The 144,179-nt window shown below is 40.5% G+C and overlaps 1 protein-coding gene across 4 annotated transcripts; it reads right to left on the minus strand.

Moving 5' to 3' along the window:
• Window positions 1–2,084: 2,084 nt before the first annotated feature.
• Window positions 2,085–88,002, minus strand: PRDM1 (PR/SET domain 1). 4 transcript variants are annotated; one of them, XM_028723067.2, is made up of 10 exons: window positions 87,288–88,002; window positions 86,472–86,582; window positions 85,822–85,861; window positions 42,285–42,339; window positions 23,564–23,813; window positions 13,698–13,817; window positions 9,796–10,045; window positions 6,235–7,280; window positions 5,475–5,603; window positions 2,085–5,237 (listed from the first exon to the last, which is right to left on the minus strand). In XM_028723067.2, the coding sequence occupies exons 5-10, from the start codon at window positions 23,744–23,746 to the stop codon at window positions 4,662–4,664; spliced, it is 2,304 nt and encodes a 767-aa protein (XP_028578900.2). In that variant the 5' UTR covers window positions 23,747–23,813; window positions 42,285–42,339; window positions 85,822–85,861; window positions 86,472–86,582; window positions 87,288–88,002; the 3' UTR covers window positions 2,085–4,661. The 4 variants fall into 4 exon arrangements, with proteins under 4 accessions (XP_028578900.2, XP_028578898.2, XP_028578902.2 ...); XM_028723065.2 differs by lacking the exon at window positions 42,285–42,339; XM_028723069.2 differs by lacking the exons at window positions 42,285–42,339; window positions 85,822–85,861; window positions 86,472–86,582; window positions 87,288–88,002 and adding an exon at window positions 34,400–34,788.
• Window positions 88,003–144,179: the final 56,177 nt, after the last annotated feature.

Genomic DNA, 144,179 nt, shown 5'->3' on the forward strand with positions numbered 1-144,179 from the left:
GTCCCGTTTATGATGCAGTTGAGACTGGTGCAGAGGGAAGGAAGTAAGAACACTTCGTGACTCTCTGAGACTTAGCTTGTATTCACATCTAATTTCTTAAAAATGTATCAGGACTTGTCTGGCATGCAGAATATGGGACTATTGCTGTCCAGGTAGAAACCAAACTGCAATACAGAGAGACACAGAGGCTTTATGTATCTAATGTAACAACTTCCAAATGTTCCCCTCTCAAAGGAAAATATACAATTTTGGAGAAGCTTGGCATGCTGAAAGCCCATTGGAGTCTATAGTACTTAAGCACAATGCATAACCAAGAGCAAAGTTATCAGAAGACCGGTTTGTCAACATGCAAAATGCTTTAGAAAAGCAAAGCCCATAAAGGGTGAGGGTGGGTGGCAGGGAACCCAAATACAGCCTAACAAGAGCAGAGCATGTTCAATGGCCACACACACACACACACACACACACACACACACACACTCCCCAAGTGTCTTTCGTGTGGCAGGGGAGAATGGAAAAGCAGTGAGAGGACATGGAATTGTCTATCCTCACAAAGGAAATAGCTTGCTGGCTGAAAGTCTGAGTGGAAGCGCATTCCACACTGCAAGGTTTTGTTGTGGCTCTCCCTTTTATATACTAATAGCAAACTTGAGTGCTGTTTATGATGGCAATGAAGCCAAAATGGGGCTACTGGGGGAGGGGAAGGTGGCATCAGTATGCACAGGGGAACCCCAAGCTTTGCAGAAATTGAAAAACGAAAAGACCATTTAAGTAAAAAACCTAAAGAAGCAACTTGATGCCCCAAAACAGCCTGATGAGGACTGACCATGCTCAAGCAGTCAGACTGAGTGCCTGTTTTGGGGCAGAGGGGTGGAAGCCTCAAGGTGGGAGGAATGGAATGGAGTGTCCTGGAAAAGGGCCCTGCTATGTGCCCTCCTTTGTGTGTGATTGAAATGTGTCTTTGAACAGCCCCCTCCTCCAATCTGGGGAATTGTGGTTGTCCTACCAGCCAGCCCTCAGGTCTGCGGCTGCTGTTGCTGAATGCCAGGTTGGCTCGGAGTAACACCTCCATGATCTGATTATGGATGAGGCGGCCGATCTGGCCTGTACCACCGAGACCTGGGTGAGTGAGCAGGGTGGAATTGGTCTCACCTGGCTGTGCCCACCTGGGTACTCAGAACTTTGTCAGACTTGAAGGTTGTGGAGGGAGAGTTGCTGTGGTCTATAGAAATTTTCTTTTCTCTCTTCAGGCTTTCTGTCCAGTTGTGTGGGGGCTGATGGATCCAGTGGGCTTCGAGATGGCTCTGGGGGATTTTCCAGTTGATATGACTGGCACTTCTGTCAAAGCCCTGGTAGATCTCTAGAACACCCAAATGGCTCATGTCATTGACATGAGTGTCACTGAACACCCTTGCCCACTTCATGGAGCCTATTCAGGATTGCAATACCTCAAGGACCACCTCACTCCCTATAAACCAACATGGTTATCATCCGAGGCCTTTCTTTGGGTGCTTCTGACCAGAGGCCCAGAAGGGGGCAACATCAGAACAGGCCTTTCCTGCAGTGGCTCCATTTGTTGAATGCTTTCCTCAGGGAAGCTCGCCTAGTGCCTTCATTACATATCTTTAGGCGCCAGGAAAAAACATTTCTCTGTAACCAGGCCTTTAGCTGGTTAATGTTCTATGGCCTGTGTTTGTGGGAGCAGGGTTATTGGTTTCTTTTTGTTTTGTGATGCATTTTGTGTTCTCATTTTGTATTTTTATGTCGTGAACCACCCAGTGATCTTTAGATGAAGGGAGGTATACAAATTCAATAAATAATAAAATAATAACTATAACAATGCCTTCTGTTTGCCTGGATAGAGCTATGTGGGGAAACCTCTAAGTTTTGCTACAGGGCTTTGCACACTTTTGTCTGTGGTCTCATCTACTCAGTGGCATGTGGCTTCAGGAAGTCTCCCCTCCCCCCAAGGTAATGTGACCATCTAGCTGAAAAACGTTCTTCACCTGTCATATACCTTTTGTTACTGAGAAGTGGAAATGAAATACTACAAGTTATCTAAGAAATGGAGCTGACTCATTGGGTAAAGCAATGAACATTTTATATTTAATTTACATTTTGACATTTTTGCACATAAATAACAATGTAAACCAGTACGTAAACATAAGATAGTTTGTTCTAGCAAAGTAAAAAGCCTGTTAACTTTGGTCAGAGCCTGTTCTTTAAAAAAAACAACACTGATTGTTGCTACATTCACATGTAAAGGTCCTAAACTGAGAGAAGAAGATTGGACATAAAGGAAGCAAATTTTAAAGCTGATGCATATAAATCTTTGTAAAATTTTGTATCAAATACAGGAAAGCACTACAGGCAATTAATAAAAGCAACAGTGTGTCCAGTCATAGTAGTGGTACTTTGGTTTATCCTACAGTTAAATCCTACATTTATGAAACATTGCTACATTTAAATATGTTTGCCTCACAATTTACGGGAGCAGAAATGTAATGAACAGTAGCCCTTCCTTCAAAAAAGCTATATTTAAAGTTTTCCTTGAGCTACTTTTAGACCAGAGATATGTTTGGTATCTTAAATAAGAAGGCATTAGATTGATATCATTTCTGAAACAGTCTAACTCTTTAAGACTATGTTGAGATAGGAATGTATATACACACAGAAGAACAGGGTGTAACAACGCTGTTATTTTCCCCCTCCGTTACGTACATGTGATCACGCGATCACCTTTTAAGAAGCAGAGGAAACAATGGCAGACTTCACTCGACATTTTAAACAGCTCTTCCTACCCTTTACCAATCTGTATTATCTCAATCAATTTATTGATCCAGTCAACAGACTGCACAATAAAAACAAATTACCATTCTGTATTATATTTATACCATACATAGGTGAGTGAGATTTTGTTTCCCCCCCCAGCAACGATTTCTTAATGTGTGTTTTTTCCCCACAGACAAGTGTCTTCTGCAAGAATATGAGAGGGATAGAAGACTCAGCCACATAATCTTCACAGAATTCTGTGGGAATTTTATAATATGTGGACAAATTGTTTGTGAGTAATGGTTTGGAGGATTAAGACTCGGAATTAAATTACTGATGATTTCCTTAGCACAGTAGCATGGGCTGGAGGCTGTTAAGTCATACCTTTGGAAGGTGAAGCAAGCTATGCAAGTAAGATTTCATTATAAGGTTTGTCTCACAAACTTAAGTGGTATAAAATATACGCATGCACACACATACATGGTATATTGGCATAAATATCTATAAATATACATGTATTCTTTGCTACACCTTGTATGCCGACATGGTATCTTTGGGCTTAGCAAAACAAAAAAGATTTACAAAAAAGAAAAGAATGTGCCTTCTATCTTCTCTGCACATTTTGGTTTGTTCTCTAAAGTAGCAAAGCATTAGATAAAACAACATCTTCTGCACCACTGGACACACTCAATGAGGTAACTGTTGTTCAGCAACTTTGCAATGCCCTTTTTATCTTTAATTAAATTAACCACAAAACGTACTAATACAAATACTGAGCGAAATCTTGAGTCATATAGGGAAAGGGTGGGGAACCAATAAAGTATGCCAAGAAAGGACTTTGTTAGCAACTTCTACCCAAGGAAAGTAGACAGAGGGAATGGGGTTGGGGGAGATCTGGCACATCTTTCCCGGGGAGCCTAGGAATCAGATTCCCCCTAGTACTTCACTGGCAAAAATCTCAGCAATACTCTCCTTTCAGACAGCATCTTTGGGATAGTATTCCTTGCATATGTATACAAACAGTTTGTGAGAAGAAAAATAATAATTTTGTAATACTATTGCTCTCAATGTCAAGGTATGCAACATGTTTGTTTAGAAAACCTATTTGATGCATTATTTCTGGCAGATGATTTTACTTTCCTATTCATCTTTGACAATGAGGTACTCTAGACAGAAAATCATCGCATCACTCTTTTCTATCCCTATACCAGTATGACGTTTTCCTCTTGGCTGCTGCATACATTTTGGGGCAATTTCACACTTCTACCCACTTTGTTCAGTTATACAGCACTGTTCTAACTGGAGGAAACTCTAGTATTTACCTTTGGCAAAACAAAAACCTAATTTCTAAATCAGGAATGTAACATTCCCCCCTTTGCTTCCCCATCAATCTTAGGTTGCTGGTTTTTATTTGCTAAACAGATGCACAGGAAGAAATTATACAAAGAATGGCCACAAGACAATATATATATATATGAACACTTATATTCAACCTTATAATGAAACTTCCTATCATTGTGAATATTTTCTATCTATTGCTTTGTTAATGGTAAATTGCATAATAAATTATTACTGGAAAATGATTATGGATAAAAGATTGTCTTTTTTGGAAGTAGCAGAGGTAATACGCAGTCCTTGCCTCTTTTCATGCCCTGAGAATACAACTTTGGAGTTCCTTCTTTCAAATGGAGTAAGATAAACTACTGTAAGCCAAGATTGCTTTGCAGCATTGACACTATATACAAGCAATTGCTACAGGCACCCTGACTTGCCAAGTCATAAATTAAAAAACAACACAAACCACTTTGCCATACATACGAATGCACATGTAAGTATGCACATGTGTACACACACTCACTTCTCTCTCGCACACGCACACCCCACAGCATTTAAGGGTCCATTGGTTCAACTGCTTCTTGCTTGACCTTTATAGGTACCCGAGGTAGTGGATGACCTTGAGGCAACTTCACAATTGACATATCTGATGATTCATAAAGGTTACATCCTGAGGAAACCAGCCCATTTCCCAGGTTCCTCTGCAGCGATGCTTTAAGAGTAGCTCCTTCCATCTCTCGTTTAAGCACAGCAAGTATTTCCTTTTCTACTATAGATGCCATGTCAATGTTGTCCTCAACATCGTCCAGCCTGTCTGCACTGTCACTAATGTCAAATTTCTCAATCTCTTCATTGATCCGGTTGAGGTCCTCTGTCGAAAGGGTGGGTTCAGGGACAACAGGGCAGTTGCCTTTCAGGTGGACCTTGAGGCTGCAAAGGTGGATATAGCTCTTGTGGCAATGGATACACTTGTGCGGGCGCTCTCTGGTGTGGAGCCGTTTGTGCAGTTTCAAGTGCACAAACTGGGTAAATTTAGCAGTGCAAAGCTTGCACTGGTAAGGCTTCTCTCCAGAATGTAGCCGCAGGTGGGTCTTCAGGTTGCTCGTGCTGCTGAATCGCTTGTGGCAGACCTGATCAGGGAGGAGAGAATGAGAACCTTAGAAGAAAGGTGGTAGTTTGCTCTTTGCAAATGCATAAGTGATTCTGAAAAAGTGTCATCCAGTCTTTTTACTTTTTCATTTATCTCCATTTAGGAAACCACAACTGACAGCAACAAACAGTTGTGTGTTCCAGTTGTGTGCTCAAGTCTGCCTCAATGTTATTTTGCACCCAAGTCATGATCTCATTATACACTAATTGTGACATACCTGACATTCATGGGGCTTTTCTCCTGTGTGTACCAGATAGTGCTTTTGGAGGTGAGCCAGCTGAGTGAATCCTTTATTGCAAGTAGTACATTTGAATGGTCTTTCTCCGCTGTGTACTCGAAGGTGAACCTTTTAAGAAACAGAACATTTATTATACTTTCGTAATAGCTTCCAAGATAGTGTGTTAAATATCCTAATCTACTTATTGAGTATCTAAAATACCAGGCACTGTTGCTTTTATTACTTTTGCACAAAGTTGCACCATATACAGTTAACTTAGATAGGCTTTAAAAAAGGTTCCCTAAAAAGTACGTTTTTTAAAAATGCAGCAGTGGAATTGTTCTCCAAGTTTCTAGGGCCATTTTGCACTTATTGATGATCCAATGAAGAACACAAATTAAATCTGGCTATTCCATGGATGCTCTCACTTAGCAGTTATCAGAACAAAAGCCCCACAAGGAATGAGAATGAAAAGATTATGTCCACTACATTCTAAAATCAACTTGCTCAATTGCTGCAGGGAGTTATCATTTGAAAATGTCAAAAGGTAATTAAACCCCAAAGGTTTATTAAACCTCAAAAGTTATTACCACAATATCAAGATACTATACTAAAACCAACATAGGTGATTAAAGCCTAGAAGAAACAGGTGCTTAAGAAAGACTTTCCAGAGAGACAGTAACCAGATTGGTTTGGGGTTTTGTTTGTTTGTTTGTTTATCCATGAGGTCTAGAAATGATATTTTCCTTCAAAGGCCTACCTTCAAATTAGAGAGCTGACCAAAGGTTTTCGAGCAGACATTGCATTCATACTTTATTTTCCCATTCTGTTTCTTCAGTGGGTATGGGAGGGTTTTGTAACCAGTCATGTTTCGCTTGCTCTTGATAAGATTCATGGCTTCTTCACTGCTGGTGGCAGCCAACACTGCTGAGGTAGGTTTAGGTTGCATTATGTGTTCTGAAGTGGCTGCTGTGCCCGCTGTGGGCGATCCACTAGTTGGGCTACATGGCTTGTCTTTCATACTGGCAGCTGCCCCTGTGATAGAGAAGGCACTGTTATGTGCAGGGATGAGGAAGTCCCTTGGATGGTCAGGTTGCAGCAGCTGTCGGCTTCCATCAGATGGCAAGGAACTTGGAAGTCCTGGAGAGGAGTTCAGCATATGATTGGGGATACTTCCTCCACTGAGTAGGCTGCTGTAGAAAGGATACATCCTTGGAAAGAGGTTGAAATTGTTGATGCTCATGCCATATGGTGGTAACAAAAATTTATGGTAGGGAAAGGCTTGTGGGAGATGGCTTGAAGGTGCATACCCAGAATATGCCCCTAATCCTTCTGAGTTATAGAGTCCATTCAAGTAAGGATAAGGTTCTCTGTGCTCTTGAGTCATAGAAGCTAGGGGTGAGACTGTAACTGGGCTGCTGTGAGGGCTTGAGCTTTTCAAACTTTGGTCTGGACTACTTCTTGCTGAGGGGCTTGGTGTGGTAGAAGACTGGATAGGTGAGTGGGCAATGTAACTTGGCCTCTCAATCCTATAAGCCTTCAGGTAATCTTCAGGGATGGGCGGTCGGATTGGGTAGACAATACGAGGATAGAAAGGCTTTTCAGGACTACAATTTTTTCTCAAGCCCTCCAAGTCTTTTTCTTGAGTATGTGGATAAATGTGGCTATAAAATAATTCCTTTCCTTTGGGATTACTGGAATCAGTTTTCAGGATTTCCTTCACACTGTGCTCTCTTCTGGGAACAGTTTTTAGATAAAGTTCATCTTTGTCATTAGCTGGCTGCTTTGGATTAACATGGCTTTGTGCTGAAATATAAAAACAAGGCAATGAATTTTTAAGGCCAATAAAGACAATTTACAGACATTGGTCATTAGCCTCTGCCTTAAAACACACATATAAATAGTCATTCCTAGGTATTTGCATTGGTGGAAGGAATAGCACAGCATTATAATCAACAGAAATAAACTCAGTAGCTACTTATTAAATCCTGGGTGATTATCATGATCCAGTCAGTTCATTTCTGCTACATTTGTTCTAGTCTCACCTTTCTTGTATATTATTGGATTAAACTGATTACAGAAAACACAGTAGCACCTGATGCATACTTTGTAGATAACAAGGCAGCTTACTATATACCTTTCTAAGGCAAAAGGATTTGGCTGTTCCAGCTCCTTCGACTGCTTCTAACGAAAACAAACAAGTTTCAACACTCATCACTTTAAAAGGTGACTGAGTGCCTTGCAATCATGCATGAATAACAGAACTATGGATGAGACACACAAGAGGTGCTACTAAAAGCAAAAAAAGACTATTGTAGCTCCTTAAAGACTTTGTTGATTTAGCTAATAATTTTGTAAATTTATTGTGGCATGAACTTCTGTGGACTCATACCCACTTCCTCTGATGCAGGAAATGAAATCTTACTAGGCAGGTATACATAAAAGAGAAAATTGTAAGGTGGGAACTGAATGGTAATAAGATGCAAAAATTACAATTAGTGATAATCAGAGCTTAAACAAATATTAAGTAGGCACACCTTTTACAGTAGCAGATTGGTGATAATTGCTTCAACATTGCTAACTGCATTAAAACTTGTAGTGAGCCAAAATACCATTCTCAAGAAACAGTCATGATTAATTTACCAATGACAAATATACTGTCACTGGTAAACTAATTAACACATGTAGTGTGATATATAACCCCAAAAGTGATAGCATTGAACTTTGTGATTCATTTGTTACTGTGAGTCTTGCTCTTGTCCAAAATCTAACATTTTGAATTAGGCTTCATACCTAGTAATCCACACAACAACCCTGTGGGCCAGTAAGTGACTGGCCCAAGTTCATCCAATGAACTTCAAGACTGCGTGGGGATTTGTTCTCCCCTGATCTCTCATGCCCTAGTCTAATACTCTAACCACTACACAACACTTGGTCTAGAGTTTGCTAGTTCCACATTTTCCTAGAGGCATTGGGGGGGGGGGGAGTTATCTTCCTTTTTTATTATATTTTGCTTTTGATCAGCTATATTTTCATTAAGCCAGCAACTTAGAAAAAAATTCAGAGGAACATATCAGAACAACAGATGAAAAGTGATGTGTGTATGCCCACATGCATAGCAGAAGAATGGAGTGATAGATGCGGAGCTATTAGACAGACAGTCTGCCATGCTCCTATCAGCCTTCTGACAAAGTCTTGTCAGAAAGGCAAGAAGTTAAAATTGTCATTTGTGGTGGTGGTGGTGGTGGTACACCCCCCCCCCCAAGATAAATATCAGAGAGAGAGAAAAACACTCCTAGATAAGTTACAGGAACCAGAGCACGTTTCTGCTGGTTCACATACTGATCCAGTATGTTCACACTACATGCAGTGAAGTACTGAAGTGAGTCTTTTGTGGTCCCTTCACAATATGCTTTATGTTCAGTGTCATTTGTGCAAAAATCCCTATTAAGCCTATATCCTCGCCTACAAAAAGCACCTGCTTCCCCCACTTCACATTCATAAACTAAATTTAAGCCATGGTTTCTACGAGTTTTCACTCTATGCCAAAAAAATGCTGTTCCTTGTCTTAATACATACAGATCAACTGTAAGGTTGCATATCTTCATCACAAGTTACACCCCAATCTGAGGAGCATTTTTACCAGTATAGCCACTTAGTGCTCAGTGAAACAACATAAATGGCAAATGTACAGTGAATCGTTTTCTGCCCAGATCTAGTTTAAAGAACCTTTCTTTTGTGGCCCTCCTAATAGTTGCCTGAGAGATTTAATTCTAATTCTTTCCCCTGAGACCTTGAAAAATAGCTGTGGGCGTGCAGAGTAATTTCTTGAGTAAATGCTGCTGAACATTTTGAGTAGAGGATTTTAATAATGCTGATTCACATTTTTGTTCTAAATAAGGCATCTGTTTTGTGAGATGAATGAGAACCTAGAAGTTCTGAGGTAAAAGAATTTCCAGACAAGCTAAGAATGGAGATGATGTTTATCGTTACATCATTCATGACCCATTTAGAAACAAATTACGTTCACAACAAATTCTGCTGAAGTGTTTGGCCATGATCTAGAACCACCATGAGCGTGCTGGGTGACCTACTCTAGTTACCAGGAGGGTGTCATCCCTGTGGTCATGATCCAGGTAGAGGCCCCAATTTGCAGCCTTCAATTTGCAGCGGGGTGAAAGCTACTATCTTCTCATGTCAAGGCCCTAAATTATAGCAAACCTCATGATAAATTTTGTGTGTAGGTATAATGCATATTTTAGACACACACCCCATTGGCAAAAGACATTATTTGCATGCAAGTCTGCTGTAATCTACTTACTTATATTCATCACCAGGTCTCCAGTGGAAGGATAGTGTAACCTTTCCGCAAAGTCCCGGCAATACCACACAAGCAATTCCTGGCCAGGTGGTATGGGTTTGATAGTATAAAAGTAGACATCCATTCCATTCTGACAAGCAGCCAGGTTCTGCTCCTGAACAGAATGTGCTGGGTTTACATAACGCATCCAATTGCTCTTTTCCTCATTGAATCCATCAATGAAGTGGAGAAGTTCACCACCAGAATATATCTGCAGAGAATGGAAGATAGAAATGTAAGGTATAAATGGAAAAGAACCCTTTTTTAAAAAAAGGCAATGAAATATACTAGTGGATGGTAAGCACCCTTTATAGACTGTAGGAGATGATCCAAATGGAATATGCTTTGTAACTTTTTTTTCTGATGCCATGTGTATTTTGATGCTTAGCATTCAAATGAAAGCATACTACTTAAAAGTTCAGTATTCAATGCCTCTGCTTTAAGACTCTTGGACTGCTGGTCAACAAGTGGGTGGTATTATTGACTTAAGGTCTGACTGTGTGCTTGCAATAATGTGGTGAGTCACTTTTGTAAAGACTGATTAGCATGGTTATGTCACAACCAATTCCTTGCCCTTGTCTTCCCGCCCCCCGCTTATGGCCTCTTTACTTGCTGTTTCCTACCACCACCACCCAAAGCTTTAAGCTACGCGAATATCAACCACCCCAAAGTCCTAAAATGACACTTGAGCATACTTGGAATGTAGCCCTTTTGTTACAGGACTGGTGGGGTGAAGTGAACTGTATTTTGTATAACTAACTGGAGATCTGGAAGGGGGCCAGATTGTGACAGCTGGTCAGCTGGTATGTTTGAGAAAATATAACTCTACAGCATGTGACGGAAGAACAAATAATGTACTGATTCAATATATCCTTGTTTTCCAGTGTGCATCTGAGAATATGAAAGTGAATATAGAAAACTCCTGACAAAGCTGTACCTGTAGACTGTAGTGTAGCCTTGCTTTCAGTTTACCACTGAAACTATGGCACAGTTAACTATAGTTAACTGGTAACTATAAGGTTGTGAGGTTTCTTAAAAAAAAGTTTCACAAGTCATCATGTTCAAATAGGAAATATTTGTTTTTTTCCTCTTTCCTGCCTTGTTCCAAAGGGCTCTGGGCCAGTGACAATATGCATCCCTGTTTCGTTTTACTTAAAAATAAAATCCCCATGAAGTTAGTGCCATAGATTAGTGTAATGGCTGGGATAGAATTTCAGTTTGGCTTTCCCATGTCCGAATGCAATGTTGCACCATTTCCCTGTGCTTTTTGACATGCACGTTCAATTTCTTCTGAATGCTGTTTGATGTAAGAATCGACTGAGAAGTCATTTAAAAAAAAAAAAGCAGCAACAAAAGCTGGCCTTTTAACACAGGCAGTAAACACCAGAATCACTTTCTTACTTCCTGTCATTTGAGGCTGAGGAAATACATGTGGCTTCATCAAAGAAGCTTGAGAGATTTTGCGGTGTTTTTGTTATGAGAAAGATGGAACAAAGCCTGAAGAATTATGCACTCAAGAGGAGTTTGTTAGCTCCGATTTGCAAGCTTCCAGGAACTGAGTTCCATTGATGTACACTTCTATTACAGATAGAAACTACTTTCCGAAGTTAGACCAAGTGACTTCCAGTCATCTTTCCAGAGCTAGTAGAATTTACTGTATTGCTTTCTTCAAAACACACACATCTCACTGCAGTAAGATCGAATGGCCTCATAAAACTTTATTTTGCCACCTCACCAGATTTCCGTGTATCGTGTGGAAGATTAAAAATGTGCTGAGTCATACTGTAGCAATTACAAGAAATGACATCACCCTGGAGTTTGCACAGCATATTCATGCCTTCTCTTTTTAGAGGGTATATTTTGAATGGAACATTTATGCTTACATACAACAGATGTTCCTGTTCCTGCCAGCCAAATCAGGATGTCTTTTATATGACATGTGGGAAATTATCTTCCACAATTTCCTTTGCATGTGCAAGACTGTTTTCAGGCCCTTAGGAAAGAACCTTTTCTACTTGGAAAGTGTGTGAAGCAAAAGAATAAACAAAAGTAAATACCAAGACTTTTCAGAAGGCACATAACACAAGCATGATGTTAGCTTCCTCAATGAAAGTCTGGAATAACATCCTGTTACATAGTCAGAATCCTCTTGTAAGATTTGTTTAATTACTTAAATGTGCTAATGACTAGTCTGAAAGCATGCATGCTTCTAGGGTGAGGCCAAGATATTTCCCTGCCTGAGATGAAGGAAAAAATGGCACCCTACTCCATTCCATGTACTGACACATGGCATACCCTTCAACACCTCACCACTGCTCTCTGCCCCTTAGCAATTGCTGCCTAAGGCAGCTGTCTTACTCTGTCTAATGGTAGGGCCAGCCCTGAACCTTTCTTTAGTTCTCCCGATGTGAGTACTGAAAAGACTTGATGACAGATGCCAACTGGCATCTCCCAGTGCAGGAGATTCCTTAAAGTGTATTTTATTGAAAAAATACTAATGGTTAAGGAGAACAGAGAATCAAGTCACACTTGTTTCTATTGAATCATTAAGATGTAACAAAACATGGAAACAATGTTTAAACGGCCACCTTTCAGAATGACATATGACGTTGGAATGATCTGATACGTGGCAAACACTCAGATGCAGCAGGACAGTTTCCTGCTGCCGCCACACAAAGGTTTAAGCTATGCAACTATCCCCCACCCTGAATCCTAAATTAAAACTTATTTGTACTTGGAATGCAGCCCTTTTGTTGAAGGATTGGGTTGGGTAAAGTGGATTGCAGTTGGTATACTTTAGTAAGCCTCTAGCATGGAAGAAACCTGACAGCTTTGACATTAGACACTCGTGTCTTCGGAAATTTTCTTCCTGCAGCCTTTAAAAAAAAGAATGATGTGTGTTGTTGTTTTTTAAAGCTAAATTCTTTTTATAATATTTATTGCGCTAAGAAGTGACATCTTGCCTAAGGCATTACAGAGGCACATATCTGTTATTTTAGCCCAGGGATGGGGAATGTCTGGCTTTCTGGATGTGTTTCCATTCTAACTCCCATCAGTCCTGGCATGGCCAGTGGTCATGGATGGTGGGAGTTGTAGTCCAACAACTTCTGAATTTTTAACCTTACAACAATCCTGTGAGGTAAGTTAGATGAAGACAGGTGTAGCCTACATTATGTCTCCAGATATTGTTGGACTACAGCTCCCATCATTGGTCATGCTGGCTGCAGCTCTTGGAAGATGGGAGTCCAACAATATCTGAAGGGCACCCTGGATTAAGAGACAGGGCCTTGCTCAAAACTACCTGGTCAGTGAGTGTCCAAGCCCAGTACTCCAGCCAGGAGGTGCTATTTCCCTTTATCACAACTATTAAATAAGGGCATCTTGAGACAACAGGCTTGGCAGCATTTTAGGAAGTGGCCCTACTAACTTGTGCAATGGAAAACAAATAGCTTATTACAATAGTTCAGTACTTCAAAAAGTAATTCATCACAGAGTACAAGATTGAGAAATATTACTAATTAGTCTGAGAAACATCCTAGGGTAAGGTTCATAGTGAAATTAAGGGATAGATGATTAAAAAAAACCTGGCACTGTATAGGATTGTGAATCAGCAGGCTTTAAAAAAATCTGATCTAACAATGATGTATTGTAGGACAAATAAAAAAGATGCTTTCTATCATTCTCAGTTCACTCAGTTGTATTTCACTCAGTGTATGTTCACTCAGTTCACCTGTATTTCTGTTAACATATTGCCACCTCAACCATCACAACTTAAGCAGGTGTCAACACTGAAGTGTGGTTTCTTTTCAGTGGTGCTTATTTAACAAACTATTTACGCATAACCATTAGTTTTTCCTACTTACCCGCCAAAAGTATTTTCTGTTTGCATCCTTAGGAACTGTGCCATTGGTATAGATTTCACCAACCAGGGGTCCAAAGCGTGTTCCTTTAGGGATAATGTCTTTGCTAATAACTCCAATAACCTGAAAGGAAAAGAGCACATGTCAAACCATTTAAATAAGTTTATGCGTTCACACAGGAAAAACAGTTTGATACAAAAGTGCCCTACGTTGTTATTACAGGGAAGCAGTCAATGTAAAGGCAAGGGATCCCCCGCCCTCCTTTGTCTCTAGAGTGGCATTTATTTCAGCACTTAGTGATGTTGCAAAACTATAATCTTTTGGAAATAACACATACCAAAAAGCATTGCAAAGCTGAGCAGAATTTGTTTATCTGTTTCTGTGATCACCTGACAGTATGACATGAGTACTGGCTCACTCTCAAAGATCTTATAGGTGAATGAACTATAAAAGTGGCCTTAGGAGATTAGAGAGAGAGAAAGCTGAGAAACACTAGTGACCAATGGTCTAACTGCCTGATTTTTGCATGGAAGAAATGAACTCAGAACTTGAATGTGACATTGAGATGCAATTATCACATGCTATAATACCCATTAAAAGATGAAAAGCTTGCAGACATGACATTTGAAATCTACCTTGCTAGTTACATATTTATGTTTATAATCCTGGAATTCTGATGACACCCAGCCCTGTTTCTCTGTTAATTTGAGTCAGGTGTCACAGTGCAGGTCCTGAACCAGTTCTTGGATGCGTTGGTGGGCGGGATGAGGGCCAATAAAAGCTGGAGTGGAATCCTAACAAGATGGAGGCTCTGCAGGTGAGTGGTTCATGGATTCAGGATCTGGGCCTGGCTAGAGTTGCACATCCCTGAAGTAGATGTTTTATAGCTTGGGGTGCTGCTTGATCTTTGTCACTGGAGGCTCAGGTGACTCTGCTGGTCCAGAGTGCTGGTTACCACTTTTGGCTCGTGTACCAGTTATGCTCTTTCCTGGACAGAGTCACCCATGCACTAATAGTAGCCTCCGGATTGAATTATTGCAATGTGCTCTATATGAAACTGCCCTTACAGTTGGTATGGAATCAGCAGCTAGTGCAAAATGTGGCAGCTAGGATACTTAGTGGAGCTTCCCCCAAGGCACACATTGCATCTGTGCTAAAAGGCACTGGCTGCCAATTCACTACTGAACCAAATGTAAGGTTTTGTCACTGACTTGAAAGGCCCTGAAATGTTCAGGACCAGGATCTCTGACAGAGTGCCTCCTTCCTTCCGCACATTTCAGTCTGTTCACAGAGATCGTAGGAGGATGCCCTTCCAATTTCACTGTGCCCATTGGAAATGCATCTGGTGGTGACCTGAGAAAGGGTTTCTCTGCAGTGGACCCCATGCTGTGGAATAACCTCTCCTTAGAGACATGGTGGGCATCTGCAATGGTGGTATTCTACCAGTTCCTGAAGATGTATCTATTTGCGAGGTCGTTTCCGAGAAGCGATTTCTTATAACAGCTCTATTAGAATATCAGTGGTATTTCTGTTTTAATGTCTGTTTGTTTTGTTGCTTTATCTTGTAAACTCCTTGTTGCTTTACAGTGAAAGGCAGTATATAAATGTTGAAATAAATAAATGTGCTCTACCCAGTGAGCATAAATAAATCTTACACCAAATGTGTCTTAAATCTAAATAGTATAGTCACTGATCACCTTTGTATGTAGATCTTTAACTTTCTTGATGTGGATATGATCAAGGAAAAACAGAGTCACTATGGGAAGTGTAAAATATACTAGCACTTAAGCTTCCTCCTTACCAGTAATTAAACCATGCACCCCAAAACAGGAATAAGGTCATTATTTATCAGAAAGGCATGCCTGTCAGTATCTCCTTTACAATACAGTGCTTAAGTAAAGGGGCTTTCCTCTCATTCTTTTCACCTCCACTAAGCCTGCTAAATTTTAATTTGCTCTCTATATTGTATATACCAACAGAGTCAGTAAACTAGGAAACATGAATAAGGACTTCAAAATACTGGTGTCTGCAGCTTGAATGGAAAGTGGGGGATGAATATAAGACATTTGTTCCACAGACTTAGTAAACATTCATGTTAAAGCTAATGAGTCATGTTCTTCTCACATTACTAACCAGTTTCATTATGTCTGCCAAAATAATGAAAGGACAAAATTGCATTATGGATCCACTGTACTTAACTTGAAAATAGGCATATTAACTACAACGTAACATCCCAGTATGGCCTCTCCCTTTACTCAAGTCTACTGTAATATAAGTACTGTACTTAAATTACAGTGTGCAATTATTAGTGAATGTAATATATTCAATATTTTGCAAAATTAACTAGCTTTTGAGCCACAGTAACTATCTACTGTTTTTATACTGGAAGACCAGAGGCAACTCTCTTGCTTTATTTTATTTTTATTTATGGAAAGGATTATTGCTTCATGGGCAGGCAGCAAAGGTTTAACTTTCTGCATCCTTCCCATGCCTGTAACTATCCTCCACCTGGTCTTTGAAGAACTTATTCAGAAACGAACACATCTCTTAAGTATTCAGATATGTTATACTAAACGTTATCAGATAAAGGACATCTAGCTGCTTGAGTCTATAATTAGCATTATTCAACTGATCATACTGTTGCCTGCCTGCCTGCTTTGCCAATTCTTTGTGCTGACCCCCCCCCCCCCAAATACTCCACAGTCTACCAGCTAAACTCTTGAGGCCCTGTCTCTACTACAGAAACATAATTTTACTGGTGTGGCTTCTCAAAGAATTATGGGAATTGTAGTTGCACAATGCCTGAGACTTCTCTGATAGAAGTCCCTGCCCTTCCTGCAAAACTACAATTGCTAGCATTCTCTGTTAAAGCAGTTTATGTCGGCAGAGTGGAAATACCCTTAACAGAACAGAACAAGAACAAACACTGAAATGTAGGATTCTGCCTGCCATGACTCTGACTGGAGAGTTTGTAGCTATTGTTTCATGTATGTTTTCAAAGTCTTTTTTTTTATTTTAAGTCAAACCAGTTGTGCATCTGCACTGAAAACAGAATGAACAGGGACTTTCAAAAACAAGTAGAAACATGCCTAATGACTGTGTTTATTTTTGTCATTCCCGTGCATTTTTCATAGAGAGGTGAAAAAGGCAGATGTTCTTCTTGCTTTCCCCATCTTTCTTGATTTACATTCTGTTAAACTTTCAAGAAAAGTTCACAGCCAGCATACGACGTGTACTTGCAGTTTGAACGTAAGATAGGTCTTTGCTCTTAATGCTGTTAATACACACACACACACACACACACACACACACACACTGATATCTTTTAAGTTTAATTCAAAGCATACTGAGGTTTTCAGAACGTCTAGGAATCAGTATTACTTGGAACTTGTCAAATAGAAACAGTTTGGGGATTTTTGTACAGTCATACAAAGCATGCCTGCCCCAACAGTATTTTATACTTTGCACTATGCCCTTTGGAAAGATGACTGTGTGATATCCTATTCCCATAGTGTGTGCATATGGAGGAGGGAATGGGCAGCAAATAGGTGAGTTAAGCCTATTGGTGGCAAGGGAAATGAGGACAGAGTAGAATGTTTGCATCTTGCTCAGAACCCTTGCCAATTTGGACCATACTGCCTGAAGGGTGCAAACTCTAAACAGAAACAAAATACACAACCTTCCCCAGATTTTTTCCTTTTAAAAAATCCCATCCTATAAAAACTTCTCAGGTGGTAGATTATTGCTTGAAGAAGAAAAGGGAGAATGAGAGAGAGAGAGAGAGAGAGAGAGAGAGAGAGAGAGAGAAAGCTGTGTCACTTTTTGCAATTCACTTCAAGGGCAGTAACCAACAGGTGCCCTTTACAGTTGCATGGCATTCCAGAAGGCAAGGCAATACCATCAGATGTTCTTTCTGAGAGGGAAGAGCAATACAAATGTATCCAGGGCTGGGAAAGTGTGCATCAGAAAGATGCATGAAAAACGTCTTGTCTGCAAAGGCCTATTTTACTAGCTTCTGTGATACCTTGTTACTTCAATATTTACTGTAAACAGCACGTACCTCTTTCACAATATGCAGAATATTGTCATAGGTCATTAACCAGTAATTAAGCAGATGTTTTAACAAATACATTTTAGAACAGCTATATCTAAATTGTGGTTTCTAGGGATTTAACAACAGGGAAAAGCTTATAGTACTAAAACAGGAGATTCTGAATGTTACAGTACTTCTGTATACACCCAAGATTCTGCCCAAACTGGGGGAAAGACTTTGGCTGGGGTTCACAAGAAAGTTCATATCTTGATGAATTGGCCTATTTCATGACCATATTATTGTTATTAGTCATCACAGAGGCCTTAGCTTGTACACAAACACCAGAAAAATACTCCCATTACAAACCAAAAGACAGAAATGGAAGTTAATTAGGCCTTATTGGCTACTCCAGGCATAAACTGACATTTCACACTTGTCCACAAGGTGTCATTAGGCACACCTGTTTTATAAATGACACTGTACAAACTTAGAACATCAAATATATGACAGACCCTGTAAAAACTATATAGGTGCTCTTATGAATGTTAAAAACCCCTCTTTAGCATCTGTTTTCTTCCAGATTCTCATGTCAATCATAATGGCATATTTTTTAAAGTTCACTACAGTGTTACAGTTTAACATTACCTACAATGATAACAGTTAAGGTCATTTTCTCCCCCCACCCCCTAAAGCAAGGGTGAAGAATTAGTCGTCCTCCAGATCCTACTGGACAACAAGTCCCATCATCCTTAACTATTGGCTAGGGCTGATGGAAATTGAAGTCCAACAACATTTAGAGGTTTCCTTATCCTTGCTCTAAAAATACAGCCACGACATCAACACCTGGAAACATGCATACCTCTCCTAATGAAATATTTTTACACTTAAATACTACCCAATTATTCCCTCAGTGCTTAGGAATTACATACCTGAAGTATATAAAGCCAGAGTTCTGTAGCACTAAAAGGTGGAGTTAACGTGTCCCCCTGCCTAGTGAGTTTAACATGGTATGTGGCATAATGACACTAACGTCATCCTGTGACAGTCAGCTGAAAGCCAACTACGAAGAGGCAGGCAGCTGTTTCTTTACTATCAGAAAGCAACAGGATCTCAAATATTCCAGTTCATCCTGGTTTGTAAGAAGATTCCCACTCTGCTTTTACTAGTGCTTCAGGTGTACAAGCTACAGAATTACTTCTTTACTCAAGTGGTGTTTAAAAGGCCCTTTAAAAAGATGACACCTTTTCTGAGCTCAGGAAGAAAACAACTGTTGGAACTGACCAGGGTCCTAATGAATTATTGCCGGAGCTACTGTATGCCTTCTATAAACACTTCAGTGTGCAGTTGAAAAGATTCAGTTCTCTCGTTCTTCATCTGTCCTGACAGAAGCCACTTCCAAAGATACTTTATGGGCATCCCTGACCTTTCAGCTATTTCACTACATTTGTCTCTGTCACTAGCCTGTGCCATAGAGCACAACCTGACATGATGGGAGCCTCTGGACAAGAAATGGTACCGCATAGTTTTCTCTCCAATTCTTTTTTTTTATTTTTTATTTTTAAGGAGAAAGAAATGGGAATATGTCTCCTGAAGAGTTCTTTCTTTCTTAAAAATAGCTTTAGAAATAACTGCCACCAAGAGCAGTATGTATGTAGTTAAACACACATGCTATTACTATTTCAGTGGGCCCTAACATAATACCGAATCAAACAATACTTAACCAAACAAGTAGGAACTGGATTGACAGCCAGGTGTCGAGAAAGAATGATTTAATTTTAACTCCCTGTTAATTTAACTTCCACTTCCCCAGTATTACCATGATGACTTGTTCACTTAGCATGTTGTTTTGAACAATGAAAACTTTCGTTCTTTTGTTTTTCAGCTACGGTGACTGAAAGAATGATGCAGCTGAAAAGAGGGCCTACATCCTATAATTTATTCTTTTTAGAAGGGTGGGGCGAGAGGAAATGTTTTCTTATTGTTTCCTTTTCACAAATACACATAGCAACAGCATTAGCAGCTATCCTTTTATACATAAAGAAGGCACGTAAGTGATGGATGTCTAGCTCATGGGTCAGCATACTATGTTATATCAAGGTTTAAATACTGACTTTCTTCAAGCCACCTTGATAAATTTTATGTTTATAAAAATCTAACATTGCTTCTCAGCCTAGCCTAATTCATGGGGTTGTTGTGGGGATTAAATGATGAGTAGGAGAACAATGTGCACCAAGGTAAGATATAAATGCCATGTAATAAATAAAATGTGTTTTATGTGGGCTAACCTTTGAAGACCGCTCATAAAGTGCAGTTAGTACAAAATACGGCAGCTAGGATATACTGGGGCAATGTGTGTGGAACACATCTCACTACTCTTAAAATAGCTGCAGTGGTTTCTGGACCCAATTCAAGGTGCTGGCTTTGACTTTTAAAGCCTTAAATAGTGGGACCTAATATAACTCAAAGGAGTGCTTTCTCCCACATGATTCTATCCAGGTATTAACGTCCTCACTGGAAGCTACTCTGTAGGTTCTTCATGATGACCCCTCAATAGAGCTTTCTCTGTCATAGCAGCCTTGGCTTAGAATGTTCTCCCAAATAAGACCTGCTTAGTCCCATCTCTGTTTTATTTTGCAGGCAAGGCAAACACCTATTTACCCAGGCTTTTTAATGTGTATTAGCTCCCCCCCCACCGCCCCCTAGCCTGCTTTCAGTATTTTATCGTTGATCATAGAAACAGTATAAATAAATAAGATTTAGGAGTAGTTACAACACAGATCATATGTCCAACAATTTATCCAATTTCACTTGAATTAAATTATTTAGCTGTGATCAAACAGCCAAATATACCTTACAATGAATGTTCCTATATAGATAAACAAAGCCTCAAAAAATAAGAACTGAAGTCAGTCACTTTAAAATGATAAAGGTAAAGGTAAAGGTACCCCTGCCCATACGGGCCAGTCTTGACAGACTCTAGGGTTGTGCGCCCATCTCACTTAAGAGGCCGGGGGCCAGCACTGTCCGAAGACACTTCCGGGTCACGTGGCCAGCGTGACAAAGCTGCATCTGGCAAGCCAGTGCAGCACACGGAAATGCCATTTACCTTCCCGCCAGTAAGTGGTCCCTATTTATCTACTTGCACCCAGGGGTGCTTTCGAACTGCTAGGTTGGCAGGCGCTGGGACCGAGCAACGGGAGCGCACCCCGCTGCGGGGATTTGAACCGCCAACCTTTCGATCGGCAAGCCCTAGGCGCTGAGGCTTTTACCCACAGCGCCACCTGCGTCCCTTTTTAAAATGATACCACTACATAATCTCCAAGTATTTGACAAGCCTTCATGGAAAGGTTAGTAAAAAAAAATACAATCCAAGCTCATGCATGTGCACATACACAACACAGGTGTATCTCGGAACATTACTCTAACTACAGATGTTAATGACAGCATTAATATTTCATAAGAATGTTTTTTTCCATTAAATCAGCTCATTACTGACATAATTACATGAGGTGATATTTGAGTAATCTCTCAAAAATATTATGACAGAGAATGTTTATTTGTGCAAATTGAGCCTACCAAAATCTACGAAAAGCTTTGTTTAGCCCATGCCCGTATAAAAGATGCTGTTCTCCAACCATTTCTTTGTAAATGAGGAGTAAGTATTAGATTTATTGAGTTATATTGGCATTATTCTTGAAAGCAGAGCAGGTATCTCTTATTTTGTTTTCCATTAATGAATCAGCTGAAATCCAGACCAGTAAACAGATTATTGGATGTTGATCTGGGGCTAGCCACAAGGTTGGGCAACTCACCATCTCTTGATCTTAACCCCCCACCCCACCCTGCCGATCAAATGACAATTATGAGAATGTGAAAAGGAACACGGTAAAGGCCCCAAACATAGTTAAATCTGTGGCAGCACATAATGAAGAAAGTTACAGATATCTCAATTCTAAAGGGAATGTGAGGGGCATGGAATCAAGGAAGAATAAGTATTTCCTTCTGCTAACTTTTCACTTGACAAAGGAGACTATAATGAAATCAAATGAAGATACTGGCTATCCAGATTCCTTAGAAGAATCCAGATAAGTAGTTAATTATGAGAAACAACCACAAACATTTCAAGAACTTAAAGTGCTGTTCAAAACAGCCTCGGCAGTAGTTCCAGACCTGTGTGTAGTAAGACAGATGTAACCCAGTATTCTCAGAGTTCAGCGTATATAAAAGAGTAAATGGGAGCTGGACTTCCTATTCCCTATAGCAAACCACCAGAGCCCAAAAAGCTCTACTGAGGATTAGGAGCCTCTGCTGAATGGATTACGGGGGAAGGGGGACCCCCCCCCAAATCATGCCATGGTACCTTCCATAAGTGGAACTCCCACAGGTGGAAGGTGCTTCTGCCTCATTTTGGGGGACCCCCCTTCTCCCACAGTCCATCCCACTCAGCAGAGGCTCAGACCTCTTGGTGAAGCATGTTTGGGGGCAGGGGGGTGGGTTGCAACAGCAAGCAGGAATGTCAGCTAGCTCTGTGCTTAACTCTGGATCCAATCCATTATTTACACATATTCATGTTTGCCAATACAAAGCCAGCAATTTTAAAAAAGTTTTTTCAGCCAGCTTGTGATGTGGCAAAGAAGATCAAACCAAGCAAGCGAGGCCACCCTAACACAGAAAAATGATGTTAGCTGCTTCCTACATATTAGCTGATCAATTAAGTGCCATTTGTCAACAGTTTCACAGTATCCCCACCTAAGTCATGTGCATGGTGTATACTAGGTACATTTTAAAACTTCTAATTCTGTTTCTCATAGCTAATCATTTAATTGGGCTATATGGGAGTGTGAAATAATGCAAGTCCATAGAGATAACTAGCCTATTACAAGTTTCCTGGTCATTCCCCAAAACTGTGACATCCGGATCCAGTTTATATCAGTTGAAGTTCTGGTCCCCTTTCTACATGCAAGCCTTTCCATGCTGTTTGTTGTAGGAGGATACATTTAATAACTAGAAAGGAATGAATTTACACCCTCCCTTAGCTCCGTGGTCAGTTTATTTAGCCACAGTAGCAGCACAGGTTATAGCTGTTCCACCACAAGTTGCAGGACAGGGACAAAAATGATGGGCCGTCCCTACCATTATTAACTAGCTGAACTTCACGCCTAGCTATAATAGCTACTCTATATGAAGGAATAAACAGGCAACCAATTGCTCATCCGGGATAATTTTTTCCAGCCCTTCTGAAACAACAACAAAGAATGTACCCACTCCAGAGACATGGACTGAAATATACCTGTGCGTCCAGCTACAAATAAAGGTGCACTGCCCTAGATAAACAAGTCACATAAATACAGGCTACTTATTTAATGACCTGGCCTTAACATCATCCTTTCTTCTTGGAACCCTATAAAGAACTGATACAATAAGCCTATTAAAAAAAACCACCTTTGTCTAATAATTCAAGGAAAAGCAACCCATTTCAATGCAACCATAGTATTTCACTACCTGATCCAGGAGTAGAGAATATTGTTCTCTCCTACAGATAGGTATGCTTAGAACCCGAATCTACAATACAATCTTTATAAATTTCCATTCCTAAATTAAGTAACATTCTTGTCTATTTAGCAACGCAGACATTAGTCATTTTATGCCAGTTTGGAGATGTTTGTGCTTTCCTGTGCAGAAGGTATTTTCTCCAGGTGCATTTCTAGGGGTGAACCTTGGAAAGCCGTGGCACCCAAACGTTAGAGAATGTAGAAATCAAGAAGACAAACCCACTTCCAAGAACAATGTGATCTGGCTACCAGGTTTGAATCATCCTTTGCAAACATGTTCTTACCTCTTTGCCATGTCCTGCATATTTGAAAATCAAGTTCCTTGGCAAGGAAGACTCAGCCTGGGTTACATTGCAGCCTTCTGTGCTGGGCTCCGTGGGGTGATCATTTACAATGTAGGTACACTTGTCTTCAAATTCAGCCTCTGTCCATAGAGTCATGTCAGCATCCTTCATGTCCATTTTCATTATCAACTCTGGTCCTTTTCTTCACTGCGCTGGGATTCACAATATACGAGCTACACAGTGTGGCAGCCTGGAAAAGAAAAGAAAATTTACTTCCCATTCCTTTCTCAGCACCTCTAGCATTGTGACCTAAATGCTGTCTATTGGCAAATAGATGGCATTAGTGGGATAGCTGAGGACTGACACCATATACCCTATACCCTATAAATTGAGCTGCCTTCTTTGAAGGAATGCTTTCAAGAGCTGGGGCTGGTAAAAATAACAAAGTCACAAAAAGTAACAGGAAAAGCATGTCTGAGAACAGCACCTGTGCACACCTCTTTAGAACCTTCCCTCAGTATCTGAACAGTAGGGGTGGGGGGATGAATCTGCAGATTCAAGGCTTTGTGTGCAAAAGAGCCTGTGGAAAAGCTGCCTTGGAAAAGTGTCATAAACAAGGAAAGGAAAAGGAAGGAACTGCTGTCTGCGTCTGAATGGGCTAAAAATGGAAAGTGCACGTTGGACGAGCGGAACACAGGCTTGCCTTTTCCAAATGGGGAAGGCTGAACTTTCCCACCGGCTTCTAACACACAAACAACTTTCAAAAACAACGCTCCCCTCCCCTCTATTGACATCCTCTTATCCTCTGACACACAGACAGCTGAGGGAGACTGTATCCTACCAACATCAGTCTGAAAACAGCCAGTCTGAAATAACCAGAAATATCCACTTGGATCAGAAAGAGACAAAAATACAGTAGTATTGTTTTCTGTGCCTTCCAACAGAATTAAATACAAAGTGCAAAATCTACCATCAATACAGGGATTGAACTGCATTAGATATGCTGTATGGCATTGGCTCACTATTTCAAACCTCAGCCATGTACTCTCTTTCCACAGGCAAGCCTCCCCTCTGCTTCAGTTTCCCATCTACAATATCAGGAAAATGTTTTTTTTAGGGCTCCTATAATTGTTAGCACATACTATTTGTGTTCTACTCTCATTCAGAAAAGAACATATTTTAAAAGAAGTGGAGTAATAGTATTCTGTGGAAAAACTAAATATCTGAAGAACACACTTACAGAATTAAGTTTTACTTACCCATTAAAAAGATAATGTTAACATATCATTTTGTTTCCCCAGGTATAAAGTTACTGGATTAAACTACAGCATTTTCCAAAACAAAGGCTTTAGGCTCCAGCATTGTACTGCTAATCCTACCAGAGATTTTCATTTGTATCTGAGTAAAGCAGGGTCATATTTCCAACTCAAAGAAGTGTTTTTCAGAAGATGAAGTGTTTGGAAGAACAAAGTTATCAACTTAATTCCACACTTCCTCACAGCATTGAGCAGATTTAATAGTTCTTCATACGGTGCTTTTAATGGGCTTGATGAGATCAAACCCTAGTACAATCTGAACAATACCTTTACCACTTTGTAGGCTATGACAAGAGAACTAATACTGAAACTCCGTGAACCGGCAGTTGCCACTAGCAGTGAAAGAATTAATCACCATAAAAACAAAGGTCTCTCGAACTTAAAGAGAAAGTCTCCAAGGAGAACCTTAACAGGTTTGCCGTCTCCATTCAAAAGAGTGCTAAAATCATCTGTCTCCCGGACAGGAGTAGGAAGAAAATTTCTTACCAAGGTACAGTCCACAAATAATTCCAGCTGGCAGCGCGACGTTTCAGGTAAGTCTCACACATATCTACAGAGTAAACATTACTTCTTCCACTGGCCGGGTTCAAGTAATACCAATAGAGCTAGCTTCTTTTGCTTCTGCTTCTGCTTCTGGCTCTGTCTTTACTGTCAGACAGGTGCTGCTGCACTTACTGCTTCAACTTCTTTGAAACACTGGAGGGCTGAATGTTACGATACTTTCAGTCTGTGTTAACCAAACAGACTCTTCCTTTCTCCTCCCTGTTTCAGGTTTCCTATTAGCCACTCATCTGATTTACTCACAGTCACGGCTGCCAAGAGCAGGGGGTGGGGCTATACCTGTAACTCACACAGGTATATCCAATGAAACTCTGATCCAGTCAGAAGGAATTTTTCCTTTCAGCAGATCACACCAATACAGTTTTTCCTGTTAACACGTATGCCTGCTAACATTCTACTGGCATCCAGTTTAACTCACATGCAAAAGGACAAACATTTGGTGGTGTAACACTAGAAACTATGACCTAGTGCTTAAATCTGTTCATTTTAACTGGGCATTTTTCGAACAAACATGCTTACAATTTCCAAAAAAAAAAGTATTTACAACAATATTGTTCTCCAGGTTGCATATTTTCTTACAATTCTGAGTAGTTTTATATTTTACAAGGTAATCTTACACATGTCTACTGAAAAGTAAGCCCCACTGAGTCCAACAGGACTTGCTCCAAGGTAAGTGAATGTAAGATTTCAGCCTTAACTTTGCACTATTTTAAAAGTGCATCATTTCAAAGTGGAAACTAAGCCTGTCCCTGCTTTAAGAGAGTATGGGTCATATGCTAACAGAAAGAAAAGTTCTATCAGTGATGCTTTCATTAGACACAATCACTTAAAGAGCATGTTGCTGATCAAAGAAGTATTGGTGTGAATATAATTAAGAGGAACATGTGCTGTTTCTTTTTCCTCCTCTCCCTGTTAGTGAATTGCCTTGAAGGAAGGACATCCTGTGATGATGGCATACAGTGTCCTGTTTGTTTATTATTAAGCGCACAGACCTTGCATTCCTATTTCTCATTACCAAACAAACCAGATGCCTAACTTCCTTCAGTGGTCCTTGTCCTTCATTGAGGAATCCTTCAGCTCACAACAGTTATGATGATGCATAGTTCCAATTATAGTCACTCACAATATTACAAACATCACCCAGTCAGTTCACCAAAGGACAAGTCTCCTACTTTTCCTTTTTACATCACATCAGCAGACATGTTTTTTTATTATTATTATCATGCCTTTCCTCTTACGTGGGCAGAAACTTGTTTTGACTTGCTATAAAAATGCAAAACACAACTACCTGTCTATATGGAAATCTGCATTGTTCGAAGAAATGTCCATTCTGTCTGATGCATACACCATACCATCACCCTCCTGAAGTTCTTACAGAAGAAGGTGAAAGGGATTATATGTCATTCTAGGTGACGCAGTACTGAGAATAGTACATATCTGTGTAAAGACCTTTGGCATCTTCTAATAGAGAAGTACTCATACCGTTGGACATAAGTAGGACAACAGCGCCAAACAAGTGTCCTGGCTTAACTGTTACTGGTACGTAATTCCACAAGAAAGGTGGTAAGGGCATCACGCTGATGGGTATAAAGGTAATTGGATATGCAGTAGGAAGAAACATTTGTTTAAAGCAAAGAAATCTGGCCACCTTGACTTGGGTAATTAACTGATGCTGAGATAGAATCAGAGGACTATTAACAACAATAGAGGCTACTTAAAAACATACTCAGCATTGACATAGTAAGTCTGTGGCCTATAGATATATGGTAACCCACACACCAACATATTCCTCTAGCTACTCAGAAATACATTGATTTGGGGAGGGATCTTCATAACCTCAGCTTATCACATGGCTGGAAGTTACAGATGGCTAGCTCTCCAAATCAGGAGTATAAATTAAAATGACCACCCCACAGCTAATGGTTGTCTCTTTTCATTCAGGGTGGCCAGAGATCAGTTTCTGTCTATTGCTCCCATAACATCTGTGGGAACAAATCATGTAAATCATGTGACTGACATGGTTTCTTCCCACCATGTCACTGTCCTACAGTGATGGGCAACCTCAGATATCCATGGCAACTGACATGACAGCTTCCTATAAATGTTACTGCTAATAAGCAACAGAACTTGTCCTACAGAAGCAGTGAACATGCAACTCATGTAACATGAAGTGGCCTGAGTCACTTCACATGGAGTGGAAAAACAATGTAGTCATACTGAAGCTGTCTACCCCACCCACTATACCAAGATATAAGTCTCACTTTGACATGGATATGTCTCAGAGCTTTCTAGGTCCCTGGTAATTTAAAAATAAAAAGAAATTACAAAAACAAAATTATTAACAAACAACTTTTCAACGCAGGCTTTTTCTTGCCCCATCACTAAAAAAGAATGGTGATTCTTCTTGCCTATCATGAAATAGCTATTTTGCTTTTCATTTGATTGAAACAATGACAGTGGGCGTTGGAAGGCTAAACTCTGTTTGCCCACCATTGATTGTGTGGGCACTGATGATATTCAGCAGAGTACAAAAGCGAGCTGCCGGCACAGCATTAATTACCATTGTAGAGCACAGTTGCAGTTACTGCTCCTATGCACATACCTGCGTTACACTAGGACTAAGGACACTTAGGATCCAATCTCTGTTCAGCCATTCAATATATGCTAGACTAACCTACCACAGCAGTTAAAATGCGGGTGGGAGAAAACCATGTATGCTAGTTAAAAAAATTTGAGGAAATTTTATATAAAAGGTGGAGCTCATATGTGATGCCGCAATGAAAAATGAGATATACCACTTCCCCCTGCCCCTTTTGCCTTGTGCTTACATTGTCATCAGTGTACAGTGGTACCTCAGGTTAAGAACTTAATTCGTTCCAGAGGTCCGTTCTTAACCTGAAATGGTTCTTAACCTGAGGCGTGCTTTCGCTAATGGGGCCCCTTGCTGCCGCTGCACCACTGTCGCGCGATTTCCGTTCTTATCCTGGGGCAAAGTTCTTAACCTGGAGCAACCACTTCCTGGTTAGCAGAGTCTGTAACCTGAAGTGTCTGTAACCCGAGGTACCACTGTATCATGGAGAGTTGCAAGAACTGCATAACACTAACTGTGACTGTTCAGAAGGGATTGAAGCTTTTTTGTGACATTCCCCCCCCCCCCAAGGCTTCATATGTACATAGGTCTTTCTTAGTAAAAGTACTGGATCAGAATATCAGTATCTCCAGCAAAACAAAGTGAAGATGAACACATAACATAGCAAACATATCAGATTAAAAGTGGCAAATAGGACATAGCTTCTGTCCCTTATATATGCACACAGCCAATGATTTCATGACTTGTGTGCGCACACAAATGTGTGCTTGTACCTATATTTATCAAGGTGTGAGTGACTTGACTGGCAGTTTTTTTGTTTTTGCGTAGGATTCTCTCATAGCAGTAGGTGCTGTCATCTAGAAATTGCAGTCTCAGTGTTGTTCATTTCAGAAAAAGGACTTTTTAATCATTTTCATTTTCCCCTCTTTGCTCACAGAAAACCTCAACTACCTTATTAGTCAGCATTTCTGAGACAGGTCTCTCTCTCTCTTTCTCTCTGTATGTGTGCAATAGCTTGCAGTCCAGCAGCAAATCATGAATGGCTCCAACAGGCGCTGATGTCAGAAACTCTCTCTTCACCCCCACCCCACTTCCTTTGATGGTATCAGCCACTCTAGCTCCACAGTAAACTGATGCTACTCAAGCTTCAGCTGCAGCTGCTGTTTTCTTCAACATCTTTTTTATTCCTATGCATATACATCATTTAAAAAGGGGGGGGGGGTAAGCAGGACCAAGAGTGCAATGCACCTGGAAAATGGCTGGAGAAACTTTCTTTAGGGGCCTTAAAGTGCCCCAAAGATTAACACACAGCTATTTTCACATCCTCCCCCTTCTTACACAAAGAAGGTCAGTGACAGAATGACCACATCAACAGAAGCAACAAATCCCTTCATTTTCCTCCTCCTCCATATTGGCATTGTTATGGCTGTAAACATTTGGGAGGCAACCAGATCATGATCCTAAAAATGAGGATAAAGGCCCCGATGCATGCCTTTTACAATGTGACATGCTTAAAAAACAAATCCTCATGTACTCTCCTCCAATTTATTATGGCATTTATATCCCATTTTTTCTTCCAAGGACTAGAAGGTGGTGTACATGGTTCGTTCCCTTGCATGAGGGAAATTAATCTGGTCACTTCAGGCCCCTCCAAATCCAGAAACAACAAAATGCTCTGCACACTTCAAATGCCAGCTTGAGAGCAATAGTACTCCAAGATGCTTTCTTGAGAAAGCAGCTTTTCAGATGAAGAATAAGAGTGCATTCCAAATTTACCTAAGGTTTATTACTAGTATTATACGGTGTCAACACACACCTCATTTTTGAAAGAAAAAAATGTGCATGGTGCTACGTTATTTATCTTATTCCTTGCCATATGTTGAAGTCAGAGGCTGCCATCTGGATGTGGAAGATGTCACTGAATTGCTTTTTTACACCTTGTGCTAAAGGGTTGCATGAGAAAAATCAAATCATGCCGGATGACCACAGGGGTTGTGGGGCCCTCTGGAGCTGATTTGGGGTGGGGGGGGGAGAGAAAGAGGGCAAGTCCACTTATGCAACAATAGATGTTGCCTGCATCGTGCAAGCATTTGTGGGACAATGGTACTGGCTATTTTCTTTCCACCCATGGAAAGATACTAAATGTCCCAGAGGTAGCAATCCATGGGGAGAGCTAGCTTTATTATAGTATATACGACCCTTCTCCTGCCTCATTGTGAGTCTAAATGAATGCGCAAAGCATTGTAACTTGTTTTGGAATACCCAGTACTAGCTAAATTCCACTTAGTTTGACATTCATTCCCTTCTTAAAGGGATTCTAAAAACAAGATAACTCTAACAGAAAATGCTTAGGTTTACCAGCTAGCTCTGAATAAGTACAGGTAAAGTTTTGAATCTCCCTTCTCAATCTTGCCCACTGGATGAACAAGCAGATGTTGCATTAGGGATCCTAATGTAATGACTATATAATCAGTCATTAATCATACCAATGTACATACATTTCTTAATATTTCTTTATAGCTTCTTCTATCAAATATTCTCCCCTCTTTACAGATAAGAGAATCAAAGTTAATATATGGCAGCTTTTCCAAAGCCACATGCAAAGTACATGCATTAGCAGTAATTTGAACTCAGGACACATTTCTATCCATTGAATTGACTTAATTAATTTAAGATGTTCTGACGATTTATACTGTACATTTTGTTTTAAAACAGGGTTGGCAACAAAAGAAGAGAACAGGCACAAAGACTTCTTAGAACTAAAAGTGTGATCAATGGTTGAAGAGGTGTGGCTGCATTACATTTAGTGGTGAGTAATAAGTGGTGACCTTAAGGAGTTTTGCAATTGCTATTTGTTTTTAAGTAAGTGTCTCTTGAAATAACATTATACAATCTCCTAGCTGAAATGCACTTATGAACATCACTTACTCCTAAAAACCAACCCTTAAGCAGAATGAAACAACAAAACATACTCTTTAGAAACCGATTGCCTTAATTCCTAAAGGCACTCCATTACCATTGATCACATTTTCTTACTCTAAGAAAGTTATCCTTTTCCTCATTCTCTGGAGAGGTGGTTTTCACTTCCTACCTATCTGACAATGGTGGTTGCACCCTTTCAATCCAGTCAAACTGGCATGTATCAAAACAAAAATTTCATCTGTTCTCATTAAATAGCTGACACCTTATCCTTCTTTCCAAATGTTGTAAATGTTTGCTTTGCAAAATCCAGGAAAGCTTTTAAAACAAAGAGAACCGAGAGCCCTCCTTCCCTCCCACTCCCCCTTTATAATGATGCATCTCTGCTTATCTGCTCGATTATCAACAGGCTATTGTTTTCCCACTGGGGCTCATTGAGTAAGGTTGACCTAAGGAAGGTTAATGTTCAAATAGGTGTTTCTCAGTTCCAGCAAAAGAATACAGGTTGCTGACAGAAAGGCATCACAAGGGTCTTCATCCTGACTTCCTTAAGAAGACAACATGTCAAGGAAGTGGTGTGTGTGTGTGTGTGTGTGTGTGTTGGAGACTACCAAAAGGCCAGGCCTGTTTTTGTTTTTTATTTTTACTTCTTTTGCATCTCCCAAAACAACAACTTTTAAAGAAAGACACTGTCCCCTAGAAGAGATAATCCCACAATGGAGAGTCCATTAGAGGTATTAAGGCACTGGCAGCAGCCTGATCTACAAGAGCAGCTCTGTCCTGACAATAGACAATTAAAGCTGATAAATCTGAACTACTTGTTGCTGTTCTAATTCCTTGTAATTGTGTGCTGCTTGTCCCTGCCTCCTGCACACAGGGATGAAGCATGCTTCTTTAATCTCCAGAGTACCTGACCTAGTTCCTATGTGGTCTTTTCAGGACCTGTTTTCTTCCCATCTGGACCTCTCTCCACCCCTGCCCGCCTCCTCCAAAAGCACAGAGGAGTGTTAGCAGAGAGGAAAAGAGAAAACATCAGAACTCAGCACCAGGATAATATTTCTGTAACGCCAAACAATATTCTAATCTGCAAACAGCAGCCAATTTTGCAATTGCTATTTGTTTTTAAGTAAGTGTCTTACTTTGGCAAAATTGTGATTAAACTGTACTTTTTGCTATTAAAAGCTCAACAAGTGGAGCACATGCACAATGGCAAGCCATATTGTCTGACCAATACTGGCTGCCAAACTTGCACGTTACACTCGTGTCTCTCTGTGTGTTTTCATACACCACCCACACACTTTGAGATTTTACTTCTATCCATTCACTGGTATGTGTGTGTTCAGATAGATTATATAGGTTTTTTTTAGTGCATTATTCTTCCGATAAGCTATATACATAAGAATACTGTTATGCTAACAAACACTGCAGTTCTAACCATACCTACTCAGAAGAAAGACGTGCTGAATTTAAATGGGGTTTACTCCCAGTAAGTGGAGCTAGGAGTGCTGCCCTTCAGCAAATTGAATCCTAGGCCTTTCATATAGTTCTCACAAGACAGGTAATTATTTATGTTTGTTTGTGTGCATAATAGCAGAGGAAACTTTGTATATCTGCATCTGCTAGATTCAAAACAGCATAATTAATCCTCTTGCGGAGCTCAATTAATAATTTCAGGGTGCCTGGGTTTGGCAGCACAGGAATAAGAAAATATGGTTGTAGGAATGCCTACTGGTCTTAAAAATTCTATAAATTTATTTACATCTGAACATACTTTGGAGAATAATCTTGGAACTAATGCCTATTTCCGAGTTAGCAGCATTCTACCCTCTTATTTCTTAAGTGCCTCTTCCTCCACCTTCTTATGCTAGCAGAGCTGACAGAAGAGACTTTTATTTTATTTCCCCATGCAGCATGGCTTAATGTTTTGCGACAGCTTGTTGTTGGATTTTTTGGACTGGAGTCCTAATTGTCACAGGCTTCTCAAAACATTTCATTTACAGTTTTACCAGGAATACTTTCATGTGCAGAGAGTGGAGAGTTCCACTGTGCTGCCCCCAGTCAAGCTGCCAGTAATGCCGTTTGCTGGCTTCTTTCAGTTGTGCAAGTCAGACGGGCAGGAAAGCATCACCCCTAATGTTTTTACAGTACTAATCTCCATTTGTTTAAAATAACGTTTTAAAAATAAGTCAGTAGTCTCTATTTCAATAGAACATTACTAATAAAATAAAAATAAGAAACCTACTTATGTTTACCATTTCACTTGTAGCCTAGTCTAGCTCCCCACCACCACACTTCTGTACTAGAAACAACAATACTTTTAAACAAAGAAATTATGGAGACTATAGATAAGGTTACTAGAAATGACAGCTCAGCCTGTATTTCAACATATGAAGCTTTAGTTAACTAAACAAATGAAGAAGTGCTTTTGAATAGTAATAAAAAAGGGGGAGGGGGGAGGAACAGCTTGTAATAGAGAATGTCCTGGATCTTTTGTTTCCATTTAGGATAACAACTGGGCTTTGCAAAGAAAAGACAACAGGCAGTTCATACTAAATTGGACCTGCCAACTGCTAGTTAGAATATTGCAAATAATTTACTTTCCATGATAAAAGCAAAAGCAAGCAGCACCCAGCAGGGGCCCAGCTGATAAAACTGTGTCAAACTCAAACCATTTGTCAACCGGGAAGGAAAAGAACAGAGCTGAAAGATGGACTCAGGAAACAGATTTATCTGGCGCAACACATTAACTAGTATAAATACCATGGGAGGAGGGAGAAAGTAAACACATTTATTCAGTATCTCCAGCTAGCCAGAAGAAGAATCACTCACGTAACTCACTGCCCGTGCCACCCAAACACTCATTTGTCACAGAACAGTAGCATTTTTCTTTTGTGTACAACGGGAGTGTTGTTTAATGCATAGCACTGAAAGGTTTTAGTAGCACACACACACACACACAAAGTGTGGTTAAACAAGGCAAGATGCAAATTCCTACCATTTTAATCTCAAAGCAATGAAACTTCAGGTCATAAACACATGATGTAACACCTACTAAAACTTCCATCTATGTTTTGCACTTCTGTTTACTGAAGTAAACTGATGTTATAGGAGGGATACCAAAAAAGAGGAATGCAATGCAGTGCTATGAATGCTATGAACTGGGACTGTACCCAAACAAAATAGAAAACTTTTTTTTAAAATGCTAGCCCTTTTCTTTGCAAAGACACTCGTTTTGAACAGTTGCATGTAATTTCCGTTATGAAATAGTGTTATGAAAACAGACAAACGCAGGTTGCCAAAGCTAACTGGAGTGCATACACAAGAGGTTTTCTTTTAAACTAAAGTAAAAAAACAACAACAACATAGCAAAAGGTATACTGTAAGACAATTAAAACCACAGTCAGTTAATACATAAATATTAATCTAATGCAGTATATTCTTTAGCAGTACCTTTGAACAGCCATGTAGGACAGGTTTCCAATCTTCGTTCATGCATCCCAGGGTTTTAGTCCGTATATTTGTCTTCTGTCACTCACTCATTCACTCACTCATTCACACACCACGCACACACATGCACACATTAACACGCAGGACACATGCTCTCTACCTCTCACACTGAGACACTCCTCTAACCCTGTCTGGAGCCGAGCCTTGGATTTTAGAATTTCCTCCTGTGAGAAGATTTTCCCCCACCCCTTTCCTTCTACTCCACCCCATTCAGTAATTAGGCTTAACAAGAGCAATTAACAAAATAAACTCTGCTTAGGCTGGTGGTCTGATAATTCTGATTACCAAGACCTTTGGGAAATAATCAAAAATATTTAAACAGATACTTTCACAGGGGCTTTAAAAACCCACCTTTTCTGTCACAGCTTATTGCAATTATTTGCAGTTTGGTTGGAGATTGGATAGCATGATCTCATTCTAGTGGCTTCAATATGTTATATTTTACTGAAAAGTTGCAATAGTTTAATAACATCAGATAATTTAATAATGCAAAATAAATAATGTGTTGAGATGATCAAAATGTTTTGAATTGTATTTATTGCATTTTATTGTTTGCGTTTTGATATACCCCTGTAAACCACCTTAGGAAGTGTTTTATTTTTGAAAGGCAGAATATGCATTTGACAAATAACTTAAGGAAAGTACCAGCACAAACTTTGTCTGATTGAATTTTCCATTATATAATAATAGGACATTAAAACACAGACTTGAGTAGTTTTTTTTTAAAATCTTTCATTTATTTATCAATGCAAAAAGACAGTCAAGTACAAAAATCATGAAACAGTGTCCTTAATAAATATATTGTGTTCCTACACAGACTCGGTGCCTTTCCTACCTAATAAAGACATTTTTCAAGTTACCTGAGATGTACATTGATTGAATAAAATATGGGCTTTGCTTTCATCCCTGACTTTTGGATTGGATTCAGGACTAATGGGAATTGTTTCAAAACCAAAAACCAAGTATCTTTAGCTTACTGATAGAAATGTCAGTAAACTATCAGCTGTTTGTGGCAACTTTCTGTTTCTGCAATACAGTTCACCTAAAATGTAAAGACCCCAATCCAGAGGACTACTGCAACAGCTGAAAGTTGTGTGTGTACTGCCACACTTGCACATATATAACATTCATCTGATCACAGCAACCCCATTTCTCCTAAAATGTTCAGAGATTCGCGTTAACAGGTGCTGGTGTTGTATATCTACAATCTGCAACAGTTCCCCCTTGTCGTTAGGTGATATTTATATTACAAGAAATAAATAATATGTTGCTCATATACAAACCATATGCACTGTTTTCTGATCACTTGTTGGGAGAAAAAAGGGAATGTGCAAGGAAGACTAAATTTCCTTAAGTGGGAAACAGCAGTGGGGGACATGTGGCTCTCCAGATGTTGCTGGACTCCAGTCAGTCCCAGTGAGGATGGCCAATGGTCAGGGATGATGGGAGTTGTAGTCTAGCAACATCTGCAGGCATAGGAGCCAACTCCGAGGGGGAGAGATCCCTTCACCCCCCCAATACAATATTTTAGCTTCCTCCCCAAACCTGATGGGCATTGCCAATAAAATGGTGTGTGTGTGTGCTGCATCTTATGATTGTGCGGGGCAGGGCTTACCCCCCAACATTTTATTTAAGTTGACACCCGTGTCTGCAGGGCCACAGGTTCCCCACCCTGCTTTAAAAAGATACTGGCCTCGTCAGACCGGCCATCTCAGGTAAGGTGAGGTGTTTGAATTGCAGTAATGAGCCTGCAGCTTTCCACTTTACTCAAACAACTTTGGAGTGAGGACAAAGAAGGTAAGGCACTTTCCCCTGAAGAGCTGGAGTGCTGCTATAAGAATGTGAAGGGCAAAGCCGTGTCATGTCCAAAGAATTTAACTATTATTTTTCTATTTCTACCCTGCCTCTCCATCCAGTAGCATGAAGCATGAAGGCTTTAAAGTAAACAATGAGCTGACATATGTCCATATATCAGAGGCGTAGCTAGGGGAGCGGGAGGGGCAGGGAGTACTGGATGCCACACCATGGGGGGCCTGCAGCACACCAGAGCCACGTCTCACCTGGAAGTGACACAGTGGCTTGGGTGCCTAAAGGCTCTGCACTGCCCGAAACGGCAGCGTGGGGCTTGCTTCTGCCCACCACCTCCCTTTCAGCCACCCTACAGGCTCCACACAGTGAGCCATGCCCCGTGGGCAGCTTGCCTCGGCCCCATGGATGGCTCTCTCCAGCACAATGCCAACGAGCCACCCTGGGTGCCTGAATGGCTAGCTACGCCACTGCTTATATCTATACTGTTGACTGCTTCATAAGACAGAATGATTATATACAGAAATAAAATAAATTAATAAAATCTGTAGGGTAAGTCCAACTAACTTAACTCAGAGCAGTTCCTCAGTAATACGTCTATACCATGGGTAGGCAAACTAAGGCCCGGGGGCCGGAGCCGGCCCAATAGCCTTCTAAATCCGGCTCGTGGATGGTCTGGGAATCAGCCTGTTTTTACATGAGTAGAATGTGTCCTTTTATTTAAAATGCATCTCTGGGTTATTTGTGGGCATAGGAATTTGTTCATCCCCCCCAAAAAAAAATAGTCCGGCCCCCCACAAGGTCTGAGGGACAGTGAACTGGCCCCCTGCTGAAAAAGTTTGCTGACCCCTGGTCAATATCAACACCACACAGACAAAAATATCCTCCAACCCTCAAACCTAATTAAAATAAAATAAATTATTAAAATTAATTTTATAATTTTATGGCAAACATTTTATAGTGTGCAATTGTATATTAGTGCATGCTGAATATTCTGAAATAATGTTGTTATGAATACAAATAAATTTTTCAAAATTCCCTATATGAAAAGTACAGTGCACCACAATATTCTTACTTGAACCTTCCCACAAGCCAGGCAATTGGTAGCAAGTAAGTCTGGAGCTAGAATTAGTTGCATAGAACAGCCACTAACCTGAAGACTTCCCTTCCATAGTCCACTTCAGTCATTCAAGTAGGCTACATTATTCAATGGGGTTATAGCCTTTGATGATACAAAAGCTTCTTTAAACCAAAAATTTAAAAAAGACTGGAAATGTGTGGGAAGTCTTTAAAACCGACACTATCATGTAAACCACACAATTGCCTGGGTTTCGTAACAAAGGATTACATTGGCTGATTTTGTGGTGCCTGAAAGGGCATGCCTGCTCCTCAGCTGAGCCAAGCTTACAAAAGTTTCCCAAGTTCTGAAGGTAAAGCCTTGAGGAAGAAAACTCTTTCCTCATATATTTTATTTGCTGTATTAACCATGCACTGGATTGTTTCTGGGCTTCTGCACTTACATCATAGCATACAGAAGCGCACACCAGGTGTTTTGGACGACAGCTCCTCAGAGATCTCTATCATGCACAACATTTTTCCTACATGGATCTAGATAATGGCAGAGGAGGAAAGCAGATACATCACATGTTTGCTCCTCCTCTGCACATATGTATATAAGGACGCCATCACTTATAAAAGGGTTAGGATATTTCAAGGAGAAGTTGCAATGCCTGGCCACTAGCATATAAGCTGAGAAAGATGCCTCACTACTCTGTGTCTTGCCTTGATCTCCCCACCAGGAAAAATGACAAGCTGAATAGTATTATTTATCAGCACAGGAAAAAAAATCAGGGTTTTTTGTTGCCAGATTGGAAAATAAATCTGGCATTAGCACCCCATTCCTAAACTTTCAACAGTGATAGAATATTACATACACAAACCATAGGACAGGAACAGAATGCCCCCCCCCCCACCAATCAAAAACTGTTTTTGAAATTTGCTTATGCAGCAAAAGTTGTGGGAGGGTGGAAAAAGCAGCTGCTTCTGAGAAGGAGCAATTAAAAACTCTGCAGTAGCCATGCAGAAATGCTTGCAGATTTTGGCCGATATCTTGCGCTGTTACACTAGGGGTAAATGAAGCATGTAAGTGTTCAAACTACAAACAATGGAATGTTGAATCAAGGCAAGACATACACTGTGTAGCTGGCAGCAAGTTCAAAAAGACTGGACTGACCATGCTGATGTAATGCATGACAGAGAGGTTAAGGGCCAGCTGAAATACTCTGGCCTACATGTTAAGCTGCCAGGAAATGTAGGGCTGCCATACACCCGGATTTTCCAGGACATGAGATTTCAAAGGCGGAATTGTTGTCTGGGGGGCAGTTTCTGAAATGCAGCGCTAGGAAATGACACAGCAGCAGTGGCTTCATAAGAACTAAGGCTTGTACTACTGAAACAGGAATGTTAAGACTTAGCTTGCCACAGAAAACTTAGTCTTCGTTGGCACGATGCAAGCAAACCACATAACTGATTTATTAATTTCATTAATTAAAAGTCACTAAATGCATGATGCACGTCAATTTAGGAATTATTTGCTGAAACAGAAATACAAAAAACCCACTCTTTTAGGTTTATTGTTAAACAGAACAACAATTATTGTGTGATCTTTTTTTAAAAACTTCTATTATTTGCTAGTTTCAGGAAATGGTCGATGGACATGGGTTATCCAGAAGGATTCGACAGCTTTCAATTACATTATTTTCGTCAATTAGTCTTAAAGAAAATAACACTTCTATTAATCATTTCAATTAACGGCAAGCACCGCATGACACCAGCACCACAGCCCATATGCTGCGCTCCAATCACCCAAATATTAAAGCCTTTTTAATTGATTTATCTAAAGAACATTCAATAGACTCAAGGTGGCAGCCAGCCAGGAAATCCCAAAAGAAGATGACAAAAAGGTGGGGGTGCTAAACCCGTTTCCCAATTTGTTTTTCCTCTTTCTCCAGGGTTCACTGTTAATCCAATCACAGCCCATAAAGCTCGCCTTTTAATAAAATAAATAAATAGATAAATAAATAAATAGATAGATAAAGGGGCACACATGTTGCCTCGTCATCTGCTTGGAGAAGCCCCCCTTCTCCCACAGTTAGCTGTCCAGTTAAGAGAGGGCTGCTGCGTACAACAGCACATTTTTATCCAGCAGAAATATTTAGCTTGGCTACCCGCCAAGGAATGCTGGAAGAATAGAATGAATTAGGGGATTTACCTTCCACGTGCTTCGCACGCGTCACTGAAGAGCTTGCTTCTTTTCTTTCTCTCCACCCCTCCCCGCCCCTCTCTTTCCTTTATCAAATATCTCCTACAGTTAAAAAAAGTACAGCCTGAAATCGGAGCCGACACGTTACCAAGTTTGGTCACAGTGGCGCTATTCTGTGCAAGGTAGACATTTCCCTTTACTGTTGAAATAAAACCTTTGCACCTAGAAAAGCTTAGCTTGTCTTGTACACTACTTCATGTGAGAGGTTTCTTTTTCTTAAGGGACCGTTCACTTTATGCAAAGATTCTTTTCACAGAAGAGCTAGTGATTTGAAAACGTATTCCCACTAGACATTAATATACTAAACTTAGCTTTGTTGATATAAACAAGGCGGGTTGTTGTTCTGTCCTGTGACTGCAGGGTGTTTATATGGGCTTTCCTTTGTTTTTCTTATGACATTTCCTAGCTTCTTGACTGGCCTGGTTTTATTTGTATTGGCAAGTTAAGACGGAAAGAGTTAATATTTAAAAAAAAGGCAGTTCGGGAAGCACCCTGTATTGCCACTGACTGAGCTCTTAATGTGAGAAGCTAGGATGATGTTTTAATAGTTCAACAGATGGTGCTACTATACATATTGTACAGAGATAAAGGAAGGCTTCGCCAGCATTAAATAGGAGAGCTTCTAACCAGCTACAATTCAGTACTGTGCATGCATGCATGTCTTTCCTGAGTTTATACTTTATACCTCCAGGATGCTTTTTAAGTTAAATGAAGAGGTATGCTTCTTTCAGTTAAGTGTATTAAGTGTACATAGCACAGTCAATGAGCAAGCTATTTTAGTGGAATTGGTGGCGTTCTGTAATAATATATATATAATTTCAAGATACCACTCAGCACGTTAAGCTCATCTGCACTGCAGCCATTAAAGTGCTGGGGGTAAATGGGGAAGGATGGCAAAATGCAGGACTCAGGTAGGCATGCATGATTCACTTTTCTCCCCTTCCTTCTCGAAATACTATCCTTTTGATCAGCAGTGAATGGTGGGGAGAGGAAATTCTTGAAAATGTCGACAGTTTCGCAGTCTTCTGATTGCATCTCTGTATCAGGACCAGCATTATCTGCCATCTTACTCAACTATGCAATAGGTCAAATCAAAAAAGCTAAACACGTTTTCTCAATAATTACCATTTCCTAGGAAATACTGCAATTCTGGTGCACAAAGGAGCCATATCGTGGGTGTTTCTCATATAACCTAGGTCAGCCTTCCGCAGCCAGATGCTTTGGACTACAACTCCAATGAACTCCAGCTTTTGCTGGCTAGGGCTGATGGAAATGGCTAGGGCTGATGGAAATGGTCATCTAAAGGATCTAGGAGGGCACCAAGTTGGGGAAGGCTAGCCTGGACCCTTCCAGTGTTAACTGAATGTCACAGGATGGGCACAAACTGTTGCATTTCTCACACTATTCTGATTATGCTAAAATAAAATTTGCTTTGGATTGATTAAAACTGCACTTTATATTTCCAATAAATCTTGCTTATATTCTGCGTGCACAAAAATACTAATGGAGGGGTGCGGAACCCCAGTTACCAGGGCAAAATGCAGCATTCAGGCTACACCCGCTCCCCATCTGTAGCTTCTCCCCAACAATCCGGCTTTTCTTCTGTCTTGAGAATTTATGCTTGACTCAAATGTGTCCTTGAACTCTGATACTGTTTCTTCCTTGCCTATTCGGACATGTGAGTGTGTGTAAAAACAATCCTACTGTGCAAACGTAGAACTAACATTCATGGCCCTCCACACCACTAACATGAGGCTCCTAGAAGGTTGCCTAGAAGGAAATGTGGCCCTCAGACTATAATACGTTCCCTGTCCTTGTGCTAATGGCAGATACTAGACATGCAAGACACTATACCATTTATCACCTGTTGCCTTATCTGCCATTATGCACTATAGGCAGGGACAGTAATCCTGCAGGTTTTAATTTCAGACATGGAATATTTCAGTTCTGCTGGTATAGACAATTACGGTACTCTGAACCCATTTTCTGTCCAATTCTGACTTTCTGTTGGGGTGAAATCATCAATGATTGGATGTGTGAAATCTAGCTACGGGATTGAAGATTGTTGCCCATTTATTGTTGATTCAGCTTGTACTTGTGACTTGCCACAATACAATCAAATTTGTGGTGATATAATTATTTTTATATTTACAGTCTGATAGACAAAACTGATAATTTTCTCCAACCCCAAAGGCAGTTCTTTCAGGTAAAAATAAAATAAAATACAATTCTGCCAACACACACATTTGGAATGATACTTCAGTGAGATTAAATAATTACTGAATCTCTGTATTGTGTTTTATGTTTAATATCTTTGCAATTAATTGATCCCCACCCCCCAATGACTCTGAAAATTCAGGGCTGCACTCAACCTTCTGCAGCACCAGCATCTGTTGCAGATAATCCATCAATGGTTTTGAAATTGCCAAATGAAAATGCAAAAAGCTCAAACTGTTAGCATTCTACTATTCAGACTGGTGTTTTTCTTTTCTTTTTAAATGCAGTTGGAAAACTGAATTAGTGCAATGGTCATTAAATTTTAAGACAAGGCGCCACCACTGAGGATGTGTTCTCTTGGGAACAAATAAGCAAATAGGCTTTAACCAGGCCCTGACCCAATAAATATTTATGTGATATATAGCCTTACAAATACAGCATAGTGGACCTTTGCCCACATAGTATTATGTTCTTGATACTAACCTTGTGCCCAAATCAATCAATGTTTTTAACTGGCAAATTTCCATCTGTTTTGCATCTGAAATGATTAGAAATCAGAGTGTTTAGGGTTGTACTGGCATTCAAATAATTCCCCAGTAGGGTTTATTTAATCTAGAGTTGAGATAAATATGTGGCATAAGGCAAGCTCTACCAAATTTGTTATATTTAAATACAGTGTTTGAAATATGTATACAGACTTATTTCTTTTAGCAGCAAACAAAATTTGCAAGTCTAAAAGAAAACACAAACATGTCTTTTTCTGAAGCAGCAGATTTATCAGTGATTGGATGTTTGAACCCTTGCAGGTGAGTTTTAATAATATGAGTTTTAAAAACATGCAAGTTGTTGAATCACAATGCAGTAAATTGTCCTTCCACAAACCTTCCTTCTTCATTAAAATCTTATTTGCTTGGTAATCTCCTTTGATCGCTAAAGTTATAAGAATCCCCCTCTTTTGCTTTTGATACTATCAGTGTAGCTTTTGACCAGAGAGCGTGATGAATTAAATGTATGACAGATATGACAGGTGAGGAGTGCTTGGAGGGGGCTTAAACAGCAGGGATAAGACAAAGCCCCCATTTAAGAACAAAACCTCCACCCGATGACTAGCCCATTAATGACCAATCACAGAATCACTCTATTTGCCCTGTTGGACGAGGAGCAAGCCGATACTACAGACAAAGCTTTGTTAGCCACAGGGCAGTTGTTCAATCAGGCCACACAGCCAACTAATTGAAAAGTCCGTTCCCTGTTCCTGCTCCCTTGGTATTTGATACGCTGGACTTTTATAGGTAAAACTGCTCTCTTCCTATAATGTTATATCAAGTCATTCACCACAAATTTACAGCTGGACTAAGTGGTATTACAGTTTATAAACCTGAAAATCTATCTGCAGGGAATCCAGCTAAGCCTCAGAGAGAAACAAGTCCCGCATTACAAATCCAAGGAATTTTGGAAGTCAATCCATTAGGATTATTGGGGGGCAGGCCTTTGATTTTGGAAGTCAAAACTACAAAAATAATAAAATCTTACAATCTCTCTTTATTATAACCTCTTTTTGAAGGCTGATTGTTTCATTTTTACACACACACACACACACTAATCATTTGCAATAATATTTGGAAGAGATTATTGAGCAGGAGGCCCAACAAAAATATTTGTTTTCCTGAGGTTTGTAATCACATGCTCTTTAAAGAACCAATTTTAATAACTATTAGTACTCAATATAAAAATCAGATCACAAATATTTAGCAAACGAGCGTATTATTCATCACTCTGGGATCATCTGAAAAATCTCACTGCTCCCCTTTAAGTATTCAATATGTATCAGAGATATACAGCATCATAAATAAACTGAACATTCAATACCCCAAGAGGATTAAACCAGAAAATGTGCTACAGAAATTTGAAAAGGCCTAGAGCACATGGGGAAAGAAGCCTCTGTTGGTATTGCATTTATACTATTTGTCTGTTAATAGGACAAAGTTTTCAATTGTAATTCTTTTCAGAAGTGTTAAATACTACAATTATATTTTCAATAAAGCCAAATGCGAGAAGAAAAAAATAGATATTCAAGTGGGCACTGTTGAAAATATAAAGTTTATCTTAATTTCAGGTTTATAAATGAGGATAAGAACAATACCTGTTCATCATTATTGTCGCTGATACTGAAAGCCAAAGATATATATACAAGGCCCCCCCCCCTATCTTTTAAAGAGGCTTGCTGTGTGCAGTTGTTTCCCCATACATGTTGCTTCAGCAGCAAACATAAAAGTTAACATTTAAAGAACCCATTTTAGGATAATACCCTTTCACATACAGCTAGGCAGTGCTTTTTTCTGGGGGTACGCATACCCCTAAACATTTTGTGAATCTAAGTTTGGCCTCATTGAGGGGCAGTATTTCAATAGGAGTAGGAAAATGAGAGTAACCCTAAACATTTTTTTTAATAGAAAAAAGCACTGCAGCTAGGAATTATGCTCTCAGTATTACAGATTTAAAGGCAATTTCCTAATTCAACCCACTTGTCTCTTGTGATCTCTGCATCTCTAGTTTAGATTTCTAGTCAGAAATGTGAAGTAGTGTCGTATCCAAAATGCAGGCTCAAAGTCCTCGCTGCTCCACCTCCAAAAGCTGTCAATAGGTCTGGACTATGTCTGTCCACAGCTTTGCATTCATAGAGACCATTTGACAGAAGGGCAAGGAAGACATCCAGGAAAACTGCCTTCAGACCTTATCTGAGCAACAATACTTAACTTTCACCACCTGGGCATGGCTTCCGGAGAGAAAACAATCACACGTATTGTCTCCTTCTGGACAATAACCTCTAAACCAGCCTCCAGTTGATGCCAAATGTTTCTTGGTTTTTTTAAAAAAACCCTTATTTTCAGTCAGGACGGTATCTCTAGTCTTTCATCGCCCTGCCCTCAGTAACACAAACCAGTCCGTCATTGGTATTATGCAATATTAGAAATATGGGCCTCATAGTTATTAATTGAAATCCCATGAAAATGGACAGGATAAGGCGCAGCGCCTGCTCTGAAGTACCCCTCAAGCTCGCTACCTCTGCCAGACTCATGGCTATCTGGAAACCGGCCCTGGCGCCACTGCCCTCGTCTGCCACCTCTTCTGCCTGCCCGCCCACCTGACCGGACTTGCCCTTTCGACGCCTGGCATCAGCAGTGGCAGCAACGCCAGCAGCGCAGCCATGCCCCTATTAATTGAAATCAAGTTATTGTGCCTAAATTCAAGGTACTGTGGAAAATTAAGGGACTTTTAAAAAAAAATCCACTTGACAGACCACGCAGAAAATATCATAGCTTATACTCTCTTTCTAGCAAGAACAATTCTATATTTGTTTCTAGCAAAAGGAGGGAGGGCAAGCAATTTTTGCAAATGCCCTCCTTTCTCCTGTAGCTGTCATGGATTGGCTGGATGTGGGGGGGGGGGCACCAGCTAGGCAACCCCCAAGGAAACCCCAAGTTGAATGTGTCTCAAAGCCAGGAGATTTGTGTTGAGGTGATAATGAGTGGTCAGAGGGAGAAGAGGGGACAGACTGGGAGGAGGAGGTGTCAGAAGCAGGAAGAGGCTGGGGCAGAGAGCAGTCTATATTCAAACCATTTGTATTCTGTATATATCTACACTAGTATTTTAATTCAATCTGAGATTAACTGAATGGATGTATATATTATGGAAACGTGTGATCTGCTTCGTAGTAAGTATGTTTATTGTGCTGGCATGAAATATAGATATCTTTCTGTGTTTTGAAATTTTTGGTATATGAGGCAGAGCTTGCTCATTAAACACCAGTTTGTTCTTTCTCTCTCAAAGACAATTATTTTCCTCCAATGATGACATTTTCCCTTTTTTGTAAACCATGTACAGAATAATTTTATCCATTTTATTCTATTACAACTTGCAGAAAACTAGATTTTAACTGAGCTTCCTTCATTGCTAAAGTGTACCAATTATCTCTCCTACCTGGAAGTTGAAGACATGTCCTCCTTTACCTGATAAGGGCATTTTGGCTTTAACCAACCCAACTAATTTTACAAAAATAACATGATATGTAAAATAGGTTTGTTCCCTAGAGCTTTCTGCTTCCCTCCTATCAAAGATATTGAGTTCAATTTACAATGACCTCTGATTGACCTATAGACAAAGTTTTAAAGGTCTTTGCCTCAGCTACCATCAGGAAGTGGCCCTCTGGAAATGCCTTTTGAAAAACACACACCACAAAGAGCAGTAACAGCTGAAGTGACCCAGGAGTCAATTCTTGATCCCTGTACAGGAGAATCCCCTTCACCCTTTTGGCGTTTCATCCATCTTCATTTGCTTTTACTTTTTGTCATTTCCTCTTGACTTGCAAAATGAAAGACAGAGGAATCTATGACTCTTCTTCTACCTCTTAACTTTTACAGCAAATAGCTACTTCCCCCAGTGGTACACAGAGTGCATTTTGCTGTATTCTATTATTCTGACAGTGTCCCTGTTTTGAAGATTCATGGGGCTGGAATAGGTCTCATAGGTCATTTAGTCCAACCACCTATTCAGTGCAGGAAATTCATAGGTACATCATCCTCAACAGACAGCTGTCCATCCATGGGGTGATTTACAGGGTTGTGGGTTCAAGCCCCATGTTCAACAAAAGATTCCTACCATTGCAGAGGGTTGGACTAGATAACGCTTGTGGTCCCTTCCAACTCTACAATTCTGTGATTCTACTTCCAACACAAATAGCAATTGTCAGGCAATTTCAACTGTAATTAATGTATTGCCAAGTTCACATAAAGCAAGCAGGATCTGTATTTTTAAAAATAAACTAGATTTGTATGAAGGTAGCCGTTGCAATGCTGGTGAAATGTGAATGTTGGCAGCCAAGCTTAGGTTGTACTGTGCTGAGGACAAATTTGGGGGCTGGCCTTGATTCCTCAGGAGTGGTCTGGAGTTACTGAAGGGGCTCAATTGTCAAAATAATCATGCAACATTGTAGCTTTTGCAAGTCAAAGCAGTGAAGTGTAGGTGAACAGGTTTATAGTATGTGAGATTATTAATAAGTATACATCAGCCATGTATAACATTTGGAGCACACCATATAAGAACACTGAGTTCTCTTTTTAAAAATTGTTTTAAATACACATATATGCATACACACACATATACACAGAGACTCTGCAAAGTTAGGGAAGGTTGGGTCATTGATGAGTATCCTGAATTTTGTGTGTGTGTGTGTGTGAAATAGAGATCCTAAAAGCAATCTCATTGGATCTGGAATACTTGGGGACCCCTGGACATAATGAAGTCTTTCAGCAACAGCAGTTCAGCGGTGTAACCACTTCAAGGAAATTTAAATGGGGGTGTTGGCTCTGTTTCATTTTCTGAGCCAGGTAGACTAACTCACAATACGAGTGGGAGGACTCCATGGTTTTCCTCCTTCTCTGAGGATCAACAACAGATTGGCCTGCATAGGAAGTCAGGATATTTAGGGGGCCTTTGTTAATACCACTGTTGCAGATGTTTAATTATGTTTTGGCCTAGCTCAGTCCATAACTTGTCTCATGTCTTCCTTCTGGGGTGGGTGCCTATAGCAATTGATGTCTTATTATACATCTTTGACTAAGTAGTGAAAATTATAGAGGGCTTCTCAAAAGCAAACCCTGCATAATTATAAAGTAAATAAACTGCATATTCTTAGTATCAAGATAATCTTTAAGCAATTTCTCACACTCCTAAATGCATTCCTCTTATGTAAAACAGATGTATGTCTTTGGGGTAGGCTTTGTGTTTCATTCATGTACTGTGAAAGTTCCTTGTAATTAAAGGAGGAAATACAAATTTCCTTGTCTAGTTCTAAGGATAATTTCTTGAGATGTGGATGCTTGCGGGAGCAGGGTGAGAGAACACATGGGAAACTGAGGAACGTCTGTCTCTCTCTCTCCCCCCACCCCCTGCCCGAAAAGGAAAAACTGGAAAATGTTAGAATTTTTTTTTACAAAGAAAACCCAAACTCTTAATATTTTTATTCTCTTTCCAAATGATGAGTGAAAACATTTTATTTCAACTATTATGATAACTCCAAGTGTATTTATTTTCTTGGCCTGATTCTCTATGGCTGAACAGATCAGACAAACATGGTCTACAGTATTCAGTTTTGACACATCCAATGCGAATGTAAAAGGCGAAACATTTCAGACTTCTGCATGGTTACTCAAATTCTGTGTCTCCTGAATAGGCAAGAAGAAACCAATTTCCACACCTGTCAAAAATAGATTAATATCCTTGCTAATTGCACTTTAGGAATGGTCAATTAGTTCTAGTTAAACAGCTTTTGAAGAAGGGAGGGAGAAAGTAGGCTGGTATTGCCACCAGCACACATTGTTATATTGAATAGACCTGTGCGAGAAGCGACGTGTGCCTCTGACATTTCATTGGAGCTCCTGCTGTACAACACAGCAATAATGCCATTCTTCTAGTTACGAGTCCATTTTAACGATGATTAGGACAGGAATGGTTACAAATCTTATATAAAGGAAAAACACAGTGGCACAGTGTGAGTTTTAAACTACCCTTCAGATGTCACATCTGTGTCAAGAAAGACAGAAAGAAAAACGACAAGCTTTTCTAAAAGTAAAAGGAAAGTTTTTTTGCAGCAACATATATCTTATAATATTTATGTATTTCCCACTGAGGGGGAAAGCCAGCAATTCTTCTGAATTTGAAAAACAGGATTATATGAAATCCTGACCTTGACTACTGACAACTTAAGTATCCATACTACCTACGGAAAATCTAAAAAATAAAAGTCAGGGCCAAGGGTTATTCTCATGATAAGTTAGTAAACATAGCAGGAAGGTTAGTTAATAAACACCAACTAAACCCTTCAATTACAGCAATAAATTGTTCAAATTGGTTAAATGTCCACAGTTTTTGCCTCAAACCCTATGGTGAGCTGTTTAATCAGCAAACCATTGCATCACTCAACAAACAGATATTGGCAGTCTCTGGGAGACACAAAGCAGCCCCTTAAGAATTAGTCCTTGATTGGCCAGCACACTTAGTTTCCTCAAAACTTGAAACTGAAAAAAGCTTTTAACTAAAAATAAATGTGAATAACAAGTTCCTTCTAACAATATAACATTTTTCTGCAGAAGCCACATGTGTTTTATATTCTGACATAATGTTTTTCACGTGGGCTGCCTCATGTATATTCTGTTATGGAAAATCCTGCCTCTGGATCAGTTCAGTAACAGAGCTATACTGACCTTGGACACCTATATGTAAAAAAACGGGCTATATATTTTGTAATAATAAAGAAGATAAAGAAAGAAGGGCAAATCTTTATTATTCCTTCTATTACTTTCATTTTCAAATTACATGGCTTCAGAGAGGCTTATGCTAACATCAGCATGTTCAGGGTCTTTGAATGCTGCACATTATAATAGTAGCTGATGGCCTAGTCTGCACTTAACACTAAACCATGGTTAATGTTAACCACAGCTAAAGCTGACCATGAACCATAGCGAAAGCTAAGGTGTCTAGCGGATGATCACTTAAACCTTAGTTAATTATGTCACAGAATACAGTAGTTAAGAGCATCAGTGAAAGCAGCCAAGCCCAGAGGGAAGTCGGATTTGATTTTTTTTAAATTTATTTTTTGCCACTTTTCATTTGCAGCTCTGTAGCTTTTGGGTGATGATGTCTCTTTAAACATAGCTATGGAAAAGAAGAAGAGTTTGGATTTGATATCCCGCCTTTCACTCCCTTTAAGGAGTCTCAAAGCGGCTAACATTCTCCTTTCCCTTCCTCCCCCACAACAAAAACTCTGAGGTGAGTGGGGCTGAGAGACTTCAGAGAAGTGTGACTGGCCCAAGGTCACCCAGCAGCTGCATGTGGAGGAGCAGAGACACGAACCCAGTACCCCAGATTAAGAGACTACCGCTCTTAACCACTACACCACACTGGAGGTCCTGGTTCACTAGTAATACTAAGCTATGGTTAGCGTTAACTAAGATTTATAAACCAACTGCAAATGTTGGTTAATGAGTGACCTTTAATCATAGTAACCATAAGTAATCTGCTGGGCTGGGTTCACACATAAATCCAAGTCATAATGTTAAGCTATGGTTTAATGAACCATGGTTTAGCATTATGTGCTAACCAGGCTAATGTGTCTGTTGAAACTTTCTTTCTATTAGAGAAATTCATGTCCTGTCCTGAATCTAACAACTTGGCAGCATGGCCCCTGGCCTTCTATTCTGCAGACTCTTTAAATATGCACTTCATAACCTTTGTACTCCAGACAGTCTTTGGCATTAATACTCTAGCTATGAGAGTTTGAGATTTCATGTGTACTTTCCCCCCAGGCAAAGCATTGTAAATATTTGGAAGTACACTGAAACTGATAAAATTGTCATAAAAGTGTTAGAAAAGTAACTTTTCACCCCAAATGATTTTCATGGATAGTCTAAACTTTGTTCTTTGCAATCAAAAGCAAATGATGGAGACAAAAAGTTTTAAAAAAATCCTACTGGGTATGCTTAAAAGAGATATTTGCATCCTGCCTTAAGTGATTTTGAAATTTTTTATTATTATCTACTCTTAAATTTGTTGATTACTGCAACACACTAATCATTTTAGATAGTAGGATCATTAATTATATTTTTATCTTTTATTTCAATTGCTTGATGCTGCTTACCATGCTTTGTAAGCCCATTTTCAATATGAAAGTATTATAGAAAAGTAGAGTGTAACTTAAATGAAGAAATAAGAATTAACAATCCTATCATTTAAAACAATAGAGTAGTAGCATCAGGTTGAACCCCCTTTACAAGCTGTTGACCACTAAATATTAAAAGCCTGTTTTCAAAGTATATCTACCCAATGAGTACATGAAAACACATCTGAATATGGGAAGATGTCACTCCCCAAGGAGTACATACCTAAATTTTGGGTGCTACCACTTTAAAGGTCTTATCTCTCACTCATTTGTTGAATCTTTGGTGAAGATAGAACAGGGTTAGGGTTAAAAGTTGGGCTGGTATTTGGTGAGAAAGCAGTTCCCAAAGTATCTTGCTCCTAGATGTTAAGGCCTTGGGAGGTTAAAACACCACGCTTCAAATTGGGCTCTGATACAAACAGACAACCAATTCAGTTACTACAAGTTGGGCACTTTATGTTCCAGTTGATAGGCTTCTAGTCAACACTCTGGCAGCTGTTCCACAGCTCCCTGTCATCTACAGTGGTCTGGTTCACATATCACATGAAAGCAGAGTTTTAAACAAACTGGCTTGATGTGAAAATGCAGCATGCTGGTGCATGCTCTTGGAAAGTTCCCATGGTATTCCTTGCCTGCTTCTTCTGCTGCTGTTGTGTTGTGTAGTTTGAACCTGGGCTCATGGTTTGTTTCCACCAAAAGAACCCATGATAGCAACCAAGGTTTATTTTCAGGAAACAAAGTACAAGCCTGCTTTCAGACAACACAACAACACAAGCACTGGCTTTTCTTCATCCCCAGCATGGCAGCAGCAGGAGGAAACCCCTGGGAACATTTGAGCTGCATGCTGCAACACACTGTTCATTCACATCTTATAAAGTCTCAGATTTATACCAGCAGTGAAAAAGTTATAAATGGTTCCAGACTAAACTACTGCTTCATGAAAACAGTGAAGGGAGGCCACGTTCTCTCAAACTGTTCTTTTGCTCTGTCATCTTTCTTTCTAATCATACCACCTCTGTAAGCTCAGTAAGCAAGTAAGGCACCGTGGAAATACAGTCATACCTCGGGTTGCTAATTTTTGGGTTACGGACGCGCCGAACCCAGAAGTACTGGAATGGGTTACGCATGCGCAGAACCACCAAATTGCATCACGCACATGCGTAGACGCGGGTTGCGAACGTGCCTCCCACACGGATCACGTTCGCAACCCGAGGGTCCGCTGTATACCATATTTTATTAAACCCCTCCTGCCTGCTTGGTTCGAATTATTTGAATATGCAATTTGGTTAGTACTGGCTTCATTCAGTCAGCAGATTTTCCACTAAATTACAATGTTTCAAATCATTATATTAACATTCCCCCCTCAAAACGTCTGATTTTCCCACATGTCCACTATACATGTACCTAATCCACTTTGCTTCCCCCACATTTCCAGCAAACATTAGATTATCTTTTGCTAGACAAAGAGGAGTCAAGTACCAGCAGTGCAGCATCTTTAAAAACAACAACCATATACACACACAGCTCATTTTAAACTACGGTTTAATGTGAAGTGCAAACTGGGCCAGTGACTGTCTGTACGAAGTATGTATTTGACTAGCATTCTCTTCGTTTTCCTCCTTGAAGTGTGAAAGCAAAAGTATGTAAGCTATCCTAAGCAGCTTCTCACTGCACCAGCACCTGCTCGGGCAAAAGTCAGTTAAACAAGCAAAACAACAGCTGGGTAAGTCAGGTCAGTTACCCTATGAACCTCAAGACATATACAATGGGCACCTCACCAGGCCACCCTTCCTTCTTCATTTGAAAATAGCAAGTCGTAGTAATATGATGCCTCCTGTATGCGTTTGAAGAGGCAGCAAAAGACTTTCTGATACACTGCTGCTGTTTTCTCTCTTTCTCAAAAGATGACGCAGCCTCTCAGCCTGCATTGAGCACAGGGAAAACACTGCCCATCTAATTCCACAATGGCAATGTTTGCTTTAGAAGCACAGGTTCAAGCAGCTAGCATTAATCGTTAACTAAGCTTCATGGTGGTTAAATTTCTCTTGCCATACATACTCGTTAACATGTTTTCCAACTCCTGCGCAGTTTTACTGCAGCCTGTCATCAGGGTTACCCATTCTCTATTCAGGAGCACAATGAGAATAATAATAATAATAATAATAATAATAATAATAATAATAATAATTTTATTTCTACCTGCCCAGGATATAATGCATCAACTAAGGCACTCTGGCAGGGTTTACAAGTGAAAACTGCACTAAGCATGAATATCAGCCCCCATGTCCAGTGTTCTGCCTAAACTATGCCAGACTAATTTGTGTTGTCATAGAAAAACACCAACAACTTGGCCTAATTTTTGGCCTCAGGTGTTCTAACTTATATTCTAGCTGTTCTAATTTATTTCATGAGTGGGTTAGGGCTCAATGACTGGGTTTGGAATTGGGGGTTACTATGTATGAACATAGGGACATGGGTGGCACTGTTGTCTAAACCACTGAACCTCTTGGGCTTGAATCCCCGTGATTGTTTGAGCTCCCGTTGCTCGGTCCCAGCTCCTGCCAACCTAGCAGTTCGAAAACACACCAAAAAGTGCAAGTAGATAAATAGGTACTGCTGCAGCGGGAAGGTAAACGGCGTTTCCGTGCACTGCTCTAGTTTCGGTGTTCCATTGCACCAGAAGCGGCTTAGTCATGCTGGCCACATGACCTGGAAAAACTGTCTGCAGACAAACGCCGGCTCCCTCGGCCTGTAAAGCAAGATGAGCGCTGCAACCCCAGAGTTGTCTGCATCTGGACTTAACTGTCAGGGGTCCTTTACCTTTATCCTTTACGTCTGAACATATGCTGTAATATTGTACGTTGTTAATTTTTTGTTTATTTTGAAAATAAGGTGAAATATAATTTTTAAAAAGAATGATGATGATGATGATAGCCAATTTACTAACAGTATAGTAAAGTCAAACAGCAGACAATGGCTGTCATCATTATGTAAGCCTTGCAGAATCCATTAGCTCACCAATGGTCGAAAAACAGAACACTAGATGAGATGGCCCTTGGCCTGCTTCAGCAAGGCAATTTTTAACTACTGTTTATTCATCCAAAGCCTGGGTGATGCTTTCCTCAGCTAAAAGTTCTGGAAGAGTTCAGAAATCCAGAGGTACCTAGGTGAGATGTGAGATTCCACTCCTGTGCTCTCAGCTCAGGAAAATGAAGGTCCTGGGGCAGAAGGACATTATACTGAAGTGGGGAGGAACTCTTTAATGGGCACTACAGATCAAGTGATTAAGTGACGTTATATTGAACTGAGAATATAACTAGACTGCCATTGCTTAGAATACTTATGATGTGTTAGCTGAACCTTTGGCATTCGGGGGGGGGGGGGAACCAACAGATTATTTCAGCAGCAGTAGAACACTAGTCTATAGGGGAAGAACAAGACATCATATCACACATTTCTATAACTGCACATTATGGACAGATGAGGAGTAATCTGATGCAGGAGTTATGTTTTTGGAAGCTGCCCCTATGTTTGTCATTGTTATTGGGGCCTGCTGTAAAAGCAGAATGATCACAACTGGTGTAACTACACAGAAATTTTATACCAAAGCCAAGACTTGATTCCCTGAATATTACTCCAGTTCCTAAATGCAATGGGTATGTATTGCTACACTGATTAAATATCCTGTTTCAATATATGTCAAAATAGCGGAATCACAAAATTACATCTTGCTAAGTTCAGAAATATCTCTGTGGTCTATTGCTTGGAAAGTTAAGGTGCGCCAAATTTCAAGGAAATTAACAGGACTTAAATACATGGGAAGTGTTAAAATCCTATTGATTTTAAATGCAACTGTGCATATGGCATTCCTATGGAGTGTTGCCAATAGGTTTTGTATCTTTACAAGGAACAAAATATGTTCTTCAGAAATAATATATGTAAGCAACCCTACATTACATTTATTAATGGGAAATAATTCTAAATTGCCAAAGCATAACTTTACATATGCTTGACTAAGATCATAATTGAGTGTTTTTGGACAAAAGCCTAAGTCATAACTTAGAGGCAAGAGGAGTTTAGAATTCCCCTCCCTCATCAACATACTTTCCAGATGTTAAAATTTTTCTGGCCCAATGATTTCATGCTAGAGGAAGGAGCGCAAGTTTAAAATATCCAAGTTCTGCTGTATGCCATTTGCCCTGTATTGTAAGTTGATATTTGTTTGTTTGTTTGTTTTCTTACACTGATATTCAATATTTCCTCCCTCCATGGAGCCTGAGGTGACATACATGTTATTCCCAGGTGGTCACCCATCCAGACACTGCTTCAAAATTAATTCCCCAAGTTCAATAACAGACCATAACAAATTGGGGTGGGGGATTAGCTGAGTAGTAAGTACATGTTTTGCATTCAAATGTTCAATCCCCAGGATCTTTAGATCCTGTTGGAAGGGACCCTTGTCTCAGAACATGAATAGCCATGGCTGGTCATTGTAGAGGAAACTGAGCAAGATTGACCAACTTTCTGATTCAGAATGAGACAGCTTCCTATGCTCCCGTGATGTGAAAGGAAATGTGCAATAGTGGGAAAATGGAAACACTGTTCTTGTTCATACACCTCTCTATAAACATAGAAAAGTGTTCCAATTCAGAACGGGGGTGGGGGTGGGGATCCCAAAAACTCCAAAAATAGACTAAAAAATCTGGACTAGCCTACTGCCCCAGCATCCCTCCCCAAAGAGTAAATTTGTTAATAGCCTTATTTTCTTATACTTTTGCCTCTCTTACCCTTCTGACCCTTGTGCATTCAATAAAACATGTTTCTCTAGAGATAAAACTTTATACTGACCAAACATGCCTCCTTACAGCTGGGTTCACTGTTCAAACTGAAGACACCTTGTCTGCTTCAAGGATATCCATATCAGCTCAGCTGAAACTACCATAAAATTGGGGAAGTTAAAAAGAAGATAGGAACACTGAATGTGAAGTGTGGAAATATTCTTGTTTTGCCAACAGCCCATACTGGATGAGATCCAGAGAAACATGAGAGGCGCATATACAGGATAGGAGAGAATCATCAGTGCAGCTGGAGATTCATTTGTTGTTTTCACGTACGGTCTCCCCAGCAAATGCATCTACTGTAATTTATTTTGATTCAGGCAAAAAAAGGGGGGAAATTGAATTGAAGTACTTAATACCATCCACATTTTCAAAACGCATGAGTAATGTACAGTTGTATTTTGTTTTGGGCATTAATTAATTCTACCTTTCAGACAAGCTACTTGGGGTTGGTGAAATAGGAGTCACACAGAAGAACAATTTCCCCTGTGAAGAGTAGAAATATACCTTCATGTTTGAAGCAGGGATTACTAGGGCTGCCGCCTAATTGAAGAAATCGTATTTTATTATTTATTTATTTATTTATTTATTTATTTTCTGAAATAGATATACTGTTGGGGTGTTAAAAAGCCCTAAAATCTTCCAGTAGTGCTAGTAGTGAGATTCTGTGGAGGAGCTACTGCTGGCTCATTGCAGTCATTGGGAGGGAACTAAAAATAACAGCATCAGGGCTGGTGTAACGCAACACTTTGGGAAACTGATGTGGCTTAGGGCCTTGCAGATACTCTCCCAGAATACTGACAAGAGATCTACACCTGTGGAGCTTCTAACAGGCATGTGGATGGGCCACTGGCAGTTGAAGCGCTGTCCTGTTAGTGGGAGCAGCAGTTACAACTCATTCAACAAAGGTTTGAGGGTGGTCCTTTTTTGATAAATGAACAATACAGTACCTAGAAACACTAATTCAGACACTAAGGAAGACATTACAACAGCTTCAAGCTCAGAAAATAGACCAGGGAAACATGTGCAGCAATAAAAATTATTCTGATGTGTGTATACTTTTTTTTTTAAAGCTGCATTAGAAAAGCAATCCTATGAAACATAGAAATATCCGCACCTTTCCTAAAAAAAACCTTCGACTTAAAAACCCCCTGTTTGCTTACATACATTAAAGAATGTTGGCTAGCAGACCTTCAATCCAGAATAAAAATCAAAAGGAATTTAAAACAGTACTAAACCACAATACTGGTTCCCTGTCTTTTGGTCCCACAAGTTATGCCCTGCTCTTACCACTTTCCAGTCATACTAAAAAGAGTTTTGCGTTATTACATTTAGCAAACAAAGAATTCCACTTATGCCAGAAAATGCCTGCTTTGAAAAGTCACTTTCCATTTGTTTCACTCCTGTATATTTCTCTTTACACTAGAACTCCATCCATCTACTATGTATAAAAGGGAGTGGGTGAGACAAATATATGACACATGCGTACCGATTTAGTACCCGTCAATATCTTTTTAAAAGTGTACTAGCAGTACCATTCTATGCTTATTTCCAGTGTAACCCACTGTCACATGAGAATCTATTACAGTGTATGTTGGATTAAAGAATCCAACTTGGACACCAGGAAGTTGATATTTTCCCCCTCCCCTTTTATCAAATCAGGAAAAGCAGTGACTTTCATTCCTCCTTCCCATTCCCCTGATTGATAAGCATTAAATACTCACTTTCCCACCTTAAAAAGCTTCCAATGAACTCCAGTTCATTGAGAACTGTGCACTTGAGCAAACGCTTCTCTCTTCGCAGTGCAGTGGCTATTCACTCTAAAATGTGGATCCTAAAGTCTCCTGTGTCAATAGCAATATAAGGGTCACATGACACATGGCCCTTTGTCTTTCTCTCGCTTGACAGTGTGTCAGTGGTCATGGCCAATAATTAAGGCAGTGAAGTCGCAAACTGATGAAAAATGTAGATATCATCCTGATCCTTTACAGCAGAATTGTAGATCTGTGCTACTATCACCTGAACTGATGATTCAGTTGGGGCCGAGGAATATTCCCAAGCAAAAAGAGCTTTATTTTACTTCAGCGACCAAAGCGGTATTTATTCCCCAGTGGTCTTCTCAAAGTCAGTGCAGCTATTGTGGTTTCAGACATGCTAAACGAAACTTAGGAAAGCTTGGGACCATAATGCCATCGGCCTCAAACTACTGTAAGCAGTTTACATCAGAAACAGCAACACAAGCATCACCTTTACTTTCTCTACCTATGATCATCCTAGTAAGGTCAAATTAAATTAAAACTGCTTCTGAAAAACTTGATTAGGGTCCTGCTGAGGAATAATGTGTGAAAGTAGTGTCTATTGGCAGCAACCAGCTACTTCACAATAATATATTTATACTGAGTTCAGAAACTGGCATAATCACTTCAATCATAAGACTGACAGCACTGACAATAAATGCATTAGATCTTTATTTAACCTTACTTTCTCCTTTCAAGAGCAGCAAAAAAACTTTTTTTCTTTTTCAAATTGCCTTGTTGTTAATGGTCCATGATTTAAAAAAACAACAACATAAAGAGATTACCTGCCCATACCTACTAACACAGCGGTAAGCAATTTTTAGTTGTTTCATGCTTGCTTCTCAGCCATAAGTAGCAGGACACTGGACAGTGAATATGATAAACATCCTGCTACCAAAATGCTAATCCTACCATTCGTTCATGTTTAGCAAATCTGTCCATGGGCAACAAACTAGCAAACACTGGGTCTTGCCTAGTACCTTTGAATGAATAAGTATGGAAGAAATGTGGCAGATTGATGTGTACATCACTCACGTTAGATTAGCACTGCTACTTTTTCCAAAGTAAAAGCAACGCTTCAAATTTTTCAACTTTACTTCACTATCTCATCAAAGCATTCTAGTGGAAACCAATTGGGCATGAAGCAACTGTAAATTAAAATCTAAAATCCCCCCCATAGGTGGAAGCACGTCTGCTCACACATGTTTTTGGGGCTGCAGCCAGGGTCAGGAATCCTTAAGAACAGTATGCAATGCAGAAAGGATAGCTGTAGCTGAAGAGGGAAATAAACTGGTGGACAGCCCCCCCCCCCAAATAGCAGATAGATCTTTTGATTCAAGCCCATATAAATCAAAATGTGGTATAGTAAGAAAGAAAGAGGGGGCGGTTGGTACGTTGAAAAAGATTTTGGTGCATTTGACCTTCATGTTCCCTCTCTTCTTTCATTAACTGTCTGCTGAAGTGATCTGGCCAAATACAGGCAATTCAGGTCCTGTCACGGAATTACAAGATAAATTAGGGACTGCTACTACAAATTTATAGCTACCAAGGTCTTTGCTGATTAAATTTTCCAGACTTGAAAGTAATTTCAGTGTCAACACTCTTTTATTTAACTCACAATCAACATCAGGACAAATGAGGAAGGGGTGATGGTGGGGGCAGCTTAGCACTTTTCCCTTCAAATTATCACATGATTTGATCAGTGCTATCTTCCTTTCATTTGAATGGCAAGGAAATAAATGTTAACTTAAGAGAAGCTAAGTTTGCCTGAGAGTTACTCCATACAAACAAAAGGAAATTGTCAGAGCCAGCAGAAGTAGTTTGCACCCTTTAAAAGCTATAAACGTCCCACAGTTTTCAGTCTTTTTCTTTTTTTAATATATGAAGCTGCTGTATTGTTCTCCAGCATGCAAATAATTACTTGTGGCTAATTTTACTCTCTGCACTATTGTCATTAGCAGAAAATACTATGTGAACCAAACAAATGTAGATGACTAAAGTTTGCTGTGATTTCCTTAATCATAGCAGTGCACTTGTAGTATGAAGTGGAGCTAAGCAGGAATTTGAATCGGAATTTATTGTATCCAAACTGAGCACTTTGAGCATTAGCACTATGAAATAACAAAGGGCTGTGGTCTATTTTGCTCGGAAATATGAGCTGGAGCCGAGGTTTGTTCTTGACATTGGACTAAAAACAAGCACAATCCTCAATTTGTCCATAATGCTAAGCTATGGTTTGTTTCTCTCATATGCTAGCAGGGATGAACTCTGATATTTTTAAATTAAAATGTACATTGCAGTAAATACAGCTTTTTCATTTGATTTCAAATGCTGAACCATAGAAGTAATCTAAAAGTTTGCATGGGGGAAATGAATGGAATCAATCAGTGGAGCTAATATAAAACCGTGTTTTAGAATGTAGACAATTGCAGCAATTGACATAACACCCAAATACTTTATTTGCCATATGTTCTATTATAAATCACATAAGCAAGCTATAAACAAAGTTTTGAATACTTTTTGGGATTTTAAAATGTTTATAGAGATTGTAAAATGAATCCTTGTGGATTCCTTTTGGTAGAAGAGCCTGAGATCGATGTTTCAAAGACAGAGAAAATGTGTGCTACAGAAACTCTCTCATTCAAAAGCAAAAAGGATGTTTTTAATTCTACTCCAATATCCACTTGCGTTCGCATGCACACACACACACACACACGCGCACACACACACATTCTGCTACCTGGTCTTTCTGGAGGTAGAACCAGTTTTTTAACTTTTGTTTCAGTTCCAAACCATAGAAACAGTTTTTGTTTCATGTAATGCACTCAAAAGATTTCCAAGCATGCAAGTGAAGCTGTGTTTTATCCAATCAATATGTTCATGCCTATTTAGAAAGGCATTACAAAACACTATACATATCAAGATTTAGGCATTTTGTTTCACATGAGCTAAGACAGTATTCTATTAGGCCACAAGTAAGGGTTAAAGGTAAATTAGGGTGAATAATACTTTCAATAATGCCTATCTTTATAAACATGGAGATGGTGATCTCTCTCAAAGAGCAACAGATTTTAAAAGAGTGAAACATAATAAATTATTCGACTAAAGATTTGGCATATTATGTAGATTTGCACAATATGATGCCAGAGACAAACAGATGATGGGCTATTTAAATAAATATTATTTTACATCAAGTCAGATTTTTAATATTGAACGTTTTACAGTTAACCATTATGCAAATACTATTTTTAAATCTCAGCTATTGGTATAGAAAGAAAACGCTCATTAAAACAGAACAAGGTCTTTCACAAAGTTCTAACATCTATTACTGTATAGTGTACCATGCAATCCAAAAGCACCATTGAGTTAAATGGATCTAAGAGTTCATTGGGCATAGGGTTGCAGTCTAAATATCTACAACAAAATGACAATACATAAACCAAACCTCACCTTCTACACAGGTCAAGGCACAGGCTGCAGGATATAATTGGCCAGCAGCTACCACAGGTGTGAATAAGGGCAGACTGCTTTCACACTGAGCTACTTGGAAGCGGATAAGAGTCTTTATCTAGCGAGAAAGTAGAACAGAAGCAGAGTACATCTTTTAAGCAGGATATCTACGAGCCTCTTCAATCCTTTTACCAGACACACAAATGCAACCCAGCTAACTTTTTTTTTTTTAACTGCTTAAAATACTAACCCGCCTACTGAACTAGTTGGAAAAATCTGAGAAAGGGGTGGAGTAAGTGAAATCAGTCCAACAGGTCACCTTTCAACCACCTATGACATCAGCCTGCTGCCCTGATTACTTCATTAATGCATTTGAGCTGAAGACAATGGGCCTGCCATTAAGCACCACACAGTGCAAGATAAGAAAGCTCTAAGCAGATAATAATCGGTGCATTTAGTTGGATTTTAAACATTCAGCTGCTTAATCATTTCTTCCTCACTCCATGCTGCTGCTTAAACATACAGGGAATGCTTTGGATGCCTTAAGGCTAAGTGAGGGGAAAGGGGAAGGAGGCAGAGAGAGAAAAATTACTTGGGCACCTTTAAGTACCCAGAGAGAAGGAGTGCAAACAGCCAAGGGATTTCATTGACAATCCTCTGCCAGCGAAATGAAAACATTTCTTAATTGCCATTAGGGAAATAGATTAAACAAGGGCTTGGTTAGCATCTGAAGACTGGCAAACAGATTATAAGGAAAGGCAGTGCAACCAAGTGCGGAACTGATATTCTCTTCCAGCTTTTTTCCAAATGAGCTTAGCTCATTTATCGTGTGTCACTAGGCACAAAGGGAATGATCTTGGTTGACAAGTTTTAAAGTAATAATTGTACAGATGACAAAACATAGCAACCCTCAGTGATTCAGCTGGGTTCCCTTGACTTCATATGGAAGAACTTGGGAGACTGCAAGATGTACTGGTTAAGGAGCATGAAGAATGAAGCCAAACATAGATTTACAAAATGTTTAGGGGTATGCGTACCCCTGCATCCTCCCAGAAAAAAGCACTGCATATATACAAATGATTAGAAACATATATATCTACTTTCTATACTAGCCCTACTCTCACAATCATTATTTTGCAGAACTGCTAGCATAAAAACAAACTTGCCTGAACAATTAAAGTGCTAAAACTGGGTTGCTGGTAAAGTTGGAAACGAAATGCGACACACAGTTGTGTCCCTTTTGCAAAGTATTAAGAAACAGAGGAAACTGACTTGCACTTTCCCTTTTTAAATCACAAAGTTTATCATAGTATTCTAAGAAAGCCTCTGTAGGCTTACACATACAAGTATTTCTCTCTCCTTTTTTATCAAATAAAGCTTCCTTTTTCTGACATATAGTTAAAGCATTTCTCCTTGGGATAAGAATCTAGAATATTAGAAAGAAAAAATAACTTTGATGAAAGGAAGCTTCCTGAAGCAAGTAATGACCTACTTTCCCTCAAAATACAGGTATTAAACAGAAAAATAGATACGTAATTCCCCTCTCCTCCACCGAGATTGTTAACAAAATAAAATGTACTGCATCTTCAATTAAAAATTTAGAAGGGCATAGCTGAGGGAAGTGGGGTGCCCATAGGCAGCAAGTAGGAGACCCTGCTACATTATGGTAGCAGCAATGAGACAACACATTAACATAATGCAGGTATTATGTTCCAATCCTTCAAACCAATTCTCTTTTTCATTTCCTGGTTTCATCTGTAGTAGCCATGATTCATTACAACATCCAAATTGGATATACACTCTGGTTAATGCTAAACTCCAAACTGTGTGTTGAAATCAGGTTCGCAAACTATGATCTTCCTAATTTGAAAACAAAGGTAAAGTGTAATTAGAGAAAACATGGAAATGGAGGAATTGGCACAACAACAACTTAGAAAGAATAAGGAACCTGTGGCACATTCCTGATCCTCAAAACCATGGTATACTTTAGCTCAGGGGTAGGCAACCTAAGGCCCAGAGGCCAGATGCGGCCCAATGCCTTCTCAATCCTGCCCATGGACGGTCTGGGAATCAGCGTGGTTTTTACATGAGTAGAATGTGTCCTTTTATTTAAAATGCATCTCTGGGTTATTTGTGGGGCATAGGAATTCGCTCATTATTTTTTTTTCAAAATATAGTCCGGCCCCCCACATGGTCTGAGGTACGGTGGACCGGCCCACGGCTGAAAAAGGTTGCTGACCCCTGCTCTAGCTCCTGAATTAAAAACCTGTATTAAGAAAGCAACCATACCCAATACGTTGCTATTTAGCTGATGTAGGACACGTCAAACCCTATGCACTTCTTAACAGATTCTTGCACTCTTCAATGGATACCGTTAAAAGGTGTTGTTGTGTGGCTCTTTAAAGGAGACAGAACTACAAAGTAGGCCTAGTGGAAGGGTGGTTGTGTGTGCATGTAGTGAATAACCCACAAATTCAATGCAGTAACCATAAATCATTCCAGATTTTTAATGAATTATTTGCCTTTATAATTCTCCTCCCCCTCCCCTTCCTTCACTTAACATACGGTACAACGAAACAAAAGAGAGAACATCTTTGTTATGACAGAATGTTCCACTTGAAGCAAAACTAAACCCAATACCCAGTACTATGGGCTGTGTCTGAAGTTACGTTCAGTGCAGATCGTAAGCATCCGAAGGAACGAAAAGAAATGGGCAACCTAAAGAGGAGATTGCATCTAATGCTGTAAATATTCCATTCTGGAAAATAAGCTACATCTGAATTAACTGCTCATAGCATTGTGCTTGCTGTTGTTTGTCAACAGCATGGTTCATATACATATAGTATTGTGACTTCTTTTTAACTTAGCCAGCAATTCATGATAGGACAGGCCTTGTCCTATTTTTAAATGGGCCATATTTCCCCTCTAGTCAAGTAACTGATGAACCAACATAAACAAGATAAACATTTTAATGTTTTATAAGTCATTGAATTATCAGGCTACCTGAGTGAACAACTTAATTTTAAAGGTGACTAACCCAACTTTTATTCTCAGCTGACTATTCCTTACTGTAATAAAGATGGTCCTACAATAAAGAATTAATAAATATAGAACTTACTACGTGCTTTAAAGAGGAAAAATCTCTGGATCCTCACAAACCTTTCAACCTCCCATTCCCCCTCCCTGCCCAATTTGCATGGAGGAGTTTATTTTACAGCTTTATCCATGTAATGGTCTCACAGGCCTCCCCTTCATGCCAAAATACCTCTTTGAAGTTTGCCCTCCCATTAGTGCTTCAGTGTAGGTATTCAGACTGATCACACAAGCACAGCAAAACTCCAGAACTGTCCGTGTTCTGTCGGATACAGTTGTTTCATGTTGCCTGTGATTTACAATCTTAATTATTGCTCAAAAGAAGAAGAGCACATATTTGTTGGAGCTGGCCCCCCCTTCACCGTCGTCTCTCTCTCTCTCTTTTAACAAAACAGTGCTCTCAGGGTTTGTTGGACATTGTGCAGGATGTCTTTTACCATGCCGAATGGAACACACTTAATACTTCTCCTTTATAACCTTTGTAATAAATCAGCTGTCACTCCATTTGCACAAGTGCAGCCATTAGTGTCCTGTGCCCTCCTCCCCAGCACTTCCCGAATTTTAAACAAAGTAGGAATAAACTGAAGCTGAACAGAGCCAGCGAGTCCAGTAAATCAGTTTAATGAGAACTGAAACAGTTGTAAGAAGTCCACTGCTGAACGTGGGCACGGGAGACTCGTCTTTGGAATAAGATTTGGACTTTGGAAAACTGTGGGAGTCATATTGAGGAATAATTTATTGTTCAGTCGTGACGTCTGCTGCGAACATTGTGTTCTTTGAAATTACTTTTACTGCAGTTCTGAGATGTATCTTGTTTAGATTCTTCGGTTTGGTCCCATTATAGCTTCGTGCTTTCATCTTTTCCCACAGATGTGGTGAATTGTTTGCTTATCCACTCATTTCTGAGCTCTTACTTAATTTCCTTGTTTTGCATTTGTTACAGGTGAATCACAAGGGCACGTATATCTGTTTTAGATACAAATGCTTAAGAACAACAAATTGTCATCTTTTTCAATAGGAAAGAACTTGATGGGACAACAAACTAAAGTACTGTGTGCTACTGGTCTGAGTGCATCTTTGAAGTGTCTCCTGAGATGCTGTTTTTATTATTTGTCCTTAGCAATCCATGTGAAGGTAACCACATGTGAAACAATAGGAAATCTATAAACTAACCGCCATTCCCAAAGCAACCCATGATAGTCTTTGCTTTCCCTTTGCATATTGCAGTTTTCTAGGCCAATTGCATGATTCACAGGCCAAAGGCCCCATAGGCTCTTCACAGAATTCTGTGTAACACTATTTAAAAAAAGCAATTAAGAATAATGTATTCCAACTCTAATCATATTTACTCTGAAATAAGTTACACTGCTTCCAAATCGAGATGGGTCTATCATTACACTGGAATGAAGGCCACCATAGTAGATTGATTGGTTTGTTTGCAAAAGGACCAAATTTCAGTTCTGAGTTTAAAAGACCTTAGGTGGCAAGATATCTGCCTCATATTTTAGACAGCTGCTGCCAGATGAACTGACTGGTTTCGTTTTAATGTTGGAGATATAACCCTTTTGTAGGAAAATAAGAATCCACCTTGCTTTTCACTGTATAAAGGCATATTTATTGTTTTATCTTTTCGTAAACCACTTTGAGGGTCGTTGTTTTTACAATCAAGCGGTGATATGAATGAAATTTAAAAATAAAATAAAAATAAAAATGAATGAAATAAAAAAAAAAATATTGCCTAGGACTGCAGAATGGCACCCACTAGGGAGCTTAGAGATGCTGGGGGACTGTATTCCCTGTCTCTCAGGATGGACATCAGGTCAAGGAGGAATGGCTACCTGGTCCTATCCGTCAAGTCTTTCCTCCTCATTCTTTTTACAGTATGTCCATTAGATTGTGAGCCTATATGCAGAGACTGTCTTGTCTTTTAATTTATGCACAGCATGCAAAAAGGCAGAGCTTTATAAGCATTAAAAAAAAAAAAAGACTGCATTCTATATACTAGGGTGGTGTACAACAATAAAACACCATTAAGAACAATGCTGCAGCAGCAGTGCCTGTGTGCATGGCACTTTGAAAGGTCCCTATCCAAACCACATTTCTATCTAAAAACCAGATACAAGGGAAAGAAAAGAGGAAGGAGAAGGAAATGGAATTGTAGTAAATGGGAAGGGCAGGTTGGGCAGATATTTCAGCTGTACATAGTGGTTGTATCCGGAGCATTGCATGAACATAATGCAAGCTAATGCAGTGGATATTTCACTTTTCCTTCTCCCCTGCAGTCCCCTGTACCCCATGTTTTTATTTTTTATTTTTTAAATGGCATTTTAAAAATAAAGAAAATTAAGAAGTAGAGAAGAGACGATGCCGCGGTGACCAGCATCAATCCTGGTGTGCTCCAGTATCCTCATGCTGATCCAGGAGCAAATGCCAGACCTGCCAGCCCTAACATATGCTGCTCTTTGGATGTCATGGGCCGCTGTGCTGTGAGTTCCTGAAATCTGGTCCTAGCTATAATGAAAATATTTGTAAACCAGGGGATTTCCCCCCCCCCCCCAATTTTTTTTGGTACCAGCATTCAACAGGTTCATTACTAACCCACTACAGAACCTTTAACTTCTGTGAGACAGTAGAGATATAGAGTTGCTGTAGACATGATATATGCAATCCAGAATCGCCTTTTAACACCTGCCAGGCGCTATCAGCATCCTTAGCCTAAGGAGAGTTTATGAAGTTCAACCATTGTTTTCTCTCATTTAAATCCAGTGACCCTCTCCTAATGTCACCCTTGCTACAGTATTATCAGTGTTGATCGGAAGGGTCATTCCTTGCAAGATGTCACTAAATCAACATCCCTTCAGGGTCTCATTCTGAAGAGAGGATGTGTGTCTGCAAGTGACCTTTGGAGTTCAAAAAGCGGCTTGAGCAGAGATGCTGTACCATTCATCACCGTGGCCAGAGAGGGCATTTGCACAGGGTCCTAGTGGTGAAGAAGGCCTGCTATGAACTTCCTTGTACTCTTTGTGCTAAATATAGGCTGCTTCTTAAAATGATTCATTTTGCTGGGAGGAGGGGGAAGGGGATGGCAGAAGGTGAGGTCACTGAAGTCACAGTAGTTACAGTCAATTCCAGAATGAACTCATGAACACACGCACAGAAACACACACAAACTGAGGGCATGCGTGGTTGTTATTAGCATGGGTTACAATAAATCTTATCTTTCACTTCAAATGTTTTGCTTTGGAAGTAGCTAAGTAACAAGCACTTCTTCCACTCATCGAGTGGTGGGGGGTGGGCAGAGAAGCAGAAAGAGGCAAAATGAACTTTTCATTTGAAAACAAACAAGGTTGGGTCTGCTTCAAAAGCTGAGGGAGCTGAAGTACTTCTCACATGTCCTTTAAAGGAGATAAGAGACAAAACACAGTACCAACCATCACTGCTTGTCTTCATGTCAATTCTGATTGAGGGAGCTGAGAGCAATGAAAGACACAGGTTGAATCTTAAGGGAAATTTAACACTGTCGGATGTAGCAACAACCAACTTGCTGTTACTGGGTAAAGTATATATGCCATGTGGAAAACTATTTTACATGTTTAAATAATGGCTCACTCTAAATAATAATAATAAAAACCGAGAGGAAGTTATTAGAAACTGTTGGGAGCTGGTTCACAATTATCAGATACTATATCCAAATCAGATAGATATCTAGTGATAACTACTTTATAAAAGAGAATAAATTAGACAGTGCTCTGATCTTAGGCTCTCTTCAGCATTTTGAAAAACAACTGCTTAGGTGCTCAAGGCAATAATATATTTTTTTTAAAAAAACACAACAGCAGCACCACAGACTCTGCTAGTCTTCCGTCTGCAGTGTTTGCCAATTTTCAAAAGCACTCTTATTTTGTTTGCTATTGTTTAAGCTTTTTCTATAGAAAGCAAAAGAATCACAAGTGTATTGGCTGCCTGAATCTCAAAGAAATGAAGTCATGGCCTTTCCCCACAATTGCTGCTAAAACGAATGGAGGAAGATTGATTAAGGCTGGAATAGTATACACCCTTACTTGACAGTAAATTGCATTGAACTCAATGGAACTTAGTAATGAGCAGGCACTGTAAACATGGGTGTCTGCAATATTTTTTCTAGGGAGTGGGAAGTAAATAAATAAGCAAACATAACTAGAGTAAGCTCTCTGTTTTTTCTTTGCAAGTAGGGCTTAGAAAACAGTTCTGATGGTTGCTAGATCTGGTGACTGAGTGGCAGGAAGGCCTGGCCTCTTAAAAAAAAACTTGTATTCTAAGTATATCACTCTGTTGCTTCTCAGTGGGTAGATCTGGCATCCAGACAATGTTGTTCTACTCACCACTGAAACTCTCAACGAAACCCTAAAACAAACAAACACTAGGCTAACAACAGAGGACTTCATTTAGAGGTTATCATAAACTACACCAACTCCCAACTACCGCTAGCAAAATGAGTACAGTGGTACCTCCAGTTTAGAACTTAATTCATTCTGGAGGTCCGTTCTTAACCTGAAACTGTTCTTAACCTGAGGTACCACTTTAGCTAATGGGGCCTCCCACTGCCACCGTGCGATTTCTGTTCTCATCCTGAGGTAAAGTTCTTAACCCGAAGTACTATTTCTGGGTTAGCGGAGGCTGTAACCTGAAGCATATGTAAACCCAAGGTACCACTGTATAACAATACAGGTTTACTTTGCAGGGCTTGTATAACCCACATTGGCTCAGCCATAGCCCCACTCCTTGTCATATGCATAGAATAATTATGAACCTTATCTGCAGTAGCATTGACAGAGTCATTTTTAAAATGTTAACAAACTTGGGGAAGTGCTGGGGGGGTAACTTTTTTGTATTAAACAAGGCCAGAGTTTTAAAAAGACTGTGATATTTGCTGCTACTATTGATTTTTGTGTTGACACAATACTCTCTACTTACAGCTACACTAACATCCTGAATATCTGAACTGCTTTCCATAGGGCAGCAATCACCAGTTCACCAGGTAAGACCAGCACAAAAGGCTTATGAACAATCCAGTAAGACCCTGCTCTACAGCAAAGGTGGGAAACCTTCTGCCAGTGGTCCTAATTAGGGCTGGCAGATGTCATAATTTAGCCCATGAGGACATTTCCCCCAAACCACACCCAACTACCGCACACCTGCCATCATACCTGATGTCAGGGTGGGGCAGATATGGATACAGCTTCAACTGAACAATCAGGAGCTTAGACTGAGTTCTTCACTGTTCTTTTGCAGGTGGAGATTCCGGTCAGCTGACAGGGGGATCATCCGCACTAGGGAGTCCCCCCCCCCCCGTTCTGTTTTGAAGCAGTCTGCATTGACACTGCTTGCAGAAACAGAGCTTTATTCTCTACAAATTAAAAAAAAGTTCCATTTTAGCAAGTATTATCAAACCAAACAGCTTTGGACTAATAAGAGCATGCCTCTTTCAAGACAAATGCCCTCTGTCAACTGGCAGATTGCACTTTCACAGGGCTTGCTCCATTCGTGCAAAGCAGTTTGCACTGAAACACTTGCTAAAGCAGAGCTCCCCACCATTTTAGCAAGGTGCTTCAGTGCGAACTGTTTTGTGCTAATAGGGCAAACCCTATTGAAATATTTATTTGTTTGCTTGCTTGTTATTAAATTTCTATACTGCCCTTCATCCGAGGATCACAGAGTCATTTACAATATAAAGACACAAAAATGCATACCATAGTAAAAAACCAAAAACAATATCCTCCCCAAGTGTAAAAGGCCATAGGTTGTTTAATTAGCCAAAGGCCTGAGAGAAGAGGAATGTTTTCACCTGTAACAAAGTCACCAGGTAAGCCTCCCAGGGGAGAGCATTCCACAGAGGGAGGCACTGCAGAAAAGGCCTTCTCTTGTGCTGCCATCCTCTGAACCTTATGTCCAGCACATGAAGAAGGGCCTCAGATTATAATCACTGGGTTATTTCGTATGTAGAGAGGTAGACCTTGAGGTGTCGTGGTCCTGAGCCATTTAAGCCTTTATAGGTCAAAACCAGCACTTTGAATTGGGACAAGAAACTAATTGTCAGCCAGTGCAGACAAGCCAGGATTGATGTTATATGCTCAAACCTTTTGCCCTAGTAAGCAACCTGGCCACTGAATTCTGCACCAGCTAAAGTTTCTGAACCAATCAGCTGATTGATACTGGAAGCTCACCTTCAAAGGCGGTTGCTGTAATCATACATCAGCTGACAGGCAGTTACAGCAATAGGCTTTGAACTCTGATAGGTATCTCACCCAATGTCATTATGACATCAGGTGACTGATCGGTAGGCGCTGCTTCTGCTGAGAAGTAACTCTCAGTTGTGTTCAATGAAACTTACTCTTTAGCATGTATATTTAAGAACTGTAGCACAAATCAACCAAACAAACAGTTGGAGCATACATATCCAAATTTCTGTGTATGAGGGGGGGGGGAATTTAATTTATTTTCCACTGAGAGCAACATGTCTACCAACAAATCGTATACCCAAGTATACCCAATATGTTATATTCTGTGTTCCATATTCTATATCCCAGTAATGTATAGAAAATATGCTGAAATCCGAGAGCCATGTAGTTCACTGGGTGATCTTGGGTCAGCTACTGCCTCTCAGCATAACCTACGGTATCTCTCAGGGTTGTGTTGAAGATAAAATTGGGTGGGGGAGAACCACGTATGTCACCAGGAGCTCCTTGGAGGAAAGGTGGGGTATAAATGTAATAATAATTTAAAAATAAAAAATATGATACCAAGTGTTTGCATATACTCTGAACATCTATCAGCAGAAGATAAATGCCATCATCACATATTGAAGGATGTCCATTCTTCAGAGCCACTATTATTTCCTGACAATAGGAGCATTTGATAATCTGATCAGGTGAGTTCTTCATAAACTGCAACAAAATATGCTAAGAGTATCATGCCTTTGTAACCTGTATTATTATTATGTGTGAGGCCTTAGAATTATCAGTTTCATAACTACACTATTCTTTTGGTTTATTAACAGGTTTGGCATTGATGTTAGTTTAATGGCAATGAGAAAGAACATAGTTGATTTTCTTATATAAAGTTGCTGCTAAAAAAAGAAAGAGAAAGAAATCACTTTAAACCAAACACTTTGCTTGATGGCTCCACTAATTACAGGCCACTGCTGTTCCTGCTGAGCTGAAGAAGGCTGATAGGCTTGTTGTCAAGCAGACAGATTTGCCACTGTTACCCATTAAGGGCTCCGCTTGAGTGTAGACAGAGACATAGAAGAAAAAACGTAAGAAAGCAGCATGTGCATAACCAAACAGGCGTCTGTAGTGAAAAGAAACCCCCTTAAGCCACTTTCTGCTTCATTAACACATGAACACAAGGTAATTGAACACTTCATTCACCCAACAAGAGTTGAGATTCATCAATCATGGAAATGGAGTTTTGATAAGGTGGTGTGCTGAAAAGTGGCCAAAAGTCTTCTTCAGTTATTTAAACAAGAGATACAGAGACGTGAATTTCAATATCCTGCACACAATGTCACCCTCACTATGAAGCTTTAAACTTATTATGAATGACTTCTTTGGAAACAATAAACATTTCAGAAAAAGGATTAAATGGAAAGTTTAAATGGAAAGATTTTAATTAAATTGTTTCTAATACTACATATTCATTTTCCTTTTGGGGCTTTCCCATCCATTTAACTTGAGAAATTCTGGTTTTGGTTTTTACATTATCGACTGTAACATTACTTGACATTCCAAACAACACATTTGCCAGCCTTCACCAGCCTAGTGCCCTCAAGTTGTTTTGGACTACAACTCCCATCATCTCCAACCAGGACACCCATAGTGGTGAGGATGATGAGAATTGTAGTCTGAAACATCTGGAGTGCATCAGTTGGCAAAGGCTGACATACCCTTACTCATGGAGAGGAAGTAAAAAAGTCTCATTTTCCCAATTCAGGCCTTCAGATGTTTTCCACGCACTAGATCAAGAGAGTACACAAACCTATGATTCTTAGACATTTAAAACCACTGGAGGGAATCACTTTAAATTAATAGAATTTAAACCAACAATTTTTTTTTTGTACCAAAAGAGGCTTGGATGAGTAGACACAGTTAGCCAGTACTTTAAAGACCAGTTTATATAATATATAATCTCATTTGCAAAGATAAAAAGAGACGATAGCACTCAAGTCTTTAATAACTCATTGTTAAAGAGCCTTTTTGACTCATAGCAAATTACAGACTGTTTCTTACTTTTCCCAAAAGATTACTGCATTTACATTATGGGAGAAAAGTCACACATAAGTATTTAAAGTGTGGGAGAGAGGAAATTTACCAGTAGAGGGCTGAGGAAAAGCTGACAGACTTCAGCTTTGTGCGAACAATATACTAAAGAATGATTGAATGTATGTGGTAGACAATATAGAGGAGAGAATTCCACATGCTTTACCTCAACATATCCTACCTAGACCAAGGGTGGGGAGAAGAGAGATCTGTATCAACTGGTCTCTGGATTATTTGTTTAATGATAGCATCAACAAAATGACTTTTCCCAACTAAACCAGGCTGCTGAAATTTTAAAGTAGGCTAACTCAGATTGGATTTCTGTGAGAAAAGATTATGAGCTCAGATCAGTTCTAGTACTGAAAACAAATTCCTACAGTCAACCTGCATAGTTGAATTATGGAATACATTCCCAATGAGAATGTGGTGGCTACCAACTTGGATAGTTTTAAAGTTCGCAGAGGATAAGGCTATCAATGGCTACGAGTCATAATGCTTTATGTTCTGAATGTCATTTGCTGGAAATTGAAGTTGGGCAGAGTACTGTTCCATTCATATCCTGCTTGTGAGCTCCCCACAGAATCTGATTGTCCCTCTGAGAAATGGATGCTGGATTAGGTGGGCCTGATCCATTGTGCTCCCTTTCCTAAAACTCTTGCATTTCCTCCTCCACAAAACAAAGTACACGTGTCTAGTGGTGAATGGGAAAGCTCATTTTCAGACAATACTAATAAGTGTGAGGAATCAGAGTGAGACACTCCATGTTCTGCAGCGTCTGATGCTGCAAAACTGCTGACTCTCCAGGGATCAAAGTGCACACAGAATTAGGCACAGGTGATGCACCAGGGAAATGGAAGTATAAATACAGGGAGATAAGACAAGCACCAGGGCCTCTTGAGACTTGCAGGTGAAGCACTCAAAGCTTTTTAAAGCTTTTCTCAGTAAAGGTAAAGGACCCCTGGACCATGTGGAATAAAGAGCTCTAATAAAAATGAAAACAGGCAAGGTGATCTGCCCAAATATTATCTGTTGCAAATCTAGTGCTTACTAGAGTTGTTGGGTGAATAAGTATCAGGCTAGGTCACTTTGTTAGTTTAAAATAAAACCAGCTTTAAAGACAACAAATGAAAGAGCATAAAAGCACAGTTGACTACTGAACTATGCTCAATAATGTCCAAACACAATTTTGCAGTTAATTGTCTGCTTCTAAATGTTCATACTAAAAAAAAAGAGCCCCATGGCCACCAACTACACTTGTAGTACGTAGTAGGTGTGAAAAATTGCCCAGTGGAGGCCAGAGCTAGTTGAAGACATTTTGCTGCTGCCTGAAGTCAAAGACAAGGTGGCAGCCTTCTCCAATTCCATGTGCAGAAGCTGACTAGGCTGGCAGTTATATCTTATAAAATGCTGCTGACAGGACAGCATATTCTACCACACTTGTGGGAAGAAGAATAGTGCAGGAGACACAGGGTAGGCCACGTGGCACACACAGTTCTGTCCTCCAACATTGTGCTGCTCCTCCTACCATTAGGTATCAGTGTGCCTAAAGGTAGGACTGGTCCTGATTGAAACAAGTAATGACAAGAGAAAGTCAAGACATCACTCAATGGAAAGTAGGTGAACAAAAGTGAGACCAGATTGCTAATCTTGATTCTGTCAGTTTGAATAATTTCTCAGTAAAAGAAAAGCAACAGTTGCCTTTTCTCACTAACAAGAATTTTTATTTCCTGTCTGCAACGTAAACTATCCATGGGGAAAGAGAAAGTTGTTAAAGGAACATGTCCTAATATTATTATTAGAGTGTTGCTGAATTCTCTTGTACGTGACAAGTAGGAAAGAGATTATTGATAGTCGAATACTGCAGATAGTTTGTCATTATCCAAAATATTGTCTAATTAGAACTATTAGTTGATACCTTGAGTCACTGGAGAATAATTTTCTCTTAATCTTTAATTATAGCTATTTCCCCCAGCTTGGACTGGAATTGATCCCTCCACCCAAAAAAGCAAATGCAAACAAGTGCTTAATGTGGCCCCATGCATTCAGTGTTGATCTAAGTACAATGTCTGTTTATGAAAAATAAAGCATTTGAATGAGGACAAAATTATTGCTGACATCAGGGGACAATTCACTCTCAGTGACTTCTGTGGGGCCACACCCATTTACATCCCATAAAAAAAAATCTTGATTCAAAGTGGCCTTAAAGCCATTGCAAAATGTGTGTTAGAGTTGGGTGGGTGGGTGAACTTATATTGCTATGAAAAAGTAGACGCTGTTTAAAAAGGACAAATACCCTCTATGATTAATTTTTTAAAAATACTACATGATGTTTATGATAGTTCTGAGTTCAGTTTTGCTTGTGTTCCATTGCATTCTCTCTCCCCACTCCATATATTAAACATAGCTATATACATAAGCTGAGCATTGTGATTAATTAAGGCTTTGCATGGAGTGCTAAAAGCCTTACTGATTCACAATATGCTTTATTGCAGGCTGTAAGAAAACTGGAAAGCAATCATCTGTTTCTGTTTGGGTTTTTTGCGGGGTGGTCTTGGTGGTGGTTTTGTTTTAGGTCTACTTTTATTTTTTAAAAAAACAATTCTCTTAACAATATAAGTTAGTTAAACTCATCAAGCTTTTCAATGTCATTAGTTTTGATTGAAAGATTAGCCAGTTAAAGAATTTGATTATGAAATACTCATTTCCAGTTTCTCCTTTCTTTTTTTCTTATCGTGCGTCAGTCTACTCCATCCTGAATTGATTAAACCCACGCTAGATAATAGAACTTTGAAGAGGAGGGGGTGGAAATCCTTGCACAACTGGTTTCTGGTTATGACCATCTTTTAGTGAAAGCTTGCTAACAATGAGAAAAGTTGAAAGGTCAGGGTGGATAAGCTACGTTAGCCCCATTCTCCTTCTCCACCCCCTCCACATCAGCAACACTTTCCAGGCTTTGAGTATAATTACTGAGAATAAAAATACATGAAAAACTACTTCTGCATTATAGATTCACAGGTGTGCATTCCTAAAATAGTTATAACTGCAGCAAAAACATTCCCTTCTCTCTTTCTATGGCAGCAAATAATAATATGGTTGAATTCAGCAAAGCCATAAACAAAGACCTATCAAAATCAATAGACTTGCTAGCATGACTTGGTAGGATTTAACCCAACGTATACCTTATTATATAAAAACATACTGCCTGACTAATAACACAGAGTGTAGAGTATCGTTTCAGCAACTGAGCTATCAATCAGGAAAATCCTAGTTCCAATCAAAGGAAAGGCACTATCTCTCATCCTCAGTAACAATACTGACTTACAGCATTGTTGCAAGAATTACGTGAACTCATTTCTGTTTTACTGCTACCAGTGAACTACAAATGAACAATGAGTAGCTTGGTAACTATGCAAACATATTGAAACTTGTGTGAAACATGCAGACGCTTTCTGCAGTGGGGGAAGATTCTTCCATGCATCTTAACTATAACTCCCCTCTTCTCAGTCCCATGGAATTCAAACAGTGTACTGTAACATGTTTCACTTCATACAGGTTTTCTTTTGAAAGGTCTACCTGAACACACATTATTTTAGAACAACTCTACAATTTTATGATTCTATACCAAAAATGTCCTCACACCTCAATGCAGCAATGCTAGTCCCAATTCCCAGGCCTTGTTTTGATTTTTCTGGTGTTCACTTGAAGCAATATAAAAATGTGCCAAAACTTGTATGACTAGACTCTGTGGCAGGACCAAAAAAGAAAAAGGGAGAAGGATGCTCTACATTACTACCTCAAATTCATAGAAAAGCTGTACATAGCCTGATGTCTTGTACATCAACAGCAAACTCAATATTCACATGTGAAATGCATAGACAAAGTGCATAGCCAAGTGTGGACTAATTTCAAAACATTTTGTAGCCGGTCCCACTGGTACTTCCACACGGGATACGGGTGGCACTGTGGTCAAAACCACTGAGCCTCTTGGGTTTGTCGATCAGAAGTTTGGCGGTTCAAATCCACGTGATGGGGTGAGCTCCTGTTGCTCTATTCCAGCTTCTGCCAACCTAGCAGTTCAAAAGCACGCCACTGCAAGTAGATAAATAGGTACTGCTGCGGCGGGAAGGTAAAGGGCTTTCCATGCGCTCTGAATTCTGTCACAGTGTTCTGTTGCACCAGAAGCGGTTTAGTCATGCAGGCCACATGACCCAGAAATCTGTCTGTGGACAAATGCCGGCTCTCTCAGCCTGAAGTGAGATGAGTGCTGTACCTTGGACAATCACCTTGGACTGAACCTAACCATCCAGGCATCCTTTACCTTTTACCTTTTTACTGCTACACATATATTATCAGTGCTAGGACAGCGCTGATAAATTGAAAGATTTTCATACATAACACAAATTATTTCCGCCTGCTCATGTGAGTGAGCACCACAGCATACAGAAGGGAGGTTAGTGGGACTGGGAGTCCACTTTCTGCATCCATTCCTCTACCCACAATATAGAAAGGGTAGACTGGAGGAAGATATGGGAGGTGCACACATACCTCCTTTTTCTTGTAATGCCCTGGTGCAAAGCTTGCATATATGCCCGTTTAAAACCCATTACAGGAAGGGGTGGGGACCAGGGTTCTATAATCCCATATCTGTCTTAAGGTACCCTGTCGCCCTCAAGAAGTTGTTGAACTTCCTATCAGCCCCAGTCAGCATGGCAATCAGTCAGAGGTGGTGACAGTCCTAGGAACATCTGGAGCACCACAGGCTGCCCACAAATAATACATACGCTTCTTATTTTGAATGTGCAGTAATCTGATTCAACATTTCTTTCGGTGTAGGACATTGTACAATATATGCAAACTACCAAAAATACTTCTATAACTAGGATCTCCCTTTCCTTTAACTGAAAATATTTTTGGAAACTACCTCCCCTGGAAAAAAATTGTTCAGTAAATTTCCATTTCCTTGGACCACCATAAAAAGCAAACTGTTAAAAAAGAAGAAGAAGCACACAACATATTTTCCAAGACTCATGCAATAAGTCTTCTGTTTTAGGCAATGGATATTTTAAATAATAACATGGAAAGAAAAGAATATATGACTTTTCCCTACCACAAAGGTCAGGCTTCCCCCCCTTTTTCTTTTAAAGGCTTACAAATAGGATAGTACTTTATACTCTTATTATAAATACAATAGAGATAAATGGCCTAACCAGAAAATTAAAAAGTAGAAATATCGGTGGAGAAACAGTCATCCCCATTTCTTATCTTAGGTGAGATGTAATTTTTTTTTTTGTAATTTAAAATTTTTTTAATCGAACAGCAGCTTCCTATTATTTTTTGTGATTTCATGTTTTTTATATAAAAAAAGGAATCTGCATAAATCCACAATGCCTTAAGGCATTTGAAGAAACACTTAGGTTAGACCGGCAGCTTCTAATTCCAAACAGCACCTATTGTCTCCTTCAGCTTTGAATGACAAAAAGGGGACAGAAAGCTAGTACCTGGATTTAACATCGGATAATCATTGGGAAATCCTATCCACCAACTTTAAGTCACTTTATAAAACACAGCCTATATAAAAAGATGATTTATAAAGCTAATTTTGACAGGCAGGCCAGGAGACACACAGGGAGCTGTCGTCGTATTTTAGTTAAGACAGATTTTAGATAACACGTTTTCCCTAGAAAAACAGATTGAGATTCATTGCAAGTTCCCAAATCAGTTTCTCACTGTTGTCAAGGGGGTGGGGGAGTTGGCTGGAATCCAGAAAGATACTTTAGGCACACTCAAGCACTTGAGCATGTCCTGTTGTATTATTGTCTTCCACCCCTCCCCTGGGAAAAGCAAAAGCAACCAAGAGATTTGTGGCACCTTAAAGACAACACATTACTATGGATTTTTTTCTTTGGTTCCAGGTTGGCACAAAATAAGCTACCCATACACCTATATCACCAACTGTTTTTTAAAATCCCCTCAGTTCCAAAAGTGTTTTGTGCTGCGTATGTGGGATTTGTGGGGCGGGCAGGGCAAGTTGTGCTGCTCAGAAAACACAAGCCGAAGCTATGTGTGAGCATGCAAAAGTTGTTGGTTCTTTTTGGTTCTTTGGATCCTGGGCAACTTAGGAACATCATGTGCACATTGTCACTTTTAAGCTGGATTTCATTGCAGAAGGCTGACCAAAATTAAAGCGATGCAGCTCAGTCTGACAAATAAGCTGTTTGTTGCATTAACCACTTTAATAAGCACATCTAAGGCACTATCTATATTTTAAAATGAAAAGCACATACTACATGAAAAGAAATATTTGTTCTATTTTATAATTGTGCGAAACACTGTGGTGTTTCTTTCTGTAAATTAAAATTAATAACAACATGCATCCCTTTCTTAACCAGTCCTCCATCCAACTTCCTATGGGACTGGTTGAGTGGAAAATGGAAAAGTTCTGGTGTATCTTTTTGCAACACTTATGCAACATTGCTGTTATTTGCACCTTTTAAAAAAAGAAGTAGTTTAGGTCCATATTCCTCATTCAGCGATTCCTTCAGGCAGTGGTATATTGGTATTGTGTTTGTCTTAATTATTATTTTTAGACCTTTTAATATTTTTATTCCTATAAACAATATAAATGTGTGATACTTTACCATTTTTATAAATGCACAATTATGAAACTTTTTAATAGAAATTTTATTTCCTTTAAATGTATCTTGTTTGCTTGTAGGAGTAAAACAATCAGTAAACTACACTGACACCTTTTTATATAGAAACATTTTATTAAAAGTAAACCATTTATAAATCTTTATGAATAAAAACAGACTTTTAAATTACTCTATTAGTTAGGAGGCCTAGTTCGCAGGTCACATTTAACTATGGTTTAGTGTGAATGAGCAGTGTACATGTTGTGCATCTATGTTTGACTTTTGTTTAACATTTATTTATTTATTTATTTATTCATTCATTTATGTAAGAATCACTTCCCATGAAACATCCCAAACTGATATAACACGATGTGTGAACACAGCTCAAGTCTTTAGTTTTATCAAAGCAAGCAGCATTGCAAATGGTTTATATTATCTGTCAAATTTAGTTTACATGTTCTGTATGTTTTTGTCAAAAGGCATAAGGTAAAGGTAAAGGTACCCCTGCCCGTACGGGCCAGTCTTGACAGACTCTGGGGTTGTGCGCCCATCTCACTCTATAGGCCGGGGGCCAGCGCTGTCCGGAGACACTTCCGGGTCACGTGGCCAGTGTGACAAAGCTGCATCTGGCGAGCCAGAGCCGCACACGGAAACGCCGTTTACCTTCCCGCTAGTAAGCGGTCCCTATTTATCTACTTGCACCGGGGGGTGCTTTCGAACTGCTAGGTTGGCAGGCGCTGGGACCGAACAACGGGAGCGCACCCCGCCGCGGGGATTCGAACCGCCGACTTTTCGATCGGCAAGCCCTAGGTGCTGAGGCTTTTACCCACAGCGCCACCCACGTCCCTGTCAAAAGGCATATTGATAGGTAAAACATATAAATCCATGCCACTTATCTTAAACTCATATGGTCTTGTTTAGTCAGAGATGTTTGAAAAGAGAGAGAAAAAGATATTGAACACTGAATAGGTTTTAGAAATGCAACAAAATTGTGAAACTACAGTACTCATTCATTACTTTACCAGAACATTACTGCATTTTGCTAGGCTAAATAAAAATTCAAGATGAGTATGGTTCAGTTTTTTTTTTTTTTAAAGGTCATGGATTTATGCAGTGAACATAATATTTAGGAAATGGTCACACAATGCTGTGTTTTTGGAAGCTAGTTCTGCGCTCCTGGGCTTTATCTCTCCACCTTCACCAGCCACAACTAGGCAGGTAGCAAGTGAAACTAAACAATGTTTTCAAACACCTTATAATATACAGTAACTGGATCCAGAAATCTGAACTCCCATTGTGAGGATATTAAATCATACGGTTAAGGGAAATCTGTTAAGCTTATATCCTTTTTGTATTATTTTGTTTCTGTGAGATCCAGGCCTTCTGACACTCACTATGCTTAAAATGGGTGGATTCCAGCTTATGCCCTTGGAGTCATGAATGCACTTTTAATCCAGCAGAGGAGGGGAAGCAACTGACTGCCAATTCCTTCTTCCCTAGGCATTCCTTCATGCCACCTTCCATCCTGTCCTGAAAGCTCCCCAACAATTCTCCCAAGCTGATTTCGGGGAAGGCTGGGAAGGAGGAGGCAAAAATCACCCCCGTCCTATTCTACTAGAAGACACTTCGTTGCATTGAAAGACCTTCATTGAATGAAAGGGCAGAAAGTGGATTCCATCCAGTGTAGTATCTTTTTGAAACATCATCAGTGCCAACATTTATGAAATAAGCAAATATTTATTTGCACAGAAAAGTTATATTCTGTTTTCATGTACATACATCAAGAAGCAATAAAGGAATGCAAGGAATATACAAGCAAACAAACAGCACAACACCAATCTGATATGAAATATCTAATTATTCCATTGGACTAGACTTTGAAGTCTGAGTTAGTACTATTAAAATTTATTATTTCAAGACAAGGAACACACAGGTAGGCTATCCTGAAATAGAATATTTTTGGACCACAGACTGATAATAGCTAAAATTAATCTCCGAATCTATATTGTTATTTATCATTAAAACAATCTACCACATCAAGAAAAAAACAGACTCTTGCCATGTATCATTCATTGCAACAGGACATAGTTAGAACTCTATTGTTTTTGGCTAGGAGAAATTCAATTGTTCGTTGAAAAATCAGTGGCAGCAAGAAATTGTTTGGGGTTTCTTCTCCCCCTCCTTATAAACAGAGCAACTCCACAAATATTGGGAAATCCTATTGCACATATTTCCCAAAATTTCAAAATGTTAAACTAAATGGAAGATTGTTACAATAATATATAAGACTGCAGACAGTATTTGGTGTAGCTATAAAGGAGGTAAGAGAACAAAATGATCAGCAAAAACTGATAATTTATTTAAAGAATGCATGGAATTGCCCACTTGGTATTTTTCAGACAAAGGTACTGCAATAGCAGTAATATTATACACTGATTTTTTTTTCCTTTTTACAGTTTTACTGAAAACTTACTGTTAGGAAAGCAGATAAATAGAAAAAAAGGAAGGTTGATAGTGATACCTGCTTTCAGATTATAAATACATATATAATATATCCTTCCCACAAGACACTTACCCTTCAAAACCCTTTCTCTTTTGCATTTCCCCCTAATTAACATTGTTCAAGTAAATTGATCAAAGTACACATTAATTAGATAACACAAGATATTCGTAAACTGCTAAGACTGGTTTTCACAATTCTTTTCACAAATGCTCAAAACCTAACAGAAATAAATAATGCCTCCATTTGTTTCCTATTGACCTATACTTTTCTTAGCACAGAAGGTTTACAAATTGGGAGTCTTGATTTATTTTAACCCATAGTGGTTGCGACAATTCAAAAAGGATGTTTTCCTGAACTAATACAGACAAATTTTTTGCAGAGACAGGCTTATGTACTGGGCAGTCCCTAAACTCCATTACATCAAACAAGCTGATAATAAGAGGGTTGCCAACATGAGTGTTTAGGAACCTTTAATCACAAACACGGTATTATCAGGAAGCCACTTATAACACACCTACATCTGGTAAGCTAGACAGGGCTGGAGCGCTTCTAAATATATAGAAGCTACTATTCAGGTGTGATTAAAAATGTCTGACTTTAAGGAGGGCACAAACTTTGAACGGCTTTTAGGGGGATTATAGAAGATATGATTAATGCAACATATGCCTTAGCAAAAGTCAACCAACGACTGCATAGGTAAGGTGAACGAGGAGGGGAGATGGAAATCCTCCTTTTATGCTTGTATGCTTCTGGAATGCAGATTGAAAGATCATAGCAAAACTTTAATGTATTGGCAAATACATTAAAGGAAAACAGTTTAATCCTAGAACAAATACAAGGCTAACCTACTCTGATATTAGTCTCTCCCTACATACATCGCTTCCAATGAAACTAGGAAAATTGATACTAACCAAGGATTAAGTCCAAGATTTCTACAATGCGCCTTGCCAATCGAAAAACAATTCACTTATGAATCGAAATTTCTACTGCGGTTAATGTAAATATTATCCCAGCAGTTCTTGTCTCATCAAGTAAACACTAGCTACCAAGTATGCTTTTCATTTTCATAGTATCTAATCCTTTCCAACTTTCCATAATAGACGATTATTGAAAAATTTGCTATCAGTTGCTAAATTGTGATTCTTACTAATTATAACCAAGCTATAACCCCAAGGAGAAGATGCACGCTATGGACATAGGACCACCATTCAAAACAAATTTATATTGCAGGTTTTGAAGGTTGCTTGGCATGCAGTGGCTAAGCATCCGCAGGTCTTCCCTCCAGGGATGGGTAGCAGCAGAATGCACCATGCAAGGAGGCTAGAATGGGAGTTCCCAAGCTGTGGTTTATGAGATGCTTTCAGGTGGAATGTGGCACATGTTGGCATTAAATATTCCTATTGATTTAAAATTGTATTACTTATTTTGCTTCTTAGATGGTATTTTATTGTGTTGCTATTTGAATTCAATATCAGGAATGAAAAGCAGTAATAATACTATTAAAAATCATACAGCATTTTGCACAGCACATTACAATTGCTGCCACAGGCAGAAAAATCACTACGTGGTCTGCCAAGAGTCTCAGCAATTTTCAAGTGATAATGGGATAAACTGTTTGGGAACCAATGGGCTAGCACCACAATTAAGAACGTTTTACATCGGCCACATGGAATCATGTACACTTATGGATTTTACCTTTGCATTTCCCATGTCTTGTAAAAATCAGCCCTGTGTGCTCCACTGGGCATTTTAATTTTGTTTGGTACCAACTTGCTTTTGAAATTCAAAAGGGAGCATCAAAAGCAGTTTGTGATGAGACCAAAAAAGTCTGCTATATACTGTAATGTGTAATCTCTACACTGCAACTGAAAAGTCAAGTGTAGCATAATTTAAATTCTTTTATAGGAATGATTTCCTAAGAGCAATGCTAATCTAATAAGTTGTTATGGCAGAGACCATTAACATGCTCATCTGGAAGTATATTGTACTTCTGTTTAAATATTAGGGCTTGTGGCAAAGGATCAGTACTACTGCAGTACCTATCTTGTTTCATGCTTAGGCACATGCCTTGTGGACTGAAAAGACAACCCAAACACAGAATAATTGGAGAAGCAAACATTTGTTTAGCATTCAAACCAAGAAGGAAAAGGCACCAATTTTAAAGAAACTGAGATGATTACTAGCAGAAAAAGGAAAGAAGGTGGGTGGGCAGGCTGCGGGGGAAAAGAGATACAGAGCAGTAAGCACTGCTCAACTTGTAAAACCAATACTCAGTGACAGCGATTTACCACAGGTTGCTTTTCTTTTTTTAAAAAAGTAGCGAAAACGATGGAAAATAATCGACATGCTATTTAAACCTTCCAGTGCCAAGAAAATAAATTATGTTGATTTACAATGCTTACACTCACAGTTATCAGATATTTATATTCATATCAGATGGAATCACTTAGAGAGCAGTCTACCGACCACAAACTCTGTTCATTTCAAAGGGGCTTATGCTGGAGCCTTGTCCAAATTAGATGGATTGCACCTCTTAATCTGTAGCACCAGGGACTGAAATTAATACTTCTGCTATACGATACCAATTACATTTCCCTGTATGGATTTTTGTTGTTGTTTGCCTTGGTAATTACATGGTTGCATTTCAGTGCCAATTACATCAGACACTGTATATGACTTTGTTAAAAAAAACAACAAGAAGAAGAGCAAAAAACAAACAAAACATTTTTACTCCCAGGCCTACTGTAAAAATCTACTGTAAACCTGTTAAGCAGCTATACATCTTCATTTATTTGTATTCTATTACAAGCAGATCTTTGTCAAGTTTTCACTCTTGCGTGTTAGACTAAATATTGTTACGTTTGATTGACCACATCATATTGAGCTGGGTGGTAATAAAATTACTTCCTAGTCACATCAAAGATTAATAATGGGACATTTAGCCCAGTATTGGCTCATTGCAACTTGCTAGTAATCTAGTCAAGTTAATGCACATTTGCACACGTAATACAATCTCTAGAGCAATATTGAAGGATTTACAACTATTAAAATTGATTGTGTTTACTCAGATGAATTTAGAAAAAAGCAACCTTTTTAATGTTCTTCTTGCAGGGAACTGAGCTATGTATTCAATGAAACTGAGCAGGTAATTCATTACTTTTTTTCAGTGAAAGTGTGACTTAGAAACTATTATATAATCGTTTTAGGTAACATTTCTGTAGCATGCATTACTGTATTAAAACAGCTGATGCATCTTCCTAAATAACGCTTAATTTCTGAAATCCTGAAGCAGTGGAATTTTGCTATTCATTCCAGTTAAATAAGATTTATACCATTATATATTCTGCACCATTCACTAAGTTGTCAAATTAATAAATATTCAATTGTTTGCCCTATATTAGTCTACTAAGGATAGTGTTTTAAGGGGGGGGGAATGTTTCCAAAAGCAAATTTGTCTAAAGGTACGAACAATAATTTTAAAAATATGAAAAAGTGTTGAAAATGGTATTTATTTTAATGAAAATTGGCATAGAAATATAATGAATCAAATCGACATCAGTATAAATTACTTTTCAACTATCACATTTAGATTATATTTGTCAAATTTCACAATCTTCTGCTACAGCATCAAGACTAAATTTATTTTTTTCTCTCTCACCTACAGCTGAATTCTCTTGAACAGGCAGTTTAGAACTGAGCTAATATCTCAATTGTACATAGGATTGCAACCTACTAATAAATCGGTAATCCCCATTGAACTCTTAAGACTTACTTATGAGTAAGCACACATAGGATTGTAGGTCACATACAGCCCAATCTTGCACATATATATTCAAAAGGATGTCCCACTATGTTAAATGGAACTAACTTTCAAGGATGTGTGACAGGACTGCAATCTCAGCTTATTAAAGTCAACTACTGTATGATAAACACTTGATAGATAATATTATCCATGTGATTCAGCTCAATAAATGTGTCCACTTGTTGGCAGCTACAGCCATGTAAAGGCAAAATTAAATGAATGAAACTTAACTGCAGCTGAACAAAATGTAACAGATAATCTTTACAGTATATACTGACAATAAACAATGTAATTTGTTATGATTTGCCACACTAGGACACAAAGGAGCTACTAAAGAACCTTTCTAGACACTTTATTTTTGGCTACAGTCCTATGCACTGACAGACAATAGCAGCTTAACTACGCACAAGCCTGCAGCCATTGAATAATCCATTAGAAACAACTATGTTAAGTACTCTCGTATTAAAATATATTAAGTATGATTTATTGGTCCCTGATGAACAGCTCTAGGGCTTTCAGTAGTTCTGATACTGAAGACAGTGAGCATGTAAGTTTCCACCACAACGAAAAGTTTATTTCACTTCAACTCCTAGGTGTCAAGATGGACACTTTAATTAAGATACCAATAATCAATATGTGTTCCTTTTCATTCCATTTGTCAGTTATGTACTTCTTAAAAAAAATGGAAAAGGGTAGCACTCATAGACTGTGTTAAAATGTGTATAAATAAAGGAAATGACATCTTTGCTAAATACATTGTAGCTAATTTGTTCTTATGAAATGCATCTTCTTGTTCAGGAGATCAGCTAAACAAACAGAGAAAGTTAACAGTGATAGTAAGTAACCATATGACATGGCCTTGATTTTTAATCTTTGGCTAAAACATGTCTTACCTTTTCCAAGTCTTCTTTTTAGTGCTTTCAAGCAAATGATCTAAGGGGAAAAGCAAACAGAATCCTAATAGAACAGAATATAATTTTCACTCAGCCACTTTCTTTTGCAATCCGTCCCCCCCTGCCCCCACTTCACATTTCAAACTAGTTAATTCTCTACTGTTTGAACAATACAAACAGGATGTTTCCTGTTGACATATTATTTTTACTGGTCAACAGTAAAGTCTTCCATTTCCTAAATAGCACGGCCACTAATTTTATCTGCCATAATCTTGCAAGGAGAGCAAACAAAAATGGGAAAAGCCAGAGAAGTCTCAAATTCATTTATAAATTCCCAATAAAGGTTAATAGTTAAACTCCTTGTCTCTCCCACATGCTCCACCCTCCTGCACGAATGGATGGTGCCTTGAAGGAATTAAATGTTTTTGTTCTCTTTTTACCAGAAGCCAGACGAAAGTGTCACCATCTCCACTTTTATTTACGGGTTGAGCAACAGCGGTTCCTCAAAAATCACACGTTGATCCTAGAGAGATTGACTGCCCTAAACTAACAGATCTGATATGTGAAATACATTTGAATCAATCTTTCTCTTTTCTTTTTAACAAAAGGAATCCTTCCCTGCTCCCCACCTCCAGTAGAAAACATCCCACCTGCTCCAAAATGCAGTAGGATTTCAAGAAAGGAATTAAAGATCTTCCCGGTGGTTTCTTCTTCAGGTGAATTCTTTGGACGCCTCCCCCCTTCGGTCTGGAGCTTTAAACCTGAAAAACAAACACCTCTATTGAATTCAAAGTAAGCTTTGGTGGGGTCTGAGTTAATTCTCTATCAGACAGCAAGTCTCAGTGTCTGGTTACACAAACACACCTTCACTCAGGTTGGAGAGAGGTTCCTTAGAAACCAAAAAATCAGAAAAGACAAAGATGAGGGAAGGAAAGAGGTACTTCCATAACCCTGGACAGGTTTAGTACTGATTTTACGCAAAGACATACTGGGGGGAGGGTTTTGTGGGTTTTTTTGGAAAATGTTTAAAAACAAAAAACCAAACCCCCCCACACCCAGCCTGATGATCCAAAAACGTGAAAATATAAAGGAAGGCTGTGATCTTAAGCGTGCACCATTGGAAGCAAGTTTCTTATTCACAGGTAAATTAAGTAAAAGGCACACGTGCGCAGAAAGTATTTAAGTTCACAATTCTTGCAGCCCGTCCGTAAAACTCGAAGCTTTGCCCGACGAGGCGGTCTTGTGGAGCGCGGTCTGCTCGGGAGTGAACCTGATGGAATTCCCAGGCACGTGCGAACAGGAAGTCTAATAAACACGCATCTTCCACCCAGAGCCCCATGCCTTTCCTCCCCACTCCGTTCCCGATTAACTTCTTCAGGATCAGTCGCGCTGGACAACCTCCCCCCCCCCCCCCGCAATGCCAGCATCATCATGCATCCACACGAGCAGCCACCGGGGCGACTTACCCGACTCTTCCCACTAGGCTGTGTCCCAAGAGCAGGAAGCCCCGGCCCCATCTCCCTAGCAGGCAAACGCAGCATCGCGCACAAAGCGCGCCAAGACGCCGGCAGCCGCTGCTCTCCCACAGCCCGCCGCGCTCGCAGACGGGGACCGGGGCGCGCGAGGAGAGAGGCGGAGGGTGGGCGCGCGCGCGCGGGCCGGGAAGGGCGAAGCTGCGGAGGAGCAGGAGGTGGGCACCGTGCTGCCCCTACGCTTCCCTCCTGGGCTACTGAGGGTTATAGAGAGGCTCTGTTATAGCTCGGCTGGAAGAAGCCCCAGTCAGACTTGTGTGGAGAACATGAGGCGTCCTCCTCCTAACTCCTCAGAGGAAGGGGCAGCTTCCCTCCGAGCGACGGCTCCCTCTCATGCCTTCTGCTTCCCGAGTTGACGAGGCGGTTTTCTCGCTCGTACACACAAGACCCCCCCTCCGCCGCCCCCGTGTGCTCGCGTGCGTGAGAGGACCCCTGCGAGCGTCAGCCTCGTGGGTGGCTGGGTGGGTGCGTGGCGAAGAGAAGAGCGAGGCGACGCACACAAGCGGGGCACTTCAAAGCCGCCTTTTGGTGCGCGCGGGGGGTGTGGGAAAGAGGGGCAGAGGCGCAGCTGCGAGCCTTGGCGGACGAGCTCGCGCAGCACAAGCCACGCGCCCAGCTAGCTAGCTATTCGCCCCGGCAGCTTAACATTGACAGTGTGTGGGGTGTGTGTGTGTGGTGGTGTTGTTGTTGGGTTTTTTTCTTCGCCTTTTAGTTTAAAAACACTCCCCACATTCCTTCCCCAAACCCCCTCTGATTGGGCAGTTTCCCGTCTGTCACGTGCCACTCTCTTCAACCCCCCCCCCCCCGCTTTCCTGTTTAGGGGAAGCGGGGGGGGAGCTACTTGATTCATTCACTTTCACTTTGGTTCGTCAGGCTTGATCCTGAGGGAATTCAGACAGGGGGAAGGGGGAGGGGAGGGGAGGGGGCGTGGGTTGGTTTCCTTCGCTGGGGAAATGACACTGCAGTTTGTTTTTTTCCTTGGGAAAGAAACGGGCGTGGGGAAGATCTTCGTTTACATAATAAGCCTCAATGCTATCTGTGGTACGTCGAGGTGAGCTCTGGTTGCCAAGGCTGTTGAGGAGCGAACTCTTCATTCAGGCCTGAGACATTTGTGACCAGCTCGCCTTGTATTTGGGGAACTACTTAACCCCCGCGGGGCACGCAGCGGCTTTCCTCACGAGGTGCCCCAACCCCTTGTCCTGGTCGACTGACAAACATGGCTGGGGGTGTGGGTCAGAAATAGTTTAGGCCTTCTCCCATATCTCTGTATCTCCCCTCCTTTTCCTCCTGGGTTTTTACAAGCTAAGGTGTATATAGCCCTAGCCCTGCCTAATCTGGGAAACGTTTCAGACTTTGCAGGGACTTCCACCTTAAAGAAGTGTACCTGTGTGAAGCAGGATAGTACATATATTCCACAATGCCTCTGAATTTTCTACTTAGGCTCCTTGAGTCAGCCAGCGTGATTGCATGTGTACATTTTTACACAGTGTCAATATGTGAGGCTGAATGTTCTGTATTCCAAATGCAGACAGAAAAAGAAAATTAAAAAACCCAGGCTCAGTGCCTGGTAGACAGTAATGGTAAATGCTGGGGGGACGGACATGTTAGTAGTGGGAAGTTTAATTAATGCATTTAATAAGACCATAAAAAAAAAAATTCCTTCCAGTAGCACCTTAGACGCCAACTAAGTTGGTTATTGGTATGAGCTTTTGTGTACATGCACACTTCAGATAGGAATAAGGCTTCCTTTCCCTTTGGAGAGTAATTTATCAAACAATATGCCCTAAAGGTGTGATAAACATAATTTAGAAGCTGAAGTGCCTTGCTGGATTGCATGAGATACGCTTAAAAAATCACACAGAACGCAAGGGTGCTACCTTATATACCTAATGAAATCATTGCTCCATCTAAGTTGTTTTACAAACTGCTAACTTTTTCAAAAGATTACCGTATTTTATTTTATTTTTGAAAAAGACCCAATTTTAAAGGGTTTCAACATCATAGTTCCAAACAACATGACTTGCACTTCAGAAATGAAAGCCAGTATATTATTGTATTTTAATATTTTGTTGGAAGCCGCCCAGAGTGGCTGGGAAAACCAACAATATTATTATATTGAATAGATCCCACAACACTATAGTGACTTCTGGGCACAGCTCAAAGAGCTGATTTTGATCTACACGGCTTCAGCCCAAGTTATCTGGAAGACTGCATTTTCCAGTAAGTGCTTGCCTGTATTTTAAGATCCTTCTGTCTGCTCTGCCAACATCTGAAGTACATTTGGTCTTCTCTGTGGCTAGACTTTGAAGACTAGCACCGTCTCTGAAGACTTTTCAATGGCAGCCATCAAATTTAGACAGGCCTTTGTCCTGAAAGCAAAACTGTACATAAGGCCAGTATCATGGTCCCCATGTTACAGATAGGGAGCTGGGGCTGGCCTAAGGCCTCCCTGCAAGATTCTGGCTGAAGAATGAATTGAATGATGCCAAGGTTCATTTGTTCAATGAGAACGGGTATGATTACATGAGTGTGAGTTGCTTCAATAAGCCTTAGCCTTCTGTCAAAATAGCATTGGTCAGGCATGGCACCTCTCACGATTCTGGTTTTAACGCGACTGCATGCAGCAACATACATTCCCCAGGGATCTCATAATAAAAACAGCAGTTATAGTCAGAAGGAGCCTGCGTCATCTCTTGCTAAGCATGGCTTATGGATGTTGCAAAACAGCATGGAGATGACACATAAGAAAGTGTGGCTCATTTCCCCTCTCCTTACTTTTTAAAGCGACACTAGGCAATCATAATGCCAGTTAATAAGACATCTCTGAGGTTCCACAAACATTACATAAAAGAGTAGTGTACAACACACAAAGGCAGTAAAAAGCCTTGGCTCTCAACAAGGATAGGATTTTAAAATTGCCCGTTTCTGCGATAGCTGCCAGCAATAGCGCTTCTGGTAACATGTTAAAAGGGGAGAGAGAGAAAAGCCAACATATGTTTTGTAATGCTTTATTATAGAATAATTTTTCTGGCCAATCTGAAGTCAGGAATGCTGAGGCTTGATAGACTTAAATTATATCCTGTAGTTATTGAAACTGCAGTTAAAAAGTCCTACCCATAAATGTTTTTAATTTCTTTTTGATTCTATAGTGCTCCAACAATCTCCTGTGGCAGGGAGTGCCACACAATAATTATGTCTTGCATGAACAAGAATTCCCTTTAAACTGTTAATTTGACCATTAACCTGAGCATTCTCAAATGTCCTTTTGTTATATAAAAGTACACCCTTAAATACAAGTGCCCAGTAGGCCAGCTTTATGGTGTTTGCTGAGCCATTGCACCTTTCCCTATTTTTCTCATGTCTAAATGTAAAGGGCATGATCCAGGCAAAGTTAAACTCTTCTAGGTTTCACTCATTTCAATGGTAGAAATGCACGCATGTGATTTATTTCTTTATTAAATGTATACACTCCTTTCACTGAGAACACTTCCCAGTGGTTTACTGCAATTACTTATTTATCAGAATAATTTATATTCCACTCACCCACTTAACAAAGTAGTGCCCCAGGCTGTTTCACGATGTTCAAAAAAGTCAAGCAAAACCAAAACCAAAGAAATGGCTTGATTATTAACTAAAAAGAAGCAGATTAAACTGTAAAGGTTAGGGAAAAGTCTAGCAGTGAAAGTTAAGACCAGTGTCAAACACACCTCCATGTGTGGAGGTTCACAACTCAAAGGACAGTTTCACGTAACCCAACTGAACTAGCATTTGCTCATATCGGGATAAAAGGAAGGGCCTCTCGATCAGACCCTTAAGGCATGGGCAGAATCATTTGGGAGAAGGCAGTCCTATAGGTACCCTATTAAGGAGATCCTTTAAAAATTTAAAATAAAATCTTAAAACAGCAGACAAAAACAACAAGAGTGAAACAACAGATTTTCAGATTTAGCCCATCCCATCTCAGGGTTTCCGCACCTGGTGCCAAAAATATCAGGTATGGCCAGATATTACCAGGTATGAATGCCAGTTTGTATTAAGTGTTTATACACTGCTATCTGAAATATTTTTCAGGCCAAGGCATAGATTATGATTGAGTAGATGATGGAATCTTAGATCTGCATAAGCCAGGACAACTCAAAACAAGTGATGATGTTCCTTATTGATTTCAGCCAAAAACAGGCCATTACATTGTGCAGACCAGCAGTGCTGTAAATTCTGAAGTGCAGGCATTTTTCATGGCAGCCCCCACAGCTGTGCTCCTTCTAAGACAATACAACAAAAGTGGATATATTTTTCTAACCAATCCAGACTTTATGGTTTCAGTACTATGCCAGATTCTACCCCCCTCTCCAGAAACCCTCTCCTCCCCGCTGCCCCTTGCTTAATATCCAGCCTGATGAAGAGTTCTAGTGACTCAAAAGCTTGCTTCCTATTTTCTGACTTTTGGGTTGGTCATAATAAAGGGACTTTAGAATGTTTCAAAATAAAAGTGGCATGTTAACCCTGCCTCTCTCTCTGCTTAGCTTATCTGGTGAGAAGGGTTTAGTTTGCATGCGAAAGATTGGCAAAAAAATGCCCTAGGAGATGATAGCATTGTCCCTGCTTTGAAATTAGTGGTGGTTCTTCATACTTGCTCCTCCCTGCTCCAGTGCTCCACTGCACCACTGCTTACTTACACAGGATTTCTCTGCATGTGTCTTTTAGGAAGAGTGTGTAATGCAGGGATTACATCAAAGAAAGCCTGTAGCTTTTGTGGTGCACACACACGGTTGGTGGAAGGAAGGCTATTCAGTTCACAGCTTGTTACATTGGTTCTGGATGTGCAGAATGGAAGTAAATCCCTTATTTTCCAAAACCTGCCAAACTTCAAGTGCTGGGTGTTTGGCATCATGTGAAGAGTTTGGGGGGTGGTTTAATATATTTTAGGGCTCTAGCACTGGAGAAAGAAGGGCTAGGTTTTTTTAAAAAACTATTCACACTGGATTATTATACATAGGATATTCTTTTAAAAGTCTCGGTGGGAGCTCTCCATATGGTAAAAGTTAAAAGTGTTTCTTTCTACAAAATATAATGAGGAGTGACTTTCAGGAGAACTGACACCTGGTTATAACAATAGAGAACCTTGGCTTACATTATTTGATAACGTAGTATATGAAGCTGTCTAGGCATGTTCTGTAATGCCTGAGACAGGAAAAAACAGAACACAACCCCTTATGTTTGCCCCAAAAACTCCAGTACTGATAGGAACAGGATTTTTCTAGGCTTTTTTCCTAGAAAATAATAATAAAAATTTTATTTATTTAGACCACTTAATTAAAAAAAAATCTCTTAGCAATGCACGTAAAAACAATATAAAAGAAATAAAAACAAGTTTTAAAAATAATTAAACCTAACTAGATTATATATCCAAATAGTCTTGCCGAAACAATAGGGGGTTAGCAGGTGTCTGAAACAGTCCAACGGCAATGCCTGCCTAATGTTAATAGGCAGGGAGGTCCAAGATACAGGTGCTGTCACACTGAAAGTTTGACTCCTCTCAGATGTGGTGAGCACATCATTTTATACTTTTCAGAATGCTTTATAGCTCTAATTTTTACAGTTGACTTTGTGTGTGTGTGTGTGTGTGTGTGTTTGTGTGTGTTTGTGTGTGTGTTTGTGTGTAGTTAGGAAAGCAGGAGACTGGAAATATTAAATTGAAATGTAGTTGTTTATCAGAGGTTGCCTTACCATTGATTTTGGATGGACTTTTCACACTGTGGGTAATACCTAGTGAAAGTAATGATTAGTTGATTTGGGTATTCATTTATTTTATTTATATTTATTAAATTTGTATTCCGCCCTTCGTCTGAAGATTCCAGGGCAATTCACAGCAGATGAATTAGGACCACTAGAGACTTTAAAAAGAAAAAAAGTTTCAAGACTGCTAATTGGAACAAATTTCCCTCATGCTTAAGCAGTTCCACTGGTTCAGGGTTTGTTTCTCAGCATGGAGAAAAATGACACATCTGCAGGCAGGCGTCAGAAGAACAGAAATTTCCTCACCTCAACATTTTATTTGTGTTTAATTTTTGATATTTTGTCTTTTAAAATGCACAGATGCTTAAGGTCAGCACTGATGCCAATGCAAAGTTAAGACATGACATTATCTTTTTAATTTAATGTAGGGCTTTACATGTCAATGTATGCACCTTGAATTGGCCTCAGAGCACACAGGTAACCAGTACAGACCTTTAACAATTAGTGTAATATTTGCCTGTCCACTGATGCCAGCCTCTACATTCTGCACCAGTTGCAGCTTTCAACGTGTCTTCAAGGGAAGCTGTACATAAAATATCTTACAGTAGTCCAGTCTGCAGGTTACCAGAACAGGGATCACTACAACCAAGAAATCCCCTCAGAGGTAAAAAGCTTTGCTGGTTCAGGTACATTTCAGGACCAGTTCCCTCTGAATTTGCCACATGCTGATAACAATAAGTATCTTAGAGGTAGCTCTGCCCCTGTAATACATGGGTAGGCAAACTAAGGCCCGGGGGCTGGATCCAGCCTTCTAAATCCAGCCTGCAGACTGTCCAGGAATCAGTGTGTTTTTACATGAGTAGAATGTGTCCTTTTATTTAAAATGCATCTCTCTATTATTTGTGGGGCCTGCCTGGTGTTTTTACATGAGTAGAACATGTGCTTTTATTTAAAATGCATCTCTGGGTTATTTGTGGGGCATAGGAATTCATTCATTCCCCCCCCCCAATATAGTCTGCCCCCCCACAAGGTCTGAGGGGCAGTGGACCAGCCCTCTGATGAAAAAGATGCTGACCCCTGCTATAATACATTTACAACTATCTCTGTAAATAGCCGTTTCAAAGTATGAATGCTAATGGAATATTTGTGAGCTTCAGAGTTTTGTGTAACAGGAAAAAAGAGATGCTGAATCACTTCCATTGCTGGTTGTGTACAGAACGACTGCTTTCTGTAGGGCTAGAATCCCAATGTCTTTTTTAGTTTTATCACAATGAGTGCAAGAAAACCTTGTGTTAAAAAAGAAATACTATCATTGTGTTTCTCCAAAAATCTTTAGGCTAATGTTGATGTTACACTAACAGCTGGAATTCAGTGAATCACTCCCAACCATAAACAGGATCATGTAGAATTTTTTGTTGGATTTGGACGATCCTTTTGAATTTTGTTCCTAGATTACAATCATTCCACATTATGGTTCAGCATATGAATAACTAGCTATGACATAACTTTTCCATGTGTGCACACTTGAAAGGGGGCAGTTCAAAAAGTAATCATGGGAGCCACAAATTTATGATATCAGGAGGAAACCCTAAGGGGGCTTTTATATCCCTTAAAGTATTTTAAACCAGGGGTGGCTAACCCACAGTTTGGGTGCCTGCTTCTGCTTCTCAGAACATTTTTGTGCCTGCAGCAAAAATAAAATAAAATTGAGTAGACTAAGTGCTGAAGTGGGCAGAGCTCTGATGGATTAGCAAATTGGTCCTCCTGGCCAACAGACTGATTGCTGAATGAGTGGAATTTCAGGGCAGAGTGTTCAGTTTTGACCAATATTTTTTCCACCATAGTCTGCTGGTCACCATTTGTCACAGAGGAAAAGACAGGGTCTGCTTCTGTCCCTTCACCATCTCTTTTAAGATCACCCATTTACTTATTATGAAATTAATTTGAAGTAGCCCTAAATACTATTTGCCGCCATCATTTGATTTCCTGATAAACACAAGACAACGTTCCTTCTGGATTAGTGTTAAAGTGGGAAACACTGTTTAAATGCTAATACAAAACATCATTGAATAATAGATACAAAGTGATTTTTCAGCAAAGATGGTGTTTCCCATGGAGTGCTGAGCTGCTAGTGTAATACCTGACAGCTTGTAAAAAGTGGGGGGGGGGGAGGGAGGTTTTTGCTGAGGAGCAAAAACAGATCAAGGTGGGACGAGTGGAAAATTCTCCAATAAAGTAATCAAGCCTAGCTGAGCTATCTGTTTCCCAGATTTAAGGTGTTGCATCAGCATACAGAGTGTCCAGAGTATGTGCCGTTAAATGGTTATAAAATACATATTTGTGTGTGAGGGAAGACAGGAAATGGTTCTCGCAAAATATTCCAAAGCGTTTGTCCCATCTGGAGAAATAAAACAAGACAGACATCTCAGCTGCCCTCCAAAAAGCTAGGACTCTCAGCAAAACCCCTCTTAAGGGAGTGAGCAGAGGTTCGTGTGTGCACTTATGATGGCAGTTAAAATGCTCTCTATCCTGCAGAGGAGTGTGGATGCAACAAAATGGTGCAACTCTAAGGAATTGTGGTTCTATGAGCGAGTAGGTTTTTAAAAAAACAAAACAAGTTTCATCTTGCTTTGCTAAAGTGGCCCATTTAAGCTTCGCAACTCAGAAGGTCATGTACCTCAACTCTGAGGAAACACACTTGCTGTTTTAACACTTCCCTTAGGGCTTATGGCAAGGATGATGGTATTTTCAGGAGTGATAAATGAAGCTCTGCCTGTTCTGTATAATTTAAGGGAAAGTCTTAGAAGAGAAAAACTAGAACAGTATAAACACTGCCTCTCTTTTCAGATCTGCTAAGCAATTATGACTGTGATTCACAGAAGAACCTTTAACAAGTTAAATCGCACAAGAATACCTCTGCTTAAACCAATTTAGTTCCCTTTAGAAGTACAATCTCTTAGATTCAACAAGCATGTGACTTCATGGCAGAAGAACATAAGATGAGCCTGCTGGATCAGGCCAATGTCTCATCTAGTCCAGCACCCTGTTCTCACAGTAGCCAGACAGTTGCCTCTGAGAAGCCTGCAAGCTGGACATGAGCACAACAGCACTCTGTCCATCTGCAGTTCCCAGACATAATGTCTCTGACAGCCAGTGTTAAAAACAGAGATATGAAAGCTAGGAACTAAATGGCACCTTAAACCTAGGTTATGAGCGCAACAACGGAATGTCTAGGCACGCTTTTTTATAACAAGAATACAAAGTTGAAAATGAATGAACTGCAGCTAAAATATTGTCCTCATTTTTCACATGGTCTAGTCCTTCCCCTGCCCATCCCGCTAATATTTTTAGGAGGGCCTCTTCTCCAGTCTTCAGAGAGTAGCTGGAAGTGAGGAGGCAGAAAATAAGTCCTCCTTTCCTATCAGTTTTAATCTGAAATCTTAGGCGCAGTACTGCGCCCAGAGCTCAGAAACTGCTTGCGCTAATTAAATTCCCTGTTGCAAAATGCACCTAGAACAATGGGAGTTTCGAACACTGCTAACAGCAGTGGTGCACTGGCGGAGGAAGAGGAGTGCGGGGGCAGCGCACCACCCCTGGCAGCGCGATCCTGGTGGGGTGCCATCGCGGCTGCCCCCCTGCCTGCACTGGGCGCCACGCCCCCACAGGCGGCACGCTCCGCCCCCAGGATGCATGCCACTCTCCTGCGGGCAGCACGTCACGCCCCCAGGACGTGTGCCAGCCCCACCCCCGCCTGCTCTCCCCCCTCCCCAGTGCCGGAGCATGAAGCTCCGCCACTGCAGCAGTGGAACACAGCCTTCCTTACCAGTAGCCATTGATTGTCTTGTCCTCCACAAATCCTCATAGTTTCACAGTACCATGGTTTAACTACGTGCTGTGTGAAGAAGTAATTTCTGTCGTCTGTCCTGTCCAACATTTCCTTGGATGTCCATGGGTTCTAGTCGGACAGGAGAGTGAGAAAATATTCCTCTATCCATTTTCTCCATGCCATGCATGATTTTATGAACTTCCATAATGTTACATCTTACTTGCCTTTTCTTTGAACCAAAGAGTTCCAAACACTGTAAACTTTTTCCTCCTACGGGAGTTGCTGCACCCCCTTGATGATTTGGGTTGCCCTTTTCTGCAGCTCCTTTCTGAGGCAAGGAGTTCACAGGTGTACACTGACAGAGATGCTAGTCAGCTTCCAGACATTTGGCTGCCATTCATACCTCCTGCATTGCATTTTAAAGTCAATTGCCCAGGCTGCTATTATTCTGTACATTGCCCTAATGTTGCATTATTTGTATAATATGTCATATGGACTCAGATTGAATGCGATGAATGGACTTTCTTCCTTTAGCTCTATTTCGTACATACCGGGGCAACTCCATTTGACTGCTTAACTGACCACATTTACCCCTGAAAGATGGTATTGTTTGATTGCTTCCTCCCTCCCTCTCTTTTTCTCTCTCAGTTAATAGCAATGCACTTTTGATAGAAGTTTAAAGAGATTTTTTTTTTAAAAAAAAATCATTAAAGCAAAACCTCAAAGGGAGAGAGGAAAGGGATTCCTTCTTAAATACCTTCCCGACATCAGCGCCGGTTTGTTTCTTTCTGCAATAGAAACTGGTTGATTCACCAGCCAGACCAAGAGAGAAGTTTCTTTGCGGTCTGCCATTCCAGAACCATAAACGCATAAAACTTTTGCAGGACAGCTCCGCTCCTCTACCAGTAAATTGGGGGGGGGGGGAGGGAGGAGGGAGGAAGAAAAAAAAAAGGCCACTGCCATAACCTGAAACAGCCTTTACAATGGGAAATTGGCGCCAGTTACAGTTCAGCTTTTACAACTATGCCGTGAACAGCGTGCTCTGCAGGCAGCAGAAGCAGCATCTGCTAAATTCCACTGTGGTGGGCACAGCGGGGGATCTTTTATACCTGACTCTTCTCTCGATTCGAATCGCAGAAGCTGCGTAGAGTTAAAGCCAGTCTGGTACCAGATGAAATCAGCTTAAGTGTCGGAGCTGCCACCATATGCACGCGAACTTGGGAGGAAGCCCCATTGAGCACTGTAAGACTTATCCGAGAGGGCACAGGATCAAAGCAACAGTGTGGCTGGCCCAGTTGAAACTTGTCACGGGTAACTTAGAGAAAGTGTTCGCACATTACTCCGACAGATGCACCCCCCTAGATCAGTGATGGATGGTCCAGTGTGCAGTCTCCACCCCAGCCAGTCCTTATAAAAGCCGCATCTTTTAAAGCACTGAGGCCTCAGCTTGTTTCCTCCCCACTTCTCGTGCCTTTTCGATTTCAAGCCAGAAGGCAGGGGATGTCACTGCTGATTTTTTGTAAGCCACTCTGCAAGCAGTTTAGTATATATACTCTAAAGAGTGGGTTTAAAATGGTGTAAGTAAATACTTGACTGTGCATTCCATTGATGGGAGCCCAGGCAAAGTGCAGCCCCACGGAGTGTTTTAACAGGGGCTTGGGGTGGGGAATATCCCCAGTCCTAAAGTCTGAAGCGCCTGGTGCAGTTCATCGCAACCTGCATCGCCAGGCCCCATCTTGCACCGTAGAACTTGTGGCTTCAATGCCAACCCAGCTGTCCGGCTCCGCTCGATGCTCAGCACACAAACGGTTTAAGAGTTCTGCTGGACTCGAAAGCTTGCTTACCAGTCGCTGACATTTCCTTTAGTCGCAATAAAAAGGCCTTTTTCCAAAGAGAAGAGCGACCGCTAACCTGTAGCCTCGCAATTCTTAGCAAACCTCTCTCTTCCTCTGCTGAAGTCTCTGCCCCCTAACCCCCACCCCGTTTCTTTCTGAGCAGAAAGCTTATCTGGCTTGCAAAGAGTGGCAAGGAGCTCCCAGAGAGGAATGGAATGACGTCACTGCTATGACACCAGCCGCTGCCCACTACCCAGGCAACCTGCAGGCAGCTGCTCGGCGCGTGCCCTGGACAGAGGGGGCTGAATGGCGCGCACCATTCGTAGGGATCAGTTGACTAGAGGAAGACCCAACACACCGGCAGAGGCGAGGTTCGGGACTTCCCACCTTTTAACGCCTTTTCTCTCCGCCATTTCCCGTCCTATTCAGGCTAATCTTTCTACTTAGCAGGGACAATATCTTTAATCTGACAAGAATGCGATCTCTTTCTCTCTCTCCCAGCGTAGTATTCCTAATAATGCTTCCTACACAGCTGTGCGAACAGTGCCTTGGTTTTTATTTATTTATTTTAATCGGCGCACCTGTTTCTTATTTAACAACAGCAAATTTCCATTTTACAGAGGAGAAAGATGAAGCCAGAATGTAATTCTTTGCCCCAGAGGTCCGTGGCTGAAAAGGGAATTACAACCCAAAATATACGCGCGTACACACACACACCATTGATTGTAATACAGTAATCGTAGATGCACGTTCGCCTTTCCTAAAAAGTGCTTATGAACCAGTTCACAACGCAGTTGCGCGCACAGTGAAGCTGCCTAGTTTGATTTCCTGTGAATTTTATTTATTTAATTATGCAGACAGGAGTAAGATTTTGGATTTCATTTCTTTTCTTCCCTTCGATTTGCTGAATGCAGTCTCTCCCCCCCCCCCCTTCATTGGCAGCAACAGCATCCAAAAACTGGCTTTTCCTGGCTTCTCCCGGGACTCCGACCTCCATCGGGATCTTCTGGTGTTCTATCCAGTCATGTGATCTGACACATTCTCTCTCCGTCTCTCTTGCTGCAGACACTGTACAAAATTTACAGCTCCGTAACTTGTAATTAAGCATGTAATGACTTAAAGGGACCCCATCCAAGGAAGTTGAGAAGGTAATATTACTACTAAACTAGGTAGGGACACATTCAATTCCATAAGCGACCACGTAATTTACCTCCCCCTGCCCCGTTCCATAAGTACTGTATCTTAATCTTTACTTCCGTGGGATTTATTCCCGATAAAGTTTACATATACTGCAGCTTCTAACCTTCTTTAAAGATTTATTTTAAATATATTTAACCCATACACAGTTTCATTCCTTAATTCAATACCGTACGTATAAATTTACACAAATACTCACCCCCTTTCCTCAAATTCTAGGTAGCTGTTTTGCACTGTAAGTGCTATAGAATTTAAATATATAGAATCACAGAACTGCAGAGTTGGAAGGGACCTCAAGGCTCATCTAGTCCAACCCCCTGCAACGCGAGTAGATGCTCCACACAAATAATTCTATCTAACAATTTTATCAGTATTACGAGATTCTCTCTCTCCCCCCCCCGCCATTTCAATATTCCTTTCTGTTGAAATTGCAAAGTGTCTCCCCACCTCGATTGAATAACAGAATAACGGGCAGAAACGTTTTCCGTTTAAACTGCTAACATTCTTGAATGCTGAGTGGCAGCACTTTAGAGGGAATACGATAAACTTCAAAGCGTGGGTTGGTTTTTATTTTGCATATTTCCAAGCCGGGATCTCCTCCTCGCAGTATCTGCTGTCGCTTCACTCGGACAGTCGTTCTGCCGTTCGCGTTTATTCTTCAGAGATTCTCTATTCCTGTTACTGGATCACATCCTGGGACTCTGCATTGCTTAATAACCCAGAAGAAGTCCCACGTATCCCACTTCCCTGTTAAACCGGATTAAAACCCTCCCTTCTCCCGTAAACATGCTTTGAAAGGGCAGAACCACGCATCCTATAAACTTCCCTGATTATACTAAAACAATTTTAGGAGAAAAACAAATATGCCTTAGGTTCAAGTGGGGAAAGAAAAAAAAAAACCCCATTTCGCCAGAAGCAGGCTGAGAGAGAACTGGGGAAGGTTAATCTTTTCACGGAACAGCTTTTAAATTTTAAAGATTTGGTATACACATACTCCGGAGTGGCACAGACAGAACTCTGCATCAGGAAAAGAAAATCCAAGCGAAATGTATTTTAATGTAACTATTACAGCGGTTTTTGCTAGATAGGTCCATGGACACAAGTAACAGGCTAACATATTTCACTTGGGGACAACTACAGTATTCCCCAGATATAGCCGAGAATAAACCCATTCTGCCTGCCAGATGAGGAGTTGAACATCAAGAAAGCTACAGCCACTTAATCTGCGCTGTCGTACTTCTTGCCATGCTCCCAAGAGGACAGAGAGGATGCCATTTCACTGCCAGTGATATAGAAAAACATATTGAAAAACGTCCTCATGGCCTGCAGGTGTCTGGCGCAAGATGGGAAAGTTGGACAGGGAGAGTCGTCATTGTTAGAGCTATTGCTTAATCATATGCTGTGGCAAATATATTTAAAATAATAAATATTACATCTGGGACATCCTGTTAAACTGAAGCACATTAAAGTCCCATCAGTTTCAGTGAGAGTTAAACCAACGCTACACGCGCTTACTTGAGAGTAACTCCCACGGAACTCACTGTGGCTTACTTCTAAGTAGACATATATAAAATTGCACTGAAAGTGTTTTGTGGTTTATTAAAGTATGAATTATGCCAAAAGCTTCGCAGTATGTATCAGTTTATCTGATGCCTGTAATGTGCATCCTATTCTCATCCCCATCTCCTTTATATACAGAGTGGGGGTGGGGGTTAAATAGCGCGGCTACGAAATGCGCAAGGTGCAGTTTGGGATTATTCAACGTGAAGCTTAAATGTATACAGCACAAGCACAGCGGCCCATTCACAAGAGAGCGGAGCACCTGCTTAAACCTTTTCCATTGAAATCAACCAGAAACTTGGGGCGCCTTTAGGAGGCTGGGTGAAACCTGGATATTTATATCACGTTCTTTACTCCCCCCGCCCATATACAATAGATAAATAAATAGGCGGAGAAGGGGGAAAGGAGCTCCCTCCGTTCTATCAGCCTGCTCATTGGCGTCTAATTAAAAGGCAACAGAAACGACAGCGCTCGATAAACATGTGGCGAATACAAAAGCCCTTGCAATCTGACGACTCCAACGGTTGTCATTGAAATGTCACTTCTTAAAGGGGACCGAAATGAAGAGAGAAGCCCGTCTATTTCAAGGGACGGCTCCGCAGCTGATTCGCCGGCGGACCCACGGGCGTAGCCAGGGTATGGAGGGGGGGGGGGGGAGGCAGAACCGAGCTATCTGCCACGCGACTGGTCAGTTACTTAAGTATTTTTATTTATTTACTTATTTATTTACTTGATTTCCCACGATATTGTTCAGTGGGAATGATTCGCCAAGGCTCCGTGGTCCTTGGTTCAGCCTCGTGGCCGGGATGCGCCAGGGGATGAGCAAACAAGCCTGAAAGTTGCTTTACATCCGCGGTAGGTCCGCCCTCCCCCGCAAGTGTATTGGCAGTGCTCTGATGAAGCCGCCTCCTCTTTGGCCCACCGTCTCCCCACGGCCACTGTCGCCTCTGCGCGCCGGCCACGCGGGGTTTCTATCTCCGATGTCTGGAATCTCCTCAAGTCTAACGCCAGAGGAATCGCAGCGGTGCTGCTCCGGGGCAAGTGGGGCGCAGCCTTTATGGTCATCTCATCTGGTAGACTGAACACCAGCTCTTCCTCTGTCAGTGAGGTGGCAAAGGGCTATTTTTTCGGCCAACCCACCCGCGGTTGAGACACCGGAGGGTGAAACAACGATGATCGAGGGCCGCTGGCACACCCAGGCCTGGTCCATTTTCTTCGGTTGCATCATTATAATCCAGCCTTGACATAACATGGTGCCTGTTTAGCGCCTGAACGGGGCCACAGCCCAGTGGTGCTTCTGGTGTTTTATTGGCTTCGAAAGGGCGGTGCACCTCCCCCAATCATCATCACCACCAGCAGCATCATTTAATAGCTTTACTTGAACGCCCTTTGGCTTGAAGCAATTCCTATCCCTCGTAGCAGTTGCTGTTTTCAAAGAAAAGTTTATCTAGCGATTGCCTGGCAAGCGGGAAAATCTTCCCGCGTTCCTTCCGAAGAACGGGCGGGAAAAGACGCGCGAACAGCAAGGCGCGCTTGGTAAACAGAGGAAGGTCCAACCCTGCGACGGAAAATACGCGCCCCGTGTCATTCATACCAATAGTGTTAGGGAGGGGGCGAGCAAACAAACAGGAAGCGGCCAAAATGCTACGCTCGTGGGGTGGAAAGAAAGACCCGCTCGACCTGGGGCGATTTGTGTGGGAGGCGGGAAGAGCCGTCGCCGCGTTTATAGCGCTCACCGCCTGCTGCTGACGAGAATCCCTTTCACCTTTTCGCGCGAAACGTAGGTGGCAGAGCCGAGAGGGATTCGGCGCGAACGGCTCTGCTAAGCGGCCTGAATGTTTGTAAACTTGGCCGAGGGCGGCCAATCAAGGGGCGCCTCGCTGCCTGGGCGGGAAATCGGACTTGAGGGGCCTTAAGAGCGCGCGGCGCGTGGGTCCCCCTTATCAAGGAGAACGCGTGTTGAACGCTTGGTTTAATCAGGCGGGAAAAGGCGCGCTGTCACCTCACAAGGACTTGTGGGAGCGGAGGCGGTTGAGAGGGGAGAGATTGCCATGCTTAGTCTTGGGATCGCGCCTTTTCGCTAACTGGAGCGTGAGGAGCTCCCCTCCCCCCCCCATTAGTTGCACAACTATAGGATTTAACTCATTTTGAACATACAGTACAGAATTCACTATTAAAAACCTCAAACACACATCAAATGGGCACTCTTGACAGAGCTATGGCTAGAGAAAGCCAGTCTTTTTTTATTATGTTTTTCATCCATAACAAACCTTTGAGGCAGACCGCTATCATGGGTCCTTTATTGAGCATCACTTCGCAGCCTTGCCAACCTTGCCTTCACCCCAGTCTACTGAGCCCACGTACTTTTCTCTGCGATTCTGTGGTGAGAATTGGCTCTGGGAGAATATATACCATCCACAAAGAAGGGTGAATGAATACAGGCAACCATACAGATGCAGCCACGTGTATGCGTAACTATTTTACTACTGTTTTGTCCTGCCAAGTAGGGAGAAAACCTTGCCTTGCCACTTCCCTTGCTTCCTTGAATTTAAAATCAGGTGTCGAAGTGTGGTGAGATGTTCCTTAGCACTTGAAGGAGACTGCAGATGTCTGGCTTACCATATGGCTACATCCATACCATTGGTAAGTAAATTGTCATTGAGAAAATGATTGTTTATATTTTTTTACAAGCCAACACCTGATGTGGAATCTGCCCTCCAACCTCTGGATCCAGCTGATGGGCATTACTTTTTATGAGAAAGAGTGGTTTGCCTATACCAGTTTAAAAACTCATTTTGGACAATGTAGTGAATAGTCTAAGCAAATAGAGTGCATGTTCCTGATAGCAATTTCCCTGCATGAATATTGCAAGGTAAAACCAAATTGTTCAGACATCTCAAACCTGTGTGAAAAGGGCCTGATTTGCATGTTAAGTGAGCAAGTCCATTGGCAAAGAAAACCCCAAGAATTTCTGACATGTCTGCTAATGTGTCCTGCCAAAGAATTTCCAGACAACATCATAGACTTGTACATTTTTGTCATATGATCGTTAACTTCCAAAATATTTTCAGCTGTGAAAGTGCATTACATGCTGCTAGCCAACTTGTCAGTCTCAGCTCTTGAAACAGAGAGTGCTGCATCTTGCTCTCAGTGCATTGTTATTCGTTTGGGCAAATGTGCAGAGTAATTAAAGGGAAGAGAGTGAATGTTAATAAAATATGGAATGATTTTAGGAAGCTGGTTGGGCAGAAGGATAAAATAGTAAACTGAAGCTACAGGCCTATACACACTATGCATAGTGTGGTGTTTATAGAGTTGGAAGGGACTAGAAGATTGTCAAAGCCACCACATTCTCACATAGTGAGGCAAGAACTTCCACCTGCCATCTGCCACAAAGAGCAATCCAGGTGCCGGCAGAAGCAAGCTTGCAAATAAGGAAGAAGGAGCAAGTGAAGAGTTTTACAGTATTTTAATTGCAAACAGCCAAGAAACCACTGGTAGTTCAGATACAGATCTTGAAATGTTTGGCCTGTGCTTTTCTCAGTGATCAGAATGAGAAAGTCTCTTATTATAGGAACTGGGAAACTGAAACTCCCATCCTTCCCTCCTGCCATTTTACTGCTGCAATAACTTCTTCAGCAGTTCCTATGGTTACAGTAAGAGATAGGAAAGAAGAATAGATCACCTCACTTCTCAGAGGAGTACCCACCTTGCCTTTGATGAATGGATTCGGGAGAATACAATATACCCCTGTGTTTTCTTCTGCTAAGGAGAGCTAATGGTTCAGGGTGGACAGGGGAACAAGGGCTCTGCAGGTGAAAGGTTACTGGCCTCTCTGGCAGGCCGCTTCTCTTTTCAGGTGGTTATTAAACTGGCCTGGGCTGTAAGTAATTGGCAGTGTGTGCGGGGAGGGGTGGGGAATCCTAGTGAATGTTACAAATGCTTCAGGCTATAACAGGTGATGATGAGCGAGAGCAGGCAGATCAGGGAGTTTCAGCACTTGCGAATCTCTTCACCTCATGGTTTTATTTTTTTTTTTAAAGGAGTTGCTTTTTAAAGAAAATACTGGGGTCATATTGAAGAGACACTAATGATGATGCTTTCGAGGTGAGCCTTTTCACAGAGGATTAAATTGTTTTATAAATTGTTAAATATACTTGGAGGCAAAACAGTGCCCTGTAGAAACCCATAGCACAAGTTTGCAACAGGAACACTCTTGGCAATATTTGTCAAGATCCCTGGGAGAAAGAAAAAGAGATAAACAGGGGGAAGTTAGTTAGCAATTTATTGCAAGCAATAAGAACTTCACAATATGTTCAGTGCTCTACGCTAATTTTCCAGTTGCATTATAAGTCATTATGTATAGTTATGGAAAAGTGGTAGGAGCATCATGATATTTTGGTTTGTGCTTCCCACCTACATGTCACCTAATGAGCAATTCATTGCTGGTAATTCTTGTATTGTGCTCTCACTCTTAAACTGCACCAGCAGCACCAATTGATTCTACACCTCTGCTTTATGTGCACTGATGTATGGAATACCTATAATAAAGAAGAGCTTGGGCTCACAAAAATATTTTTAGAAAAAACTTTATTATTTTGATTAGGATATTTATTCATTGGATTGTGCTCACAGGAAACTGTCTAGAGTGCTAGAATTTTGTTGGTAACTTGACCCAAGTATGAGTGGGTGAGCTGCTGTATGCAGCCTTGCAGTCTTCTCAATGCACCAGTTTATTCCACTTATGCCACACTCAAAAGTGCTTTTGAAACTTATTTCAGTTTCAAAATCAGTCTTTCTTGTGGCATGTGGGTGGATGTCATCATGTCAAAATCCCCTTTGGGCTTAAGGCACTAATTTCACAGTACTTTTGACACTGGCTAAAATACTTTCAACCAGGCTAGTGGCGGATGAACTCATACATTTGATATCCCACTCCTCAGAATATATCACTTATTATTTTCAGACATAATGTAGAAAATGTACAGAAAATGTTTATTCTATCACTGAAAGTGTGAGTTTGAGCACCCGAGGAAGAGAGGGTCTGATCCTGGAAACCTTTTAAATGAATAGCCTTGACATACAGTAATTGCTTTGATTAAAGTAAGAAGATTATTCCACTATCATCAGGTAATTGATTTAAAAGTGTTTCACCTTCTGTTTATACTCAGCAGGAATTGGTACTTCAAAAGATTTAATCATTTAATAGCATTAATCATTTAACAAAACCTGATGGTCACTGCACCACACTCTCTGCTAGGCAAAATGTAACCAATCCTTTCAAAGCATTATATTTTATTAAAATGCACAGACATAAATGATTTTTAAGCTTTTTATGGTGTATTTCATTGAAGGATTTTGAATGTGCTGTGTGTGTGTGTGTGTGTGTGTGTAAACATGCAAAAAAAGAAAAGAAACATGCCTGATAATTCCACATCTTTCATTTGCTTACTTTTCAAGGCAATTATCTTACAATATGCTAGTGTCTCCTCTTGTTTTGTTTTCATGTGAATGACAGCTGGTTCTTCCATAGGTTACGGTAATAATCATTTTAGCTGCTACCAGTTGGGTTTATTTGTTTTGCTGCTGTGTACCCCAAGACCACTGTACACCACAAGGTGATATTTAGCCACCTTACACTTGAAACATTCTTGAAAGCCAAATACTCACTAAATACAAATCTACTCAACCCTAAGTCTTGATAATGAAAAGAGAAAACCAAATTGGACCAAAATCTACCTCTATTTCTGGGGTGGGCTGAAAAGAAGACTCAGTTTAGTTAAGAGATTTTTTACATTACAATGCAAGAATGTATTGAAACTTAAAATCTGTATTTTCTAGCAAAGGTAAGGGCAGCATTTTTGTCTGTTGAGGGCCACATTATCTTAGGAATAGTCTGTCATGGGCTGCATGCCAGTTCCTGGTGCAGCTAGAGCTCATGATGGCTGGTAACAAAGAAAAAAGTATTCTGGATTAATTTATCTGAAATAAAAACTGGCCTGCTTCATTTTTCACCATGGCTACCAACATCTTATTGGCCAGTTATTGTTGGCAGCTAGGTTAGTAGTAGATAGGTATTTGGACATTTCTGGAAGCAGCATTAGGTAAAGGTAAAAGCAGCATTCATTGCCAGATGACATTAAAAAAAATAATACTGTAAGGCAGTTAGCTTTGGTAGAAAAAATGACTAACAAACTAAAGTTTGAGAGGGGTTTGAAATGAAACAACCAACATTTAAAACAGATTGGTATACATTTATTATGTATACAGCTAAAGAAGATGTGATAGAACCTCCCTCACTCTACAACATTTTCTAACTAATGTAAATTTCATAGATTCATAGAATCGTAGAGTTGGAAGGAACCCCAAGGGTCATCTAGTCCAACCCCCTGCAATGCAGGAATCTCATACATGACAGATGGCCAACCAACCTCTGCTTAATGTTTTTCTAAAAAACTATTATTTGTTTATTCATTTGGATAAGTGATTAGAATTGTGCTGTTCTAAGGGTTGCTGGCCTCCCAGTAATCTGTAATCTCAACTCTTGGGGTGGTTGTGGTTTGTTTTATTGTTCTTTTGATTATTCCTAAACACATCCTTCTAAACACATATCTCATTGTGTTATTAGGTGTGTTTAGGATTGCACATTTACAAAACAATCCTATACATATTCACTCAAATGTGTATGGTGTTTACTTATAGCAAATACTTGCCAACTTTTGTTTGGTTAAGGCTACTTATAATTGCACATAATGGCAAAAAGTGGCATGTACGATACAATAACTTTATGCATATAATTGCTTACAGTTAATGTTTCAGTGTGATTACATTGTTTTTGAGTTAGTTCTCCTGTTGACACCTCAAGCTTTCACTACTTCACTATGTTGATACTTCGTTGAAGAGCTACCTTTATGAAAGTTGATGAGGTAGTGATAAGAAGGTATATTAAGCTAAACTCCTTGTATGTTGTAATGATATCATAATTCTAAGGAACATATTTATTCTTGTCAGTTCTACTATTGATTACTTCTTCTTTTTTGACCTCTTAAGTTCAGGAGTTTTTCTACATTTGTAATTCCATCTTCCTCAGGGAGGGAAAAATACAAAGAGCAACCTTCACAACTTCATATGGTTCATGTTTATTTTAGCAATCATCTTCCGCTTTCTATGGAGTGTAGCAAATATTTTACTGTAATGTTTATGCAATAGCCACAGTTCAGCTAGGATGAAAATCAGATTGGCATTTAGCAGGGAACTAGGTAAATAAACATTTCAAGAGGAGAAATGACCAGACTTTAAGAGTGAGACAAGGGGGAGCAAATCCTGTTTGTTGGACTAATGAGACCAACGAGGCCTTTTAAGTCAATGAGATGAGCAGCACAATTTAACTCCCAGTAAGAGAGATTTATAGTGATGTTTAGAAACCGGGGAATGTCTAGAGAAAATGAAGTGTTGAGCTCCTTTGAGCATATAAAAGCCTTTATGGGAGTGAAGAGCATTTTGATTTAATCTTGCTAACATCTGTCCATTTCAAACCTGGAAACAGCCTAATATTCACCTAATAGTCTTAGTGCATCTTGTAATGAAACTAATTAAGCAAAACAGCTCGGCTAGCTGCTCCTATACTTCCCTTGTAGTAGAAACTGAACATAATCTCTTTTATTCACGGAACAGCTAAAATCCATCCCTTTACAAGCATTCCCCCCCCCCCCTGTTAATCTTTCGATATTGTAGACTTCATCTTGGGGTGATTGTGCTCACAACATACCATAGCAAAGAACAGAACAGGGGGCGGGGGAGGGAGGAGAGGAGGGAGCTTTAAATCTCTCTAGGGAAAGAAAGTTTTTGATCTCAGCAAACCTTACTTCCCCCTGCTCTTTGTTTCCAACATCCATAAAATGTTTCTAGGCAAAATTAACTTTCAAGTCTATAAAATTGTGATATATCATTTAAATCATGACTTTTATAGCATCCTTTTTTTATTGCTGGAAAGGGGAAACCTATGAAATGGTGCGAAAGGATCCTATGCTTTGAAGATGGCTGATGATAGCAAGGCGTTTTCAGTACACACAGTTATTAACAGGAAAAAGTACTGGGCCAGGATCCCAAGAGCTCTTTAGACTCCTGCAAGACACCTGCAATAGCTGAATGGGATTTTGGACTTAAGATTTTGCAAATAATTTTTGAAACACCCTCTTAAAGAAAAAGAAATATAAACCCCCTTGGGACCACATAACTAGTGCATGGTTTAGGGGATCATTCCCAATTCCAGTTTTTTTGGGGGGAAGGGGGAGCTTCATCAAGCTGCTCTCAATGGCCTTCTAACTCAGGGGCACACACCTCCTCCTCATTAAAATTGCCTCTCCCTCTAGGCTCAGTCCACACACACACTCAGAGAGAAAGGGTGGACAAAGTGTGTAGAGATTACTCGAACAGAGCAATTGGACAGGCAGCAACAGCCTTGAGGAGCAGTGGCAAATCCAGGATCCAGTTTTGGTAGTGAGCCCTCTACTGGGCTATTGGCCTCAGCCGTTACCTCCCTGTGCCCACCCCTGATGCCAGACATTCTTTGGATCCTCACTTTAGATGGTAAGGTCTTCAGTACTGCAGGCCATTGTCACCTCTTACAGTTCACTGCAGTACTCAAATATACAGTCATTGATGTAATGTGTAGTAAGATGAATGCACACATTTTATGTACATGCCACAGAAATACTGAGCAGTAGCTGAAAATAGTTTTTAAGAAGAAGTCGTCTTTGTGACATGCAAATAAAGTATAGTCCAGTAGTAGCAAACATGGTACTCTTCAGAAGTTGTTGGACTATAATTCCCATCAGCCCCATCCATATAACATGGATTCAATGGTGAGCAATGACAGGAGTTGTAGTCCAGTAACATCTGGCTACCCCCTGGTCTAGCTCCATATAGTTCCAGAACCTATTGCTGTTTGAGAGACCATCATATCTAATTGCCTATAGAAAGGGAAACTGGAACATCCAGTTTGCATTGGAACTTTTCCTTCTTAAAAGCATGGGCACAGTTTTTAACTCACAGAAGAATGTGAATTGTGAGGCTGCATTGGCCACAATCCAACACAGAGTTAAGCACTCTTAAGTCAAAGAAAACTATTGAGGTTAAGCATGTCTGTGTTGGATTGTGGCCACTGTCAGCTCTAAAAGACAAAGAACTGAGAGCACAAACTGTTCCATGCCAGACAATGGCTGATCTTGGCTTCTTGTGTGTGATATTCATTTTCTGGATTTCTGGCATATTCACACCAAGACATTTTAATTAAACTTTCTAATGGTTCCAATGAACATATAATTCATACATATTTTTTCCCAACTAATTCCTCTTGTTTTCTATTGTGATGTTCCCAAATGAAGCCACTGATATATGTTGAATTCAGGTGGTAATATCTTATGTCTGGAGTAGCTTTATTACCTCTCCTGCAAGAACGGAATATAATTTTCACCCGTCTTTGCCTCATGGGAATTTATGGCTAGTCTCTCCAAAAGTGTATGAGAGAATGTGATGCCAATGACCAATACCAAGATGAAGGTCTACCAGGCTTGAATGTCAAGCACACTGTTTGTGGAAGTGAGTCATGGGCAACTTACACCTGCCAGGAGTGACGTCTCAATGCCTTCCACATCTAATGGCAGGACAGAGTCTCAAACATAGATGTGCCTCCCAAGACCACATTCCCAGCATGTTTGCAGTCCTGTCACAGTGACGTCTACGCTGGCTTGGTCATGTCTACAGAATGGAAGATGGCAGGATCCCCAAGCACATGCTAGCTTCAGGCAACAGGCCAATTGGCAGACCAACTCTGTATTACAGAGATGTCTGCAAATGTGATATGAAGGCTGGGAATCCCTTGCTGACAACTGCAGCACCTAGAGACAACCAGTCAGGTCATGTAACCACAACAGTGAGAGGAAGAATGACCACTGGGAGGAGTGCAGAAAGAAGAAACACTGTGGTATACCGGTATCATCAGAACTGGATGCCTTCACCTGCCCCAGCTGCAACAAAACAGGTCTCTCCCGTATCATTCTCTACAGCCACAGAAAGCACTGTAACTCCAACAGTTTGACTTCACCCCCGAAGATGTACTCTTCCAGATGGATGCCAACCAATCTTGTATTAATAAAGATGGCATTTATGTTTCCTTCTGGAAAACAGTAGCTTTCTGCTACTTGCTTATGAAATATTTACTCCCTGAATGGTTGTTTATGGTTTTTATTTATATTCACAAAACTAATACTTTTTTTAAAAACAACAACAATATTTGTATTGGATACAAATGCTGGATGAATCCTTCATCCAGGTTAGAAAATAATCTATTTAAAGGTTTCTTCCAGATGTCACTACAATAGCAACTGCTTCTAAAGAGTTAATGCTGATATTAAATAGGGTTCATCCCAGCATTAACATCCAGCCATATGTCCCTGTTTTTTAAAAAACTGAGAATGAATCCATGTTGCATTTACAGTAGTAAATATATGTACCTAAAGTGTATTATTTCTTTGGGTAGGGAAAAAATCCTAACAGTTTGGTGACTATCTTCATGTATCCTTCAAATTTACAATATAATGGTCCCACTATATTTTATTCATCCCCTTTGTATCTCACCCTTCATCCAAGGAACTAAAAAAGCAGCATATAAGGTATTACCTAATTTCTCTCTAACCTACCTCACATATTGTCAAATGGGATCACTCCAAATATGCTGTTCTCAGAGTTACAACTAGAGTCATTGGAGTGTGCAAGATAGAACTTGGGTGTTCATTCCTTTTCAAATCCTTAATTCTGCCATAAAGGTCATTGGGTGACCTTGGCCAAATCTTTATCTCTCATTCTAACCTACCTCACAGATTGTCAAGAAAATCACAGACGTTGATTTGCTCAGGGTAATCTATTAGGCTTCATGGGTGACCAGGATTCTGAATGCACATATTGTTAGTAAATACAAATGCTCTCCCCATGATACTGTATGACACTGGTTCTAGTTAAATATAAATTTTGTGTTCTGAATTCATTGCATGATTTATGTTTAGATAGCTATTCAAATGTTTCCTTTCCTACTTTGCTTTTGGTACCAATCTTCACTCATATAGTATTCCCCCCCCTTCCATTTTGTCCACCATAATTGGACTTTTAGTAGGTAAGAGCCAGCTTGTTCCAGCAGGAGAACTTTGGATGCAAATGGAATATAATTTGCACTTGGGTGTATTCATTTGAGCGTATTACACAGGTCATTCTCTCCCAACCTCAGCTTCCCAGTGATCAAATGGTGACTGATGCACTATCAAACAGGGTAGTGTGCAACTATGCTATAGAACTGTCTATAGTGTGGACAATTTTCAGCCATAATATTACAAATAGCATTTGGGCTTCTCAAATTAAAGCTATATTCTAAACCAAATTTAGCTTAACATTCTTAACATTTTAGCTTAACATTCTAAGCCACGCAAGTTATAGTGTACAGTGGACCTTTAATGCACAATTCAAGTTAAGGTTCAGATGTGAAAATGCCCTAGATTTCCTTCAGTGGTGTCATACTTCTTGTGTACTACCTGCTTTTGACATGAGCATGTAAAGAGGTCTAATAAAAGCAACACAATTTTCTTTTAACATGTACTACTGTAAGTAGGAGGGACGCAGGTGGCGCTGTGGGTTAAACCACAGAGCCTAGGACTTGCCGATCAGAAGGTCGGCGGTTCGAATCACTGTTGGTCCCTGCTCCTGCCAACCTAGCAGTTCGAAAGCACGTCAAAGTGCAAGTAGATAAATAGGTACTGCTCCAGCGGGAAGGTAAACGGCGTTTCCGTGTGCTGCCAGAAGTGGCTTAATCATGCTGGCCACATGACCCAGAAGCTGTATGTCGGCTCCCTCGGCCAATAAAGCAAGATGAGTGAGCAACTCCAGAGTCGGTCACGACTGGACCTAATTGTCAGGGGTCCCTTTACCTTTACCTTTTACTGTAAGTAGTAATCTTGTTGTCTATCATATGCCACAAATGGACATATGACAAACCTACCTGAGCTACAGTTCACTAAGCCCTGAATGGTGGGAAACCTTGTCAAGCAACACCTACAGCATGTTGGCAGCTGACCCAGAATTTTGCCAGGTTGCATTGTTTTCTTACTGGAAGGACCTGGGTCAATCACTGCCATTGTCAATGGCAAAGTCGTTGATCTTTGGGCTCGTCCAATTGGGTGGAATCTAAAGCTGGTTTTTTACTTACATAATGGCTTTTGATCAGTGGGCGGTTATGCCATCGTCATGTTGGAGAGGCAACGTTCTCTAGTTTGCTTTCCCTCCTGCAGCCACCTTCCATGTTCTGGAGGACTTGATCCTCTAGAATAGTTTTCTCGGTGCTGCAGCAGGCCTATAGAGAGAAGGGGGAAATGGCAGAAATCACTTCCTCTCCTCTTATGTTAGTGGAGGCATCAGCTTATCTGGGATCAAAAGCTGTTATGCAAACTTTTGATTGGCAACATTGGATTCCACCCATGGAGAATAGTGTCCTCACAGTATTCCAGAGACACAGTGCAAACACGTCTCTACTGTGCACTGCCTGGTTTTGAAATTCAGGTCAACATAATTCACATCTGAAGTAGCTATTGCTCTCACAAGATAAATCCATATGCTGTAATAGGAAAACTGAAACCAGAGATATATTACTAAGAGAATTATGACATGGAGATTAGATGCAAAAGAAAACACAGGGACTATTTAATCAAGGCAAATATGAAAACCAAAGCTTACAAAGGGGAAAAATGGGTTCTAGTGTAAGCTTCCAGTAACGTTAAAAGCCATATGAAAGTCAATACTATCAGTAGACACAGGGAATTAATTGCATGTTCCCTCTGTAGGATTTGTATTTCCCTTTTCCATGTCACATTTTATTTTCTGACACAATTTCTAGAAAGTAAACCACTAAAATACACTGTTTTTAAGCCCTTATCTGATTTTGCAACCATTTGGTGATTTGTACTTTAGTATGCAAAAGGGACGCGGGTGGCGCTGTGGGTAAAACCTCAGTGCCTAGGACTTGCCGATCGTATGGTCGGCAGTTCAAATCCCCGCGGCAGGGTGAGCTCCCGTCGTTCGGTCCCAGCTCCTACCCACCTAGCAGTTCGAAAGTACTCCTGAATGCAAGTAGATAAATAGGTACCACTTTATAGCGGGAAGGTAAACGGTGTTTCCGTGTGCTGCGCTGGTGCTGGCTCGCCAGATGCAGCTTGTCACGCTGACCACGTGACCCGGAAGTGTCTTCAGACAGCGCTGGCCCCCGGCCTCTTAAGTGAGATGGGCGCACAACCCTAGAGTCGGACACGATTGGCCCGTATGGGCAGGGGTACCTTTACTGTACCTTTACTTTAATATGCAGGTGCAATAAGCTCAAAGCTAAATCCCAAATGTTCCTCATCATCCCACTTGTTGTTGCTTTTGCACAGGTCCACCTTCACAACTTATTGGAAAACAGACCATATTTTACCATGTTGAGTAACCATTACTGGCTTTGTTTGCATACATTCTGGAAATAAGTTACAGATAGGTAGCCGTGTTGGTCTGCCATAGTCAAAACAAAAGAAATTCCTTCCAGTAGCACCTTAAAGACCAACTAACTTGGTCTTTTGCAATGGCAAAAGACTAACTTAGTTGGTCTTTAAGGTGCTACTGGAAGGAATTTCTTTTGTTTATTCTGGAAATAAGTCCCACTGAATTCAGTGAGGCTTGCTTCTGAATAGACACGTGGATTGCACTAACAGTGGCTTAAGTAACTCTCATTCTGGAAAATGAATCTAAGAAGTACAGTTCTGGAATAAATTAGTCCACGACAGCAGTTCTGTACTGCCCAAACCAATAAAAACAAAATGACTCATTGTATAGAAAAGGACAAAATGCATAGTTTTGGGTTGCAGTCCATGACTCATTTACTTTGGAGTTTATTAAGACAAATAGCATAGATACAAACTACTACTACTACTTTTGTAATTTGCAAAATATACTTTTTGTGATTTCTGCTTTCCTTTACAATGAGCATGCAAACCATGTTCACATGTTGTTCATGTTCTTCATACAGCAAAATAGGAAGCTGGCTAGTGGTTCATCTAGGTAAGTACTGTTGGAACTGACCTGCAGGAGGTCTCCAGAGTTTCATATTCTTTCCTCGCCTTTTCTGGAGATGCAGGGAATTGAATCTGGGTTCTTCTACAGCAAGGGGATGAAAGTCTGCACTGTCCCCTTTCCAACTGTAAATAAACTTTGACACAAACTTTTACAAAACTAGCGCCAGGGAGGCATACCCTGTCATTATATGATGCAGGCATATGTTGCAAACAAGTCTCATGGTAGAAAGTGCATTCTTTATTTTCTACAGAAGGAAATTGATTATTTTTTTTAAGTTGGCACTTCTCATTTGCAGCTTATTTAAATTTGCAGTTTGTTTGCAAAACCACCATGTAGATTTCCAAGTGGGAGAGTAGCATATAAATATTTCAAATGCAACCCAATTCAAAAAGGTTTTCAAATTTGCTGGCCAATTAAGTCTGTTTGCTGCCTCACCTACCCCCCAGGGCACCTGCATCCCCCCAATCTGGATTTGTGGAGAGTCTCAGGCCCACAGGCAGAATGCAGCCCTCCAGTGCTCTCTGTCTGACCTGCAATTCTCCCCAGGGAACACAGCTTGTTGAAAGTAATTAACCAGTTGTTCATTAATTTCAACAGAGTAGACCTGTTGAAATTAATGAACATTGCTAAGTCAAGTCCATTAAATTCAGTGGGTCTACCCTGAGTAGAGTATAGCTGAATACACCCATTATTTCTGTGTTTATTGTGGGACATTATTCAGATTAATTCCTCTGGAATGAAAGGTGATCTTGTTTGTCTGCCATTGCTTGGTATCTGAAGAAGTGTGCATGCACACAAAACTTAGTTGGTCTCTAAGGTGCTACTGGACAGTTTTTTTATATGTTTTGCCATCGCAAAAGTTCTTGCTACTCTTTGTTCTTGGAAAACTGCACTGCAGGCTGTGATTTGCATTTGATTCTGACCACTGCATCAGATTTCTAAATTAGTACAGTACGAACTGAAACAAGCTGAATATTTCCCTTTCCAGATATTAATCAGTTTCTAATACTATCCATTTTAAAATAACAATCTGCCTTGAAATATTTTAACTATAGTAGAAAGCATCATGGAAGTTAGAACTACCCTGTCTCTAATTGTTAAAATTCAGGATGATTTCTTTGCATAATCCTTAAAAACTACACATGACAGTACACCTTTTTAAAGGTTTCCTCTGATAAATGGTTAGTATGAACAAGTATAAAGGTGCCAAATTCTAGAAAACTCCAACACATTTTATATAAAACAAACATATCTGCATTTTCTTGAGTTTTGGCTATTAAAAGACATGAACAATGCATTAGTCATAAACAAGCCTGCAGCAGAAACTCTTTAAAAAATAGTTTACACAGAAGTGTGTTGTATAGTGGCTTGAAATGTGTATGGAAATGAAGGTTAGCATTTTGGAGCTAAAACCTTTGCTAAGCCCTAGGCTTAAAAGGCTTCACAATTCTGCTCTAGGGTATCATGATATAGTGAAAGCAAGCTGATGGGGGTCCATTAGCATGAATGATGGCTTCCTTTTACACACAAGTCAATTTGCAGGTAAAGTGTTTCACACTGTCAGGAGATAAAGAAAGCTTCCCAGCAAATGTCCTGGAGCTGATCCTGGGGGCAAAGGAGGGTCTCACTTAAGTTAAAGCAACTGTTTGTTTACATTTATAAGTTCTTTTTACCCCTAAACAGTTAAGCTATTGACAAATTAATAAGTGGATTCCCAGGTTACCTGCCATTTGACATTTTAAACTCTGACATAGCTAAGTTTCTAAACATTTCATTGTGTAAACATAACTGTCTAGTTGTGTAAACCAACATTTTACTTTCAGAATGCAGCAGTTTTTGGAGATCTGTGATACTACTGAAGCTGCACAATACCTGTCATTAAGTTTATTTGAAGGTGGAATTATTTTAGAATGTGCTAAGGCACGTTTGGCCTACCTGAATGTTGTTTGTGTATGACAGTAGGGATATGAATAGTTGTAAATATGCCTCAAAACAACGTGAGTAGCACAGGCATTATTTCACAGGATGTTATAAAGCTATTTGCAACAAGATGTACCAAACTGCCATAAGCATTTGTCCATTTGTAACAGGCCCAAGGAACATTTACCTTCAAAAATGTATTGGGGAATGTTCCCAGGACATCTAAACAGAGATGCATGGAACAGGCATCTTTGGAGAGACAGATCATTCATTAGGTTTATTATAATACAGAGAATTTTCTAGAACTCAAAATGGCAGCATAGTTGTTTCTAAGTAGCTGTCCCTGTCCAAAGGTGTTCTATCCAGGAATACCTTATAAGGTACTGTATAGACAAATTAATTTTATCTTATTAGGTCTTACATTTCCATCACAATATGTATATCATAATATAATTTATGGGAGTTATGCCAGAGATCAATGGTTCCTGAAAGAAGGACTGCCAGATCTGAAGTTCTTTCAAGGCCCTGTGGCCTGAGATATCTACTTCAACCTTCTTAGAAATGTATGCTGCAATTCATTGTGCTTTTGCTGTGGTGATAAAGACAGAGCCACCTATATAGGTACTAAAGCAAGTGGCATTTTGGGTGTCAGGAAGATAATTTTTCATTGTTTTCAATGAAGAACACCTCCCATGCAAAATAGAATCAGTTTCAGATTTAAAATTACTGGAAATCTAGGCCAAACCAATACTAAATTTACACTTGCATGAGGCAGAAAAGATGACTCATTTCCAAGATAGGCCCAGTATAAGGATGGCCACTAACTGGAAAAAAATAATAGACCTTGATCTCTATTTTTGGGTTGTTATTTGCTAATAGCTACAAATGTAGCTGTCAGTGTAATAAAATCCACAATGCTCATTTGAACCAGTCGGAACTTCAGATGAACTCATATTCAAACTATTGAATCTGTAATTTGTGTCCCCCCATTAGAATAACGACATAGGGAGTGGCCAACCAATCATTATAAACCAGCTATAAACAGCTGTGCATTGGTAACTAACAATCTTGGCCAGATTGATTGCAAATGTATAGATCAATAGGCATTTATATTGAACTTTGATTTAGCTAGAAAGGTGGTTAGCTTGATTGCTGTTTCTCAAGTCTGTCAGTAAAGTTCATGTCTAAATTTGCACCTCTCATTTATTTAGTTTTTTTTTAAAAGATAGTCACTGTAAGATTAATTTAATTCTTTGAGCTATTCTAATCTGCTCATTTAGAAATAGTAAGACATTTTAAACTTTCCACTAGGTTTGATTTATGGCTCAGATGGTTTGTGCACAAAAACAAATTGCACCTGGAGAAAGGTGATGGGAGCACTTTGTGGGGTCTCCAGCTTCAAACCATTCAATCCAGTTTCCCTATTTACATGGCAAAGTGCCCATAAGGACATCAGAATGTCATAGCAAATTAGCAAAGCTCCATATAATCCTTAGTTTCTGGTAATCAGAGATATAATTTATGCACAGTTTGTGGAAGTTTTATTTTGAGCTGCCATAGCTGTGTAGACATTTATAGCATACAATTTGTCAAAATACTTTTAGAAAGTGAACTATGCTGGTGGCACTTTAGCACCGAATTCTGTAAGTTGGTGTACAACATGAATAGTCATTTTTATGAGCCCTGAACCTTTTGCAAATTTCATTAGATAATCTCAAATCTCTACTGTTTTGAGCGTGACAAAATAATTTATCTTTATTTAGTGTCTCAATGTAATTCCTGATTTTCTGCATTTTTATATTCTGTGTCCCCTGCCCCATGCATATAAAACCCCACTACTGAAGTCTGAATGGTAGCCTTATAGCCAAACGTTTTATGCTCAGTCACATTCTACTCTGACTATTTAGTACTACCTTCAACATTTCTATTCGTTACTGATCCATAACAGAATCCGTCTTCTTATCCCATGAGTGCTAAGTTTTCTTATGAGCCTTTGGTGAAAATTTAGTATATAATGGCTTCTTTAATGGATTAGTCATAATGACATGTTTGCTGACAGTCTCAAAGGGTTTGAGAAGTATGGCGAGATAAGATTCCCTTGTGAAGAAGATATGCTGGATATTGCTCAGAAAGGCTTACTGTCATTAGTTGTAACAGTGGCTAAGATGATAACTCTGTCATTTATTCAATATCTACCTGGTTGTTGTTTCTTTTAAGTGTGGCCCTCTTTTGAATTCTCAGAAAAGGAGGAGGATTTTAGTTGTAAATTACACTTTATTTTAACTAAAGACTAATGTTCTCTAAGAAGAGTAACAATTTAATATTTTGTGTTTTAAGAACTCTGTTGGAAGAGATTCCTAACCAGTGAACCAGTTGTATGTTCATCTTCTATTATCAAATGAAAACCAAACACTTAGTCATAAGTTACTTGGAAAAGTGAACAGTCAAGAGAATTGGCAGGGACTTGGAATTTGATTTGTGTGCATTCCTGTGCAACTTTCACTAGGCTTGAAATGTGCCCTTGGGAAATGGGGGAAAAACCACTATGGTTCATTAGTCTCTCCGTTTTGAAGCAGCATATCTGTATTTATTTTATCAGTCTGCCACACTAAGGGTTTCAGTTGTTATTGCTAAGTCCCCCAGTACTGAATTATTAAGAGAGGTATTAGAAAAGGCTTGTTGAAAAAGGATGGCCTTCAGTAGGGACCAAAAACCAAAAAGACAGCAGAGGTGGTGCCTGACTAATATTTAACAGGAGGGAATGCTGGGACATGTAGTGTCAACCATTTGCTAAGTTAGCTTTTGCCTCTGTATTACAAGTTTAGTAACTTGTATGAAATATGGTTGGGGCGATGCACTGGGGACCCCCAAAGTCCTGATAAATAAACTGGGCCTTATATGGTTGACAGCCATGGGTGATTGTGTCACTGCCACAAGGGCATTGTTGACTTCACAGACTACTTGACAACATTTGTTGCAAGTTTCAATTAGTTTCACCCCGTGTGAGTGCAAGATTTGTCTTAGTTGTTGCAAACCGAAATTTACTTATTAGGGAGAGAATTCTAGTGAATACACTTTGGTGTATTTCGGTGTAGGATTGTGCCTTGAGCAATGGAAGATCCCTCCCCCACTTGTATCTTGTAGAAATAACATATACAAACTATCCCCTTAGAATAAAACACTAACAACAACAACACCCTACTCAACAGGGAAGTATTTTCAGGGGAATTCCAATGCAACAACATTCATTTACAGAAGTGGTACCACTGCCACACTGTCCCAGGACCGAGATCTCAATATGGGTAAAATTTGTATCCATCTCTTGTTTGCTAGTCAGACGGGTATGCTGAGAAACGCTAAGCACCTGCTCAGCTCCATAAGCCCTTGACTCATGAATATACCCAAATATCATTCCTTCTTGTTGTCAAGCTTTGGAAGTGCTTCGAGGGAACATCCGCACACAAGGAAACAGACATGTTGCATGCTGCCCAAACAGAAGGACTGCCTTGCTAAATCTGACAAAAGGCGACTCAGAGGCCTCAGGGTATGGAAGCTGACAAGCAGTGCTCCCCTGTAATTTGTGGACAGCAGATGCTCTCCAAAGATATACTGTTACTGAATATTGTGGTTCCTACTCTCCATAAACTTGTATTCCTATTTACATAAAAATGTAAGACTTGCATTCCACAGCCCCCATTGGAGCATTTGTTGCGCTATGTCACAAAGCTTGATTTAGATGAAGTCAGAGAACTGGAGGATTTGTAGTGCCTCATCTCAATCCTGGATTTGCATGACATCAGGGTGGAGGAGGGGAGCAAAAGAGAAGGCAAGTTTTCAAATGGTGGTTTTAGACAACAGCAGAGATTTGGGTAAAGTAGGGATGGAGGAACATAGGTGGGGCTAGCAAGCAATATAAGCCAGGGGTGAGGACTGTCCTCAGTATAACTATGGTTTATAAGCATTTGCTCAGTCTAGGGGTAGGGATTCCCCCCCCCCAGCCCCAATGCCACATTCCCTTCTGAGCCATCTTTTGAGGGCCACATGCTAGTGGCAGCCAGAGACTGAGGTGAAAGTGGCAAAGCAACACAAGTAAATTTTACCTTTGTACAGGAGGCTAGTTTCTACACTCAGTCACATACCCCTCTCTATTCCCCACTGCAGGAAGCATCACCAGAGCTCAAAGCTATGTTCTAACCAGGCAAAAGAACTTGGGTGTGTGTGTGAAATAGATGGCTTGGGCCAAGTTCTAGTGTCTGGCTGGAGAGGCCACATTGGGTCCTGCAGGTTTTCCACTAAACTTAGTGGCCTATCACACACAAAAAGTCTTTGCGTCATCCTCCAGGTTCAACCAGGTTGGCTAAGAAAAGATTCCTGCCTGAAATCCTGGAGCTCTAGTTAGTGTAGATAAATTGAGCTAAGTATATTATGGCCAGGGACGTGGGTGGCGCTGTGGGTTAAACCACAGAGCCTAGGACTTGCCGATCAGAAGGTCGGCGGTTCGAATCCCTGTGACGGGGTGAGCTCCCATTGCTCGGTCCCTGCTCCTGCCAACCTTGCAGTTCAAAAGCACATCAAAGTGCAAGTAGATAAATAGGTACTGTACCAGCGGGAAGGTAAACAGCGTTTCCGTGCGCTGCTCTGGTTCGCCAGAAGCGGCTTAGTCATGCTGGCCACATGACCCGGAAGCTATATGCCGGCTCCCTCGGCCAATAAAGCAAGATGAGCACCGCAACGCCAGAGTTGGTTATGACTGGACCTAATGGTCAGGGGTCCCTTTACCTTTACCTATATATTATGGCCTAACATTCTATGGCACATTCCTCTGCTCCTAGTAGATAATTCTTGCTAGCATTGTACTTCCTTGTTTCTCCATCTGTGGTTAAGAGCAGCTCAAAGGAGGGGATTTGGATTGGGGCCACAATATATGCTGTCTGTGCTGTAGCCCTGATGCACATCAGACTCCTTCCCCACAAGAGGAGAGTAAAATTATGTGGAAAGATGACAAATTGCACACATAATGTCTAGTTTGGGCCTTAAGAGACAATTCAGGAAGTGAAGTACATGACACATTTAACAGTACTTGAAAGTGAGTCCCACTGAAACCAATGAGGCTTAATTTGGTGTAAACATATTGGGGTCAAACAGTTGGAAAGCCAAGGAGGACAGTTAATGGTTATTGGGAAAATGAAAAGACGGATGCTTGTGAAGAGTAAGTAATGGAATTAGGACATTTTCCAGATGGAGTTTTCAAGGATTAGGTTCTAAGGCCCTAGTTAGCTAGACTGGCTTTGGGGGCTAAGCTTTTTGAATAAGCTATCGGTGTTTTTCCTTCTCTGAAAGGGCTACAAATCCCCACCCCCACCCCCAAATTGAGATATCTGGAGTGGCAATTTCATATACCATTAGGAAATACTTTTTTCCAGCAGAGATGCTAGAAACATAGGCAAACTGCTAATATTTCCAGCATAACCAATGCATTTTCAATTAAAACAACTGAATATAAAAATTACAGTTTACTCCAATTAACTAAGTACTGTAGTCTCCAATTATTAATGCACAGCTATCTATATATGAAATATTTATACAACTTTCATTAGGGGAAGGTCACTTAATTAATTTTTAGTTTTCTATTCAAATATCATGTTTTACAAACTAAAAATGTTATCTTCATTGATACTAGTTTTCAACATCAAAAAAATAAAAAAACAAAACACCTACAAAGGCAGAAACCCAAGGGAGACTGTTCCACTGTTGAACAATTCTTACTGCCAGTTTTCCCCTCCTACCTCCCAATACATTTTCCTTTGTGTAATTTTTTTAAGATTGTAAGCCTGTGATTTTTAGTGAGCTGGGAGCCTTTTGAAAAAACAAAACAAAAAAATGAAGACAAGCAGGATAAAAATTCTATAAATAAATAAGAATAACATTTTATGCAGCTGATAAAGTGTGCTCTAGTCTATGAAAGCTGAGTCCACAATGAATCTATTTGCTTTTATGGTGCCACAAGACCATGTGTTGTTTATAATTCTGTGTACACGAAATCTGAATTGGTTACTACAAAGAAAGAGAAGACAAGACCTTAGGGTGACATTGTATTTTTGAAAGCAAGTATGATTTTTGAACTGGGGATTTGCTTACATTACTGCTTTGCTGATATCATCTTGTGGTTTTGTTTGAATTAGGGAAGTGAACAGCTTCACTTTACAAAGGCTGCAACAAGCCCAGCTTGTTTGAATCTCAAATTCTCTTCAATTCTGCCATCTACCCTACTCCACCCTTAAAGGAAAGTGGCTTTTTTGTGTGCGAAATGAAACTTGGCCAATCAGCACTTTCTTTAAAAAGTGGAAGGTGAAAGTGGTGTCGATGTTAGCTGAAACCAGGCCTTTGTCTGGGAACCAAGTCTTTGTTGCATCAGATGAAAAGTCCAATGCTACCACAGATCATGTTTTGTGGTAAGGTCTGAAGTCTGGTGCAGAAAAAGATTTCTTCAAACAATACTTCAAGGTCACTTGACCCTTCACATTGAAATCAAGTCCTAGGGTAACTGTTCAGTGAAGTTTTGCTCAGAGTAGTCCTATTGAAATTGATGGACCTAACTTGGTCATGCTAATTATTTTTAATGGACCTGCTCAGAGTATAACATAGCTGAATGGCATCCATAGATATGAACAAGTGTCATCTTTTTATATTGCCTATCCAAAGACCACATCCATTGGGATTGCTGAGGCCACAAATTGATGGCCATTTCCACATTCATTTTAAATAACTTGTGTATGTTAGTTAGTTTGTTATGTATTTTTATTGATTTGGCTGGGCAACTGCCCCCCCCGGCTATGCCCATGTATGTTTTATTCTTTAGCATTATTTGAAAGCTCATGCAGGTTCAAAGGAATATATTTAAAATCAAGAATATATTTAAAACCAAGGCATAAAAAATAATCAGATTACTAGTAAGATAAATTTCTTGGTCTAGGACAACTTTTGGTGTGCAAATTAGGGCTGAACTAGAAACCAAAGAAAGTCCCTGGGGATAAGATTGGCTTCAGGTGACAATTTTAATCAGAGTCATGGTAGAAAAGGAAGGCGTCAAACCCACCTTTCTTGTGTGCTGTGATCCAGAATTAAATCATCCTCAAGTGTCTCATATACCACCCCCTTACTATTTATTTATTTAACCCTGACTTGATTCCACATTAGTGTCTTGCCTAGTTTGGTTCTTACCATGTAAAAAGCTTGCTGCTTTGGCATGTGCAGTGCTGGTTAGAGGTCTGAGATAATCTACTATTTTATTCAGGATCCCCTGCAGGGAACAAGTTGGCAAGGAGCACCCAGCAGGATTGTGTGTTCTGCTTACCAGCTGGTGAACACAAGGCTCAATCCTGCTGGCTGAAGGGGTCTGCTTTGCCAGTGTGTTCCCCGTGGGACTGTAGATGTTGTGTGCATATCACACTGGAAGGTGAACAGGTGAACAAACATCGGAAGCTGCGGATGGCATTATTAGGTCCTGCAATGGTATGCCAGAATAGACATGGGAACAGAGTTGGCACTTGGGTCTTCTGCAGGGGTTGCTCCAAGTGTCCATTTCCCTGCTATGTGGCCTGTTGTTGCTGGTGAGTAGCTCTTTTAGGTTAAGAGACTCTCTGTAAGCAACTACAGGCCTATCACCCAAGGTGCGTGAGAGGCAAGTAACATTACTCAGGATGGGCTATGGATGATATGTTTGAATAGATTCAGTTGGGAGGATAAGTGACAAGCGGCCAGTCATTTTTTTCCCTGTGTCTGCCCTGAAATATTTATAAAATTTGTTTATAGCTTGCTCTTGCACTAGTCTGACCTTGCTGGTGTGTCCCCCTCTTCATTGGGTGGGTATTGTAGTTTGAGGAATGCCTGGTACAGATTCTTAAGTTGTGAACCTCTGTTTGATGTGTCTGACCAGACTGCATTATAGGGCTTGGCTGTAGACAATAGATTTAGTAGTGCATAGGGGATGGAAGCTGGAAGGATGCGTATCAGTCTGTTTCCTACGTATATGGTTATTTTATATCTCTGTTATTGAAGTTTCATTGAAGTATCCAGAAAATGAAACCCTTGTGTGGACCAGGCTCAGGATGATGGTGGGGTAAAAGTAATTGAAGTAATGGTGGGCTTGCTCAAGTGTTTCTTTGAAGCCATAACTTCAGATGACAAATATGTCATTGATGCATCTAAGGTAGAGAAAGGCTTTTGTGACAGGAATTGCACTGTTCACAGATCCTACCCAGGCTTGGCTAAACTACAAAACATAGATTGTAGGTTCCATTTCTGAAGGGATAAAAACTAATGTCATCAGATGTGGTTGTTGGTGTGTTATGGAGTGGGTTGGGCTTATAATAGAGATACAGTTGTATCTGCAGAAGCTATCATATAAAAATTGAAGACTTTGGAGTGATATGTCTTATGTCCAAAGTCATCCTTTTCAGAGTCCCACATCAGCACTTCCCCTAAAAGAATGGTAATGTTCACTCTAAGTGATTTTCACAGGAGGGATAATATTTTCAAAGTTTATTTTATAATCTCCAATTGACCAGAAATCCAGCCTATGTTCATGGAAATGAGAACAAACAAGTTCAGTACAAGCAATTTTTCTTCTGAATGTATTATAGGAATTTTCTATGTTGTATCTTTTGGGAGAATAGTTTTGTGACATGAATGTGGTTATTCTAATGTAAGTGGTCTGTGAGTTACCTATAAGGAAAGCCCTATGGGAGTATGCAGCATGATAAAAGAGGTTATGCTAAAATATAATTCGAAATTATAATCCTTTATTGTTCCTGCTATAGTTTTTCAGGTTGGGAAGCTGGTTAGGAGACTGCATGTAATGTCTCATCTAATTGCAAGCAGCTGTCTGTTAGCCTAGCTTGGCCAAGTGTTTTTAATTCCACTTTGGAATTATGAAAGTAATAGGACTTTCAGGGAAATTCTGGCATGTACTGTACATGAACTTGCCCTGTGCTTTTTCAGGAAGTCTCAAAGTGTAAAGTAGAGCTGAGAAAATCCATTTGAATTGACTGCAGGTTTGTAATGATGCAATTGCTTGCTTTACCAGAATGCATTAGGAAAATGCAGACACACTGTGGCAGATCAAATTCCATTTTTGTCAACTTCACAAAACGATTTCACTGCCAGAGGGGAAAGTGGTTTGAAGCAAAAGGCAGTTCAGTGCCAATTATAATGGAATCCTATGAGCAACTGGGAGAAGACGACTTGAAGGAAGGGGTGGTGGGCAAAGCGTGGGCTCTTTGGGGAATACGCTAAATTGTCGACATGGAAAAATATTGCAATCTGATGTGTTTTAGAAGAATGTTTCCTGTAAATCTAAAAATCTGTTGCGAATTATGTAAAGCAGAATACTTTCGGGAAGTCCAAAGGGTTTTGTAATATGTATCCAGCCAAACTTCCATTCCCATGACATTTTCCTCTAGTGTCATAATTGTTTTTGTAAGACAGGTGTAACTATTGGATTTTAAAAATAAATAAAGCCAATGTCATACATACAATGAATTGTTCTTAAAGGGTTATAGCCAATTAAGTCATACTCCAAGTAGAACCACTGAAAGTAATAGCTCTAAAGCACTAAACATGCCCATTGATTTCAACAGGTCTCCTCTGAGTGGGACTAACACTGGGTACAACAGAAAGGATGGAATTCAAGAGATCGTTCCATCAGTGCAAGCGTTTTTGCTTGCCTGATGGAATGAGTTCCTCTCTCCTCCCCACAACTGTTCTGAGGGTTTTCCTGATTCCCCAGAGAAGATTGGGGTGGCGTGGGCTATGGTGGAGACAAGAAGGAAGAAAAGCCCTGTTGTGCTAGCAGGACTTATTGTGCTGGCTCCTGCTTGGGCAACTATTTAGCTGAATCCTTTCTTACTTTCTTTCACTTGGACTTTCAAAATTAGATGGACGGGACATAGCAGTGTGTCCAATCCTATTTAACAGCATGCAATCAAAACCATCACCATCACATTCAATAGCTACTTGACATCAAGGGTAGTATTACATGGTAGTAATACTTTGATATCTTCCTGTCTCCCAAAACATATAGGTTTCATATACTCCATATAACCGAATAAAGAAACTGTGCCCATGGTATACCTACTTTCCCCCTTCTTATTTTGACTCTCCAGCTTCATATTTGTCTAAACTAACCATCCCAAAATACAGACGTGCCTTTACATTGGCTAGATGGGATGTTCTTCCCTCTGCTGTACTCGAAGGTCGTTACCAAAAGACTCCATTTGAAAAACGACTCTGCCCATGTGGAGATGGTAACACGGAAACAGTGTCCCACGTCCTTCTTTCTTGCCCCCTTTACAAAGACCTAAGGAATGAGATTATTACCCCACTCATTCTCTCCAACCCCGGCCGTTCACCAGACATTACACTGTATTTTCTATTATCTGATACGGATAGTCAGATAACAGAGAAGGTCGCGAGGTACATCGAGAGAGCTGCGAAATTGAGGACCACCATCTGAGTGACAGACTTGTTCACCCGACGGACCTCCTTTTGCCTGTTCTTTTTTTCCTTTTATCCCTATTTTCACTTTTAACTCTTGTACAGCTGTGGCCTGTTGGCTTTGCTAATAAAGTTTTGATTTGATTTGATTTGACTTTTAAACAAGTCAGACTACTAACCGAATATGTTGCCTCAGTCACAAATGTGCCCAAAGCACTCTCTGGCTCCATCACGACCTTCATAATCACGTTGACCATTTATTTCACAAGCCTCACCTGCTGCCCAAATCCCCAGCCATGTCTCAAAACCCCAGTTCTATGGTCCCCAGTGTCCTCTGGTGATGAGAGCTCTCAGGCATACACTTTCCTTCTGTCACATTTTGCTATCTTGCTTGGATTCATCAACCATGACCTCTTCCTCCTCCTCTTCCAATTTCTTCCAAAACCGTTTTGCAGGTGCAGGGGCCTGTAAGACATGCCACTTCCTTCTTCTCTACCTGTATGTGGCTGAGAAGGGCAAAGCAGTCAGATTCATGCTCCATGAAACATTTGGGTCGGAACGAAGAATCTGTCTCTGTGTTGTCTGTGCTGGAATAGTGGTATAAATGGAGAAGCAGGGTTGGTGGAATCTGAAAATCAGGGATGGACCCAGGAACCAAATGTGGATCTCCAGGCTTCCCTACCTGGTTCTTGCTCACACCACAGTCCTTTTCCAGCCACATCCCCTCTCCTTAGGCCACACTTGCACCATCTCCACTTGGGTATTTTTGCCTGGTTGGAATGTGCTCTTGAACACTGATAGTGCCTCTTGCTTGGCGCTTTTCATGGCAGTGGTATGGCTGGATTAACTGCAGCCTGGTCAGTTATGAGGCAAAATGAAAGCCCAGTAGCAGTCGCTAATCTATGTTGCAATATAGGGGCAGAAAATGTGGGTAGCGATGGAAGCTCCTGAAGAAGTCTAACTTAACCCACCTCAACTGACTAAAATAGTGGAAAGGCAATGCATTAGCATGGCTAACTGAATAGTTAAGCACAATTCAGAGGGAAGTACCTAAGGCACTGATACACAGACAGTGCAGATGGATGGGGTAGGTTCATTTTACAAGAGTACAGGGGCACTGAAAGTTTCTGATCGACAGTAAGTGGAGCCATTCTCTTAACACTTGATTTCTCAGCTCACATATAATTTTCATATTAGATTCCGGAGCTGTTGACAGACCTTGTGAGACTCTGCAGTTCTCTCCAAGGAGAAATACACAGACTTTGAACAGAAGTTGGAAAGAACCTAGAATCCTGTTTGGAGCTGCTTCCTGAAAAATACATGCAGCAACTCAGTTATCCATGCATATACAGGTCTTTCTCTGTGGTAGATAAATGTCACACTGATGATGAATCATAATGTTGCAAGAGTCTTCAACAGCTAATACAAAAGATTGTCAATGGGGATTATGGAGAATGAATCTAGTTCATTTTGATAAGGATGGTATTTCCTTAATTCTTACAATGCTACGTTATTGAATATAGAGAAAAGAATGTGGGTGGGTGACAGACTACTTTCATGATATTAGATTTCCTGTTGTCTGTATTTTTACTATGGTAATAGCATTTGTGTTTGTTTTCTGACTTGCATAGTGGTTGTGTCTCACTTTTTGACAACAGCCCTCAAAGCTAACCTATGAACATATAATAAATACACAACAAGAACCACACAAAACTTAAAAACAACAACAAAAATAGCCAGCTCAACCTGAATCAACTATGTATGGAAGCCCCATTCCAATCATTTGGCTGTAAAGCTTTGAAAAGCAGATTGAGCCCTTGGATAGATAGGATCAACACACAGCTGAAGGCAAGCTGATCTTGTTCTAAATTCTAGAGCACCCTTCCCCAATGCTTTGATACCTGGGCCACTGTTTTCCCTCTGAATTAAAAATAGAAGGCACACTTTGCTCTTACGCTCAATTTCCCAGGAATGGGTAATCCTGCAGACTTCCAAGCATTGCTGGATTCCATTTCCCATCATCCCTGAGCATTGTTCAAGCTGCTGAGGCTGATGGGAGTTGGAGTCCAACATCTGGAGAGCCTCCGGTTTCGCGATGCCGAACTCTCATAATAGTAGAAAGGCCTTCCCCTCCCAATTCCCCTGTTCCCACAATCCTTCCCTTTTGTCTGCAAGCACTTCTAGTTTAATAATATTTACTACTGAAGAAGCTTCATTTGTGCATCTGAATGAGAAATCACTAGATTGATGCAACAATCCTGCCAGGACACTTTTGCACAGGGTTACTACAGCAACATCAGTCTCCTCTCTCACATGTAGCACATAACATGCTGAATAAAAAATATGCAAAATATCTCCACCATTGGATGCAATATGCCTCAAAAGGCCAGTTGCTAGAAATCACAAGTGGGAAGAGGGCTGTTGTGCTCCAGTTCTGCTTTCAGGCATCCCATAGGCATCTGGTTGGCCACTGTGAGAACAGCATGCTGAACTAGATAGACCATTGCCCTGATCCAGAAAGCTCTCATTATGTTCTTAATAGTACCCTTAAAGCCAAAGGAACAAAATGAAGTTATTCATTCTTAAACTGGCGTAAATGAAAAATCGGGTCTGTATTATGAGTCATCCTTCTGACTCACTGACTCCACTCCTTTGCACGAAAACCAGTTCAATTGTACCACTTAAGTCCTTGTTGAGATTTCAAAATAAGGTCAAAGTGCACAGACAAGGCATCTGCAAATATTAGGACAAGATAAGTGAGGAGTGAGAGCTATTTAGACTTAACAGATTTTAGTAGCAGAGGCCTAGGCAATCAAGGCCCAGGGTGGGGGAAGGGAAAGTTGCGAAGCCCTGGTGCCATCTGTTCTAACTCTGCCTACTAGGCATATTCACCAACATTCAGATGTGGCCAGTTGACTGCCTCCCAGGTGCTACTCTGACATATATGGTGGGAGAAGGAAGAGGAAGGAGCAGCACCAGTGAACTGGATAGACCAGAGCAGGAGCAGATTCAGGAAAAGCACTGCTGGAAATGCGCCTAGAGGTTTATGGATCAGGCTTACTCTCAGGCCTTTGAAGTTGTGGCTGCAAAAGCAAAGCTTTCAGCACTTTCTTTGGAAGTCTGTAAAAGCTGAAGAAAGCCTATTCATGGCTTTGAACTGGCTGAGATTAGTCTTTAGCTTGGACCTGTGGTCTTCTTATATTGACAGTTTATAACTGCACTTAAGATGGGTGGTGGCTTGTGCCTATTGCGCTAGAACAGTTTGTCCTGCCCTACAGGCTCTTCCAAGAGGGTCACTTAGAAGCTTGTTCCTATCCTGTATTAGTACATGTTATTCTAAAAACAAAACCCAAAGAAACAAAACAAACAAACAACAAAAACAACAGGGCATTTGCATTCTGTGCTGACTGCATTCTGCTGTCCATATTTCCTTGTGTTCATGCTGTTTCACAAGAACAGCAAGCTTGCGAGTTAAGTGCAGTGCTTCCTGAGAAGTTGCCATGGAGTGGGCATGATCTCCTCTTACTTTTCACAAGCTTCCTGTCAGATTGCGCAAGTGTGAATAATTAATTTGTGACACATGAATTTTGAGCATAATTTACAATAAATGTTGACTCTTCTTAAAGTTTCTGAAAGCCCGAAGGGTTTCTAGTCACTTCAGTCCATTAACGCATTTCATAGTGCTACATGCCACCCCAATCTCTGAGCAGTATGAGATTCCAGGAGTTCCAGGCACTCATCCAGGATTCATGTTTCCTTTGGAAATGTGGCAAGGCAATCAAGTGGTGTGGGTGGGTGTATGATTCTGTTCACAGAGATCATGTGTCCTATCTAATTTGACCTGCAGGATGTCCCTGATTGGTTGATCCAGCACAATTGCTATCAAGCTGGTCCTATCTCTGTTCAGTCACACACAAGATACCAGCCAGACCAGATGACTCTGTGGTGCAAGCTTTCAAAGAACTGCCAGGATTTGCATGTGAAAACTGACCCACCCCTTCTTGATTCCCGCCAGCCAAAGTCAAGCATTATTAGTTCCTTAAATACCGGAGGACACGGCTTTGAGAAGACAGGAAACCAAACTTTCTGTTTTCTTGCCAAACAGCCTCATCAATTTCACATGTGCATGTAGGGCTAATCTAACCTCAGGGCACTTAGTGTCTTTATGTGGGTGATTATGCTTGGACACATTTTCTTCTGAAGAAACCACAGGGAAAACTATCAGGAAAGGATGCAGAAATGCTGCAAAAATCCTGCCCGGTTCCATTTTAAGGACATTTCTTCTGACTTCTCAAGGCCTGCTTCCCAGGTGCTACCAGTGGTGTAGTGGTTGATTTTAAAGTGCAGTAATTCAATAGCCACTCTTGTACCCCAAGCCTTACTTCAAGGAGCACATACAAATTATATATATTGTTGTGATCTTGCTGGGAGTGGGGTTTACGGTACTTTGTATGATGCCCTAATCCCTTCTAATCCCTGGAGTTCTGGATCTGGCAATGGTTAAAATCTAACAGAGGATTCAATTGTTGAAGTAGCCAGGTCAACTTCTTGGTAATGGCCTTAAGTAAGGGCCCTTAAGTAAGGGACACGGGTGGCGCTGTGGGTTAAACCACAGAGTCTAAGACTTGCTGATCAGAAGGTCGGCAGTTCGAATCCCCGTGATGGGGTGAGCTCCTGTTGCTCGGTCCCAGCTCCTGCCAACCTAGCAGTTCAAAAGCACGTCAAAGTGCAAGTAGATGAATAGGTACCGCTCTGGTGGGAAGGTAAACGGCGTTTCCGTGCGCTGATCAGGTTCGCTAGAAGTGGCTTAGTCATGCTGGCCACAAGACCCGGAAGCTGTACGCCAGCTCCCTCGGCCAATAAAGCGAGATGAGCGCCGCAACCCCAGAGTTGGTCACGACTGGACCTAATGGTCAGGGGTCCCTTTACCTTTACCTTTAAGGCCAAAATAGAGTGCAGGCTAGAAGCAGGCAGAAGCCAGGGAGTCAGAGCCATGCCTGATTTTCTGTTGGAATCCAAGGCTGAGGCTATGGGAGAAGCAAGACCATATGGCAGACCACTGTGAGAACAGCATGCTGCACTAGATAGGCCATTGGCCTGATCCAGCAAGCTCTTTAATTTGAGGGTGTTGAGAAATGTATGGGAAGATTTTTTTATTTTTTATTTTAAATGTTTGGTCACTCACCTACGTTTAATAATGATGATGATCATCATAATGATTATGTAGACTCAAGCTAAAGCTGAGCTCTTTCCTGCTGATGAACATGCATGTGTGAACATGCAAAATCAGAATTCAACTAATAGAGGTTTAGGCTCACATATGACACTGCACATGATCCACCATAGTACTTTTAAGGCTCACTGATTTTGATCAGAGTCCTAATCTTATTTACGGTACCTTGCCAAACTGCAAGACACAAATAATTGAACTTGGATTTAGTTTTGCCCAAAATAGTTGTGGCTGGAATGCAGTTAAAGGGAATCTGTGCAGACTTTAGTACAGACTGTAGATGCCATCTGAATGCTGCAGCATATGACCCACTTGGCCTACATTTGTGGAGGCATGATAAAGTTTGGGCTGCTTTCTGCACTGTTCCCTTTCTGAAACCAAGAGCTCACCTGCTTATTCCATGCCTAGAAAGCACAGGTCTGAGTGGTTTCCCGCTTGTCTTGCACTTTCTAGGCATGGGTCCAAAAGGTTTTACTTTTGCCCTGCTGCTTTCCCCTAGAAAACCCACTCTTTAGTGCTAAATCAGAACAAACAGCAATTAGGCAGGAACCCTAAAGATTGGGTTTCCTCGGAGGAAAGCAGTAAGGCAAATGGAGGTGTGGATAAGTCCAAAGTTGCCACATCTTTGCCCCAAGTCAAATGCTCAGTCTCCATTCCTGGCAAATTTGCCATGGGAACTGGCTCTCACTCCATCTTTTGTGCAGTTAGGGTGACCCCAGTTTGCTCAGTGGTGAGGACCTGCAGTAGTGATATCACTGACAGTGAAAGAAGAGAGCTGCAGGCTGTACGAAAGCAAAATATGAACTTCCACATACTGCCAGCATGAATTAAGAGGCAGGGGCAGCCTCAGTGGATTATGTGCTCTATCAATTCATGTTTTAATGACTAGAGCAAAAATTGAATGTACGGAAGAGGTCTTTCCAGTTGTGCATTACAGTTCTGAGTGTTCTGCAATTTTTCAGAATGTTTCTCACTAACTATAGTAAAGGTAAAGGTAAAGGTACCCCTGCCCGTACGGGCCAGTCTTGACAGACTCTGGGGTTGTGCGCCCATCTCACTTAAGAGGCCAGGGGCCAGCGCTGTCCGGAGACACTTCCGGGTCACGTGGGCAGCGTGACAAAGCTGCATCTGGCGAGCCAGCGCAGCACACGGAAACGCCGTTTACCTTCCCGCCAGTAAGCGATCCCTATTTATCTACTTGCACCTGGGGGTGCTTTCGAACTGCTAGGTTGGCAGGCGCTGGGACCGAGCAACGGGAGCGCACCCCGCCGCGGGGATTCAAACCGCCAACCTTTCGATCGGCAAGCCCTAGGCGCTGAGGCTTTTACCCACAGTGCCACCCGCGTCCTTCTCACTAACTATATGGATGCCCAAAGTAATGCATAAAATAATTGTTCCTATTGCTTTATTCAGATTAGGCTGTGCTTTGTTTTTAGAATTATATTTGTTTTGTTTTTTTAAAATAAGTAAAGAGTAGATTTGAAAACATAAGGGAAAACTGAAACAAAAACTGATACTCAGGCTTTACAAACTATACTAGTAATTCACCCGTGTTGTCACTTTTAGTCATATACAGTAATAAGCAGTAGCACATGTATGCATTTTTTCCTGGGAATTAGGGAAGAGTGCAGTTTCTTATATTGAAATAAATACTTTTAAAGTTCGCTGCGGGTGAAGTGTGGGTGGATATTTCATGCAACCAATGTTTCACTCAATGAGCAATGATTTCTCAGTGACAAAATGGTGGCAAACAAAGGAAGCAGTCCAACATATAGCTACTATCATTTGCACAAGATGCAAAGGTTTGGTTAGCTGTGCCTAATTTAAAAAATGGTTGCAAAATCCATCATGTGTTTGGAGAACAACATTTTAATAGATTCCCACCACTTCTTCATTGCAAAAATGATTATTGATGGGTCAAAAATGAAAACAGAACTTCTCTCCCATTTCCTCTCCCCGCACCACCATGCTGGTTTCCCCAATACCTCTAGACCAGATTTGGGGAGGCCATGAGGGCACATGGGGAGAAGAGAGGGTGGGTTCCTTCTGTTGTGCAAATGGAAATCCTTGTCCTAGCAGATCTACTTTGTTGGATACCACCCTGTTGAATAATGAGAAGGTAGTATAAATCTTAAGTACTGCTCAGTAACACAGATAGATTCACATGGTTACTTTTCCCAGCTTAAAATTTGTGCATGTCTTCAGATTGTTTTCAGATCACAATATGAAAAGACTCATTCAATTTTTAAAATAGAAATATGTTGTGTCATGATGTCAATGTTTTCAACATCATATCTACTGAGAAGACAGACTTTAGAACAATGGTAACCTGTTCATTTCTATTACTGCTTTAGGCAGAAATTGCACCAACATTTTCTGGTAATTGTTAAATGCAGAACAATGGCTAGATAGATCAAAGAGCTGGGTCAGCAGGGGAATTCAGATATGTTATGAACTGCAAGTATAGGCTTCTATCAGATGAATAATGGCCAAAGAATTATTGTTGCTACTCAGTCGATCATTGTTTTCAGATCCACTTGCTTCTTCCCATTTATACCTTTTCTTCTGCCATAAACATCTATGGAAAGATTGAGGAGGTTGGAGAAGGAACTTTGACGCTTCATGAAATCTAAAGCTGATAATGTGTATTTACAGCAGTGCATGTGGACCTACAAGAATCTTCCTGACCTTGATGTTTTCTTTGCCAGGGCTTTATGGGTGGAATTTGCTAGCACGCTGTTTCAAGTGTTCCATCTGAGCAATTATATCAGCTTGCCAGACTGAATTATGCCCCTTGCTTCCCTCCATGTCTTGTTCTTGGTGTTCTCCCGACCCCCATGCACGGCTCCTGCAATGCATTATTTGTTTTAGCACCTTCACTACTTGGCCCCTGGTGACTGTGGATGCTCTTAGCATTGGTCTTTCTGCCCTGTCTTTGGCTGGCATGTTACTCTCTGTAACAGTTGCCACATCCCATACATATCCCACTCAAACCCACACCTTCTGCTTTCTGTTGTGTTGCCCTTCCCTCGCTGAATGGGAACCATTGTGGTGGTGCCCATTTTTTCATATCCCTTATTGCGCTTGCTTGCGAAAAGCTTGTTCCCTTTACTGAGACAGTGATACAAATGCGTTTTGTGGAATGTGGATTGCCATTGTTTTCACAGCAAGCCTCCTACTTCTGGAAAGCTTTTGGGATATCTGTGCAGGCCTTCCACCCTCAGCACTATAGTAGCTGATTCTCAGGGTAGTCTTGTGGTGTTTGGCTGGCTGCCTCATTGGATACTGAGATGGAGTATTTGCCAGGCATTAATTGGTGCATGCCATGCATACTTATTTTGGGGGTGTTGTTGGCACCATTGTGATTAGTGCGTAGCAACATATTTTCAGAGGTGCTGTAGGAGTGGTAGTTGGTGTTCCTACATTAGTACAGGATTGTTGACCCAGCTTTAGCCCTGGCATAGTGGCTTCCATAATATGGCTCTATTCATGTGTGAAACATGTACATGAATAATGAGGTGATCATAGAATTGTGGAGTTGGAAAGGACTATGAGGGTCATCTAGTTCAAATCCTTGCAGTGCAGGAATATTTTGCCCAACGTGGGGCTCGAACCCACTATTCTGAGCTTAAGAGGCTCATGCTCTACTGACTGAGCTACTCTCACTCCTGATGATTTCTCTGTCACTAAGGAGCTAAACTGTGGTTCTCCAGATATTATTGGACTTCAACATCCATCAACCCCAGCCAGCATGCCCAATGATCAGGGATGATGTGAGTCAGTGGCGTAGTGTGGGTTGTCAGCACCCGGGGCAAGGCAAGTAATTTGCGCCCCCTAACCCGTGGATTTGCGCCCCCTAACCCGTGGATTTGCGCCCCTAACCTGTGGATTTGCCCTAACCCCAGATGTTGCACCCGGTGCGGCCGGCCCCCCCTGCACCCCCCACGCTACGCCACTGATGTGAGTTGCAATCCTGCAACATCTGGATGGTCACAGGTTCCTCACCACTTCTATGTGGACTTTCACAGCTCTTTGCATGCAGCATAGATTGCATCCAACAGGGTGATGCACACAAAACAACCCTTGCTGGATTGAAATTCCTATCTACAAGAGCTGTACTCTTCTTACTTAAAAAACAACTGGACTCTAATCTGCTTCATAATAAATGTGTTGGTCTTTAAGGTGCCACAATCTTCTTTTAGCTTGTATCCAACATTAGTCATACTCAGAGTAAACCCACTGGGTGGTATTCAACTAGTTTTTATGCTAGCACAAGGATTAATCCTTGCGCAAGGGGATTTCCCCCTCTCCACTCCCTGTGCACACCTTTCACTGTCCCCAAAAATTCTCTGGAGAGTTGGGGAAAACCCCAGAAGGGATTTAGAGGGAGGAGAGAGGGAGAATATTCTGTTGTGCAAAGAGAAATGCTTGCACCGATGGCCTTAGCTGCTTTGAATACAACCCACTGAAATTAATGGGCTTGAATAAATTAGGTCCATCAATTTTAGGGGTTTACTCTGATTAAAACCTAGTTGGATGCAACATTTTGTTCTTGCTGCTTCTGTAGCAGCAGACTAACATGACTATCTCTCTGAATTTTCCCATCTCATACGTCTACATACCAGTAATATTTATAATTGGAGCAAAAACTTTTGTTGAAACTATTCCCTCTTGCTAAGGTTGCAGTTTCAATTCCCATATGGGGCAGCTGCACATTCCTGCATTGCAGGGGGTTGGTCTAGATGATCCTCAGGGTCCCTTCCAACTCTACAATTCTATGATTCTATGTTATTGAGTAATAAGTATGGGACATTTGAACATAGACACGTGGCTACAATTCTTCACTCAGCATGGAGTTACTTCATTTGTGTTTGTCTATTGAGACATCATCAGTAAGCTTTTTTGACTTGGATACGTGTACCTCATTAATGCCCCAGAAATGTTTATTTCTCCATAAGGAAAGTAGTACATTTTGGAATACGTGTCTAAGAATTTCCCCCCTAAAAAAGAAGGAAGTTGAAAAGAACAAATGCTTGCATGCAAGGGAGCAGCCTGAGACAGTGACTCATTAAGTTCCTTGTAAACGATGGCTGTGAAGACCATACAAATTGTTTCTCACAGTTTCAAGCTCAAGTGAGACAGCAATGAAGGGCTATTTAAGGAGCACCCAGGAACATAAGTAATTTTTTTTTTTTTTACAATGATCATTTTTTTGGCAGACAGCCTCACTTAAAGGTTCCTCCTCTATGGAAATAATTTATGTCCTATGGCACAAAAGCCTATAGCAAACCAAGAACAACCCTGTTTACCTGAAATGACCCTGAACTCTCTCTGATTGTGTTCAGTGTCCTGGTTTATTGACAAGGTTAGGAACACCTGCACATACTGGCATGTACTACCGAGGCAAAGGAAGTAATATTTCTACTTGCTTTGATTACGGTCTTATATTCTGTGGATACAACACATGACAGATACAAAAGCAGAGGTTGCCAACCTTTTGGGGCCTGTGGGCACATTTGCAAACTGGAGAAACTGTTGTGGGCACCAACCCCCCCACCCCAAGCACACACCACAACCTATTCTATTGGCTACAATAGGACACTTCTTTCAAGCTGAACTTCAGTAGAGGGAGAGGGCCCTGTGGATGTTAGGGAAGACATCTGTGGGTGCATGTGCACTCACGGGTGCCATGTTGGGAACCCCAGCACTAAGGAAATAGTTCCATTGCTATCAGCATGCATGAAGCAAGATAGGATCAAACATTACTGGCATACCTGCACAATATTTCTGAAAGGTGTTCAATGTGCAACCAGTATACATACTGGGGAATCCACTGTTCAGAAGATGGGGACAGCATGGACCAAGCAGTCTACACTGCAGTTGAGTGGGGAAGCACCTCTTTTCCCCAGGTATGTGTTTTGTCCTACTGGACTCGAAGGATAAATGTTTGTTTAGTAGTTTGACCCAAGTTATGGACTGCACAGTATGTCCTTCCATCTCTTACATTATGGCACTGACTTGTACGGTCTTGCCTTTTGAGGGAACCATAAGGAACAGACACTGTCTGGAATGTTTTTTTACTGAAATCCCTGTGCCTTCCTGCATTTAGCTTCCTCTATTTCTCTCTCATCTGTGCAGGAACACATTCTTTCCATTGACAAATAAGTCTGGTGACTTATAATGATGGAAATGTTTTGACTATTTTAGGAATGAGGCCTGTTGATGCTTTTATCTTGTTGCCAAATTCAGTAACAATTTTCGCCCTTGACATGACATTGTCTTCTTTGACTCTAGCAAGCAACAGCAAAATTGCAGCTACACACAAAGATATAATTTGATTTACTTGGTACATTTATATAACTCTGCTTAGAGCAATTCAAGCACAATGACTACAAACACTAGTTTGTTGGATTAGAACAAGGCCTATCAGGACCAAGCTTCTCCGTCACACAATGGCCAAATAGATGCTTCTAGTACCTCCCAGCATGGTCATGCCATGTTTGTGTCCAGTAGTCAAAGGGGGTGAATATCTTATGGCCCTCCAAAACTTATTGATATCCATCTTCCATCAGCCCATGCCAGTATTGCCAAGGATGGAAGGGGAAGTCCAACAACAGCTGGAAGGCCATAGGTTTCTGTTCCCTGGCATAATGCTTCATCACTTTTCGATTTAGCCACCAGGGCTAACAGCCATTGAGAAATCTATCCACCTTCCTAAAAAAAGCGCCGTACAAGTCCTACTGTGATAAAAACAGCAAGGTTAAAAATTGCAGCACTACCAAGTCAAAATGTTACAAGCTGCCACTGCAGATACAGACATTTGGGTGTACAAATTATTGCATTAAAAATAAGCACGTCAGTAAAAAAAAAATCTACATGGAACATAGGGAGTAAATAATAAATTGGTTTAATTTGGAAATTCAGTAAAGTATTGCATAAACAAGGAAGCACAGAAAGAGGGGGAGGGGAGTCGAAATAAGATATATATGATAAATTGTTTGCTTTTCAAGTTTTTCTTTTTTTGAATTTTTGTATGCTGTAAAATTAATTAAATAAATAAAATTATTTTTAAAAGCTCATGCGCAGTGGTCAAATATAGATTTTGAATGAATGTGGACCTGCATTGGCAAAGGACCTGAATATCTAATTTATCAGCTTACATTATGCCTGTTACAGGGCACAGAAGGAAGAGGAGACAACTCAGTCCCTCTCTCTCACACACATGGCTGCAGGTAAAGGAATAATAAGCTAGCCAGTTTGCTGAAGCAACCAAGCTAGACTGCATTTTACCATGGCCGGAACAAAACTGGGGGATTGATCTCATATCAGTATTCCTCCAAAGAGAGAACTGAAGGATGTTTCCATATTCTTCACGAGGACATTGGAAATGTGCCTAGGGGAATGCAAAAATGCATTGTGTCCTCATGTGGGCTTTTCATGTGGCTGTCCATTGTGGGAAACTTGATTCTTGACTAGACAGTCCTTATGTTCTTTGCTCAGACAATGGGTCTGTGTATCCCAAAACTGTGTACTCTTGACAAGCAGTATCTTTCCAAGGGCTGAATCTCAGCCCTCCTACCCAAGTTCTTTTAAGATGCCTGACACTGAACCTTATGCAAGAAAAGCAGGTGTTTACCACACTGCATGTACAGGCAAGGATGCAAGCAAAGCAAACACACTGATTCATGGTGCCTATGATCCACAAGGTAAGGACAATATAGTAAAATATATCCTCCCAGAAAGATGTGAGTGTTTGCATTTTAAAGGTGCCACAGAACAATAGAATCCCTATTCAAGAAACCTTCCTAGCATAATAACATCCAGGAAATCAGCACTGCCCATATTTCACCTTTCCTGACTTGGTATAACTTGAGCAAGTGTAGTCTTGTCAGAAAGGCAGAGTGTTTCATCCGTACAATGTCACCAAATTTATTCTTGGAAATGTTTGTCTAGTGCTATTCTTATGCATCCCCATTTCCAAGTGAAAAGTGAGGATGGGGAACCTGCTGTCCTCCAAATGCCCTCCACTTTCTCCAGCTCTCACCATCGGCCAGGCTTACTGGAGCTGCTGGAAGATGGACTCTAATAACATCTGGAGGGCCACAGGATCCCCATCCTTGGTGTAAAGCAACCAAGTGTTTTCATATTCTTGTGCCAAGTTTGAATATTACACACACCCACCCACCCACCCACCCACCCACACACACACACCCTGCCAATGAATACTGACAATAGACTTTACATTTTGCCTCATTTGCTTTGGCAGCTTTGACTAAAATAGAAGCAGATGCTTTCTTTCCTCTCCTGTGGCTCATGTGATGTGCAGACAGCCAACCACAAGTTACACAAACAAGTTAATCACCCCAAATTCAAGAACAGCAAGCAGAAAACTCAGAAACTTCAAAGCTTAAATTGCTAATTTCCACAGTTATCTTTGAGAATAATGCCGGATACATGAAGTGAGATGTTGCAGGGAACCTTAAATTCCCGCTTGCAAGAGGAAAACTGAGTTTTTCTGCAAATACTGGCTACATTCATACCGTACATTTAAGACACATTTAAAGTACAGAACTTCCCCAAAAGAATCCCGGGAAACTATAGTTTGTTAGGAGTGCTTGGAATTGTAGCTCTGTGAGGGATTAACTACAGTTCCCAGGATCCTTTAGGGGATGCCGTGTGCTTTAAATGCATGGTGTGGATGTGACCACTATGTTAGTTAGTTTTTTTTTAATCACTCTGTTTTCCTTTATAAAAGAAACTCAAAGCAGCGCATAGGAAAAGCTCATAAAATACCTAAAACACAGTCCAAATCATGAAAATCAATTTCATGCAATAAAACCAAGAGCAGGACAAAACAATTCAGCATAAAAAAACACCAAATAGACAGGACTTTAACCTGTAGTAAAAGCGTGGTGAAATAAAAAGGTCTTAGCAGCTCTGAGCTCTCCTGAAGCTTCAGAGAGGGGGAGCCAGGTGAACTTCTCTAGGGAAAGAGTTCCACAATGTGGGAACAGCAGTAGAAAAGGCCCTGGTTAGAAGCTCCTTTGGCAAAGATGTGCTTAACTTTTGATCACATGGAAACTGAGAGTAAAATACCGTACCCACACACCTAAGCTTACCGGTAATTGTTTCTTGATGTGGCCAATGATAAAAGAAGAAGAAATCTATCAAAGTCACCACTAGCTAGTTTGCATGGGGGACTAGGAGCACTTTGAACTCAACTATCTCACACATGCCTGAATAACTTGTGACCCCATGAGACTGAATGTCGCCCACAAGCCTGACAGATGCATCCCTGTTTTTGCAATTCCAATCAAGCAACACAGCCAAGGGTTATCGAGCCCTTAGTTGGCCCCTGTGCATAGCTAGTTAGCTGCCTTTGGGTTACAAACGGTGCATGTTTTCCTCAAGACCCAGCTAGGGTACAGCTCACTATGTCACTGAAAACAGGACATGACGAGACAGTGCCTTGGGTCAGAAGTCATGCTAAAGTAGGGCGATGCCTCACACTCCAGCAGAGCCAAACTTTGGAATCTGTTGTATCCAGTTTAAAATATTCCAAAGCTGATTGTCTTATCTGCATTTAATAAACTGTGGTGAATGATAACTATGGTTTGTCTGAAATGAGTCAACTTCAATCCACGGAGTACGAATCTGTCTTGTTTAAACAAACTGTAGATACCGTTAGCCACAGTTTAGGGTTTGGAGAATATGTTACAAAATGTGGCAGTACCCCATTATGGTATTCCCTCCCTAAGGAGGTTAGGTTGATCCCATTCTTTTTAGGCAGCTAGCAATATCATTTTTATTTTGCTTGGCTTCTAATGGTTCTTTATTTTAGACTGGGTTTTTAATTTCTGCTCTTTTTGCTTTTTAATACTTTGTTTTGTGGTATTTTTCTCTTTTTTCTGTAAACCACATTGGAGACCCTTTTTAAGACTGAAAGTTGGGGGCAGGGTTTGAAAATCTCCATAATTTATTTATTTATTTATTTACAGTTCTTCAGCAAATGCTCTTTTTGCTGTTAATTAATAGTTTCCTAGGTACAAGTCCTGCTTGTTGGATTAAATCTACAAACACTGCTTCTGATCTTCTTGTGTGTTTCTGAACAAAGCGAGAGTGCTGTCCCTGTGGCCACTCCCTTTGTCAGTGTGGAGAGAGACTCTGACCTCGCTTGCCACCCTCTCAAACCCAGCATGAAAACTGGTTAGAATAGTATGTTGCCTCTTCTCCTTTCCCAGGGAAGAAATGGGAGCTCAGAATAGGCAAAGCAAGGTGCTGTTTTGTAAGTTTGCTACTAACAAACACCACCCGCAGTAATTAACTAGGTATGCACAGGAAGTGATCTGAGGAAGTGATCTCCATCTAGCTTCATGAACCCAGTATTACCAAAATTTGTATTTTATTCCATGCAGTTCTGCGCTTGTGCTGGACAGCCACAAAATCTGATACTTGGATGCAGAATTCAGCAGCCTTACAAATATGTTGTTAAAGGAATTTCATATTGTTTTGGTTGAGAAGATGGGCAACACCAGCTAAAACTTCAGAGATCGCATTCAGGGTGGTGGAGAAGCTAACTGCATTTCCATCAGCTGAGAGCCTAGCCTTTGTATGCTTCCCTTCCTAATAACTAGCAGTAGAAGAAGAAATTATGTAGAATAAGGAAGTTTATGCCATGTGTACCTAATGTTTATAGGTGATAGAAATCAGCTTTTCTTGCTCCTGAGTTTGTTATTGTTTAACACAGTGAACAGTGTGGTACTGAAGAATCTCGCAAAGTGAGATTTATAGATCATGTAGGGACAGAGAAGTGAAATTGCTCTTTGCAAAAGAAGCAAAACAAGCTCTGCCAGTCATTTTAATGTCACAACAGGTCTGTCAGG

The sequence above is a fragment of the Podarcis muralis genome, chromosome 3 (genome assembly GCF_964188315.1).
Source record: "Podarcis muralis chromosome 3, rPodMur119.hap1.1, whole genome shotgun sequence".
NCBI classification, from domain to species: domain Eukaryota; kingdom Metazoa; phylum Chordata; class Lepidosauria; order Squamata; family Lacertidae; genus Podarcis; species Podarcis muralis.

What these genes read in the sequence shown, in the direction of transcription:
- PRDM1 (XM_028723065.2), bottom strand. Translation starts at nt 23,746, where the DNA reads ATGAAAATGGACATGAAGGATGCTGACATGACTCTATGGACAGAGGCT. An exon ending in ATGCAGGACATGGCAAAGAG is followed by an intron (nt 13,818 to 23,563) that starts GTAAGAACATGT and finishes TTTTCCTTTCAG; the next exon opens with GTTATTGGAGTTATTAGCAA. An exon ending in AGACCTGGTGATGAATATAA is followed by an intron (nt 7,281 to 9,795) that starts GTAAGTAGATTA and finishes TTTATATTTCAG; the next exon opens with CACAAAGCCATGTTAATCCA.